The 121,896-nt window shown below is 34.5% G+C and overlaps 3 protein-coding genes across 6 annotated transcripts; 1 reads left to right on the top strand and 2 right to left on the bottom strand.

The window, feature by feature from the left end:
* Positions 1-240: 240 nt before the first annotated feature.
* Positions 241-2,975, bottom strand: LOC133193479 (uncharacterized). The gene is made up of 3 exons (XM_061329445.1): positions 2,633-2,975; positions 2,133-2,511; positions 241-2,032 (listed from the first exon to the last, which is right to left on the bottom strand). Exons 1-3 carry the CDS (start codon positions 2,801-2,803, stop codon positions 471-473), a joined length of 2,112 nt encoding a protein of 703 aa, XP_061185429.1. The 5' UTR covers positions 2,804-2,975; the 3' UTR covers positions 241-470.
* Positions 2,976-9,438: 6,463 nt separating this feature from the next.
* On the bottom strand, positions 9,439-27,435 carry LOC133193487 (uncharacterized). The gene is made up of 7 exons (XM_061329455.1): positions 27,319-27,435; positions 17,947-18,126; positions 15,788-15,865; positions 14,991-15,308; positions 12,670-12,753; positions 11,267-11,461; positions 9,439-9,870 (listed from the first exon to the last, which is right to left on the bottom strand). The coding sequence occupies exons 1-7, from the start codon at positions 27,353-27,355 to the stop codon at positions 9,674-9,676; spliced, it is 1,089 nt and encodes a 362-aa protein (XP_061185439.1). The 5' UTR covers positions 27,356-27,435; the 3' UTR covers positions 9,439-9,673.
* A 20,181-nt stretch (positions 27,436-47,616) lies between these two features.
* LOC133193481 (cytochrome P450 3A28-like) lies at positions 47,617-86,912 on the top strand. 4 transcript variants are annotated; one of them, XM_061329449.1, is made up of 14 exons: positions 47,617-47,639; positions 81,690-81,982; positions 82,076-82,172; positions 82,398-82,450; positions 83,229-83,325; positions 83,424-83,543; positions 83,681-83,772; positions 84,484-84,635; positions 84,970-85,082; positions 85,169-85,435; positions 85,534-85,622; positions 85,708-85,845; positions 86,059-86,221; positions 86,316-86,912. In XM_061329449.1, exons 2-14 carry the CDS (start codon positions 81,900-81,902, stop codon positions 86,400-86,402), a joined length of 1,551 nt encoding a protein of 516 aa, XP_061185433.1. In that variant the 5' UTR covers positions 47,617-47,639; positions 81,690-81,899; the 3' UTR covers positions 86,403-86,912. The 4 variants fall into 4 exon arrangements, with proteins under 4 accessions (XP_061185433.1, XP_061185432.1, XP_061185434.1 ...); XM_061329448.1 differs by lacking the exon at positions 47,617-47,639 and adding an exon at positions 77,425-77,501; XM_061329450.1 differs by lacking the exon at positions 47,617-47,639 and adding an exon at positions 80,006-80,252 and having other exon boundaries at positions 85,172-85,435.
* The last annotated feature ends 34,984 nt before the right edge of the window (positions 86,913-121,896 follow it).

The following is a 121,896-nucleotide window of genomic DNA, read 5'->3' as shown; positions in this document are numbered from 1 at the left end:
CTTATAACAGGGAAACACAAGTATAGCATATATGAAAATGTTTACAATACATCTTTTTATACAGAGGACTGTTGCTTCAAAGGAGGTACGGTATTCAGATTATAAAATTCAAGGAACTGAATCGAATTCAAACCTTGCTTTTAAATTCCGAGATGATCAAAACACACACCTGTTAATAAATAATTCGAACACTCTTATTTTTTTATGATTTTTTATTATAAAAATAAAAACATTGTAAAAGTTAAACGGTAGCGAATAAATAATAATAAATAAGTGCATCACAGTTGATTCAAATCACGGGAAGTGACTAAAAGCAGACTCAACAGGAATGACAAGTAAACAATGTATAAAAAAGCACCACACTCTCGATTCATAAATAAAGTTACAAAAAGCCATGTAAAAATAAATATAAACTGAAAACAATTATAATACAATGTATGTCACTCGGAAATCATCAGTTTTACATTCCATTAGTGGAAGACAGCTCCGAAGGGAATTCTGAATTCTGGGTTGAATTCCAGGAAGTTCCTCAGCTTGGAGGTTAATGGCCGCCGTTCTGCTGGAGTAAGCTGGTTGTCTTCAGAATAATCCACGTACGGATTACTGACAGAGGGGCCACCGGACTCAACATGCCGCCTCACGGTGTTAATGTTTGGTGGAATGGCGTTAATGTCGCGGGCTTTTTGTGACGAGGATGCGATAAGCGGCCTTTGGTCTGCCTCCGGGTATACTGCGTTTCTGTTTTCTACCGCTGGTGTATTGTCCATTTTGGGGTAGACCATATTTATGTCTGTTGACGATGTTGGTTGTAATGTTGGTAACGCTGAAGATAAACTGTTGTCTGAGAGAGCATTTTGGGGGAATTCAGTTTTTGTTACAGATACGTCTGAGTTTTGAAGACTCTCTAACATTACTGTAGGTTTTGTTTTATGAACATCTTTAATCTGCTGGAGTCTTTCGACTTTTTTTTTGATTTCTGACACTGGGTACTGTTTTTGGACCATCAGTTTGACAATCTTTTTGTACCAGTCGGCAATGCTGGTCTCTCCCTCCAAAGACTCCGGGCTTATAACATTGAATTCATTTTTATATATTGTAAAGTTGTTCTCCTTCGTATTTTTCTCCTTTGTAATTGGTAGAGATTCTGTAACTTGTGCGTCGTCTTTTTCTGAGCCTAATGTTACTGTACGTGTCTTCTCTCTTCTGAACTGGCCCCCCAGAAAACGGCTTGGGGGAGGAAGGACAGGGAAATTAAATTTTGGGCTTCCTTTAGCGGGAGGGATGCTGAGTATGTGTGCGGAACTTCTGCTCCTCTGCACTGGTTTCCGATTCGTTTTTGATTTAATTTCATTCAGTGATAGACCGGACTGCCAAGGAAACGACCTCACTTTTGTTATCGTCTTTTTGTCTGATGGCTTGACTAAGTTGTTCCAAGGAGCATCTCTCTGCTGTACAATTTCTTCGTCTAATTTACCAAGATTTAGATTTTTGAACACAGGAAGATGACGCAGTGTATTGAGCAGAGATTTCATTTGTATAGCTAAGGCAGCTAATCTCTTGAGCTTTCGAAGCTGCATAAGGCGGGTTTTCATTAAATTCGTTGATGTTGTAGGTTCGATAACAGGTCTCTCCGTTGTGGTGCTTTCTAGAAAAGTGATTCTAGGTTTTGGTTTAATGGGTCTTCCTCGGTGTCTGGAATTGTCAATGTTGATTTTGGGTTTCAACAAGTGATCGAGAGTCAGTCTGCGGACTTCCGGTTTTTGAGTTGTGCGGACTGTGAGAGCAGGAGTCGGGGGTACAGGAGGAATTTGGACTTTATTTTGAAATTTTGGTATGAAGCTTCTAAGGGTTTTAACTCTCGGCTGCATGTTATTTTCTGTAACAAGGGGGTCCACAAGTTCTTGATTATTTTGACTATATTGCTCTTTACCGTCGCCAGCACCAATGCTGATGTCGGAGCAGGTACGGAATTCTTCTTGTACTCCGCAACCGAGACAACCTGTGCCATCAAGATCTCTACCCCAGCTGTTTCCTAAAATAGAAATAGAGATATAGAAAAAAGCCAACTAAAAGATAAAGAATCATTACATGACGGTAAAGAAAAAATGATTACGACTGGCTTCGTAACTGACCTGTTCTGTACCTCCACTGTACAACACACTGGGAACATTTGATTCCGTTTGGTAGGTTTACGTGTACCACGTGATCTCCGGGACCGGGAGGGTAGAATCGCGTGGGGAACTGATCATCGCCTTCCACAATGGTCATAAGATTCTCATTTAGACATTCTTGCGTCACTCTCTTAGTAACGTCATTGTTCACACATATTCTAAACTCAAAGTATCCTTTATGAAATGCCGTTATAACTACTTTTGTTTCCAGAATGTCAGCTCCATCAGGCAGCTTTTTCGAAATTATTCCAAGAGCATATTTTCCACCAGCCTCGTTTTCGCGTTCACCATCGTATGGATCCCCACACGGCCCACATAATCCACCCAGTTCTTGAATTTTCTGTTTAAGAAAAAGGAACATATAAAATACATATGCCATTCCTCTATTTCGAAAAGACTATATTTCTAGAAAACAAATGACTTTCATAATTCAGATCAAAACTGATCCTATATGTACTTACTTGTCTCCCGCCGCAGTAGAGTCTGTTGTCGTTATAGTTAGGGGGTGCTTTATCATTCACCCTCCACAGTGAGGATCGTGATGGAGGGTCTATCATATAACCATGTTGAAGGGAGTCGGGGATAGAGCATAGCGCGGTCAGTAACATCAACATTAAAGCGTTGTAATGCATAGTAACAAACAAGTCCTGTATCAGTGTTAATCCTCTTATCTTCTAGATTTTATATTTCAGACTGATATCAAAATGATTATCTGTCTCTTATATAGTTGACTGATTTCAATGAACTCTAGTATTTGAGCGTGAACTACATGTAACGTAACTTCCTTGGTCAAATAAATCAGAGCTCTTTTGTCACGCTTGAGCAGAGCCTTGATGGATGACGCTGTCTCACAGGTCTCTTGTTAGTTTGTGGTTACACCAGTTATCGCAGAGAAATAACGTCAAACAGTTATCTTACTGTCGATCTGTTCCATCGTTAGAACTAATATACTGTCAATAATAGATTAATATCCAATAAAATGATGTTCTCTTTTCTTGCCCAGAATGCGAAACTGATTAAAATTCAAAAGAAGATATAATACACGTCAAAATTTATCCGCTAGGAAGTAAATGTTTCATCTGTGTTTCCGTAGACGTCAGATAAAAAAAAAAAGAATATTTGTCTGTGCAAAAGTTCACAAATCCCCCCAAATAATAAAAATGAATATATAAAAACGATAGGTATTTTTTTCTTTACAGATGACCTGAAACGAATTCCTTTTCTGCAATAAGATAATGCATGATTTGGATTTTTGGATAGTACGCAATTATTAAGAGAATATAATTGATTTCCATATTAGGGCTTCATGGGGTTTAACACGTAACAATTATGATTACAAATATACCATACACACACACTCACACACACACACACACACACACACACACACACACACACACACATATATATATATATATATATATATATATATATATATATATATATATATATATAAAATTCAATTTTGGTTGTAACGCGTCATTTGATTGGATAAAAAAAATAGAATATATCGTATAACCTGAGTTGCCTACGTCACAACGACTTACGTCAAAAACGTATCAATCCGCTTATTTAAAATACGTATAATTTAAAGGCATTTTTGCAGGAGAAATTGTCTTATTTTTCACACTTAATGATGGAAAATTAAATTATAAGGAATGAATTTAAATGCCACCCAAGTTATACTGGTATAACCTGGGTTGGAACAGTTTACGCTCTTTTATAAACCGCTTCGCCCCAACCCAGGTTGTCTTATATATATATATATATATATATATATATATATATATATATATATATATATATATATATATATATATATATAAAACAATGTACAGAATCAACTCAGTTTGTAAAATAGTTACATAGAATTAATATATTATTGTACATTTGTAATCTTACTTACGATTTGTTCAAGTTAACAACTAGGCATTAAATGTAATTTTATGAATAGAAAATCAGTTAATTATATGTACCTGTTGTATAGCAAGATGTGAAAGAGACAATGCAACAATATATTGAACCCATTATGTTCATGTTTGTTTGATAGTTTACATACAAAATAGCAAGGAAACATGTCAAAAGTAACTATGTACAAAGAATGTTATTGATAGCTCAGTTTTTTTTTTATTCAATCAGCTTACTTTTTGAGTACGTTTTATGAGAGAGAGAGAGAGATTCTAATTATTGAAACTGTACAGTCATGTATACAGCACCCCCCCCCCCAATTTTTGCATGATATTCTAAATATTCTATCGTAAATTTTCTATTGTTAAGTGATATGACACATTTTTGCAATCGTTTAACATTAGTTTGACCGGGTTGTTAATATGTAAATAAGGTTTTGATGAATTCTTTTCAGATGTAAGTCTTATTCTATCGTGAGATAATGTGGTTATACTTAGAACGTTTAATATTGTTTATATCAATCCTGATTTTACGAGTCCCATTTTATGAAAAAAGATACAAAATTTTAATGAATGAAATGAGTTTCCCATTCAAACTTCCTCGTCAGGTTTTATGTTCATGTAAATTATCCATCGAGTGTGTTCGTCTTGCGTATAGACATCAACTTGAAACAATTGTTTACGAACACACATTCAGTGCTTAATTTACAATGGACCTATTTAACATATATACGTAAACTGAAGTTTACATGCACTTGTTATTTGGTTACACACATAAAGTAATTGTGTTGTAAGACAGCTTATGAAAATAATTACATGTAACAAAAACAAAAGAAAACAAAACAAAATAAATCAAACAAAACAAAAAAAAAACAACAAAACAAAACATATACATTGTAAATAAATAAGTAAAAACTCATCAAAAAACAAGGTGGTTTACCCCCTTATAAACCCAAACCAAAAATCAAATTAAAGGTTGGGGTGGGAAATATTCTATGCCACAACGGAAAAAATTGCCTTTGAAATTCTAAATAATCCCAGGGCACACTGTATTTGACACTCGTAAAGCAATACTTCATATTCCTACATCACCCTTATTAATATTTTCAGCAATGCAAAAACAACATTATGATTTGGAGACTATTTTTAGACACGGGCTTATTTCAACAGCGACCCGTTGTCCCGATGGATCGGACAAAATTTTTAGTATGCATCGGACTGCATGTATACGGACTGCATGTAGATCTACATGAAATATAAACTGGTATTACATGTTGTATGCAACGGTCTAAGTGGATTAAAGCATTTTATTTCAGTCCATTTGCAATCATAGTTTTAAAGATTAGATAAATACTTTAATAAATATTTTTTAAAAGCTTTTAGACTCAACATTAAGATTTTTTTAAAATCATTAATATAAAAAAATAAATAATAAAATTCCCTTTTTTTGTTTCCATGGAGACATTAACTTCAAAACTTATAGTTTCAGTGTTCCTCAATATTACAATGGAAACCCTTTGCTTAATTGCTGATTGTCCAGCTGTCAAGAAGATTCTTAAAAATATAACTAGTATGTGTCATATTTTACAACTAAGCCCCAAACGTAAAAACTAAGTTTTTAACTTTGGAAGAAATCCAATTGCCTCATCATAATCCTGCAATCAAATGCTAAATTGAAAGTTTTTCAGCTAAGAATTTTTTAACGTACTATCAGCTTGCCTCACCCCTTAATCCCAGGTGAGTTGTATCGGGGAAAGCCCCTCCCCCACTTTTTCAAACATAACCTTTTACTGTTGAAAAGCAGTAAGCCCTTAACATACAATTGCGAAATTTTATGTCTCAAGAAGTTTTACTGTTGGATGATAAGGCATTACACATTGTAAAAGTGATAGTTTATTCTATGTACTTTAATTATTCCAATATATAAATTATTAATTAATTATTTATGAATATGTCACAACTGATTTCAAACTCAAACACAAGTATTAAGGACAGATGATACAAATAAACTTAAAAAAAAAAAAAAAACAAGATGTGTTTGTGAAACACTGATGCCCCGTATGGCAACTTACAGCAAAGGTTAAACTTTCTCAAATGCAAGTCAAATATGTTGATACCCAAAGTAAGGTCTTGTACCGAGGAATACACCTGTGAAATATGAAAGGCCTAGCAGCAACCATTGAATAGATATGGAAAAGGTTAAAGTTTTTTTTTCTCAAAAGTATGTCAAACATCAAGGTCAAGGTCAAAATTAATGGTGCCAAAGGAAAGGCCTTCTCCCAAGAAATACACAGGTGAAATACGAAAGCCGAAGCACCAATCGTTCAAAAGTTATGGCCAAGAATAAAGTTTTCCAAAAGTAGGTCAAACTCCAAGGTCAAGGTCAAAGGGTTAAAGCTGTTGGTATCCAAAGAAAGGTCTTGTCACAAGGATTATATATGTGAAGTATGAATGCACTTGCACCAACCGTTCAAAAGTTATGGCCAAGTTTAATGTTTTCCAAAAGTAGGTCAAACTCCAATGTCAAGGTCAAAGTTGTTGGTATCCAAAGGAAGGTCTTGTCACAAGGATTACACATGTGAAATATGAAAGCCCGAGCACCAACTGTTCAAAAGTTATCGCAAAGGTTAAAGTTTTCCAAAAGTAGGTCAAACTCCAATGTCAAGGTCAAAGTTGTTGGTATCCAAAGGAAGGTCTTGTCACAAGGATTACACATGTGAAATATGAAAGCCCGAGCACCAACTGTTCAAAAGTTATCGCAAAGGTTAAAGTTTTCCAAAAGTAGGTCAAACTCTAAGGTTAAAGGGTCGAAGTTGTTGGTATCCAAAAAAAAGGTCTTGTCACATGGATTATACATGTGAAGTATGAAAGCCCTAGCACCAACCGTTCAAAAGTTATGGCCAAGGTTAAAGTTTGGTAAAATTTTGCAAAACTGAGTCAAACTCCAAGGTCAAAAGATCATATATGGTGGTACCCAAGGAAAGGTCTTGTCATAATGAACACTCATGTAAAATATTAAAGCCTTACCCTTGACAGCCCAATAGTTATGGGTTAGGTTAAAGCTGACAACAGACAGACAGACAGGACTAAAACAATATACCCCCGGGATCTTTCGATCCAGGGGCATAAAAATCATGAAAATAACACCTAATACTACGTTTATATAAGTAATATGAATAAGTTTTACCTGAAAAATATTAATTTTTCAGTTTCACATTATCTCAAAGTGTAAAAAAACATTGTATAGAATTATAAGGCTGATGACAATACATAGTATTTAAAACATCATAGAAAGTTTACAATTTCTCAACATCCAGATATTTTAAAAATTTCATGCATCTGATGAGCAGTTGCTGAGAAAACTGTGACGAAAATTTGTTATGTATGGTTCGGACAGACGCACAAATAAACAGGAAGTTTACATCGGATTCCTACAAAAATGTATATGGCATGCCTAAACAATTTCAAGCATCTGCGATGAGTACGTAGTTGCTAAGAAAATTCAATCAGATTTAAATCAGATCCTTTGATCCGCTCACACAGATCACTACACAAACCTTGTGTAGCGATTATGTGAGCGGATCAAAGGATCTGATTTTAATCAGATTGTGAGAAAACTGCTAGGAAAAATTTGTTACGGACAGAGACACGCACACACAAGGGTAAAAAATCAGATCCTTTGATCCGCTCACACAGATCGCTACACAAGGCGATCGCTACACAAGCCTTGTGTAGCGATTATGTGAGCGGATCAAAGGATCTGATTTTAATCAGATTGTGAGAAAACTGCGAGGAAAAATTTGTTACGGACAGAGACACGCACACACAAGGGTAAAACAGTATTCCCCCCTCTCCTTCGGAGCGGGAGTATAATAACTTTAAAGAAATAACTAAATGAAATAACAATCAGTTAAGTAAGTAAGTGTTTATTATAGTGACATTGTGCATACATGACATTTAAGACACAATACATGTATATATGAAAATTAACAATCGGAACCTTGCCCGTTGGACCTATATGTCACTTTATATAATTTTTAGAATTCTGCATGCGCTTGGATACTTATATTAGTAAATCACGTTTAAAACAGTTAAAACTCTAGATCCACCCTTTGTACTACTTGTACATCTGAAATAAGCTACATGAATAGTATTCAACTTCCTTTAATCCTATTGGCTAAACTTTTACATCCAGATTCCTGACATCAGACATGACAGGTTCCATATATTATCAATAACTTGAACTTTGAGAAGTCTACCAGATCTCACTATGCCCAACACAGGGCCTAAATCCAGAAACCAAGTCGGGTAGTTAAACACTGTATATGAAGAGTTCTATTTCTAAGGTACCTGGTAGTTTCATGCAGCTAGAGTGATCTGCCCTAAAGATATGGCGCTCAATATTTATATAATCCCCCCCCCCTTTTTCAATTTTTTTTAACTGTTTAGAGCCACACCCTAATTTATTATAGGTCCAATTGCTTATTATACTCATGGAAACAGTTTTTCTGTTGACATCCCTGAGCAATTAAAAGATTTTTTTAAAGATTGCATGGTTTTAAATGATTAGGCCCAGAAAAATTAATTGTTTCTCAAGCCAAAAATTTCAATATTCAATGCAGCAGGCAGACTTTTCTTTAAAGCAGGTGTTATCTACTTTTCTTTTTATGTCAATCATTCAACAAAATGATGATATCAACTGATTCTTACTTTTTTTATTCTCTTACAATAATTACAATATATATATATATATATATTCAACTTTAAATAATGTTATTCCAAACATTCAAAAGTTAATTTAAAAAATATGTATTAACAAGAAATAAATTGTTTATCTGATAAAAACGTTCATCTTAAAGCATGGATGAAAAGGGAAATAACTCAATTTTCTTTTTCAACATGGAAAAATAGAAAATCGAGTTATATTCTTTTTCAATATGTCAGTAAAATTGATCAATGCAACAGTTTTTGACCTGATGCAGCGGTGCTTGAGAAACTATTGATTAAATTTTTTTTGGCCTTACCCTCATCACTCATGCCTTAGGGTTATTAATACCATGAAATTCATACTTTGTGTTCCCCTCTATACATTATATACAGTCTCGAACTCGATGGGACCGAGAAAAAACTTCGAGATATATGAAGATTCAAGAAATTGAGGGTAAAATACATAAAGAATAAGTGGTTGGGACTTACAAATCACTTTGACATATCCATGGTATTTGAGGTATCAGTGTTCGTGATACTGAAGTTCAACTGTAATTAAAATTGGTTGTGCCAAATCAGGAATGGGAAATGCTCATCAGTTTACAACTGATGGACAAATATGGAAGAAAGCGATACATGAAGCAAAAGGTGAACAATATACATGATAATTTATTAAAATATATACATGTTAAGTACACTATGAACATTTTATCATTACGGGGACAGAAAATGAGTCATTGTAGCTCAATAGATATACTGCTTACTGCTCACTTCTGGCCATAAATAAGAATATAGCTTTACTATCTGAACAAAAAGTAATTATACCAGATACAGCAATCTGGAACAAGAGACAGGACTGTCTTTAGGACTTGTACACTCTGTGTAACTTTAGGACTTGTACACTCTGTGTAACTTTTTGACTTTCTGGTTACAGATTGGACATTTTCTCAGCTGTGAGGCACACTGTTGACAGGCACAAAGATGGCCACACGGCTCAAACAGAGTATTCATTTCACAATCCATACAGATCTTACATTGATTCTCCTCCTGAAGTCTCAGATTTTCACGATACAGATTTTTTGCATCTGAAACACAGTCACATGTTAGTCAATAGCAAAGGAACTTGAATTGTGAAATTTTGCTATCTTTAAAAACCAAAAAACAAAACAAAACAAAACATGGGCCACAATGCCCCCTTGAGTAACTATGGCCCTTTTTGTTCTTCATCAGCAGATTCTTTTCCTATATATTCCTGGGAAAACTTAGATTGTCCATTCTAGACCCACCCTACCCCCAGGGGTCATGGTTTGAACAAACTTGAATCTACACTACCTAAGGATGCTTCCATATATAAATGTGACTAAGCAAGACTTTCCTGTTCTTAAAAAAGATTTTTTGATATATTCCTCTTGTCAATGTGGCCCCAATTTACCCTGAGGGTTTCATCTTTTTTGGCCAAGTGGTTCTTGAGAAGAAAATTTTTAAATGACCTGACCCAATTTTTACTATTTCTTAATTATTACCCCTTGGAAGTGGGTGTGGCCCTTCAATTGAACAAACCTGAATCCTCTTTACCTAGATATACTCTGTGCCAAGTTTGGTTGATATTGGCCCAGAGGTTCTTGAGGAGAAGATAAAATAGGAAAAAGTTTACGATGACAACTACAACAACTACAGACAGCAGACTAGTTTTGATCAGAAAAGATCAATGGGCTCAGGAGAGCTGAAAATTAATTCATGTATATACATGTACAAGGGAAAAGCTGTCAATGTGACAGCAAACCAGGTTTCTTTTAAGTGAACAGTACTATGCATATCCTCTGATATATGTACAACTGATCTGCAAAATTAAAAAAAAGTTCCTATCTTAAAAACTGTAAAGGGGGGGGGGGGGGGGTATCCAGACAAATTACTAATCCAATAAGCAATATGTTGCATAACATTTTTTTAAGTTCAACAACTGGTATTTTTCTCATAAATCATCAAAAATCAAGATCCTAGCAATAGGCAAATCTCTGATATACTGTAGATATACTTTTTTCTGCATGGGATTAATAAAAACCTTGTACACAGTCAAAAAAATTTTATGTGGAAATTTGTCCCAACATACTCAAAGTGTATCTAAGACAAACAATTACAGCCGAAGAATTCCACATAATTTTCTACTCGTTGATTGAACAGAAATTGTGATTCTATGGAATTATGATCCTGTGGAAAAAAATACTTTTTACATTATGTACAGCTAATCTGCAAAAATAAAAAAAAATTCCTATCTTGAAAACTGTAGGAAGGAGTAGGAAAACCAAGTTAATAAATGGGTTGGCTTTATATACAGAAGATTTTTAAGCTAACCTCCCTCTTGAATCAAACAGCAGAAGCTGGGTATAACATTCTTGATATCTGCTTCTAAAGTTTGATTGGGTTCTGGTAGGATAGAATTATACACATTTGGAAATATTTGTAACTGAAAATATTGGTTACCTTCATTAAAACTAAGAGACTGAAAATCAGAATTCAACTCCTCTTCTAGAATATTGACCGCTGATCTTGATGAATTCTGGTTAGGTCGTAAGGAAAATTCCTGTTGGTCTTCAGAATGTCTGGGATCTCCAGGGTCAGTTGTCTGTGCTGAATTATTATTTGCTGTCCTATGATCAGATGTCTGTCTATCCATATCTACAGTATGATAAGTTATAACATAAGGTAAGTTCATTGATAATCATTTAATTCTGGTTGTACCATTTGACTGTTGTAAAAAATTAGCTGATATTGTATAATCCGTGTTGCCAACATTACAATATGACCTACTACAACAATGTATCAATCTGCTCAAGGTTGCATTCAAATTCTGCACAATTGAAGTTTTACAATACATGTTAGAAAACTAAATGATAAAGAATAAATTCAATAGCTACCCAAGATATACTTGTATAATCTGCATTGAAACTGTTAACACTTTTTTATAAACACTTTGCAGTTTACAAAGCGTAAACTGCCCCAACCCTGGTTATAAAGTATAACTTATCTAGCAATTAAATCGCAGTTTATAAAGCATAAACTTCCCCAACCCTGGTTACAAAATATAACTTGGGTAGCTATTAAATTGCAGTTTATAAAGCGTAAACTGCCCCAACCCTGGTTATAAAGTATAACTTGGGTAGCTATTAAATTGCAGTTTATACAGCATAAACTGCCCCATCCCTGGTTATAAAGTATAACTTGGGTTGCTATTAAATCGCAGTTTATAAAACGTAAGCTGCCCCAACCCTGGTTATAAAGTATAACTTGGGTAGCTATTAAATCACAGTTTATAAAGCGTAAACTGCCCCAACCCTGGTTATAAAGTATAACTTGGGTAGCTATTGAATTGCAGTTTATAAAGCATAAACTGCCCCATCCCTGGTTATAAAGTATAACTTGGGTAGCTATTAAATTGCAGTTTATAAAGCGTAAACTGCCCCAACCCTGGTTATAAAGTATAACTTGGGTAGCTATTAAATTGCAGTTTATAAAGCATAACTGCCCAACCCTGGTTATAAAGTATAACTTGGGTAGCTATTAAATTGCAGTTTATAAAGCATAAACTGCCTCAACCCTGGTTATATTTAGTATAAGTTGGGTAGCTATTAAATTGCAGTTTATAAAGCATAAACTGCCCCAACCCTGGTTATAAAGTATAAGTTGGGTAGCTATTAAATTGCAGTTTATAAAGCATAAACTGCCCCAACCCTGGTTATAAGGTATAAGTTGGGTAGCTATTAAATTGCAGTTTATAAAGCATAAACTGCCCCAACCCTGGTTATAAAGTATAACTTGGGTAGCTATTAAATCTATATAACAAAGTTCTCTACCTGTACCATGTCAGCTGGACTGTAAACACCTACCTAATTCTGATGTCTTCCTGGCACATCTGACAGTGTTCCTTATGTCTTTTGTCTCTCCATTGCCTTCTTTTGACTCCCCATTACCTTAAAATAAAATAAACAAAGATTGCACTATAATGATATTTCATTGGTTAACAAATCTATTTCAGATTAGTAGTGAAGTCAAAGACAAGAATACAGTGAAATAAATTTAGTATGTTCAAAATTATAGACTCATCTTAATTCCCGTTGAATCAACCCTAAAATTCTAATTTTGATTTATTTAACATTACAACATTATTTTTATGAAACAAGAGGCCCATGGGCCACAACACTCACATGAGTAACTATGGCCCTGCTGTTCTTCAACAGCATATTTTCCCCCCTATCTATTCCTATGTAAAGTTTTGATTGCCCATTGTGGCCCCACTCCCTCCTCTAGAACAAACTAGAATCTACACTACCCAGGGATGCTTCCATATAAATATGGCTAATGGCCAATGGCTATGCTGTTCTTGAGAAAAAGATTTTTAAAGATTTTTCCTTTATATTCTTATGGAAAAATTTGATCACCAAATTTTTGGCCCCATCCAACCCCCAAGGGTCATGATTTGAACAGACTTGAATCTATACTACATGCTTCCAAATAAATATGACTAATCATGGCATTGCTGTTCTTGTCAAGAAGATTTTTCCTAAATATTCTTATGCACAACTTTGATAGCTCATTGTGGCCCCACCTTTCCTGCAGGAGTCATGATTTGAAGGAACTTGAATCTACACAACCTGAAGATGCTTTCACATTAACATGACTAATCATGGCTTTGCTGTTCTTCAGAAGAAATACTTTCCTATATATTCCTATGTTAAACTTTGATCACCAAATTTGGTCCCACCCTACCTCAAAGATTCATGATTGAACAAACTTGAATCTACACTACTTAATGAAGCTTTCATATAAGTTTCATTTTTTCTTATTCAGTGGTTCCCGAGGAGAAGATTTTTATAGATGCCATTACATTTTCACTAAGTCTTAATTATTAATTAAGAGTGTTTCTTGGAATAAAGGATTCCAAGAATGTTTTATTGCAAGTTTGGTTGAAATTTGCCCAGTGGTTCTTAAGAAGAAGTTGAAAATGTGAAAAGTTTACCGACAGATGGACAGAAAGAAAGATGGACGCTGGACAAAATGTGATCAGAATAGCTTAGAGTTTTTAGCTTAGGTGAGCTAATAACAAGAAAATGTTTTAAGTCTGAGCTCTGCAGTTTTGATTGTAACACCTTTTAGTGTGTACAGTATCTACATACAGGTGTCTTCTCTAAGATTGGTGTGTACAGTATCTACATACAGGTGTCTTCTCTAAGATTAGTGTGTACAGTATCTACATACAGGTGTCTTTTCTCTAAGATTGGTGTGTACAGTATCTACATACAGGTGTCTTTTCTCTAAGATTGGTGTGTACAGTATCTACATACAGGTGTCTTCTCTAAAATTGGTGTGTACAGTATCTACATACAGGTGTCTTCTCTAAGATTGGTGTGTACAGTATCTACATACATGTGTCTTTTCTCTAAGATTGGTGTGTACAGTATCTACATACAGGTGTCTTCTCTAAGACTGATGTGTACAGTATCTACATACAGGTGTCTTTTCTCTAAGATTGGTGTGTACAGTATCTACATACAGGTGTCTTCTCTAAGACTGGTGTGTACTGTATCTACATACAGGTGTCTTCTCTAAGATTGGTGTGTACAGTATCTACATACAGGTGTCTTTTCTCTAAGATTGGTGTGTACAGTATCTACATACAGGTGTCTTTTCTCTAAGATTGGTGTGTACAGTATCTACATACAGGTGTCATTTCTCTAAGATTGGTGTGTACAGTATCTACATACAGGTGTCTTCTCTAAGATTGGTGTGTACAGTATCTACATACAGGTGTCTTCTCTAAGATTGCCCTCTCACCCTCTTACTGTTATGTGCAAATGAAATCATTAGAACTTGAGTTACTGCATAATATACTGTACTTGTACATAAATTACTGTATTAAAATTTAACGGAATCACTAGATATTGGATTGTTGGCATATTCATGAGTATTAGCATTACACACTAAAGCACCATATATTGTATTTATAAATGATTTCTTAGCGGTATTCATGAATTAGCGCATCGTTGTCTGTGCTAAAGTTGCTAAAATTTGAAGCCTGCTATTTCAAATACATATACAGTAATAGTTTGGACATTGTCATGTACATGTAACACATATTGCAAGTTGACACATTTGATAAAGTTACCATAACAAAACTTTCCTATATTCTGTGTGTGTATAATTATGTTACCTCTTGATGATTTCTTTCTACCACTAAAAAGGCCAAACAATCCCCCTGCTGTTGTGCCGATCACAGCATTTGTAGTAGCAGATATTCCAGCAGCACCAGCAGATTGTAGAGCAGCAATCCAGCCTCCTGCACTGGCAGCTGCCACACCACCACCGTTAGCAATCGCTGCCATGGACATCAGACGTGCAGCCAAAGAACCTGCCACAATACCTCCACTAGAGAAGCCTGCTGCAGAGAGAGCAAGTGGAGCAGCCGCCACGGCTAAGCCACCCACCACCACACTTCCTCCTATCACCTTAGTGTAATGCCAAAGGTTCTCTGAAACATTCAATTATTTACAGTGAACAGTGAGGAATATTTACTACAGTATGAACTGCAGGTCATGTCTTATGTGTGAAAATTTTATTTCTTCTCCGAGAAAAGGCTCTCTAGAATAAAGACATGAAATACTCATTACTGATCATATGGAAGATTGGAGAAAACTGTATTTCATGGGATAAATAAATGTTATTGTCTTGCAAAAATAAAGTTACAGAAAGTATATGAGATGTTAATTAATTTGAGAGAATTCAACCATTTACAGTGTATATAATGAATATAAAGGCTGTAAATCAAAGATTTGTTCCCTGTTGCATCTAAACTTTTTGACTTAAGAAATTTTTTCTTTTTCATTAGTTTAAAAATGGCATAATTTTTTTTACAACAAAAATACATCATTTTTTTCACAGATTTTTTTCTTCAAGTCAGCTGCAATGGGGAACAAAATCAAACAAACGTTTGACATCTAGTACACATACTGTTTCTATTTTTTGTTTGTTCATCTTTCTCCAGCTTCATTACTTCATTGTAGAAGTTCATCAGTTCCTCTTGATTCTCTTCAAAAGTAAAGACAAATTAAATAATTAGTAGAAATATTTCTTGTTTCAACATTACCTGCATATCAAAGTTCTAGTAAACATCTTAAGTTACCGGTAGTCTGAAAGATCATAACCACTTACAATTTTCATAACCAGTAAATCAATATTTTTTGCAAAAAATGTTACATGTAGTACTTTTTTCCTTTTCAAATTAAATCTTTAAGGAAGCATGTTTAAAAACAAGAGGTTCAGGGGCCACATCGCTCAACTGAGCACTGTGGCTAGGAAAAAATGCAAAAATCAGTTAAGTATTGAAAAGCTTAAATGCATAAATGGTCCCGACCTACCCCTAAAAGGGAGGGGGGGGGGATGATTTGAACAAAATGAATCTATACTAACTAGGGATGCTTACATATTTTTTTGACTGTGACCTTTTTTTTCCTACAAGTTTGAACTTTCATTGTGGCCCCAACCTACCCCCAGGGTTCATGATTTGAACAAACTTGAATCTACACTATCTGAGGATGCTTCCATATAAATATGACCAATCATGGTTTTGCTGTTCTTGAGAAGAAAGTTTTTAAAAATTTTTCCTATATATTTCTATGTAAAACTTTGATCGTCCATTGTGGCCCCATCCTACCCCTGGGGGTCATGATTTGAACAATCTTGAATCTACACCACTTGAGGATGCTTTCACATAAATATGACCAATCATGGCTTTGCTGTTCTTGAGAAGAAGAATTTCTAATATTTTTCCATATACTCCTATGTTAAACTTTGATGGTTCATTGTGGCCCCACCCTATGCCCGAGGGTCATGATTGGAACAAACTTGATTCTACACCACCTGAAGATTACATTGGCACTGTGTATTAAAGATTGTGTGAAAGTCTCAATAAATTTTATTCAGTTGTGGATAAGAGATGTGTACCCCCTATGTTATAGAAAGAATGGCAGTGTCCAGGTTTTGCTACTGGAAAACTCAAATATCTGTCCAATTGAAACAAAAAAATAGGAGGCTCACAATGGCACAATGTTAAAGTCTCAATAAATTTTATTCAGTGGTATAGGAGTTACAAATAAGAGATGGGTATCCCATAATATTATAGAAAGAATGGCAGGTGTCTAAATTTTGCTTTCGCTAAAAAAGGCATACAATCAGAATTGAATTATATGTTGAATCTTATATATTATTCCACTGAATAAACTAATGGCACTGTGAGCACTGAGCTCACAAATGATACCAAGTCCACTTTTTGCTTTGGGAAACCCCAAATATCTGTCCAATCAAAAGAAAAAAAAGAGAACTTCAAGGTGCACAATGGCACTATGTTATAAAGATTCTTTGAATGCTTCATTAATTTTTTTCATTGATATAGGAGGATTTGAGGATAAGAGATGGGTACTCCCTAGTGTAACGGACAGATGGAAGGACATATGGATAACAGCTGATCACTCTTAATTTTTTTTTTTTTTTTTTTTTTTTTTTTTTTTTTTTACATTTTTAATAAAGCTATAAAGCAGGTAACACATGTTCCTTTGAACACTCTAGTTCTATTATGGTCCTGAAATTATATGGGTAAACTGAACAGATAATCCCGAAACATTTCCCAATTTTATTCAAATACAGCTGAACTTCAGTATCTCAAACACTGATATCTCAAATACCATAGATATGCCAAAGTGATTTGAAGTTCTAACCCCTTTTTCTTTAAGTATTTTACCCTGGATATCTTGAATCCTTGGATATCTTCGAAGTTTATTCTCGGTCTCATTGAGTTCCAGATAATGAGGTTTGATCATACTGACAGGCACCAATTAATTAAACACTTTCAGTGAAAGTAATAAGTAAAACTTGTAATGAATACAGGGATATTTTTAACCCTGTTTTATTTTGCCCCTTTCGCCCTACTCACAGGTGTGCACATTTTAAACAGGGCAAATTCAAAGAATGCAGTATAATTTCTTAAATACAACTGGGCGAATTTAAAACGGGACAAAATTGTTTGCAAGTGTGAAAGTACGAAAATTACACAGGACAAAAATAACCCTAGTATATACAGTATTTAAATAACTTTTCCTGAATTCATGACTTACCTGATCTTTTAACTATAACTGCCCTGTGCATTCCATCTCCAACATAGTAACGAGCTAAACACAGCTGTCTCTCCCGCAGGTCAGCCTCCACACCATTTTGACCTGACAAGTCCTCAATCTCCTCCAAAGGTAGCGGGTGACTGAGAACATCCTCCTCTAAATAAACCACTAACACCCAGCCTACAACCAAAAATTTATGCTGGTTCTTACCTTTTCTATAGTAGTAATGGTCACATTATAATGATTCATAATAATTGACATTAGGCCATTATAAAAAAAATTCCTAGATTCTCATCCAAATTTTTTGAATAAAGTGCCCCACCACAGCATGATACACCCATCAAATATTGTTCAATTATCATATTATAAATAAATGTTTGATGTACATACATCTCCTGTGAACTATGTTTCATTTGTATAGGAAATCATAGTAGAACGAAGTATTTGAAGCAGATTATTGCTGGAACTCTTCGGCATTGGAGGTTTGAACGAATATGTCAGTGCGATGAAAAAATCAACTTGATTTTGGTTGGATTTAAACCTTTAAAAGGTAAGATTCAAAAGTTTTATAGTGATAGGGAGTTAAAAAGGATTTCCAACGAAAAAAGTTAAAGCGGGCAGGGAATTCATTTCAGCCCGTATTGATCAAAACAAGCGATCGAAGTCTGGGCAAGATTTCCTCAAGTCACTTTGTGTGGCACTGGTCCGAGATTCGGAAGAGATGTCTGTCTAAAATTTTTAGTCTCGACGAATCTCGCTGAGATTATAATAGTATTAAAGTTATGAGCCAGACACGAAAAAACTAACAGACGGACGGACGGACATGAACGCCATATTACATCCCGTCTTAAGACAGGTGCATAAAGGTCAAGGTGGGCAGACAGATTTTCAAATTTTTTATTTCTTTACATTGTACTGATTTTTTGTTGACCTGATCAATCGATGCAGATTTATCTATTATGCCTGAATAAAAGTCATGGACGAGGTCCATTAAAATATACATATCCTTCACTACACATCCTCCAGGGAACGACATTAACGGTTTTCCAATTGCTGGGGACAAGTAAATTCTCAGTTTGGGCAAGTCAAACTCTCAATGTACTTGTCCGATCGGGCAAGTACATTTTTCTAATAGAAATGTACATATTTATTTAGTTTACATTAAGTTATCAATAAAACAATGAATTGATTACTTCATTTCCGCCTTGTACCTGACTGACATTGTTTTTGCATTCAGAATTCCTTAGTAGCGTTTCTTATTATACCTTTCATCTAAAAATCGGGTTTGTTATTTTGTTTTCTTTTGTGGTAAATACGCACTATGTCTAACAACTCTGTTAACTTCTTTTTAGAAAATTAGATTATTTATTCAGAATATAAGTACAGTGTAACACGATGTATCATGATCAAGATAAACATAGGTAATCAAAGATTACTAAGCTCACCTCGACGAATGTTATCTACAAGTAAGGCAAATCTCACATCACATTTAATGTACATCCCAAGATTAATATCCATCAATATTAGATTCAGAATCCAAATTAAGTCTGGAAGTGTTCATCTCTAGATACATCATTATCTATGCTAATTTGGTTAAAATGTGGCTAAAATTTACTCATTTGGAAAATCCAGGTCAGATCCAGAATCCGAAGCAGGTTAGTTAGCGTACATCCCTAGATGCATCATCCATGCAAATTTGGTCCAGGTAGGGCTTACAGTTCCTTGGGAATGGACCTGCTCCAAAAACCTGGTCACTCATCTGGAAAATCTAGGTCAGACCCAGCTTCAGAAACAAGTATAGTAGTGTCCATCCCCAGATGCATCATCCATGCAAGTAAGTTCAAGGTACGGCTTATAATTACTTGGGAATGGACCTGCTCCAAAAACATTAACCTGGTCACTCCTCTGGAAAATCTAGGTCAGATCCAGCATCTGAAGCAAGTGTGGTTGTGTCCATCCCTAGATGTATCATCCATGCAAATTTGGTCAAGGTAAGACTTATAGTTAGGTATAGGGTTGGATACCATTAAGGATGAAACGGTACGATACCATACCGGTATTTTTGAAACGATACGGTATTTTTAACGATACGGTACTATGCATTGATGAATAAGAATGAGGGTTCATTTTATAACAAATGTGCTTTTACCATTCACTAACCTTTCAATGATATAATCTAAAATGAGCTTATAAACTTTGTTCCATGCTTTTAGGATATAAAAATTGATATTCCTAATATTCAAATTATAAACATTTCATTTCAACTTTTCAATAAATAAATGATCAACAAAACAAATCAATTGAATCCCAAACAAATTAATTTGCACATATCGGCTGACTGCTTCACCAGGTTGTCAGGACCCCTGTTGTTTGGTCGCACTAAATGACGAAACATTAGATAATGGATAGATCACATTTTTTGTGACATTTTGCCTTTTTAATTTACATTTATTATCAGTTTTTATCTGTAAAATTAAAATGAGATTCATGTGAATGTATTTTGATTTTTAAAAAAAAAATATACGTATTGATTTAGCTCGAATATCGGCAGTCGAAATTAAGTATCTTTCTAAGAATCCATTTCGTTACATGTAATTAGCCTACCCTTTCAAAGAGTGGAGAATTCAATTTTAGCAAGTTTGGAATGTTTATTTTTTAAATCAAATTGAATGAACTAAAATGTTTTAAAGATTAAGAAGTATAGTTATTAGTACCAGTATTAAATGAAACGGTATTTTACCGGTATTTGTGAAGTAACTATTCGGTACGGTATTGGTACCGAGTACCGGTATCCAACCCTAGTTACAGGGCTCGACATTAACTTTTTTTCCTACTTGTCCATTCGGACAAGTGACCAAGACATTTACTTGTCCGAACTTCAACTTCACTTGTCCGAAAAATTTTCAATAAAGATCTAATACTGTTAACTGAAAAACTAAAAATAAAGTACATTACATGTGCATGATGTTATTTTCAAATACAACGAACACATAAAACAATATTTTATCTAGACTTTCTGTCCTGACAACATAAATGCTGTCAACATAAAACAGAATCCGAACTCAGTTCCATGCCTTTGCAGTAGTATGCAATTAGTGAACTTCAATCCCGATCGAGTGTACTCAATTAGGGCGCGTTGATTTACCCAAAAGGACCTAAAAGAACCCAAAATAACCCAAAAGGAACCCAAAAGGACTCAAAAGGAACCCAAAAGGACTCAAAATGAATATATTGTGATATACTGAAAATTAATAATTTGAATGAAATAATGAATATTACATTATAAATTTACATAAAAGTTGGCAAAAACATAAATTGATACTGTTGCAACTTTTCTTTGAGAAATAACATAATGCCTTATATAACACATCAAACACTAAATCTGGTTAGATATGCTTTGTTTTATTTGAGCTGAAAATAACAAAATATTATTATATTTCCCCTTCTATTGTACCATATCTTACTATATGATATATAATGAAGCAATAAGTTTTATTTTATGACTTGTTCTAGGCATATGGTATCGGGGGTGGGGGTGGGGGAAGGGGGACCCCCCACCCTAAACACACACTCCCCCCCCCCCCAAACTACTGTTTTATTTTCAATAAAGTATGAAAGTGTTCATTGAATATCCAGATATCCCCGTTACTTCATGTCCTTTTGGGTTGCTTATAATTTACTTCTGGATCCTTTTGGGTAAATCGACGCACCGCTCAATTACATAGCGATCTATGTCGGGATCAAAGTTCGGTTTTTATGTACTGTTTCCGTCTTAAAGTACCGGTAAACTTTTAACAGTCGTTCTTTTAAATATTTAGAGTCTTCTTTACATAAAAATGCACTTGTCCTATCGGACAAGTGCCCAGCAATATTCACTTGTCCGTATTTTTTTTCACTGGTGCCGGACAAGCGGACAAGCGTTAATGTCGAGCCCTGAGTTAGGTACCTGCTCAAAAACATTAACCTGGTCACTCATCTGGAAAATCTAGGTCAGATCCAGCATCCGAAGCAAGTGTGGTAGCGTCCATCCCTAGATGCATCATCCATGCAAGTTTGGTCAAGGTAAGGCTTAAATAATCACTTGGGAATAGACCTTTACCCTAGTCACTCATCTGGAAAATGTAGGTCAGATCCAGCATCTGAAGCAAGTATGGTAGTGTCCTTCCTTTGATGCATCTTCCATGCAGGTTTGGTCCAGTTAGGGCTTATAATTGGGTACCTGCTCAAAAACTTTAACCTGGTCACTCATCTGGAAAATCTAGGTCAGATCCAGCATCCGAAGCAAGTGTGGTAGTGTCCATCCCTAGATGCATCATCCATGCAAGTTTGGTCCAGGTAGGGCTTATAGTTACTTGGGAATGGACCTGCTCCAAAAACTTCAACCAGGTCACTCATCTGGAAAATCTAGGTCAGATCCAGCATCCTAAGCAAGTGTGGTAGTGTCCATTCTTAGATGCATCATCCATGCAAGTTTGGTCCAGGTAGGGCTTATAGTTACTTGGGAATGGACCTGCTCCAAAAACTTCAACCTGGTCACTCATCTGGAAAATCTAGGTCAGATCCAGCATCCGAAGCCAGTGTGGTAGTGTCCATTCCTAGATGCATCATCCATGCAAGTTTGGTCCAGGTAGGGCTTACAGTTCCTTGGGAATGGACTTGCTCCAAAAACTTTAACCTGGTCACTCATCTGGAAAATCTAGGTCAGACCCAGCATCCGAAGCAAGTGTGGTAGTGTCCATCCCCAGATGCATCATCCATGCAAGTTTGGTCCAGGTAGGGCTTACATTTACTTGGGAATGGGACTTGCTCCTAAAACTTTAACCGGGACATGGCGCTAATGCTGACGCCAACGCCGGGGGTATAGCATAAGCTCATCTCGACTTCGTCGAGGTGAGCTAAAAATATATGTTAAATAGCAACTATATTTTAGTGCTGTTTCACTGTTATCTCTGAAAAATTACAATTAAGAAAAGGATCCTACCTAAATAATTTTTAGAAATATGAATTTTTATTAAAAAAAGAAACGTAGGGTTATCACTACATGGCAGTGTGTGTAAACAGATCAAATTTACAATGACAGTGGTAAACTTTTATGTACAAATGCCACACCAAATTTTTTTCTTCAAGTCGCAGAATTTGCCATTAAGTTCTTTCCTTATTTTGGGCAACCAAGTTTGGCATTCGGACAAATATAAGTTTTAGATCACTTGCCTGAAGGGCAAGTCAATCTGAAAGTTAATGTCTATCCCTGATCCTCGCCAATCTTTCACAAGCAATTTGATCGGTGTCTAATACATATTACAGGAATTACCATCTTGTCAGCTGTCAAAATAAGGCTGACATTCACAGGATGTAAAACGAAAGTTGAATGGTAAGTTGAATACCGATCCTGATTAGTGATGAATAATCGGACAAAAATCATAATCGATAATCGGTTGTAATCAGAAACATATAATCAATTGATTTTCGGCTAGAATCAGTTTTTTTCCCTTTCAATTAAAATAGGAGATTCCTTAAATGTTAAAGCATAATCATAAAAACATTAAATTTTGTATCCTTCTATACAGAGTTTAATAAGATAAATAAAAGAAAGTCAGTAATTTATATAAATAAACAAAATTTTTTTTTTCATTAAATTTGTTTAATGACAAAGAATTCTAATTCTTTGTTTTCTCTCAGTAAAATTGAAAATAAGAGTTAAAATTGGCTATATCCTGTTATCTGCAACACGTTGCATTTTAGTTTTTGCCTAAGAAAATAAGGCCAAACAAAAAAAAATATGTTTGTTTACTGTTACATGCTGAAATAAAATAGGGTCGGTAGGTAGGAATTTTTATTTATTTTATTGAATTTTTTTAATACATAAATTCCCAGGAATTGGTTGAAGTACTTTTAAGATGCATGTAAAAGTTAAACTGACTGGCAAGTAATTTCGGGTTTTTACGATGAAAAAAAATCTGGGTCGGCGATTAAATATAGGGTCGGTCGGGTAACCGTAAACACACACATTTTTTTATTACGCCTAATTGAAATTACAAACCCCATCAGTAATAAATTAAATTCAATTAGGTATACTTGAAAAAAGAACTCAAATTAGTGAAATATTTTTAAAGGGTCTAAAAATATATATTGATTACACTATATCAAGCAAATTTACAATAGAAATTGTCTGATTTCTAGAAAGCATTGCACGCAACGCTCCATAGTAAAAAGACCATTTTTCCCATAGGGCGTTGCAAATAACAGGAGTATATATAAGGCGACAGATTTTATTTTCTGATAAGAATCTATATTAGTGTACATAAAGGGGAAGTTTCCCTGGTAAGAGGGTTATCTTGAGTGACCATCATAAAAATGGGGCTTGGTTTTTTTGGGGGGGATCAAGTTAAAATAAAGGCATTTAATGGAATAAAGCGTTTCTTTATTATGCATGCATTGCATGCATCGCACCATAGTAAAACGACTGATTTTCTCATAGGGCATTGCAAATAACTGGAGTATATATAAGGTGACAAATTTTATTATAAAGAATCTATATTAGTGTACATAAAGGGGAAGTTTCCCCAGGAAGAGGGTTTTCTTGAGGGGTTGACCATCAGAAAAAATGGGGCTTGGTTTTTTGGGGGGATCAAACTAAAATGAATACATTTGATGGAATAAAGCGCTTCTTTATTGTGCATGCTTTGCACGCAATGCTCCATAGTAAAATGATCAATTTCTCCATAGAGCATTGTAAATAACAGGAGTATATATAGGGCGACGGATTTTATTTTCTGGAAAGAATCTATATTAATATACATAAAGGGGCAGTTTCCCCGTGATGAGGGTTTCTTGAGGGGTTGACCATCAGAAAAATACGGGCTTGGTTTTTTGGGGGGATCAAGTTAAAATAAGTACATTTGATGGAATAAAAGCGCTTCTTTATTATGCATGCATTGCATGCAATGCTCCATAGTAAAATAATTGATTTCTCCATACAGCGTTGCAAATAACAGGAGTATATACACGGAGACAAATTTTATTTTCCGATAATAAATTATGTAAGTGTACATAATGGGGAAGTTTACCCGGGAAGAGGGTATAGCAAATAACAGGAGTGTAAGGCGACAAATTTTATTGTTAATTATTTAACATGTTCTAAGCGGAAGTTTTTTCCCCTGGAAGATGCATATGGTTTTGAAAAAACAAATATTAAACAAACTTGTAAAATTCAATACATATAGTTCATTATCACAATATATATAAACCCTCCCCTCAAAAATACAGGTATTTTTATTTTCTTACAAGTCATTTGGTTATTCCGCTAAAAGAAAGGAGAATATGAGAATATTATTTGAAATTAAATATGACACCTATCGCAATAAATGACAGTCATATTTTGTTTAACAGATTTGATAAATGAGAAAATTTTCCAGGAACGTTAACAAAACAATCAACTTGAAGGGAAATTATCAAAATAAATAACAGAGTCATATTATGTTCAAAAATAAAAGTGATGAAAAAAAATATACCATGAATATTAACAAAACGGTCTGGGCTAATCGCTATGAATTTATCAACAATTAATATCATGTGCTTCATGAGACTTCTTTTGTGGTTCTTTTTTTCTTTGCTAACTGCACTTTTCTGTTGCTTTCGTTTGTGTGTGATTTTTCTAAGGATAGTTTTAAATCCAAGCGGCTTATTCCGTAAAAGTGTAAAGAACGATAATTTGCGTTGTTCTAAATATGATAATGTCGGACTACCATTCATCTTCTCAAAGAGTTAAATTATTTTATTGTAATATATATACAATGGGATTGGGCACAATCTTCTTACAAAAAACATTTTTCTGAAAAACTGCATATAAATAGCTTTATCAAGCTATCCTTAATAGCTTAATAAAGCTATATAGCTAAATCAAGCTATATTATTAGGGTTGCAACGATACGCCTACCCCACGATACGATACGTATCACGGTATTCAGTTCACGATACGATGCGTATCACGATGCATGACATATTAGGTTAAGAAGTCTGATGTTTTTCATCATATATTTTTTTTAAAACTTAACAGTTTTATCAATGTTCAAACTTTTTTAAAAAATAGAAATATCAAAACGGTACTAGTTGACTGGATTCAGACTTCCAATAATTTATAAAAAGAAGACTTTTCTTAATATTTTTTTTTCTTTTTGACTGGAATGAAAAAGGAAAAGAGGCATTCTTTTATTCCTTTTATTTACATATAAAACCAGTTGTAATAATTCGTGTTCACACGTTCTCTAGTCAGCGAATTTTCATCGAAATAAATACACACATGATGAGATATCGTGTATTGCCGTATAAGGCTATTGGATCTAAAGAGTTTTATCACTTGCCTTAACATCTATAACTTTTAATAACACTAGGAAAGTGAAAACATCCTTCACCCCGTTAAATATGAGGTATATAATATGCTGGAGACAAGTTTAACTGCCGTATCTGCAATTTCGTCGACCTCATGTTTTGTGCAGAAGCCATTTTAAAATTGTAAACAAGGAACCAAAACGGTCGATTCGGATAATTATGGACCGATTGAACAAGAACTGTGATATCAGTTTAACGTATTGTGAATTGAACCGTGGAAAAATTAACCGCGATATACGGTTTATCGTTGCACTCTTATATATTATGTATAGCTAAATCAAGAGATGTGCCGATCTGATCATTTACATGACGTAGTTTATTTGTGTTTATAGCGAGCGCAGCAAGCTCAATAGACTAACGTGTAAGAACAGAGGAAATTCGGAATAAAATCTGTACATACGTCAGGCAAATTTTTTGGTGCAACATTCCCAGAATTCCTTCGCTACCAGGGTTCCATGCGAAATTCTTACAAAACATACAAAAGACCAATGATAATTATTCATTACCGAGAGATACGTTTTCTATTCTTTCTTTGCAGAGAGCTTAAAAGAAACAAAAAATAATCACATCTACTCTACAATGTATTTCATTTATTATAGCACAAGATCTTTAGTCTCGTTCAACCAGACGCTCGGCTGTCTCCGTAAATTCCGACGTCATGTGACGTCACAGTCTAGACTGTGTCTCGTGCGGTTTGACGTTTGAAGAGGCAGATCAACGTTACAAGTGTAAGCTGCTATAGATTTTTGATGGTACAACTGCGCTCGCCCCAACGGTCACGCCGTAAAACATATTAAGTTGAGTTCTAAAAAATCCACTGAAAAATGATTGAACGAATAAAAAAAATAATGAGTTAAATTATCAGAAGTTTTGGTCGGTGACATCCTGCTCAGTCCTCATCTCACAAGCAAACATTTTGGTACTCTTCAGATCTTATCAGATCACGATATAAACAATGACTAACATCACGAATGATTCGCTTACTTTTAACTGTCGTCAAACAGGCTGTCTGAGATGACATGGCTGCTAAACAAACAAACTATTTTTTTAAGTCATGCCATTTCATTGTCTTAACTTTTCAGTGTCTTGCCTCCATAATGTCCAAGACTCAATAGTCAGCAAGTTGACAAAAATTAAGTCATATCCGGTTTGGACGTATTAAGTTGTTCTAGGTTGATGTCGATTTCATTGTAACAGAGAGATGATTTTTCTGCACAGTTTGTTTGGAAACAGACGTACCGAAACTGATGATTCAGGGCAATCTTTAAGCAGAGATCTTGCAATCAAAAAGAAACAAAAAGCAAATTCAGAGACACCCCCCCCCCCCGCTTTCGGGGTTGACCTTGGGGGTGCAATGATTTATGACGTGTTGTAACTAACCGTCTTGTTTGTCTCTCAGTCATGCAAAGAAAAATGTTTTATATTTTGGAAGCAATATACTTATGGAGTTTAATTTTGAATGTCTTGTCACAAGCAATGCATATGTGCAAGAATTATCAAAAGCCTAGACCATCTTCTTTTTTTCCCCCTCTCCCAACGGACTGACTAAAACGACCCGACTCAGAACTTTTTTTGACCTCCAGAAAACAATATTTTTCATTCATTTCAAAGTCATGATTAATACTATTTTAACATCACATCTGACCTAATTAAAGATATGTACATTATATTTATTACAGTTATAGTAACACGTGTGTCGATCGAACACGTGTTTGTTTATTTATATTTATACCGGAAACCAATTTTCATTGGTTAGCTATTTTAGAAAAAGAACCTGTTAAACAGATTTATCTATATGACACACCTTCTCACCAGTTTAACAAGTAAACCCCATTCAAAGGCTCTCTTTTTGTGCAGTTTAGACGTGCCTAACCTAATGGCGGAAAATAGCGAAGAAGAATTACTTCAAGAGCCCAGTTTTACTCCAGCAGAAACTGCAAAAAAGACAAGTACTAGTAACTACACATTTTCTTTGACAGACGCTGTGCAGTTAATTTCGTCTACTATCAGTACTCAGTTTCAACAGCTCGCCGAGAAACTTCAAAAAGAAAATAACAATTCTGCGCAGTTATTAAAAAAAAATTGAAAGAGCACATTGCTGGAAAGCTAAAGTTTGTAGGTAACAAAGTACAATACACATTTAATAAAGAATGCTTAGAAGAACTTGAAAAACTTAAAGATTTATCCTCGGCTGACCAAGGAATAGTCAAACGTTTGAAAGAAAAATCAGTACAAGACAGAAGTACATAAGAATCACAGATTGGTCGCCAGCAGGATGGAAAACTGTCCAGGAATACCAACTCAACAACGTTGCCGAAAATTTCGAATGGACCAGAAGTGCAGAAAACAGGGCGCTTAGGCAGAGCAAACAAGGAAAGAAATCAAGATTTTAGCCTTATTCTTAACCAGCTCCAGCGGCCGCGGCTGGTTCTTCTGCTCAGCTTGCTTCTTTTGGTTTTCAACAACAGAATAATCCAATGCACACAACAAACCCTTTTCTCCAACCCTTTCGTTCGACTAGGAGACGCACTCCGCAGCCCAGTGACGTCTGCTATAGATGTTTTCAGACTGGACACTGGAAATATCCAGATGCCCATCTCACTTCAGTGCAGCAGTGCCTTCCACCTCGAAGTGAAGTGAATGATAAGTATTTAGTCAGTTTTGATATGTTTGACCAATACAATGATAATGAAATTTTATTGCAAGAGCACATTCCTTTCTTTGATGATGTTAATTCTGGCGAGTCAGAAATTTATAAAGGAATAAAGAAAAGTTTGTCAAATCATTTAGATTTCTGGAAAAGAATAGGCACTTATGATCACATTCTAAGAATAATTGAGCATGGTTATCACATTACTTTTGAACAGAATCCACCCAGGATGTATTTGAAGAACAATAAGTCCGCTGAGGCTAATTCTTTGTTTCAGACACCATTGACGAATTGCTGAAATCAGGTTGTGTCTTACAGGTGCCGTTCAAGCCTTTTGTAGTCAGCCCCTTGAGTGTAGCGGAGAACCGAGAAAAGAAGCGTCTTATTCTAGATTTAAGTATTTTGAACAAATATGTAAAGAAAGAAAAGATTACAAAGCAGCTGTGCAATATTTTGAGAAAAATTATTTTTGCATGAAGTTTGATCTATAGTCGGGTTACCATCACATCGATATTATTAAAGAATGCCAAACATATTTAGGTTTCCAGTGGAAGAATAAGTGCTATATTGTTTTACTGTCGTACGTTTTGGCCTTTCAAGCGCACCCTTTGTCTTTACAAAGTGCCTTAGAATGGTTCGATACTGCAGAGCGTGTAATATTAGAATTGTATTATACTTAGATGATGGTTTAGCTATGACTGAGACTTATGAAAAATGTGAGAGTATTTCAGATTTCATACAAAAGTCCTTGGAAGATGCAGGCCTGCTTATTAATTTTAGCAAATCTGTTTTCAGACCAGTGCAAGAAATCGAATGGCTGTGGAATTCAGTAAAATTCAATATTGCTATACCCGTAAAACTGAAGTTTTTTTTTTTCAGGAGAGTGTATTGCAGTGATATGTCCTAGTTCACCTGATATGTATTGATAAGGTCCTGGTACAATGGTACTGTAGATGAAAAAGAATTTTGTGTAGAAAAAGTATAGCGTTTGCGATATGACATAGAAATTGTGTTTTCCTGGTATAAAAGTATTTCAGATGATTTTATTTTGACATTCAGATGCTTGATAATTAAAGCAAAGTTTATTCGAGAAGATTTTTTAAAGAATTTTGAATATTATTGATATGGTCCTGGTGCAACGGGTATGTACTGCAGATGAAATAAGATTTATATCCTAGATAGGATTAAGTTATTCAGGTGTCTCAAAATTAATGTATGTATTTTCGTGTTATACGATTTGCAGGTATATTTTCGGGAGGTGGAAGACTCTTTTTTTCCAGCATTCATGATCCGCAGCTACAACAACTGGCAGAACTTCTACCTTCCTACTGTCTAAAAAGCAGGGCCGAAAGCACAACGAAAAAACACAGGTATGCATTTGACAGATTCACACACAAAATGGTGCAAGAACTTTAACCCACTTGTCCCTAATTTACCATCAACAGATGCTAGTGTGGCTCTTTATTTGATATACATTGCTTGAAATTATAAATCTGCTTCTAAAATAGAAGAAGCCACGCTTGCTACTCGTACCACTCGGGCACATAACCTGGCAGGATTTTCAAATCCATGTGATTCTACTTTGGTGAAAAACGCAAAGGAGGGTTGCTTACGAGACACCGGTCATTCCGTGACAAAGAAGGATCCTATAACACCCAAAATTCTCTCATCTGTTGTTTCAATATTTGGAAGTAGACATCACTTTTTGATTTACATGTTACATTTTTTTTTGGTTGGGTTACGCAGGAATTTTACGATTTTCAGAGATTGTTAACATCCAGAGATCTCATGTAACATTTAAAGAATCACACCTAAAGTTGTTTATTGAAAAAAGCAAAACAGATGTTCATGATAAAGGGAATTATGTTTACATTTCTAGTACGAATTCTCCTAACTGTCCAGTCAATTTACTGCAGAGGTATTTGAGAATGTCGGGTATAGAGGAAAATTCGACTGATTATATTTTTAGGCAACTGTCATTCTGTAAGAAGTCTGGTATTTATAAATTAAGAAAACATAATGTACCATTGTCTTATACTAGAGTAAGAGAAATTGTTTTGTTTGCTTTAAAAACTTTAGGCTTAGATTATACAAAATTTGGTGTTCATAGTTTGCGTTCGGGTGGAGCCACTGCAGCTGCAGCTTCAAAAGTCAATGACAGGCTATTTAAAAAACATGGCCGGTGGAAAACTGATAAAGTTAAAGAGGGCTACGTCCACGAAAATTTAGAAAGCAAACTTTCAGTTATTAAAAATCTGGGTATCTAGCTCTTTCTTTATTTTTCGATACTGCACTCTTGATAGCGCTTCTGTGCCTACACACTGTGTTTATTTATGGTATGAATTATTTATGTTCGGTTGAGTGAACGAATTAGAACATAAATGTATTTATTACAGTTATAGTAATACGTGTGTCGATCGAACACGTGTTTGTTTATTTATATTTATACCGGAAACCAATTTCCATTGGTTAGCTATTTTAGAAAAAAAATCTGTTAAACAGATTTATCTATATGACACGCCTTCTCACCAGTTTAACAATTTAACAAGTAAACCCCATTTAAAGGCTCTCTTCGTGCAGTTTAGACGTGGCACCCACCCACCCACACTCACAGTACTCTATATGTATGCTTATTTTCGGATGGAAGCCCATGCATCGATCAGTGGTCAATTAATCTCAAGTATGATCTTCTTGAAGAACAATGGGAGGCAGACTCGATAAAACACTTCAATTTCCCATTTAGGTAGTTACAGAATTAATGTATGCACAAAAGTTACATCAAAATGAGTTCTTAGTTCACGTATTTCATGCAGACCCCGCTTCCTATTTGTTTTTAAGGAGAACTTCAATCACGAGTCCAGCCTTACACTATGTGGACATGACTTAAAATTGCTTCTGAACAAAATAAATAAAAAACAAAACAAACAAAAGAAAAAAAAACCAATCTGCACTACATGTTAAAACAAAATGCAAAAACATTATATATTATAAAATCATTAATTTAATTCTGTTTTTAATATGAAACGGTATTGATCTACTAAAGGTAATTTTTTCAAAGAAATTCTGGTAATCAACGAAGACGCTTTAATGGAGACTCCTTTTCTAAGGATGCCGTTTATTACGCACCTTGTATGTTGTTTCGAAAGAGGTCATTCTCAGTAGAGCCAACTGGTGACTGGAAAAATCTCTATGTCTAATTGCAAGACACCTAAAAGACGGTTCTCCGCACTATGGTAATTTAGAGGCTGCGAGGAGATTCACGGCTATTATTTCAAGTAAAGAAAAAAAAACATTTGTGAACAAATTAGCAAGGCTCATGATGAACAGATTCAAATCAGTAGAAAAATTCTGCGTAATCTTTTTGAGACTATAGCATTGTGTGCTAAACAGAATATACCACTGAGGGGCCATGTTGAATCAGAGAGTAATTACTTTGCCATGTTGGAATACAGAGCTCAGAGTGATCCAGACCTTGCTGCTCATTTAATCAATGGTCCCTCCAAAGGAAAGTATCTCTCTCCTATCATACAGAATGAAATGATAAACACATTGGGGGAACAGATTACACATTCCATAGTCTCTCAGTGTAACAAAGCAGGTGCATTTGCTTTGCTAGCAGACGAGTGATTAGACAAAAGTACTACAGAACAGATATCGCTTTGCGTTCGTTTTTTGACAATTTGTACATGATTAAGGAAGAATTCCTGACCTTTGTTAGTACAAAACCTACAAGAGGAGAATTATTGGCAGAAACTTTCATTCATAAGTTGAGTGAAGTTGGAATTGATTTAAACAATATAGTTGGTCAAGGTTATGATGGAGCGTCCATCATGAAGGACATCGTCAGGGAGTCAAAAAAAAAAGAATCCGGGATTTGTATTCTAACGCAACTTATGTTAATTTTCATGCGCACTGTTTGAACCTATCGATTGTTCATGCATCTTCTGAACAAAAAATCAGAACATGATATCAGACGACAGTACAGAATATTGCCTTTTCATTTCATTTTCTTACTCGGCGTAGAAAATATGCAAATTTCAGGAAAACCTAGATATTACCCAACATGAACTTGGTGAAAGGAAAAATACACAGAGATCTCTGCGAAACAAGGTGGTTATCAAGTGCAGATGCTCTTTTACTCTTCATTAGTGCCTTTGATGTCATCGTTGATGCTCTGGAAGATCTTGAAGAAGATCGGGATGATAAAGCCAGGGGAAGACTGTGAAGCAGTCTTCATTTTGACTTTGTTATCAGTCTTGTCATTGAAGAACATGTTCTTCAGAACACGCTGGCTCTTTCCGCTTTACTTCAAGCAAAGACGATGTACCTCGTAGAAGCAGTGCGTGAAACAGCAATTGTTAAAACACTCCTCTCAAATGAACGTAATGATGATGCAGTTTGGGATGCATTATATGAAAGATCTTGTGAAATCGCTAATAAACACGACATTCCGATTGAGAAACCAAGAAAAGTTGGAAGACAAAGAAACAGACTGAATGTTCCAGCCTGTTCTGAATCAGAGTTCTTCAAGAGGTCCGTTTACTTCACATCTGTAGATCACCTGATGGTAGAGCTTGAAGATCGCCTTGTAGTCCCTAAAGGACGTTTTGCTGGTCAGCTACTGATTCCCTCTCGTTTGCAAGAATTAACCATCGAAAGGCAAAGAGACATTTTAGATGAATACGAAATGTTAATGCCAGAACCACAGCAATTTTTCACAGAAGTTCGTAAACAAAATTGGGAATGGAATCAGATTCTACCAAACCAAACTTGTCATTAACCGCGAGTTGTACCCGAACATATATCAGGTATGTTTCGTTCTTATAACTATGCCAGTTACGACTGCAGAGAGATCTTTTTCGGCAATGAAAAGGGTCAAGAATTATCTTCATGCCACAATGGGCTAAGAACGACTCAGTAATCTTGCTGTAACAGCAAACACGAAGTCTGCGCGAACATGAATAACAGTGTTATTCATGTTCACAAAGACTTCATGTTTGATTTTGATAATGCTATAATAGAGTTTATCTCTAAATAAACAAAGGCGCCTATTGGACTTTTGCGAGAAGCACTGACTTTTACACTTGACGGCTTACTTTGACATATAAACATGTGTCATGTACGGAGGTACGGAATTGATATTAGATTAGAAAACCTTACTAGTGGTCATAGGTATGGTGTTAGGGGCACTTACATGATTTACTTGTATGCAATCAACACAAGAGATGATTGGAGGTAGAATGAATTAACTTAAATTACCTTATTCGTGAGGGATAGTATTTCCTTTCAATTTCATTTTATGAAGGAATCAAATAAGGAAGAAAAAACATTCCGGAATGAAAACTTGGCAGTAGTTGGTCAAATGGGAAAGGAGGGGGTTAGTACAGGGTGTTTCTCCTTCACCTCCCTAGAAAACGTAATATGTGCTTTGAAATACCCAATTATTATCGTTTAATTAACTGTTAAGCTAAATATTTATATCACAAAAGAGCTGCCGTAGATTGTCCCAGTGTAAAAGTAAGTCGTCGATTGTAAACGTCAGCGCTTCTCGCAAAAGTCCATTGCTAGAATAAGAATTGATTACTGGACAAATTATTATTTTGTTTATAATGAAAGTATTAAATAAAGTATTATTTTAATTCGGAATAATTTTCAGGAGGGAAGCATTAACAACGTATTATTTGAATTCGGAATAATTTTCAGGTGGGAAGCATTAACGACGTATTATTTGAATTCGGAATAATTTTCAGGAGGGAAGCATTAACAACGTATTATTTGAATTCGGAATAATTTTCAGGAGGGAAGCATTAACAACGTATTATTTTAATTCGGAATGATTTTTCAGGAAAGAAGTTTCAATATTTACTAGGTACTAAAAAGGTTCAACTGTACGCTGATAAAAATTGTCAATTTTGCAAAGTGGTACGACGATTTTCATTTCTGAATCATGGTAACCTAAAACATGTTAACATTAAATTTTCCATAATCACCGTCTGAGCAAATAACAATATGGTTGTCTTCAAATTCGCAAAAGTAAAAAATAAATAAATAATTAAATAAATAAATTTTCCTATAGGACGATTTTTTTTCTCTTTTTTTGTGGTGCAAAAGCTATATACAACCAAAGTTAATTTAATTGTCTTAAAAAAGAAAAATAGGCCAAACTTCAAGAGCAAGGTCATCAGGTAAAAAAATGATAGTACTCCTTAAAAGGTGATTTCCTAGTACCTTGGTTCCCTGTCCCTGTTATACTTCGTGTACTCCGCGGCAGTAGGGGATCTCCTGCCTTGGCAAGGATGAGCCAGGGAACCAGGCTAATATCTTATGTGCTGTACCTGTGAAATATGAAAGTTCTATCTTCTCTCATTCAAAAACTATAACATTAGAAATGATAAAATTTTTGAAAAGTAGGATTAATTTCAAAGTCAAGGTCATGAAATAAAAAAAGGGGGAAAAAAAGAAAACCCCTAACGTATTCCAGATTGGTCTTGTCAAAGGTAGTGCACATTTGAAACATGAAAGCCCTATCTTCTCTCATTCCAAAATAATAACGTTAAAAGTTATAATGTCGGAATTTTTGAAAAGTTTGAAAGATATTGACACAGGCAATGCACATACATGTGAATTACGAAAGCTATATCCTAACTCGTTCAAAAGTTATGACCAAGGTTAAAGACCTTGTGACAGAATTTTAGAAAAGTAGGTCAAGATGCAAGGTAAAGTTTTTTGGGTAAAAAAATTATTGTATATTCGAGAGGATTTTGTCATAAGTAATGCTCATGTGAAATATGAAATTGAACTCAGAATAAAAGGCACCGCAGAGTCTGACACAATTGTTTATGACCGTTAATTGGGTAGACATTGATGGCAAACTAAACTTTATGATAAACGTGATGACTTCAACCTTTCTATTGTCAACCTCCCTTATTTATAGAGTAATTTAGTTAAATTTGCCATTATAACCTGCATGTAGGATTTATGTCTCCCATTTGATTCAGTACGCAAGAGCATGTTCTACGTACAAACAATTTCTAAAGCGAGGTACGCTACTGACAAATAAGCTGATAATGCAACGATATCAACATCCCGCAAATTATATGGTCGATACATTGACCTTGTTTGCAAATACAATCTGTCGTTTGGTCTAATGTTTACTGACGTCTTTCATGCGAATTGCAAGGCCATTATTTTCACACTGAATGCTCCAGTAGAGACAGGGCTTTCATATTTTTTCCACATAAAAATAATATTTTTTTAAAATTCTTTTACCAAAATATTGATCAGGCAACACCCTATGACAATATTGCAGTAATATGAGCAATAGACTTGCAATACATTATTCAGCAGCATTATCATTTTTTTCGTATGCAAATTAGACTTGAAATATTGCCAGAAATTAAGGTGTTGCAGCAGTACTCCTGCAGAGTTCATTGGAGTTATTTGCAGCTGCAGAGTATTTCCTGAGGCTAGTTGTAGCAGTTTTGCTGCAAAAGCGTTTTTTGGGGTAGTTGCTTCAGTTCTACTGCAGAGCAATTCTTGCGGCTAGCAGCAGTACTGCTGCAAAGTATTTCTTAGAGCTAGTTGCAGCAGTTGTGCTGCAAAGCGTTTTCAAGGATTCTACACTGATGTATCCATAACATGGACTACATCCATCGCTGTATCTTTTATGTATCAAATGTAGACCCAGAACAAGCAGTCAACTTACGAGTCTACGGCATTGTATATTCTACCTGTTCTGAATCTTTACGTCTATACTTCATAAGAAACCGCCACAATGTGCCTGTTCTCTATCTAAAACTGATATACTAAAAAAAATCTTCGACAAGCACTCTCTATCTGTCCTGTCAGCTACAGACACTTTATTCACCTTAGCACCTCAGTCCTGCGTGTATAGCTTTTACTCATAACAAAATGTTTACATTGGTTTCACTAATTTACTTTTAAGTTATTTTGAGAGAGTTTGCGAGAAGCTTACAGACAAGCTCAAACATCTATAAAGTCATCTCAGCGACGACAGAAACCCAACTATGATGTCAGAGCTTGAGCAGCTGCATTGAATGCAGGGACCTTGTCAAGGTAGTCACTTAATTATACTGATGAATAGTGATGTAGATTACTAAACCTTAACTTATTACTACCCATCTATTTATTACTACATATATGATCCAAGTTTACGTTTTCTTTACCTCCAAGAAGGAAGGCAGATAAAGAGACGCTACTGTAGATACTAATAAAAATGATTATCTTTGTATTTCAGATTCTGAAAGTGAATTTTCATCTAGAGGTAACCCTGTAATGTTAGAGACCTCACAACCAGAGACCCCCAGTCAAGAGGATGACGACCATTCATCGATTTGAGAAGCTTTAGAGCTTTGTTCAGAAGAGGACGCTCTTCAGCAGGATGAGCCTGAAAATTTTACTTCAGATGGAAGTTCATGTGGTAGGAGATGAAAAGGAAGATTTTCATGACATATAAGATGATCAGCCTGATGGAGAAGAAATAAACTGGTTACTAAGAGCCACTTTTTTAAAAAAAGAGATGGCGAAAGATGGAATCTTACAGAGTACGGACTCTATTGTGGGCCAGATGACTCTTTTAATGTTGTCATCATCTTATTAATGTTTTAAATATTTGAATATGTCTATTATTTTATACCTTAAACTTCACCTTGAATGATGTAGACGCGCCACTACACCATCCGGAGGGGGGGGGGGTATAAAAGTGTGAATTATGCTTGTTAAGAACCATTCTCTGTAATGACTTGAATTTTATATCTATTCGTTATCTTCATATTTCATATAGGAGCTGTAGCATAGTCCCAGAATTTCTCCAAACTCTTTATGATGAAAGTTTTTGATACCGTAATTTCAAACCAGGCAAAAAATGGTTGCTATGTGTCATGGTTACGATGGCAACATGCAATAAAGTTTGAAAAATAGCATTTATCAACATGTTCAGAGTCCCAATAAAGTTTGAAAAATAGCATTTTTCAACATGTTCAGAGTCCCAAAGATCACTTTTGCAGCACTGCAAACAAGTGGCAAAAACTGTTGCCAAAAATTGAAGGCCTGATGTCTTAAGTCCATGATAAACAGATTTGGGGAATCAACTATTATATGCGTTACTATGGAAACAAAGTATTCAAAAGTACTCATTTTATTCACTCATTTTTATAAAATCATACACTTAAAATAAAAACAATTATAGGTTGAAATGCAACAAAATAATAGATAAAGATCTTCTTAACACGTGTGATATTTCTTATTGGTTGGCAATGGTTGCCATGGTTTTAATACCGCAAAGGGATTCAAAATTTACTTTCAGTATGTTTTAATCTGATCCTATCTTTCAAAAAAAAAGCACATTTCTGTATAACTGGTGATCAATATTTAAAGCATTGGTGTTGTCCCAATTTTCACTTTTCAAAAATTCAAATTGTAAATTTTTATGATTGATAATTATAAAACAACTAATCGACTTTCAATTTTTTCTACCAAACAATGTCTAACTGGATGCAAAAAGCTAACACATATGGTTATATATTGCTGTAAAGTGAACAAAATCGAACATATTCCCATCTTGGTAACCATATGTGATATTCAACTTTTATATATATATATATATATATATATATATATATATATATATATATATATATATATATATATATATATATATGTGATATTCAAGTTTAGTTCTATCAGAAGTATTATTAAAGGCGAGTCACATAATATATTTTTTGATTAAAAGGTAAATAAATATCTGAAGCAACAAATAACACCACTTAAAACCACCGATACGTTGTTACCATTGTTACACTGCAAAGTAGCAAATAGTCCAATTTTTTCTTATGTTAACTGTGTTACAAGGTCCTAATGATGTACATTTGTCAGTGTTGAATTTCCATGTTTTTCCTAAGGATATTAGCATTAACCAAAACTTATCAACAAATCTTGGTTACACTGTGTTACCATGGCAACCATGAAATCTATTTTTTGAAAAATATTGCAAATACCTAATTGCTTAAAATTATGGAAGGGAATTACCGCCAAAAGTTTTTTTATCTTGCTTTTATTCTTATTCTGCCTACTCCTTTATTCTTTGTTATTATTGTAAATATATGTCACTTTATTGTTTTCATATTCGTCTTTATTACATTTCACTTTGAACTTTTTTCATTCTTCATTTTGTCCTTACTTCTATGTTTCTTTATTCTTGTAAATTCGTTCTTCTTTCTTTAAATTGATACAGTTTCTTTAATAAATAATTATGATAAACTCTATTACAAATGTAAATTCAGTCACGCAAACCATGAAGAGCATTTAAAGAAGACGAATTCATACAAGTAGCGTGAATTTAATGCGGCATTATAACGCTAGGTGGCAGGGTGTTCGCTGCGAGTGTTGGTAAAATAAGGTACGCAAACCCGGGCCGAGGTTTTTCGAGATTTTTCTGCCTTAATACTTTATCAATCGAACCCAAATTTTCAAGTTATGTTAGTTATAGGTTTATTTGTGTACGCGGTAAAATTGCCCCGAAATGCTCAATATTTTAGATTTTCTCGAAGAGAATTATTTGATTTCCAAGTTTTTGAAAGGCAGTATCAAGCTGACATTTAGTGGGGGTTTTTTTTGACAAAAAGCTAATAAATTTATAAATCATTCTGATGCTAAATATTATATTTTAACTATTTATAAGCATTTCTTCTTTCAAATGTGCTTTTGTTGCTTTAAATAACACATTTTAAGAAAATCTGGGTCATTAAAACCGGACCAATGATGAAAACTCCAAAATAATTGTGTATTTTCTGTCACCTGAAAAAAATAAGTAACTCTATTCAAGTTATTTGTTGGATGATTGAATTTCAGTTTTATTGATATAAAAAAATATTAAATATTTTGATAATTACTAGTATACCCTTATAAATTGAGTTGTTTTTCAGGACCCCTATATATTCTTCCACTGAACTGACATTTCTTTATTTCAGGATAATAACTGTTCATGCGCAGTCGCTTGATTCTGGGGACCGCTGGGCTAGTCTGGTTTCGGCCAACCCATAATGCTCTGCAAAGTAGTGCGGAACGTCATGGGTAGGCGTGGCCGGAACCAGGCTAGACCGGGGCATACTAGAAATTTCCCCCGGTTTTTATGAAAATATGTATTAATTTTTTGTATAGAAATGGCACTTTTCAATAAAGAAATAAATATCTCTAGTAAGCACACAGTATTTGACATCAGAATAACTCAAAAAATTATTTTGTCAATGTCTCGTTTGGCAAAAAATACGTAAAATGTCAGCTTGATATTGTCTACCCATCTTAGCAAATTGGAAATCAAAAATCGCCAAAAATAATCTAAAATATTGAGATTTTCAAAATATAAATACATGAATATAAATATTGGCAATTTTTACAGCGAATACAGATAAAACTTAGAGACGTGGCATTGTTTTTGAAAGGGGCAGCCAGAGAAAAAAAATAACTTACCTAAAAATCTTGACAAGCAAAAAAAAAAAAACAAACAAACAAACAAAAACAAACAAACAAAAAACAAACAAACAAACCAACCAAAAAAAAACCAAACAAACAAAATAAAAAAAGAGAAAAATTCTTCAAACTCGAAAATTCTATTTGGGGGGGAGGGGGGTCCAACTTCTTTCAGTACCAAATTTTACTCATACGTCACTACGTACATGGCCCTTTTTTGACTAAACTACAACAAAAGTGGGAGGGGGTCAACCAGACTTTCATTGAACATTTTCAGTAGTCAAAAGTTATGGCTAGACCCCCCCGCTACCGGTGTCATATAGTGAGACTTACCCCATAGTGAGTCTTCCCCCCGGAAGTCTGGCTATATAGTGAGACTTCCCTTCCGGGGGGGGGGGGGGCAATGACTATATAGTGAGCCTTCCGCCCTACACGACCATAGTGGGACTTCCCCTTCCGTGTTTGGTCAGTTTCGATTTTATTTACATCGACGATGTATATATTGCATATTTAGGTAATGATCTTATATATAAAATAAAAGATGAATAATTTCAAATGAATCAATATAAAAGTGCGCATTAAAAATTTATCGTGCACAGCAGATTATAGTACTGTTCCGAGACGATTCTTATCAAAAGAAAAAAGACATAATTAGTTTAACAGTAAAGAGGTCATTACCCGTAGAAACGTGCAGTTTACCTATGTTTACCTGCATTGTTAAGAAGTTTTAATTATAAAAATTACTATTAAAATGTTTTAATTATTTATTCATATATTTATTTATTCATCCATATAGGACGGATAACTTTTATCCAAACACTGAAAACGTTATTATAAAAACATTGTTTTACATTAAAAAAAAATATTCGGAAACTAAATTAAAGGGGATAGTTTCGCTATGAAGGGGGAAGACTGACTATATAGTGAGACTTTCCCCTGGAGAAGTCTCACTATATAGCTAGTTTTCCGGGGAAAGTCTTACCATCTAGGCAGCCTTCAGGGGGAATGACACCGGGTACATGTCTGAACCTATAACATACATATTTGAAAATTTGGGTTCGATTGATAAAGTATTAAGGCAGAAATTTGAAAAATCTCGAATAACCTCGGGCCGGGTTTGCGTACCTAATTTTACCAACACTCGCAGCGAACACCCTGCCACCTAGCGTTATAATGCCGCATTAAATTCACACTACTTGTATTCGTCTTCGTTGTATGCGCTTCATGGTTTGCGTGACTGAATTTACATTTGTAATGGAGATGATCATAATTATTTATTAAAGAAACTATCAATTTAAAGAAAGAAGAACGAATTTACAAGAATAAAGCAACATAGAAGTGAGGACAAAATGAAGAATGAAAAAAGTTCAAAGTGAAATGTAATAAAGACGAATATGAAAACAATAAAGTGACATATAGTTACAATAATAACAAAGAATAAAGAAGTAGACAGAATAAGAATAAAAGCAAGATAAATAGACTTTTGGCGGTAATTCCCTTCCATATAAAATCAAATATTTTTATTGTTTTTCTTGAGTTGTTGATCGAGTTTGATCATGTTACACCTATCATAATTGAATATTGAGCATTTTTCAACATTTAAAATTTATACTACTAAATGACTTACTTAGAAATATATTCTACATAGTTCCTTTATAGCGTAAGTAGCAACAAGGTGTCATGTTTTTGTGAGAATGGTTTGTTCGTTTTTCTCAGTCTTTATAAAGGCTCAATAAAGATTTAAAGTAGCTGCAAACCTATTAATTTTTTTAATTAAAAATTTCCGGCTGTTTCCATGGCAACCAAGACACATAGCAACCAAGTTTTATTTGATATTTGTTTCTGGTGTCAAGTTGCAATAATTGGCAAAGTTTCATTAAAATCGGTGACCATGTGTTTAAGTGATATAGAGAATAGCTCTTAAATAAATCTTTTAAAACAAATGTAAATACATATAGGTTTAGTCGCCCGCGTGGCGCAGTGGTTAGAGCGTCTGCTCTAGAGTCGCGAAGTAAGGAGTTGATCATTACGTCGCGGGTTCGAATCCCACTGTGGGACGTGGAGACCGGTCCTTCGGATGAGACCGTATAAACCGAGGTCCCGTGTCGCAGTAGGTGCTGGCACGATAAAGATCCCTCACTGGTCAATGGCCGTAAATGCCGAGCATAGGAAAAATTTGCAGTTCTCCACCGGCAAGTGGTGGCGTCTCCATATGAGTGAAAAATTCTCGAGAGGGACGTTAAACGACATATATACATATATATAGGTTTAAAATTAACCTACCGGTATTAAAGGGTGTAGCTTATAAAAGTATATTACATCTCTATACTTTATAATAATGGAATGACCACGAGAGAAACATATTTTTATGATTGAAATTATTGAATACAAAGATCAGAAAATTAAATATTGGAAATGTATATTGTTATACTCAAGATACATATATCTGTACTGATCAAACTACCTCCACCGATCTATAATGATCAAACAAGATCACACCGATAAAGCTACTTCCATCAATAGACCTGTGTCCTGTACACAACCTCCGCCGTAAAAATCCTTACAAAAATACATTTGCCTGGCCAAGCAACTGCGCTACCAAGTCCCTATCTTTACTCAACGCAAAATTAAAAAAAAATATTAAAATCTACGCTTTTTGATATCAGACTGCTTCTTCAATAAAAATGAAACTCGGAAATTTTTCAAATCATGTGAATGGTCATCTACAAAATTACTTTGTAAAATATCACTTTGATTCTCCACATAAGTACTCTGAGGTTGATAGTAAAAGGATGGTGGAGTTCCTCATTGACAACATCTTTGTAGTCTTTGGAGACTAGGTTTTCGAACAATTTGTTGGAATTTCGTTGGGCACTAATAGTGCTCTTTTATATTATTAACCGACCTGTTTTTATACCGGTATTGCTATGAAGCAGAATTTATTCAAAAGCTTCTACATGAGAAGAGAATTAAGCAATAACATTTTAAGAACCATCCTGAATTTGTGTAACCCACTGCAAAATGCTTTGTCACTTGCATCTATGCCCAGTATGAACCCAGTATTTAGCCAAAAATTATTGCTATCTGTTTTCGTCGTCAGTTGTGCGATAACATTTGAACTTTTTCAGGTTCTTCCCTGGAACCACTGAACCAATTTTGGCATATAGCATTTATGGGCGAAGGGTATTAAAAACTGTGAAATTCATGGCCCCTTGTGACGGTACATATCCCTGTCCCCCTTGGGCATGAGAGGTGGGGCTAAAACCATCAAAATTAATGCAATCTTTAAAAATCTTCTTTACTCCTGGACATTAAGCTGTCACACTGTTGGCATGATTGTAATAAGCATTATGCCTTCTATCAAAATTGTGAAATTCATGGCCCCAGGGGCTCTGGTGCTAGGGCGGGGCTCCGTTGAATACATAGTATAAATGCATTATTCATAGAAAACCTTCTCCTCTGTTCCTGGGTTTTAAACAAACTAAATGCATAGTTATGATAAGGAAGGGCGCCTCTTTAAAAATTGTGAATTTCATGGCCCCTGGGTGAGGGGTGTGGTGTTAGGGCGGGGTTCTAATGATTATATAGTGAAAATGCATTTATTCTTTGAAAATCTTCTCCTCTGCTCCTGGATATTAAGCAGAGGAACTAAGTAATAGTTATGATAAGCAAAAGTGCCTCTTCCAAAATTGTGAATTACATGGCCCCTGGGTCAGGGGTTGTGGTGTTAGGGTGGGGCTCTAATGATTATACAGAGAAAATGCATTAATTCATTGAAAATTATCTCCTCTGCTCCTGGGTATTAAACCGGTGAACTTATTGTATGGTTATGATGAGCGAGAGTGCTTCTTCCAAATTTTTTTAAGATGTGGCCCCAGGGTCAGGGGTTCCGGGGGGGGGGGGGGGCTCATTTATTATACTGAAAATGAATCAATATTTTGAAAATCTCTTCCTCTGCTCCTTGGTATTAAGCAAACAAACTAAATGTATAGTTATGATGAGCAAGGGTGCCTCTTCCAAAATTGTGAATTTCATGGGCCCTGGGTCAGGGGTTCTGGTGTTTGGGTGGGGCTCTATTGATTATATAGCAAAAATGCATTAATGCTTTGAAAATCTCCTTTGCCCCTGAGTACTAAGCAAACAAACTAAATGCAATAATATAATTGTAAATGTATAAATATAAGTAAATATGCCTTTTCTCTGCTCTAGGAGGCAAACAAAGTACAAAATTGTAATAAGTGGAGCAAATGAGAGTTACTTCCCTTTGCTAAATTATGTTTAAATCAAGAAATCCTGGTATATAATTCAATTCACAGGTTGTTTGATTGAAGGAGAATACAAAAAAAGAATGTTATATGTATAGAAACAAAATAAAAATGAATGTTTGGTTTAAATGAGCAAAGCATGTTCAAAGTCGGTTTCTTGCCTGGAAAGCGGTATAAAAAAATTGACATAAAGATTATTTATGTAGCAAAATGGCAAGTTATACCCAGTATGTGAAAATTGTAGTGTACTGTTAGCTTTTGTTAGATAAAGTCATCGAGATGAGAGTTTAGTTGGCAAGATACTGCATGAAGTTGTTTTTCAAAGTGAACAAGTGATCAGAGAGCCAGGGTGACTAGGAGACATGTTGTAGTTAGGGTCAAGTGGCAAATAACACGTTGTATAGCCAGTGGCGAGTGCTGGTAACAAGTATTATCAAGTTTTTTGTATAGCCAGGAGGCAAGTGTTGGTACCAGGTGTTACCAAGTGCCAAGCAGCTAAGTTGTTTGTGTAGTTAAGAGGTATCATCTAGAGTGAACATACAAGCATTAGAGAATTTCTCTTTGTGTACTTAATTGTTGCACAAGGCAAGTGACAAAAACATATCTGTATATATTGAATACCTTAAATATTAGGCAAGTTTCCATTGTATTTGATTACTAGTATTTTGCATCAATTATCATCCCTCTAAGACTTGGGAAAACCAAGTATGATCCCGAGGTGATAACTCGGGTCTTGTAGGTTAAAATAAGCAAGATTTTTAAATTTTTTTTTTAAATTCTTGGAAACATAGCTCTTCAGATTTCAGTTAATTTTGTTTTATACTTCTATGGATCCTATACAGTGTTGTATTATACTCAGGTGACCGTTATGGCCCATGAACCTCTTGCTGTTTTAAACTGTCAAACGCGAGATTTGGCATTCATTGGTCCAGATGAAGGGGGCTGACTTCTCACAAAGTTTATGAAGTGGTCTGGCAATCTGAGCAAATTCCTGTACAAAGCATCTATAATAGGAAAGTCTGATAAAGCTTCTCGATTGTGTTTCAATTGTTGGTACAGACGATGGCACTTATTTTTTGAGTATCTATGGCTATAACATTTTCTGATATAGTGTGACCTAAGAACTGAAAGAATGTGCATTTTGACGATTTTAGCTCAAAATTACGGTACCATCTTTGTGTCATCACCGACAACATAGACTGGCCTGGTAACTGCTTCCTACTCAAGCTTCGACAGCCATCTATTTTGATTTCTACTACTTCCGAATTCCGAAGATTTAATTTACCACTAAATGACTAGAAATTCTCTTTGATTTCAGCAGATAAGCTAATGTGGGAGGTTCTAGTTTGGTCACAGAGACTTGCAGCAAGGCAAATATGTGTTGTTCTATCGACCCATCTACCTAATTCGGCACACTCCTGGAAGTGGGAGACATATTCGTCCCAGTCGTCTTTACCAATTTTGGAATTTTGTTGGCACAATGTTTTGATGCACAGGAAAATTATGAGTCAAGTCTACCCGCCCTATTATTATTACACTATACATCCTTACATTACATTACCAGATAGATCACTCCATAGAACAGCAGATTAAGAGAACGTGCCCATTGATCCACAGCTCTTCTTTCAAAGTTTAACGTTGCTGCAGATATTTAAAATGAAGATAAACCAGAAATACTGGCGTCTGAACTTTCCAGTCAATTTAGTTTAATGTTTTATTCTTTTGGGTTAAAAGTCGTCATAAGCTGGTCCAGTTTGGAGACTGCAAACCTCTGGTGACAATTACAAATGAATGTACGTTGTTTATGATGAAACAATTATCAACAAAACCATCGCAAACTGGCATGACCTATAGAAATATATTCACAAAATATTGAATATTGAACTACAACAGATTGAATTCTGCAGTAGTCGTTTTCGACAGTTTTAGCAAAATTATATATGACAAACGGTTTGAAACGAAAGGTCCAATTGTTACTGGCAAGATCACTTACTTCAACCAGCCTCGGAGGCTTCTTCATACCACCATCTAAGGACAAACTATCGAGTACAGGATCGGAGGAGTACATTTATTAAGTCCTATTGAATAGGGCTGATTTATCAACATTGAAAAACTTATTCCCGGGAAGACAAAAGACAACCCCCCCACCCCCCACCCCCCAAAAAAAACGCTTTTCAGATATTCACATTAACTGTTAAGTTAACCGTGAAAGTGATGCTCTTGCAAAAAGCATGGCCAAAAGTGCAGTATTTCATGTAGGAATGTGGAAGACACAGTTATTTAAATTCGTACCCCCAGGACTCTAATGTAAACACTGTTGATGATTAATGCTACATGCTGGAGGTCACATTAAAGTTTTGATATCTTTGGGACTCATATTTTTAAAAAAAAGCAGAAATTTAGGTAATTTTTTCTTTAAAAAACTGAAAATGCCAAAATTTTACATACAATTTCTTAAATTTGGCTCGATTAACTGTCTTTTTTTGCCTATATCTATTGAGAGTTATTACATTATCAGAAAAATACCAAATGCATTTTATTACAAGTTGTACTGGGTGCGGTGAATTTAATTGACTAAGGAACTTAAATGATAATTTATCCTGATATTGTGATTTTCCGTACATACTCTGCAGATCTGCGTTTTATACAAGTAATGGGTGTAAATAGATTACACAATGTCCGTGCCGGCTTGTATAGCTGACACAGAGACACATTTCCATGACAAATGTTCTCTAATGTCTTCAGTAAAGTTTCTGAAATTCTTGGCACCTGCACTGTGACATAGGGTCTGAGCTTTCCTTGGCAAAGAATCCATAACGCAAAACGTGCTAAATATCTAATTGTTCATAAACAGAGACGACATGCCCATTAGCCCAGCATAAACTCAGTGTGCTAGATAAATGGTAAGTCTAATACTTATTTACACTATATTGCATTCTTTCTAAATGTCTAAAGATGATGCAGTGTTTGGATTTAATTAATCATTTAAGTGAAATTTAATGTTGAAGTGCTCTTTCAACTTTGTTCTGACAAATGTATGTTAATCCTTACTAAAGATATGGCGGTCTAATGGCTTATTCTTGCTAGTCGAATTTTGACCAAAAGACAGCGTTAATAGTTTATTCTTAGAATACGTCGTTAAGATTCTCCGAAAAATAAGCAAATTATGTTACCTATTTAAACAAGTACTGCACCATATACAATACATAATTAAAATCAATTTAAAGTGAAAACAAAACAGAGAAGATAATCAAACACACGGTACAGCAATTCATTTTTTTATAACTCATTAAACAATTTAGCTTTATCGTATGCTTATTCTAATTTGCTGTTCACCAAAATTGTCTGAAATAATGTTTAGGCTATAGAGAGAGAGAGAGAGAGAGAGAGTAATAGTCAGTTTTGAAGAGTATTCAATTCGCCAGCTAGTATATATTCATACTTACATCAACTAATCACATGGGCTTTGCATTTGGAACATTTGACTGAAGCTATTTTTATTTTTATGAAAAGCTAAATTTTATTGTTCATGGATTAAATATTTTGACCACAACGTTAGATACGAAAGTTTTCATTTACTTTTTTTGTTTAATCCCTGTGTAAAATAAATAAATAAATAAATTATATAGATTAAAATGAGGGGAAAAAAAGTAAAGATATATTTTTTATAGCATTAAGAAAAATTAAGGATATAACTTAAAACCATGAAAATTGCTTGTAAAAATATGATATTATCACGATTTTTTGGGGGGAAAAAATTATCTATTGCAAGATGAAATTATTGGCGATACCCATCCCTAACCAATTGGTAGTAAGACATCAATTGTTTTGTGGAAAACATATACAAATTTCTTCTCATCATCTGAAAAGGCAGTATTCCTCTAAGTGAGGCCCCAGTCTTTACACTGTGAATATCCAGGGGCAGTGAGGCTCCAGTTTTCAAACCCATATTATGCTGATTCAAAATTGTTCACTTGTACACCGTCCCTACCACAGAAGGTAGAGGGCCACATAGGATGATCAAATTTCTATTGAAGCAGGGCTGCAATTTGAAAAATTCATATGGAGTTATGCAGTGCAGAATCAAGTCAAAGGGTCCAATTCTTTTGAGAGGACTCTAAAATTGTTTTCACCAAAACATGAGTTCAAATTGTCAAGTTATGTTAAAAATATCCTCAAATATAATGTGAATTCATTTTCCCCTGCATCACTGCCCTTTAGACCACACGGAGATGCATTAGGAATCTTAATTTAACAAAGATGTACATGTACACTAGAGGTGAGCATTGAACTCGCAAATTGATATGAGTATAATGGCAAAGTTCATGTTTTGATATGGAAAACCCAAATATGTCTCCGATGAAAACGTACGTTAGGAGGTATACAATGGCACTGTTTAAGGTATTAAATGTTTAATGAAGGGATATTGAACAATTTTGTACAGTTTATTGCTTGATAACGATGAAAGTGAAATGAACCAAATTCACATGACTGATAACATATAGGAAACCGGCCATTTTGCACCTTAAGGCCAAATAAAAAAATGCGTGTTTCTTGTAACATGCAAAAAAAGGGGGGGGGGTAGGTAGTAGGCGATTACTTTTTTAAACTTTACTTTTTAGATGATGGCTATTTATAGCCACAGTCTATTGCTGCCGCTTTTGGGCTATAAATAACAACAGTGTAAAATCACGGGGACCCTAGCGGCGATTTTTGCAGAGTCAAAATATTGAAAAAAAGAGTTGATTCGATGTTTGAAAATAAAATGCATATGGTTAACAAATACTCTCAAGTAATTTCAAAGACATTTTGTTGATAGGCACAAAGCTTCACTCCTGATATTTGCCGTTATCAATATTTCTGGCTTCATGAATATTCATTAAATTGCACCGTCCTACAACTAATACTAATTCGTACACAAACCGACTCGTATATTCGTATGCAAACTACAAAAGTCAATTTGTACATATTTTTTCGTTTTTATGAACATGACACAAATGGGAAAAGTCAATTCGTACACACGGCTTTTTTTAACGTTGTGTTAATGTAAAATTTCAATAATATTTATTAAAAGTCAGAATATTTGAGGGAAAAAATATTTGAGGATAATGGTTTCACATTTTAACTCCGAAATCAAATAATTAAAATTGATAAACACACGCACGGCGGTTTCTTAGTTACATATATGCGACAAACACTAATTACGAGACGTTCCCAATTTGATACTCCCTTATTACGAGATACTCCATGCTAGGAAAGCGTCGATCTCCAAATTTCTCCAATTCCAAAATATGGTTCGAGGACTGCACATTCCTTGTTCTGGAATTGCATGTTTTATAAATGTTTCATTTGAGACGTTTTGTGGAATTTTTATACAATAAAACTTTAAAAGTTAATTGTAATTTTACGATGTCTTTTGATTGTTTGATTTTCTATTAGCTGTTGACGATATTATATTAGAAAGATATATATTTTAGGAAAGAAAAAAAAAAGATCACGACACCTTAATCAGTTAATATTTACATTTCCAATGTCTTTGTCCGAGATAAAATTACAAATTGTAAAAATACTTTATTTCTACATAAATCTACTGGTTCATCGATAGGCGCGGTTAAAAAAAATCACGTGCGGGGCGGGACAAATAGAGACAGAAGCGGGGCTATTAGCACGGGAATTTGCAGAATCAGGAGCATGTAGATATAAGGAATAACTGTCAGATTTTTTGGATTCATGACGATGATCAATCGATTGGCTTGCGTGATAATTTTATGCATAAACGCCTTCGGCGTTTATGCAAATTATCACGCAAGCCACTCGATTGATCACATCATGAATCCAAAAAATAAGACAGTTATTCCTTAAATAAAAGAGTTGTTGGAGGCAGATACGATGCCATAAAATTTGCAAAGTTTATTACGATTCTATCTTTAAAAAAGTGAGCCATTGCCTAATTATCTCGAACACAAAAACTACTGAACAAATGCTAATTTATCAAAGCTAAAATTAAAAAAGACTGTGACGGACAAAAGTTACCCATATATTTCATTCGTATTTGAAAATTCTATAGTGCCTCGATTAAAATTTACCCTTTAAAAAGTGTAAGAAAAAAGGTACTCAAATACATATGCATGAAACATTAGGATTTTCTTGCGAATTCAGTGGGCTTAATTTGAGGTCAATCTTCTCCTGCATGTGTTCACAAATTAAATTTCGTATTGCGCAATGACTAGCAGGCTCATTGCATATTACGTATGAGAAATAGCATCGTCGCAAACTACGGCCAAAATGTATGATCTCCCATTCTAGAGAGACCTATATGCGGACTCCGAACCGTGATTTGAGACGACAGATAAATAGAAGCTGACAAATATTTTGTTATTCTGTTCTTTTTTTCCTTTTCAAACAAAAAAGTAAGACTTCTGTACAATGTCACACAATCTGCAGTACATGGCCAGAAGTGATTCATCATTTCCCTCTTTACCATATACTTTATGAAAAGTAAGTTTTTGCTAAAAAATATTGTGGGTTCAATTCTACTCAAAATTTCAAAAACTTTTCTATAAATTACGAAAAATTGTTCATATTTCCTTGGGGGGGGGGGGGGGATTTGATTATTGATCACTGAGTAAAGATTTGAAATTATAAAGTCAAAATTTCTAACTTCAAAAACCACGATTTCATTACAAATTTTTGTAAAACATGCATCTTAGAATAAAATTGTTCAGTCACTACATGAATATATTAGGAACCTTGATTCCCTTATGATTTAACATTTAGGGTTAAACTGGTTTTGACACGTTTTAAGCAATAATTTATGGGGAAAAAATAATAAAACATGAGGATCCCAAAATCCATTATTTGAATATATAATTTCAATCTGTCCATCATCCTTAAATATGTTTTCATTTTAAATTTGCAATTATGACTGTATACGACAATAGTACATATAGAAAAAAAACTGAAATGATTGAACTTTCGTTTCTGGCATTTCAGCTTAGTTTATTTTTCTTCTAACCTTATTTTATAATAAACCTAATGTAGAAAATTTCATGCAATAAATTGTTTAACAACTTTGATTAATATATGTCCTCATCATACTACGGAAATATAAATTTACTTATTAAAAGACCTGTATCGTGAAAAATTGCAATAAACTTTCATAATTTCCATCACATCATTTTACAGATTCTTACAACATTTTATCTCATTCAATGCCAGTATCCGTGTGGCGTAGTGATTAGAGCGTTTGCTCTAGAGTCACGGACATGAAGGAGTCGATCCTTACGTAGCGGGTTCGAATCCCACTGCGGGACGTGGAAACAGTTAAACCAAGATCCCGTGTCGCAGTAAGTGCTGGTCAGAAAAAGATCCCTCACTACCCAATGGCCCGGAGTGCTGAATATAGATCTAAATTTGCAGCCCACCAACGGCAATGGTGATGTCTTAATATGAGTGAAAAATTCTCGAGAGGGACGTTAAACAAAAATAGTTAATCATTCAACACGCTGGGTTTTTTTATATATACAAACACGTATATGAATAAACACACAACACAACAAGTGTACTCTTAAAACACTTGGATAGACACGTTTTACAATATTCGAGACATGTATTTTATTGACTGCACTAGTGTCAAAATTCGGATTTGGAATAAAAAGTAGTAGGGTCGATGGGTAAAAATTAGGGTCGGTCGGGTTACCGGAAGCACACATATTTTTAGCCTAATAGTTTTTGAAGAGTTATCTGTCCTTTATGAAAAGAAGAAAATTTTAATTTTGTCTCAATATCTCTGGTGAATGATTCATTTTATTTCATATTCTTTTTAAGAGAGAATTTATGCATATTTTCACCAAGAGATTTGTATGAAGTTCAAATTACTTTTTACAATATCTTAATAACACATGCGTTGCCCATAGACTTCAATGTAAAATTCGAGGTGCAATTAATTGGACAATAATCAAAATTTTGTAAATTCCTTTGGTGGAGTATTTTTATTTGATAACATCTTCAAAATGCGACCATTACTAAAAATATCGGACCATTCATTTATTAGGTGTAAAATATTGGCCTTATACATTGAACACCTTAATACAGATTCTATGAATAAGTCTCATAAAATTTTATTCAGTGGAATAGGAGGAGTTGCGGATAAGGGATGGCTACCCCCAAATGTAACGTACGGACGGACACCCTCATCACTATATACCCCCCTACCCAACCACACACACACTTTTCAAGTGGGGGTATTATAAGAAAAATACGATACGGTTAAGAAAAGTTTGCGGTGATACAAAGGTTGCACAGGCCCAAGGGTCTCTTGTTTTATTACCTGCTAAACGCTGATAACTTACCAAAAGGAAAACACATGATATTTTTACTTAACAGTAAAGGTTATAGGTTTTGTTTTGGAGGTATGCTAAACAGATCCCTAGCAGAGTAGTAATATAAATTATCTTGGCTTATTAAAGGAGTATTTTATTTTGACACTGGAATATACAAAGACTTCCTCTATTCTTTAGTGTGCTGTAATACTCACAAGTAAATCTCCACAACATGTAATTTGAGTTAGATAGCATGCTTTATTATACTATGGGATAAAGTTTTATTGCAGAAATAAGTAAATGATTTCGATACATGTACATATTTTTTCTCAATGTTTTGAATTTATTTTCAGCTGTAATGGCTTATAAAAAAGAATATTATGTAAAATTCTTTCAAAATCCTATTTCTTATAAAATATGATCTGGCTCAGTGTCATATAAATGTCATAAAACGGGATTGTACATCCAAGTGAAGCTCTGTGAACCTGTAGTTGTATCATTAGAGAGTGATGTTGTCTTTATAATGATAACACAGTTCATTAATTTAATTCTCTCTTATGACACAAGAACAAGCTTCAAAAACAAAAACAAAAAATAAATAGATAAATCGTGTCATTTATACTAACTTTTTTAACATAAGATTTCGAATTTATTTTAGCTCTACTAGCCAGAGACCAGAAGAGTATATGCGATAGTAAGGCGTCCGTCCGTCTGTCTGTCTGTAAACAATTTATCAAATTGCTACTCCCCTCCAACAGTTTTAGTTCGATTTTAATATAACTTGGTACACAAGTAGACTACATTTAGATAAATAAATCTGTTTTTTGTTTTTGATTCCAATGAACGGTGTTGCCATGGTTACTAAAAATAAAAATTTCTGTGAAATGCCTTCAAAACGCTACTCCTCCTACGGTTTTAGTCTGATTTCAGTATGACTTAGTACACAAGGACTACACAAAGATACATAACTCTGTTTTTCGGTTGTACGGCGTTATCATGGTTACTAAAAATAGCAATTTCTGTGAAATTCTTTCAAAACGCTACTCCTCATACAGTTCTGATCTGATTCAATATAACTTGGCGCACAAGTAGAGTACACAAGATACATAATTCTGCTTGTCAGTTTTTGATTTCGATAAACGGTATTGCCATAGTTACTAAAATTTTTTAAAAATCTGTGAAATTCTTTCAAAACGCTACCTCTTACAGTTTTAGTCTGATTTCAATATTACTTGGTACACAAGTGAATTACACTAAGATACTTTATTCTATGTATCGGTTTCTGATTTCGATGAGCGATGATGCCATAGTTACTGAAAGTAGAAATGAAATTCTTGATTTTGTTGGAGTTTCCATGGTTACTTAAAATAGAAATTTCTGTGGAATTCTTTCAAAATTTTGGCATACTACAGTTTTTGTCCAATTGCAATTAAACTTGACCCAGAAAGAGACTAATCCAAGGATCATTGTTTTATTTATTGCTGTTGCCATAGTTTCAAGTCCAAGTGCTACATGTATCTTTCTCGACTTTTGTTAAGTAAAAACCAGAAGCTGCAGTTTCGTCAGAGACTTCTGGTTTATTTTACATCATTGAACTTGCCTCTGATTACTAGATTCTTTTCCTAATCAATTACAATGTGTTCTATATCTTACTTCATACGCATTACACAAGACTACGTGGATCTCTAAAACTTACCAACACACATTCCGCCTTTGGTTGTTTAAACAAGACATCAGTGTCAGATTGAAATATAATTACGTTTGTGGTCTCTTAACTTGAATAAGAAGTTTTTCTTTTCTTAATATTAATTAATTATCATTCACCGTACATGATGTGGCTTTTAAATTGACGAAAATAACCACTAAGTATAAAAAATAAGTAAACTTTACAGCTTATATTTGTTAGTTTTATAACATATAATTTAGAAGATTCCATGCACAAAATTTGAAAGAGGGTGTTGCAGTTCTATTGTCATTTTCCCTAAATTTGTAGCAGACAATACGAATAATTTTAAGCAACAGAAAACGACGTTCAGTTTTTTTGTTCATAAAAAACGGTATATACAGCACAATGTAGAGCGATATTTGGAAACTTCATATCGACTTCTTATTTGTTATTAAATGTTAAAAAGTCACACGGCAAAATATTTCCAATTGTTTTTATTTTTAATAGAGAACCCCGATTGTTCTGAAAAATTGCTTGATACAAGATGAATCTGATATATGCAAAAAGAGGCAGGATTTTTTTTTTTTCAAAGTTGCCATTTCCGATTTCTGTTTCAAAGAGGCAATTTGTTTTAAAACATAAAAAATCTAATAAAAAATTATCATCCATCCGAAATGCAAAAATGTACACAAAATAACACAACGTATTATAGTGTCGGAATTGGTCTAAGCAGGTGGACTCCTGAGAGAGAGAGAGAGAGAGAGAGAGAGAGAGAGAGAGAGAGAGAGAATGTCAATTAGAAGAGTAACACTTCGTTCACATTGCTTTCCTCGATACTGTGATCTTTAACTAATAATACATAATGGTATTACATGTATTTAGATGAGTGGTGATGTAATAGAAAATAAAGTACTTTTTAAAATAATTTAATTTTTTACCAAATTAGTATTTCGGTTCATTTTAATTGTTAAATAAGTAGTGGCCCTGACTTGAATCTGACTTGAAACAACTAAATTGAAATGACTCGTGAATTGAATGTGTCTTGGATGCAGCATCAACAATGTTATTATGGGTCAATTTTTTTATTTTAAAACATTGACGCAAGTTGTCTACAGCTCATCCTTCAATTGGCTGTGCAAGTTGCATTGGCCATTGTTGCTTTTATTAGTCCCCTACCGGTGAAACCGGAGGGGACTATAGGTTTCCTCTGAGTCTGTCCGTCCGTCTGTCTGTCTGTCTGTCTGTCCGTCTGTCTGTCTGTCTGTCCCTTTGTCTGTCTGTCAGTCTGTCCCACTTGGTTTTCCGCACTTTTTTCCTAAATGCTTGCAGATATTGAGCTGATTTTTGGTATGTGAGTGTATCTTGATGAGTTACAGACCAAGTTTGCATTTCGTTCCGCTTCATTGATTTTTGACGGAATTACGGCCTTTTCAATTTTTACGGGTTTTCCGCAATTTTCTTCTTAACGCTTGTAGATATTGAGCTGATTTTTGGTATGTGGCTTTACCTTGATTAGTTACAGATCAAGTTTGCATTTCGTCCCGCTTCATTAATTTTTGACGGAATTATGGCATTTTCAATTCTTAACGGGAACGGAACCAGATTACACTTGCCGGTAGGGGACTAGTATTGCTAATGCAATACTCTCAGAATGCTTGTTGTTCTAGGCGTCCTCATCCATCATGACGACAATGACACATACAAGTAAAAATGTATTTTTAAAAAAAACATCAAAAGGTCGCCAATCGGTTGCTATGTTAAGAAAAACTGTGCATGAAAAAACGTAAATTGTGATGTGTTTTTGTTTTTAACGAGCTGGACATACCCCCGTATAAATGTATTCATCTACGTCTGGGTATTTTAATGTCCCTCTCGATGTAGGGAATAATCGCGGGTTTCTGCAACACCCTCTTTGGTTAAAAACATACATCTGAAAACTGGAATGAATACATTTTATTTGATATTTGTTTTTACTCATTTTACCTAAAGCTAACATTTTAGACCATTTTAAATCAAAATTGGCACAAACCATCTCTAGGTTATAGGTATCAAATACCTCCTAATGAATCGGGTCATTGAAAAACTAACAAATGATTTAATATATCTTTTTGTGTAAATTTAAGTTCAAATAATTGTTCCAAGAGTTAGAATATGAATGAAATGGGGGGGATCAAAGTCTTGTGTAGGTAGTAGGGATGGCAACGAATAGTCGAACATTCGAATATTCATTCGATGAGTTGATATTCGAATATGAATTTAAGATTCGAATATTCGGCGTTTTTCAGATTTCATAAAAAGTACTGTGATTATTAAATTTTGATTAGAACAGTGCTGGAATTATCCCTCTTTGATTTACTAGCGATCAATTTCGATCGCCTGGTTTCTTTCACTACTTTCTTATCTTATAGAATTACTAAATTACATGGATTTTGTTTTGAGTAAGATGTTAAAGAATTGTACAATAATGCTTTATGTGTAATACAAAATGTACTTTCATAGTTTTCATTACTTACATGTAATACGATCGGGTCTAGAGTCGAGGACAACAAAATGAAAACCTTCTTAAAATGTCTAAAAGACCTGAAGAGTATACTAATCAAAACAAATTTAATTGATCATTCAAATGAATGTCCACTGTAATTAAATTTGTAAAGAGCTCAATTTCAGATTAAATGATTATATCTTGGGTTGTATATAATCCTGAATTTTATATTCATTATCGGGAAATTAATTAATTACCTAGGAAAATTGTCTATGAAAATATTTGTTTATATTTTAAATACATTGTATCAAAGATTATAATCGTATCTCTTATTAGGCAGATAATTGTAATTTATTACACGTATTGAAATCTGAACAGTATACCGTTACTACTATATCTTGCCTTTGGCAAGACGACTGATTCCTCAGTTGGAGCTACTATAAATACATATGTTTCATTTGTTAAAATTATAAAACTATATATCAAATGGAATTTCTTATTGTACAACTACAAAAGTCTTCATACAATTTACTTCCAATGTAAGTATACCTACGCCAAAGCTTTCGTGAGAGTAGGATGATGCATATTTAAAATAAAACAGATTTTATTTATTTTATCGAATATTCGAATATATTCGAATACTTTCATTGAATATTCGAATATGAATTATTGACATTCCTAGTAGGTAGGCGTAGGAAACCTAGTTAAAGATACATGTAGTATCACTAGTTTATTGCTTCTGGTTATATCTTCATAACCACATTGCATCCAAAGTAACTTCTAAGCTATTTCTTGTTTTCTTCCTTGGTTGTCATTGAGATGCAGAGGTTGGGGTGGGAAAAGCGATGGAACTCAAGTGTTAATTCATAGTTTTCTAAAGTATGCATATCAATATGATATTTCTGTAAAATTTATTGTCTTGGGTATCTTTAATTTCCTTCTTTCTGGACTAGTTTTATGAACTCTTCACTTTGTATAAAAGAAACGTTATTACAATGACTGTATGTCCCATTCGAGATTTTTTCACTCATATAGGGACGTCACCATTTACCGGTGAAAGGCTTCAAATTCAGACCTATAATCGGCACGCAGGGCCATTTAACAGTGAGGGTTCTTTTTTCGTGCCAACGCCATGCATACCACAGGACCTCGGTTTTTAATGTCTCATTCGAAAGATTCCTGACTTTCACTTCTTCGAAGGAACAGTCACTACCTATGTTTATGTTTTAAAAGCAAAAACCCTAATTACTAGGCTACCGTGAACGGTTTTGTAATTACATTGAATAAATAAAACGTTGACATATGTTTAATTCTTTGTCTACAATAATTTTCCTTTCTGTTTGACCAATATTGTATGGAATGTTGTTATCCAGAATTTGCTAACAACAGGGACCGTTTTGTTTAAATGGATATAAATTTAAGTAAGAAAAAACATCTTCCTAAGTACAAAAAAATCTCCGCATGTGGTATATTTTCAAATTTGTGCAATTCATAACCACTGGTATTAATGCCTGGTAACCAAGAGGCTCAAAAGGGAATACATGGGTTTTTTTTATAAAACTTCTGAAAAACATCAAAGCTTCAATCTGTCATACAGATATAAAACAACATCACACTATTATTTACTTTGAAACAATGACCTTTTGTTAGATTCTTAACTAGACAAGATGTGTTTGGGAAACACTGAAGCCCCCGTATGGCAACTTGTAGCAAAGGTTAAACTTTCTCAAATGCAAATCATATAAATTGATACCCAAAGTAAGGTCTTGTCTCGAGGAATATACCTGTGAAATATGAAAGCCCTAGCAGGAACCATTTAATAGATAGTTTTTCAAAAGTAAGTCAAACATTAAGGTCAAGATCAAATGGTCAAAATTAATGGTGACCAAGGAAAGGCCTTCTCACAAGAAATACACATGTGAAATACGAAAAGCCGTAGCACCAATCCTTCAAAAGTTATGGCCAAGGTTAAAGTTTTTCAAAAGTAGGTTAAACCCCAAGATCAAGATTAATGGATTACAATTGTTGGTATCCAAAGGAAGGTCTTGTCAAGAAATAGATATTTCAAATATGAAAGCCCTAGCACCAACTGCTGAAAAGTTATGTCCAAGGTTAAGGTTTTCCAAAAGTAGGTCAAACTCCAAGATCAAGGTCAAAGGGTCAAAGTTGTTGAAATCCAAAGGAAAGTCTTGTCACAAGGATTAAATATGTGAAGAATGAAAGCCATAGCACCAACCGTTCAAAAGTTATGGCCAAGGTTTTCCAAAAGTAGGTCACACTCCAAGGTCAAGGTCAAAGGGTCAAAATTGTTGGTATCCAAAGGAAGGTCTTGTCACAAGGATTACACAAGTGAAGTGTGAAGCATGAAAGCCATAGCTCTAACCAATCAAAAGTTATGGGCAATGTTAAAGTTTTTGCGGACAAACAGACAGATAGACGGACGGACAGGGCAAAAACTATATACCCCCGAATGCCCCCCCCCCCCTCAAGGGCATAAAAAACAAGATTTGTTTGTGGAACACTGATGCCCCCGTATGGAAGCTCCTGGCAAATGTTTAAAGTTTCTCAAATGCAAGTCAAATTCTAAGGTCAAAGTAAAGAGATAAAAATGCTTGTATCCAAGGAAAGGTCTTGTCTCAAGGAATATATATCTGTGAAATATGAAAGCCCTAGTACCAACCATTGAAAATTTATGGCGAAAGTTCAAGTTTTTCAAATGTAGGTCAAAGGTCAAGATCAAAATCAATGGTGTCCAGGGGACGCCTTGTCAGAAGAAATATACATGCGAAAAATGAAAGCCCTAGCACTAACCATTCAAAAATTATGGCCAAGGTTAAAGTTTTTCGAAAGTAGGTCAAACTCCAAGAACAAAAGATCAAAATACAAAAGGGAAGGTTTTGTCACAAGAAATGAACATGTAATATGAAAGCCCTAGCACAAACCGTTCAAAAGTTATGGCAAAGGTTAAAGTTTATTTAAAATTATGTGAAACTCTGTCTTATGTGAAAGGTCAAAGTCGCAAGGTCAAAAATATTTGTACCAAAGGAAAAAATGTGAAGTATGATAGCCCTATCACCAATCGATGATAAAACATTATGGCCAAAATTAAAGTTTGAGAAAATTTTGCAAAAATTGGTCAAACTCCAAGGCCAATAGGTCAAATATCTTGGTACCCACAGAATGGTCTTGTCAAAAGGAATATACATGTGAAATATGAAAGCCGTAGATGTAACCAATCAAAAGTTATCGGCAAGGTTAAAGTTTTTGAGGACAAAATCTGTATGCCCCTGAATCTTCGATTTCTTATAAAAGTTTCTTTACCTATAGCTGGTCTTCTGAATGATTTACCTGAACTATTACAATCTGTTATCTTCTACTTCCGTCCGTTATGCATAGTCTTTTCATATGTTTGACTTCTTTTCCTGTGGTGTTGAGGTCATTTAAACGCCGCAAGAAACGACTTAAACTAGTGTTTGTTCAATCCTGCAACATTTAGAGAAATGAGGGCATATAGGGGTCCAACTTATACATTGTAACAGAAAAACCTTCTTCTCAAGAACGAATCAGAAAAAAAGAAAAAGTAAATGTACTTTTTGCTATCTAGCAGAATTAAAGATTGCGAAACTGTTGTTTATGGGAAAGAGTTGAGTGCACGGATTTACATAAATATATGGATTTCATGTAAACAAACGGCCTATGGGCCACAGAGTCGGCTTTGCCCTGTTGTTTTACGGAAAAACGATATTTAAAAGATATTTTATTTTAATTGTAATGATTTTTTTAACCCCACATTGGCCACATCTTAGATTCAAAGAGTCATACATGTAACTCTATCGAACTAGAATTCAAACAACTATGACTAGCAACACCTTGCTGTTCTGGAGTTCTTTTTTTATATAAATTTTTATTCTTAATATATACGTGCACAATGTAAAATTTGATACCCGATTTAAGCGCCTACCTAACCCAAGGGTTTAAAATTATTGGGGGGGGGGGGGAGCTTGGTTCCACAGTCCACATAACTTAGGAATGTTTGAATGTTAATATGAATTCGTGTGACAGTGCTACCTTTTGAGGGTTTTTTTTTTTTAAAAGTTTCCTAATATATGCTCATAAGACTTTAAATGCGTATTTTAGTCGCACCCAAACCCTAGGGACCACGATTTGAAGGAATATGAATCTGCTCAAGATATGAATGATTTCATTTTAATTTTACTAATCGTGATCTGTATACCTATATATTCCCATGTACCATCCCTACCTTACGGGGGTTATGATCTAAATAAATGTGAATCTGCACTACTTAATGATTGCATAATAAAATGACCAATCATAGCCCTATTGTTCTTGAGAAAAATATTTTTTTGTATATTCCCAATGCATGTAAAATTCTGATCCCCTTTTATGGCTCAAACCTACTTCCATGACCTTCATTTGAAAAACTTTAAGGTAATACATCTGAGGATGCTAGCATATTTATATGGCTTATCAGGGCCATGCTGTTCTTAAAAAGATTTTCAACGATTTTTCCTATAGACTAGTACTGCAATGTAAAAAAAAAAAAATTGATCCCCTGCTTTGACTTAATAGTACCCTAAGGGCCATAATTTTTAGAGTTCTTACTGAAGAAAGTTGCATAATACAATTACTTCCCGTAGCCCTTCTTAAAGATATTTTTTAAAAGAACAAGTTTTCCTGTAAGTATTCCCACGAAAAAAATTGATCCCTTATGGTGCCCCCTCCTATCACAATGATTTGAAAATATATTACATGAAGATCCTTGCATATTGATACAATTATATATGACCATGCTGCTCTTGAGAAGGAGATTTTTAAAGATTTTCCTGTATATTCCATTATAAAGTTCTGAAATTTTCCCTATATTCATGGTATTCCCATATAGAATTTTGATTCCCTGCACTGGCCCGACCCTACGTCCGGGCCATGAATTGATCAAACGACTATGCGCTACCTACGAACGCTTAAATAAGAAAGTGACTAATCAAAGCCCTGTTGGTCTTGAGTAATCTTTTAAATGATTTTCCCCTACATATACCCACGTGAAATTTTGATCTCGTATTATGACTCGGCCGTACTTAATAAGCCATAATTTTAAAAACAAAATTTGAATATGAATTACTTGAGGATGCTTGCATATTTATATGAATACCGTTAAACATGCTGTTCTTGAGAAAGTTTTCGATTGGTTGGAGCTATGGCTTTCATATTTCACATGTGTTTTCCTTTCTTTAGGTACCATCATATTTTTAGCTCACCTGAGCTGAAAGCTCAAGTGAGCTTTTCTGATCACATTTTGTCCGTCGTCCGTCTGTCTGTCCGTCTGTAAACTTTTCACATTTTTGACTTCTTCTCCAGAACCACTGGGCCAATTTCAACCAAACTTGCCATGAAGCATCCTTGGGAAAAGGGAATTCAAGTTTATTCAAATGGAGGGCCACGCCCTCTTTCAAGGGGAGATAATTAGGAATTAGTGAAAAAATAATGGCATCATTTAAAAATCTTCTTCTCAAGAACCACTGGGCCAGGAGAGATGAAACGTATGTGGAAACATTCTCAGGTAGTGTAGATTCAAGTTTGTTCAAATCATGACCCCCAGGGGTAGGGTGGGGCCACAATGGGGGATCAAAGTTTTACATAGAAATATATAGGAAAATATCTTTTAAAATCTTCTTCTTAAGAACAGCAAAGCCATGATTGGTCATATTTATATGGAAGCATCCTCAGGTAGTGTAGATTCAAGTTTGTTCAAATCATGACCCCCGGGAGTAGTATGGGGCCACAATGGGGGATCAAAGTTTTACATAGAAATTTATATAGGAAAATATCTTTAAAAGCCTTCTTAAGAACAGCAAAGCCATGATTGGTCATATTTATATGGAAGCATCCTCAGGTAGTGTAGATTCAAGTTTGTTCAAATCATTACCCCCAGGGGTAGGGTGGGGCCACAATGGGGGATCAAAGTTTTACATAGAAATATATAGGAAAATATCTTTAAAAATCTTCTTCTTAAGAACAGCAAAGCCATGATTGGTCATATTTATATGGAAGCATCCTCAGGTAGTGTAGATTCAAGTTTGTTCAAATCATGACCCCCAGGGGTAGGGTGGGGCCACAATGGGGGATCAAAGTTTTACATAGAAATATATAGGAAAATATCTTTAAAAATCTTCTTCTTAAGAACAGCAAAGCCATGATTGGTCATATTTATATGGAAGCATCCTCAGGTAGTGTAGATTCAAGTTTGTTCAAGTCATGACATCCCCCCCCCCGGGATAGGATAGGGTCAGAATGGGGGATCAAAGTTTACAGAGGATTATGTAGCAAGAAAATCTTTTTCTCAAGAACAGAAAAGCCGTGATTAGTCAAATTAATATGGAGGCATCCTTGGGAGTGTAGAATGAAATTTGTTCAAATGAGGGCCCCTGGAGGTAGGGTGGGGCCACAATGGGGGATCAAAGTTTTACAAATGAATATATGGGGAAAAAATCTGCAGCTCAAGAACAGCAAAGCCATTTGTTATAGTGATATGAAAGCATCATTAGGTAGTTTAAGATTCACCCCCCCCCCCCGGAAAAATTTCCATTCCTGAACTGATTTTTGCTTTTCTTCCTAACCAATGTGCTCAGGTGAGCGATGTGGCCCATGGGCCTCTTGTAACACTTGGCCTTGACCTTGGAGTTTGACCCAGTTTTACAAAATTTTACCCAACTTTAACCTTGGCCATAACTTTTGAACGGTTGGTGTGAGGGCTTTCATACTTCACACGTGTACCCCTTGTAACAAGACCTTTCTTTGGATACCAACAACTTTGACCCTTTGACCTTGGCCTAAGAGTTTGACCTACTTTTGGAAAATTGAATCCTTGGCCCTAACTTTTGAACTGTTGGTGCTAGGGCTTTCATACTTCACATATGTAATCCTTGTGACAAGACCTTCCTTTGGATGCCAACAACATTGACCCTTTGACCTTGGAGTTGGTCATACATTTTGAAAACTTTAACCTTGGCCATAGCTTTTGAACTGTTGGTACTAGGGCTTTCATTCGTCACATGTGCACAGGTAATCCTTGAGACAAGACCTTCCTCTAGATACCAACAATTGTAGCCCATTGACCTTGATCTTGGAGTTTGATCTACTTTTGAAAAACTTGATCCTTGGTCATAACTTTTGAACAGTTTATGCTAGGGCTTTCATACTTCACTTATGTAATCCTTGTGACAAGACCTTTCTTTGGATACCAACAATTTTTACCCTTTGACCTTGACCTTAGAGTTTGACCTACTTTGGAAATATGACCAATCATGGCCATATCTTTTGAATGGTTGCTGCTAGGGCTTTCATATTTCACAGGTATATTCTTCGGGACAAAACCTTACTTTGGGTTCCAACATATTTGATTTGCATTTGAGAAAGTTTAACCTACGCTATAAGTTGCCATAAGGGGCATCAGTGTTTCACAAACACATCTCCTTTTTTTACCTTGTCTTTATTATTTTTTCTTGGAAGAGGCCATGGCGCTTCGTTTGAACAACTTGAATTTCATTATTTAGAACAGGTTTACATCAGCGTACAACGTCAAACAACTATTGCAACTACTATTGCAAAATTTTGTAAAGAATTTGTTGAATTTATATACAATTTTTTTTTCATATTGTATAGAATCAACTTCATTCCAACAATGGGTACATGTAATGGAGAAATTCTACAGACAGATCCCAAGTTTTACAAATACATGTACATGTGAATGAATATGAAAAAATCTTATTCACAAAGTTTCAAGACCTTAAATTGTCAATTGTGAATGAATCAAAAAAAAATTTATTCACAAAGTTTCAGTACCTTAAATTGTCAATTTTGAATAAATATTAAAAATCTTATTCACAAAGTTTCAAGACCCTAAATTGTCAATTGTGAGTGAATAAGAAAAATCTTATTCACAAAGTTTCAGAAAGTTTCAGGTCGCCCTTGTGGCGCAGTGGTTAGAGCGTCTGCTCTAGAGTCGCGGAGTAAGGAGTTGATCCTTACGTCGCGGGTTCGAATCCCACTGTGGGACGTGGAGACCGGTCCTTCGGATGAGACCGTATAAACCGAGGTCCCATGTCGCAGTAGGTGCTGGCACGAAAAAGATCCCTCACTGCTCAATGGCCGTAAGTGCCGAGTATAGGACAAAATTTGCAGCTCTCCACCGGCAAGTGGTGGCGTCTCCATATGAGTGAAAAATTCTCGAGAGGGACGTTAAACAACATACAAACAAACAAACAAACAAACAATCAGAAAGTTTCAGGACCTTAAATTGTCAATTGTGATATAAAAACAAATAATTTATTGCCATTCAAAGGCCTCGAGAGGCATACAACAATGAAACATGTAAAATAAATACGTATAGATTTGTATATAAATTATGAATGAATAGGAAAAAATCTTATTAACAAAGTTTCAGGACCTTTAATTGTCAATTATGCATCCAAGTATGCTCATGCACATGTAGTACAGTGCGAAGTTTATTCCGAAGTCTATTCTAACTGGCGTAGTGATGGAAACACGAAAGAGATTCAGATACGTACATACATGTATAATTGAATATATAAGAAAATCTCTCACAGAAACGGGGCTTCATGTTGTAAATTAAAAAATTATTGGTAATGAATATAATTATATATATATTAATAATGAAAACTTGGTTCTTATTGCACAAAGGAAAGACCTGGCAATTTAGGTCTAATCTTCGAATAATTAGCAACATTGTAAATTCTTCAAAAACTTGCTATTTTTAGTGCAAAAAGGTGATAATGACGAGAAAAGTCCAATTCCTACATCTTACTTCCGCACACATCCAACTAAGATGAAAAATAAATTCTTTTTGTTAATTTTTGTTCGTTGATTTGACAAATATTTTAGTCTCCTTCCTGAATGTAACATAGTTGGACGAGAGTCAAATAAATCATGACGGTCCTCTTTGTGAACACTTCATTTATTATGCAAATAAGAGAGAGCCTCGTTACCGGACCAGTGAACTATTTTTGGTGTCTTTGTTAGACATTTACGACATCAACGAAAATGCATTGTTTTTGGTGTGTTTATTTATGTATAAAATTTAAATAAGACAATAAACCCAGCCATATGTTAAAAGTGCGAATCTGTCAGAAAAAAGGTCGCAAACATTTTTAAAGCGGTTAAACGTGATAATTACTTGCCTTTCAAAAGCATATGAATAAACAAAGCCCTTAGGCGAAGTGTAGAATAATTTACAGAACATATATATACCAGCATCTGTCATAATGATAGATATAAGATGCTTTGCATTATTCCGCTGCAGCAGTGTCTGTAATGATGACGGATGGTTTAAAACACATTTGATGGTCTCCATTAGGAGTCTAACAATTACAGGATGCACCTTTAGCTCGGGAATTTACATAATATTTAACGTTAGGGATTTGGAAAACATTAAATATGTATCCTTATCAACTTAAATAAGTAATTTAAGTTCCTTTTGAGGGTGATAAACTGAACAATAGTTCAGTGAGACGTAGATACATTATATCAAATGACGTGTACATGTAAACTCATTTACATGTAACTGTAAAATAATATCTATTTTTGCACAGTGATTGCAAGAAATAAATATAAAACTATTTTCTTCTAAATTAAAGCTATTTTGAACCTACATTATGTAAACTTCTTTCAGTCTCCCTTAGCGTCACAGATCAATATATTAATCAGTTTCCGCCAGTAAAATGCATGAGTGGATTCAAGCTGATTCCGATTAAAAACCTTGTAGAGGCCCCATCCTTACTTTGCTGTAACCCTGATTTGTACAAAATATCTTGAAGCTGTCACAATTTTTGCCTTTTCTACATGTAGCTTAGTTTGTTTGTTTGTTTTTTTTTTTTGGAGGGAAAATGGAAATGCCAATTAGATATAATCATTTGAAAAAGAAACTCCCATTGATTATACAGTTAAACATACCCACTCTAGGCATGAGCTCTGCGCTACCACATTTCACAGATTTGTAGGGATAACAGTTTGCTACCACCATGCATAACGTTTGACTGCAAAATGTCTAAGATTTTCAAAAGTGCAATGTATCACATTTTCTACACATGAGACCGTTATCTTATACATGTATATATTGTTTTCTGATTATATTAATATTTAACCGATGGGACATGATATTCAAAACATTGGTAGAGGACTAGCTGCTAAATATCAGCATACACATGCACGGTTTGTTTGCTAATTGTGTAAGAGTAAAGAAGATTTTCAAAATGTATAATGTTGTTTCAATATATGTAATAGCAACTCAGCACAATCCGGAGCATGAACGCTTGACCCATGAAGGAGATGTGCGAACAAGGCATGCAGAATGCTTATAGCTTAAGATGTATAAAAATCATATTCAATATGTGAATTTAGTACAAATATAATTTCTGCTAGAACTTTCAGTAAGGCGTGATATTCTCGGCTATACATAATTAGCGTCTCTCAAATAGTGACCTAGACTCTCATTGGTTGTCAGATTAGCTCATCAATACTGAAATTTACACAGCTTTTCATTCACGGGTGAAATACACATGGAATAAAAATAGTCCAGACTTCAACGAGTGACGCAAGGAACCAATTACAATGTACATCGTTTCTTACAGTAAAGAGGTGTGGCTTATGTCATCTCATTGTTAACAACAATCGAAAATTGCTAATGTTATTAATTTCTTAACCAATGAGAATCTAGGTCACCATTTTTGTATCGCCGAGATTGTCACGCCTTACTGAAAGTTCAAGCAGAAATGATATTTGTACTAGTATTTAGAGTAAAGTTCTCATTATTGAAATTTATGAAATTATGATAAACAAAACTTTTCTGAGGAAAATTTTCTCGGCAAAAAATTCTCTGTTATTAAAAATTAATGTGGTACTCGCGGGGTTCGAACCCTAGCAATAAAAATCCTGAATATCATTTTCCTTTAAGACGAACACGCTAACAACTACTCTACACAACTCTTGATGAATAGCTGCATTTAAATCATGTTTGTGATATGACCCTTGACTAAATGGACTTAACGTAGGTCGCGGGTTTGCTGACGTCGTTAAAACTGGGTACGCAATTTATATGATTTGGGCGACTTTCTTGTGCACATTTGATTATGACGTCACAATGAAAGAGAAATCTGCGATGATTTTCTTCAGTATATCATTATTTAGCTATAACTTTTCTTGGAATTGGTAGTTTAGTGTTATATTATTTAAGCAACAACTTATCACAAATAATGAAGGCTTTTTACGATTTGTATAGTCGATACAATACTTAAATAAAACTTTTGTTGGTATTGGTAATTTAGTGAAGAAGGCTTATTCGAATGATCGACACTGGAAATATAAAAAAAAAAAGTTTAATTATTTGTTATCAATCGCATCTTCTCGGGCCTTTCCTGCAAACTAGGAAAAACAAGTGGTTGTTTTTTCGGCTTGTCGGAAAGGCCCGAGAAATTGCGATTGATTTGTTCTCACTTGGTATCGCGAAACGATATGGACACAAGGTTCAACTGACCTTTTTTCCTTTGATCGTATTTGAATTATCAGTTTTGTTTTATTAAGAAAGAAGCCATTATTAAAAAAATCGCAAATACACCTGTTACATCAAAAGATTAAATTTTACTTTTAAACAGGATATTTTTTAAAATATATAGATGTACAAGTTTATCATAAATTAAACACTGCTAAGGTACGATGAAACATTAAGACAATTTTTTAGCAGCACTGACTTCCTGTTAGGGGACAACTATTTGACTCTGAGGGAGAGGAGGAGGGGGTGGCAAATTTTACCGAGTCAGATTGTTTATTTTCATGTCGATGAAGGACAGATTATTTATTTCCAAAGAAACAAGGACAGATTATTTATTTCTTCTTCACTGAAAAAAAGTCTGACGAGCATAAAAAAAAAAAAGAAAAGAAAAGAGCACATCAAAGTTGAAAACTCCCGGGGGGGGGTGGGGGGGGGTGGTGCTAGAACTAGTCTTGGACAAATTATTGATTTTCTTGCCCAGTCGAAGACAGATTATTTATTTTCAACATTTTCGAGGACAGATTATTTATTACCAAAATCTGTAAACCCCCCTCCCCCCCCCCCCCCAATGAAATGATCTTCCCCTAAGCAACAGCTTGCAATGCTGTTACCTACATAGTTTATTCGCTACTTTGCTTTCCATGTCCAACAAATAGAATTAATGTTCTAAAAAAACATGGCTGTTGATTACGTCAGATAAACTTAATTTTTAAATCCTCGTCCCATTTTCCCCTCTGAAAATGTGGTATGTAAAAATAAATATTTTGTTTAAATATATACTGAAAATATATTGTACTTAGCCGGGACGATATTTGGCAGAAATTCGTAGATTTGAGAGAGCGCCTTGCTGAATGGTCTAAATAAAAACATTTTATATACTTGAATTAAAGGATACCGTTTTCCGCCAGCACGCTTGAAAAGAAAAATATACAGCCAAATGTAAGAATACATCTAATCAACGAAAAAAAGCAAAACAAAACAAAGAGAAAAGAAACGGTAAGAAAACAACACATAAAGAAAGTAAATTGGAAGAAATAAAGGATTGATTGTTGTTTTACGTCCCTTGCGAGAATTTTCACTAATATAAGACGTACAAAAAACCTAATCTGATGAGAAACATATCTAATAATCATTTCATTGATATTAAATTATTATGATACGATTCACGGGCCACTTGAAAGCAGATAGACGTGAATTTATTTTTTATAAAAATTATTTTAGCTCATATTTCTGCACTGAATACCGGATAGATATTCACGACGTCAAGCATGACGTCGCGATATTTTATGGCGTCGTTCTAAAAAATGTTACATTTTGCGATATAAAAGCAAATGTCCACATTTAAATTACGCGAAAACTAACCCGAAGACATATTAATTTTTTCACATTGATTTATTTCAAATCAATTCTTTGTTAAAATACCAAAGGGAAAACAATTTCGTCTGCACCATTTAAAAGTTATTGATATTTTTTGAAACAAAATCTTGCCTCAAAACGAGCCGAAAACGACGTTTTTCTTATATAATTCAATAGAATAACGTCGAAAATGTAACGACAACAATGGCATGTTTGGGATTTAATTACACAAAAACGATGCAGACGAATTTTATAAAAATTTCAGAGAATATAAAACCAAGGTAGAGGATTCATATAACTAATTTTCATGGTATGTTTTCGGACACTTTTAAATGGCCTGCAAACTCGCGACCTACGTTAAGTATTTCTCGGAAAGATACGAATGTTGTGTCATAAAAGTGTATTTTTAAGGTATAGTGGGTCTTTGCTCCATATTTTTGTTAACCAAAAATCGTTCATTTTTACGCAAAGTTTATACGCAAGAGATAAACTTTCAAAAAAAAAAAATGGAGCGAAAAATTATATCGAAAAATTGTGTTATAGTATGAGAGAATGATCCTTTTTGCCCTCTTTAGTGCGTGTATGCTATTTCATAGGCAAATAATTTCAATCTGTGTGAGATTTTTGCAAATTGTGGAGATTTTTCATAAAGTATACTTTAATGTTAGATGAAATATCGAAGAAAATTTTGTTTTAACTGAGATTAATTTTCACCTTCATGTTTGTCGCACTAAAGGCATTTCGCTCGCCTTGTTCGCCCATCTTCATTTACAGTTATAGTAGAGGATATAATTATGGAAACATTTTGCCCGCTTAATGTCCAGGTGAAAAGATCTTCAAATTTTACAATTTTGGTAAAGTTTTATGTAATCATTGTAATCAAGCAAAGTTTGCCCACGAGCCATTCATTATTTTCAAAGGTGGACTGTTTTTTTCAATATATCGACTAACTTTTGGGCAATACATAAAAATTTACAGAGTATTCATGCAAACAGTTTTACAGCTAGATGTCAAGAGCGGAGAAGAATTTTGAAAATTGCCTAAATGTTAAGGATTTTGGTCTACTCCTCATGCAGAATCACAATTTTTGTTCTTAATGTCAGTAAATGCTATATAACAATATTGTGGAAATTTGGTTTATTTATTGCAGGAAAGAAGCCAATCAGAGCACGACGGGCAAAAACAAATTAAAAACTAGATGTGTCGTAACGCCACGAATGCCCCCGCAGGCAGCCAAAATTTCAAACTGCAACTTGTAAATTGCACATTTGTAGCCGCGATAATGATAAGAAATTTTGAATTTTTAAATCTTTTTCCAAGTTCAAGGGGGATAACTGTCAATCATCGGACCAGGACCAAATTCGAAGTTGACCTGTATTTTCTGGTAAAATACCTGCATATGCAATTCCAACCTTATACATACATCCCTACAAAAATAAGAGAGCGGAAACAGAAAATTTCTTATTTCTACGTTCAAGAGGGATAACTCTGTCAAAAATCATCGGACCACGAACAAATTCGAACTTGACCTGCGTATTTCCTATGACGTATCCATATGTCAAATTTGAGTTGAATGTATGCAAATGTTGCCGAGATAACGAAAGGAAAGTCAATGATGACGGAATGACGGAACAGGGTAACTCTATACGCCCCGCCCATTTTATGGCCGAGGCATAATCAGGTATCAAGTTAAAGTGCACATTGCAAACAGGGGAATATAACAGAATAGAAACTAGCGCATGGCCTGGTTCCATCGAAGATAATACATCACAAGAGCTAAACCCCGTCAAACATGTACTGACATAAAGAACAACTGTTTGTTTAGATAACATAATCATTATTAAATGTGCATTTCTCGAGATGCACTTTTAAATGCATTTATCATCCCTATTTTATAGGTCTACTTCGTGTTGAAACAGTCAAAGAAGTTGGTAGGATGTGATTTAAAAAGACAAGAGGTCCATAGGCCACATCGCGAACCTGAGCACGTTAGCTAGGAAAAAGCGGAAATCAATTCAGTATTGAAGAGTTTACATTTACACTACCTCAGGACGCTTCCATATCAATATTACTAATCATGGCTTTGCTGTTCTTGAGCAGAAGAATTTTAAAGATTTTTTCCCCTATGTAAAACTCTGATCGCTCAATGTGGCCCCACCTCTACCCAGCCTAAATTTGAACAAATTGAATCTACATTACCTGAGGATGCTTCTATAATAATATGACTAATCAAGGCTTTGCTGTTCTTGAGCAGAAGATTTTTTAAAGATGATTCCTATATATTCCTATGTAAAACTTTGACCCTCTGTTGTGCCCCAACCCCTTGGGGAATACTTTGAACAAACTTGATTCTACAATACCTAAGATTGCTTCTGTATAAATATGATTAATAATGGCTTAGTTGTTCTTGAGAAGAAGATTTTTAAAGATATTTCCAATGAAACGTGTATGATCAGATTCTTACAAGGGATATATAGGTTTTCGTTTTTCTCTGTCTGAGTTAATGATTAGAATGATTACTAAGACTGCTCTGTCTAAGGGAAAATCACACAGTACTAATTTTTATGCCCCCGTATCGAAGATTCGGGGGTATATAGTTTTTGCCCTGTCCGTCCGTCTGTCTGTCTGTTTGTCTGTCCGCAAAAACTTTGACCTTGCCCATAACTTTTGATTGGTTGGAGCTATGGTTTTCATATTTCACATGTGTATTTCTTGTGCCAGGGCCTTTCTTTGGATACCAACAACTTTGACCTTTTAACCTTGACCTTGGAGTTTGCTCCAGTTTTGGAAAACTTTAACCTTGACCACAACTTTTGAACGGTTGGTGTTAGGGCTTTCATTTTTTCACATATGTAATCCTTGTGACAAGGCCTTCCTTTGGATACCAACAACTTTGACCCTTTGACCTTGACCTTTGAGTTTAATCTACTTTTGGAGGTGCTAGAGCTTTCATATTTCACATATGTAATTCTTGTGACAAGGCCTTCCTTTGGATAACAACAGCTTTGACCCTTTGACCTTGACTTAATAGTTTGACCTATTTTTTGGAAAACTTTAACCTTGGCCATAACTTTTGAAAGGTTGGTGCTAGAGCTTTCATACTTCACATATGTAATCCTTGTGACAAGATCTCCCTTTGGATACCAACAATTGTAATCCGTAATCCATTGACCTTGACCTTGGAGTTTGACCTACTTTTAAAAAACTTTAACCTTGGTCATAACTTTTGAACGATTGGTGCTTCGGCTTTCATATTTCACCTGTGTATTTCTTGGGAGAAGGCCTTTCCTTTGGCACCATTAATTTTGAACATTTGACCTTGACCTTAATGTTTGACATACTTTTGGAAAAACTTTTAACCTTTTCCATATCTATTCAATGATTGCCGCGAGGACTTTCATATTTCACAGGTATATTCCTCGAGACAAGACCTTACTTTGGGTACCAACATATTTGATTTGCATTTGAGAAAGTTTAACCTTTGCTATAAGTTGCCATACAGGGGCTTCAGTGTTTCACAAACACATCTTGTTTCTTTTATCTAGAGACGGGGACCGGGTAATATATACTAATAGACTTGCACCGATAGACAAGAACCGGGTGTCTCAATCTTCATTAGATTTATTACACTTAGAACTTAACATCAATTTCCTAGGATACTTGCCTCTGGTGCTAATAACTTTTATACTTTTATTTTGCTCTTATCCTTGTCTTCTTTATTGCTGATTTAATTACCATTTTCTTCTCCTAGCTTCTGAATACCTTACTTTCCGTAAGCTTTGCCTTATACACCCTTTGGCTAGTCAATTCCAAGGGTTGTTAGGTCATTCCACTATTTAAAGTCTTCAATGCATTTTACGCAAATGTCCCTTAACATTTACACCTATATATTCCTATGTAAAACTTTGACCCACTTTGTGGCCCCGTCCTACCCCCGGGGGTCATGATTTGAACAAACTTGAATCTACACTATCTGAGGATACTTCTGTATTATTATGACTAATAATGACTTACATGTAGCTCTTCTTGAGAAGAAGGTTTTTAAAAGATATTTCCTCTATATTCCTAAGGTAAACTTTGATCCCCTGTTGTGGCCCTACTCCTAGATAGTTTGGAACAAATTTGAATCTACACTACTTGAGGATAATTCTTTAATAATATGACTAGTCATGATTTTGCTGTTCTCGAGAAGAAGATTTTTAAAGACATTTCCTACATCTTCCTATGTAAAACTTCGACCCCCTCTTGTGGCCCCGTCCTACCCCCGGGGTTATGATATGAACAAACTTGAATCTAGAGTATGTAATGAAGCTTTCACATAAGTTTCATCTTTTCTTACCCAGTGGTTCTTGAGAAGTCGAAAATATGAAAAGTTTACAGACAACAGACCGACGCCGGACACTCTTTGATCAGAAAAGCTCACTTGAGCCTTCAGCTCAGGTGAGCTACAAAATGGATATTTTAACAACCAAATAGGAAGCTTTTGATCGAACTACTGACAGGAAAGAATTTGTAAAATAAAACTTTGATTGGTGTATGTGATTTTGTAATGATTTTTTTGTCATGCAGTTAGTAAGCTACAAAGGAGGAGTAACTCTGCATTCCTTACTCAAATACATGTCAACTCCGTCATACTTGTATCAAGTAAGGAGAGGGGGGGGGGGCACTTCACTGATTTAAAGGGGACCGTCACTCTACTCAAATGTCTCAACAAGCAGATCGCTTTTTATGCTACGTGCGGAAAAGTTTTATTGATGTTACATTTTTGACACATTGTAATAAAAGTGCGTCCACTTTTCAGCACAAAATGCCAAAAATATGAAAAGGAAGGGCCGCGTGGAAAAAGAACTCGGAATAGGTAAGGGATCATATAAATCATACATTAAAGTTATCGTATGGTCGACTACGTCTTTTGTCGCTAGTAATAAACATGCAAAAATGATGTATCTCCTTTAAAAAATATTTCGCACCGTCACTTTTTATATAGAATTTGTGAGGTGTCAAGGTCATGGAGAAAAATTGTTTGTCTTACATGTTAAAGTAGGCAATGAGCGTAAAACAAATTTAAGGTGCTCTATTTCCTATTTTTATCCCCATCTGCCATTCAGGGAAACATTCTTTCAAGGAATCATAATGGCCTCTCTCAATAAAATTATCTCGTGTAGTCAAATAATTTCTCTTTAATATAAATAAGATTTGTCTTTTGTTTTGTTTGAAAATCCCTCCACCCACAAATCACCTTGAAATATATTTGGAACTTATATTCACTTGTGTTTATGTTAGTAAAATTCTGAACATCTTTTCCATGAGACATATATAGATAAACCAACGATAAAACCAGCTATATATAGTCTCGTGTACTCTAAATATATATGTATATCATAGATTAATATTACCTAGATATAAAATGATCTAAAAAATCACGCAAGCGTTCAGTACATAGGTCTGTATCAGTGTCATTGTGACACATATCAGGGATATTACATACACAAGCTGTTGTTTAATATAGAATATATTTCACGTTACTGTTTGGTATAGAATATATTTCACGTTACTTACAAAGTTTACTCCTTATCTATTTTAATAAAAACAACCGAACTTACGAAGCACCACTTCAAAACGCCACCGGTTTCTGATTTTGTTCGATAGCGGTTGTAATCATTTGAGGATGGGTGCACTTAATGTTGAGATGAGAATAGGGGCGCACGCACTTGCTTGTTTGACAGTAACAAAAATCTGACCAGCCATTTTCTCCAAACGAAAGCGTTTTTTTTTTCCAAAGTGAAGATCAAGATCAACAAGTAGTGATTCTATATTTCTAACCCCCACCCCCCACCCCCAAAATGCTACAAAACTGCCATATATTCTTTAAAAGGATCTATGTATACACCCTATGTAAAACAAATTTGTGTTCCCTTTAAACGCACAGTGTTAAACTATTTACAATTTCTAATTTTCTATAAATGTCTGTACTACTCTCCGAAAAATGCTTTTCTACTCCAAAGTGGTTTTGACAGGTGACAACTTATTTATATCTACTGAAAATTAACCCGCATCCCCATTCCATGACACTATCTCTCACTGAACAAATCTTCGAAAGTCAATTCATGTCCTTTTTTGTAATCTTAACAGAATAATATTATATTCATACACATACGTTTTTCAAACTGAAATAGTATGTCACACATCCTGTAAATGATGACCAATTGTAGCCTTATTACTGTAAAGCAGAATAACACAAGCGGATCGACAGCAGCCAATCAAAATAATGAAAAAGTTATTGATGACTCAAATATTCTGATTAGAAACTGAGTTTACTTCAAATCCTTCTTCCTCTCTCCCTCCCTAACAACAACAACAACAACAACAACAAAAATAAAATGAAAGAGAAAAGAAGTGTTTTAAGCAACTTTTTCAAAAGAACTTCGCCTATCTTCTTTAGTGGAGTTCGTTTTATGTCTTAAAATATGAAATTTCGGCCATTATTAACGTCTGTCCTGATTTAATAGATTAAGAAAATGATTGCAGACCATTATCGTAGAAGGCGAGGATTCTTGGCTTACTGATGTTATAGAGGAGAAAGGAGATGAAAGTGATGAAATCAGAACGCTTGCGGAACGCTACCTACGTCACGGAGACCATTTACGCAAATATTGAAAGTAGGACAAATTACATTTATCTTAGGCCCGCAGAAACCTTTTATATTTCCCCTGTATGATGATCTGCAGTTTTAGTTCAGAGCTTTTAATCTTTTTTTTTTCTCAATGAGAACATTTTCTTCTATTCACATTTTTTAAAAATTTGTAATCAAATAAGGAGCGAATCAGCGCAAATTTTTATAGTGCTGAGTTAATGTACTTGTCTCACGCAGATTCAATGAACGTCAATCGAGTTTATACTCAATTGATGTTGGATAAAATGTGTTCCTGACTGCCTGGGCACGTCGCCGACAACTGAACAGATGTGAATTCCTATAATCTTAATGAAAAAGTCATGAATTCTCATGCTACATATAAAAATGCTTGGGTTTTTTTTGCTTTGTATGTTTTTTTTTTTTTTTTTAATTTTGTTTTTATCAGTTTTTCTTGAATTTTAAAGTACTATAAAATAAAACAAAGCGGTAGCTTCTCTTTGGTGAAGTGTTTCAGGTCTATGTAGTAGATATAAAAAATAAGAGCATGAATGAAACGTTGTAATAGAAAGTGTTTATCCCTGCGTCATAGAGAGCGCCCCGCCCACCATGCTATAACTAGACTTCAGATTTCCCAGTCCCTCCATTTTAGCTTCCTTTTACCCGTTTATGGAACCAATGGCAATGTCAAGCTCACTGTAACAGGATAACACTCGGTTCATCGGAAGGTGAGTTCGCTTTAATACATTTTCTTTCAGCAAATCAACCTGACTTAAACTTAAATACGTATGATAAATATGAGCCGAAACGATTTATTATTTAAAAAGATAAATATCTTAAAAAATTAAACACACAATATAATACGAAAAAAGCTTAAATGGGGGGGGGGGGGAGTCAACAGAAGTAAGTGAAGATGAAATCTTATTGAAATTTGGGCATTAGATGTGCTGTTTTGATATTTTCAAGTGAATTAATAATTAATTGTTGAAATTTAATCTTTGCTCAATTATTTTGGTTTAAAAAGAAATGTTTTCCCCTCCCTATGAATAGATTCTACAGACAAAAGTAATTTCATTTTTATTCTGCGCTTGAAAAATACAGAAAAAAATCACGTTGAATGAATAACATTTAAAGTCAAGCGCAGATAATGATGTAAAATATAAACAGGTCAATTTATTCTCTATATATGTGAGGAACCAGGAATTTTGATAAAAGTGCATATAACCAAAATCCAGGAGAAAGTTGGTGTGTACACCTATATATACTGTTGAGTAATCACATTCACTCTGAATAATTGAATTTATTTCACTCGGATTTAAATAAGTGATTGAAAAAGAAATACAAACTGAATTTACTTGAGTGTCGTGAGGGGTTTGGGGGATAGAAACTCTTTTAACACTTCCATTTTAAAGTGCATGGAAATATATATATATTTTAAGTGATGAAAATGTATATTCAATTCAATGCTGTGGTCTCACACTGAGACCTGGCGATAGTCCGCGTGTCGTGACAACGAAGTTGTAGATTATGTATTCCGAATTACACACAACAATATTGCTGACTTTTGTTGATAATTAAGTTTAAGCAGGTAACCTTAAACGCCTGCTAAGTTATACATGGAACGTATGTCGACAATTACAAAATGTTTATAAACATGTCCTGCTTTTATCTTGTCAAACTGTCTTTCATCGATTTAAAAAATTGTTGAGAAGCTTTAAATTCTTCGTGTTCACAATTTGACAGATTACAAAGTGACTGTTGACATTCAAGGCTTTTATTTCTAGATAAATAGGTGTCAGATTACAGAATTTTAAAATTCTAACCGTTTTCAATAGAAAGTTTTCAACATGATAGTTTAAGAACACATGTAGTTCTTCTTCCTCAGTTAATGTTAGGGAGCTCTGTCGTACTTTTCTGTTGCCTTATTTGACCTTATAGGAACGTTAATTTCCAGAAGACCTCCCCATCTCTTAATAAATTAATGATAAGTAGATACTATATATATATATATAATGATCTCTGTAATGTGGACCATATATTTCTTCACCGGGAGCGATGATTCGGCAGTTAGATATTCAATGATACAGTCTCGACTTTTAATCTGTCAAACGCCATCAGATAAATCTTATAATTAAAGATATACACTGAAATGATCACTGGTCTAATTGGTGATGGGCATTCCTGTAAAACTTATCACCCTGGAGGTCCCCCGGAACTTAATACACAAACCTTCAACTTAATTAATCTACAAGTTAAAGTGCACAATATTCAAGATTTCTAAAGTACACATTATTATCAATGGTAACGTTTTATCAACTTTTCAAGTGCGTTTTTTGCACTATTACTGTCAAATCGTACAGTGCTTGAACACTTTTTTGTACATGAACGGTTCTTTGTAGCTGTAGAACAAGCAATAACTAACTCGCTCAGGTTATGGGACCTATATTTCTCTAACCCTCCACAGTTTTTATGAGGTTAGAGAAATATATAGGTTCTATAACCTCTACAAGTTAGTTTCTTCTTGTTTTTCAACGATTTTATTTATTTATTTTTTGGTAAATTTTTTTTGTAAACATTAATTTTCAATCTAAAGTTGAAAATGATTTATTTGTCATGTAGTCTTATCATTTTCAACTTGAAAATAAATAAAATTGATAATAAAATTTCAAATTGAAAATTAATAAAAGAAAGTACACAGTACGATGAAACATAGCGCTAAGTAAGGTAATTTTCCTTTTTTTCCCTATATGATGTGAAACCTGTTATATATCAGTACAGAAACACGAGGCCAGAAGATCAGATTGGGACGTTGCACACGGCCTAATACAAGTGCATAGAACCCCACCCCTCGTCTTATCACCGTGTGAAGGTCCGGCCCTTCCTCAACGTTGTACTTCAGAAATAAATGAAATAGCAGGTCATAACTTTACAGACCTCTAAATGGCATAAAGCCCAAGATAGAGACTGTCCTCGCAGATTATCAATTTCAACTGTACAATGTACTTACTTTGTAAAAAGGAGAAAAAAAACTAGCGAAAAATGTTATCTTTTTTCACATGTATCATGCTTTAAGAACACGTGGAATCGGTTGTTGCAATCTTCGGTGAACCACAATTCCTATCTTTCTGTGTTTATCTCAAATTCATTACCCCAAATAAAATAAAACCCAATTGTTCATTGTCTCAAGTGCACATAAATAAAACAGCTTTAAAGTCTAGTTGTCGTAAATATCACAACCATCCTTTACCTGTTTAAAAAATAAATACGTGGATTCAGGAGGCATTAATGCTCGCTGAGTGTGTGAATGAGAAGTGAACCACGTGTTTTAAATAATTAACATAAAACGCATGAATCGACTTGGTAGTAGCTTAGTTGATTATATATATGTATATATATAGTGTGTGTACTACAGTGTCTTTTATCGGTAAATGCCGTGCACAGGTCGACACAGCATTCTGTGGGATTTACATGCAGCTCAGGTAAGTAACGTTAAGAATTGAAGCTACTTTTGGTCAGCTATCTCTGCTAACCATTGTATAGTGTTTAACCACTGGACTGGGCTCCGATTTATCTTGGTGAAAAATTCTCTGTGCAGATATATCCCTTTCTCACATCAGTATTCTGAAAAGAAGTGAAAGTTATTTTGTTCATTATGTTACTCAAGTATGTTATCCCCTACAAAGATATCACCTATAGTTGTATATATATATATATATATATATATATATATATATATATATATATATATATATAATTTTGAAATAAAATAAATATTAGATTTTCAAATTTGTAAAATATTTAATGAATTTTTTTCTATGACCAAGCATGTCTGTATATCTAATAAAAAATGTGAAATAGCTAAACGTGATGAAAGAGCACAACCATTACAACTTCTTGGGTGAAAATAGCAAATGTAATCCTTTAAATTTACAAAAACATCAAAATAGCAGAATATAATCTTTATAATTCCCAATAATGCTGCGTTAATGCCCCAGTACGTTGAATACACGGATTACCATCCCCAAATTTCCCAAAGATTATTTCACCGATGTTTCAAAATAGCAAAAATATCTAAAAATCACTTTCAGTGCAAAACATATTTAAAAAAAAAATGAAACTCCGCATTATAGAAAATGTTTATTCTCAATAGTTCTTTACGTATTTGTTTATTATTTCAATATCAATAGTTATTAAAGTGTTTTATTTATTATTCCAATCTTTTTTTATTTGTTTTTATCTGTGGTATTAATGATTAAATACAATACGAACTTGAAGGATAAAACCATTGTACAAAGTATTTTTAAGAGATTGTAATGAACAAGAAACATGACCATGTGTATTTAATAACTAAAAACAAACTTTAGTACCTATACCACAATTAAGGACTCCTTATATATCAGAGTGACCACTTTCAACCCAAATGTCAGAGTTGTTGATAAACAAGGGTTTAGTTGTGTATCTGTATATGGACCTGCTTTGATGAATTTACCACGGTTGTCTGTTTCATAGAAAGATCTGTTTGCTGCGGTTTTGTTCTTGTACTTTTATTTAAAAGTACAAGCGGTCAGAATGTCGGTCAATGACTCCATGACGTCACAAGAGGAGTGACTTATATGGACCGATAGTGACCATACTTCGCGGTCATAAGTTCAGTGCCCCTTTGAAATGTTATAATTTCCAACGTAAAGTCAGAAAAGGAATTAAAAGTGTATAAATAGGTACTAATTGTCTATTTTGGCTCATTGATGTCCAAAAAAAGACTGACCTCTTGCCTATCAATCTGAATTGTGGCCGTACTTGAAAACAGCAATCTGTAGCGTTGGGTGAACTAGGTAGAGGGCTGCTAACAGTTAACCATGATTGAAGATATCCAACACACCGTGTGACAGTTTAACATATTTTTTTTCATATTTCAGGTGTATCTTCTGAACAAAATTAGCTGAATGCACGCAAGGAAAACACGTTAATTATTCCTTCTTTATTTACATCTAAGTGAAGGCTTATTTAATACTCTCCACAAGTATCGGATTCCGAAATGCTATCCAATACCATAACACAGAAACTCTGCCTTTTATGACGGTTGTGAAACAAACATTTAGCCACAGAAAGCCACAAACAAACGGACTATGGCTGGACTATTTCATGTCTTTTTGACCTTTGACCCAGTGTTACCAACACTGTTCGTCATCGCTGTTGTGTTACTATACAGGTACTTATAAAACACCTATTAATCCTTTGTTTTGTTCTCGATATAATCATGATTGTCAGTATCAAATCAGTCTGATTTTTTTTTTCATTTTAGTTATCTTAACAACATATACTCTGTGTTCAACAAACTAAACATACCGGGGCCCAAGCCCAAATGGATTTTTGGGAATCTTGGTGACTTTAAAGACAAGGTATTTAGTTATATATATTGGTCTGTGTTGCAGTGATGTAATATTATGGATGAGATGTCATTATAATAAAGTGTTGTATTTTTCATTTCATCATTACTCTAAATCTGAAGAAGACAATTGGTTAAATTTGTATAAGAGTATCAAATCGATCACCATATGTACTTTTTTTGGAATGATAGTAATTCCAGACTTGCTTAAAATAGTATCATTAAATCGTAATTGCAGTTTCCTCTAGAAGTGTTCAAAGAATTGAGATTGAAGTTCGGAGATGTATTTGGGTGAGTCTATTTATGGTCATTCTTTGATCTTGTACCCCTAGAGACCCAAGTAATTCGATCCTCCTAGTACACGTCCATCAGAGACCGCTCTCTGAAACATTCTGGAAACTTAAATGTCTACCAAATTGTTTTGCAAGTCATTGATGATGCAAAAGACGTTCGCTATCATGGCGACGATAGCTGTAATGTGTGGATAGGTTGTCGGTATCACTTTACACGGCTGAGTAATTTATACATAGTGCTGGGGATATGATGTACTTTAAATATGCCTGCTAATTTATTGACATAGAAACATAAATACATATATTTGACACAGTTTATTTTTTTCCGATGAAGAAGAGAGACCAAAAAAAAAACTCAGTATGGGGTAAAAAATTTCGAGGGTAAACAAGGACTAAGATTTACAAGGGATCTGTTCTACTGCAACTTCTCTGGACGATCCGGACCGTGGTCCACGCGATCTAGTGATCAATATGTCGAGAGTACTTGAACAGTCTTATGTCAATACAGCCAAAGTTCTCGGCGTAGCTCAGTGCTTTTAGGACAGTAGAGACCCGCACTCTTATTAGAGGGGGCGTAGAATGTCTTCTTTATCTGCTATTGATACACTGCAGTATGATCACGTGTTGGGCAGAAATAAATATTAAGTTCTCATTCACAAACGTTTGGACCCATTGCCCAAATAAAAGAGCTTAGCATATATCGCAAGGAGATTTTGATATTAATGTTTGGAATTTATCTATAATAAAGCAAACCTATTTTTTATTGTCATATTCAGGTTTTTCGAGGGATTTAGACCAAGTATCGTAATCAGCGATCCAGAAATTGCAAAGCAAGTCCTTGTAAAGCATTTCGACAAATTCCATGTGCGACCGGTAAATTCTGATTCAATGAAATCTTGTTTCTAAAAATATATAATTTATTAATTTCCGAGGCAAGCCATCATGTTGAAGAAATTATTTTTCCTCTTCAGATCTACAATCCATTTGTGTATTACCCTGATAATCTCAGTTTACTCAATACATACGGCGACACGTGGCGGAGGCAGCGCTCTGTAGTGGCATCAGCCTTCAAGTCTGTAAATACAGCCCATGTAAGTGATTATACCGCCCCATCCTGAAAATTAGACAATGAAACAAAATACTAAGAAAGAAAGAATGTTTTTTTAATTGATGCAGTGTTTTGAGAGGCTGCAGCACTATTTAATCCGTACACTACATTCATTTTTAGGTCGTCAAATGTCTGAATCGAGTTGCCGATAAGTTGGTGAGCAAGCTGGAGGAAAGTGCGGCACACTGTCAAAACGGGTTTGATATCTCAAGGTATGCATCGTTTATTTATCATCTGCTTTTTATATACGAAAAGTACATGTCCTCCACCTATTTATAATTCAGTTATCTATAATAGCTATAAATGTATCGTTAAACTCTCGACAGTTTCAATCGCATATCACCGTAAGAGTGCTAGTCCACTATTCAGAGCAGGGTGTTGCCAATTTATAATTGGGCTTTGTGTTTCGATGCAGATGTTTATCTGTTTGAGTCATTAAAGCACTTTCACTGTGTAAACATGCACTAGAAGGCCCATGTCAGTGTTCTGGCCCCCCTCCATCACGGGCTGGTACGGGCGCACTCTAACACGAGATTCGCCGTGCCCCCAGTTGTAGGCGTGTTGGTCTTACTACAGGGCACCTGTTGACTTTAGTCTCTTCTGTCGGGATTTTGACACACGACAAGGGGGACAAGGACATAAAGACTGTCCTCATCAAATATAATGCGACATAAACATAGGGAACTTCCTAGTCAGCAAATAATGTCTCTTTGACAGTTTGAACATTAAATGATTCAATCATTAAATGCTAGCTTGACATTTGAGGTTAAGGATATTTTACATTTCTTGTCAAAGTGTAAAGGTCTGTGCCCTTTACATTTAAATTATTTTCATGTTAAAACATACGATATTTGAAAGATTTCCACATGCAATACAAACACTTCTTTTATATCTATATGGTTATTATTTTTTCCTCTCTTCAGCTTGATAGACAGATTCTCAGTAGATGCCTTCGCCTATGCAGCTTTCAACTATAACGTCAACAGCTTGGATGACGAGAATGCGACCCTTTATCGTTATATGAAGGCGTTTAATCATTCCTCTGCCGCTGACAATCCAGCAGCAGGTCTAGCCAGTAAGTAGAGGGGCATCCTAGCTTGTCGTGTAAATCATAGCAATGAAACTTGTCTAATCCGGATGCTATGTATTCCCAAATCTTGCCTAATCCCTTTCAGTCAATTCAATTGTTTTAAATGTCTAATCCGGAATGTTATCTTATGCGGACAATTTTGATGGAACCTTTGATGTCCGGTTTAGATAAGTTTTACAAGTAGTTTTAGATGTATAAAGTATTTTCATTTTGCCTTCCCTTTGGCCAGTAAGTTTACATTTATATTCAAACTCGTCACTTAAAAACTGTAGTTTAATAACCGCCAAGTATCTTCAAGGTTTTTTGTGGCCTATTGTAGGAGTTTATGAAAGCCTAACGCCATTCCTCAAAATATTTGACAAAGAACACGCAATGTTGCATGAACTCCACGTTAAAGAAATCAGAAAGTGCATTCAGCAAGAGCGAATAAGGGTAAGACATTTTAAGTGCAAGTTAACGTTTTATTTAGAAAGACCTATAACGCGACCACTCTTAGTGACGCTTCTCTTGCTTATTAGCAGCTGTCTGAACAAGATATGGATACAGCAGAGAAGAACCTCCTTCATCATATAATGCAGGGATCCGTTCAAGTTCTGGCGGAGGACGGTAAATGGTACAGACGAGGACTGACGGACGAAGATATTGTAGCTCACATTAATTCTCTGATCGGAGGGGGACTGGGGACCCTGAACGCCTCAATAGAATTCGTCATTCACATGCTGTCTGTCCATCCATCACTTCAACAGAAGCTTTATGAAAACATAATAGAAGTTTGTGGAAACGAGGTACAGGATCTTCCTCTATAATAAGAATAAAGCATTATTTAAAAGCTATACTTCTAAGACACCTAAAAAGCATACAAATACAAATATATTTTTTAAAGGAAAATCCAACTGATCAACAACTCAAAAACCTAGAGGAAATGGACAAATTTATTTTTGAAACACTTCGACTGCTGCCGTGTGCTCCGGGGTATGTATTTGCTAGTCATACAGGAAAAATTAAACAATGCGTATAACAGTACAAACGTTTAAACGAAGATCATTTGTTATTACAGTGTAGCCAGAACATGCACAGAGGACTGTGAAATCAATGGAATTCCGTTTAAAAAAGGATGGTTTGTAAGGATTATGTTATGCACACTGTACACCGATGATTCCGTGTTCCCTAATGCAGAAGTGTTTGATCCCGAGAGGTAACTAAATTTAAACAATAATTTCTCCTGGAAAAAGGGCTCTGTATAAAAAGTAGGAAATCGCAAAGATATTATAGCAAGAGCTAATTTCTTAACTTAATAAAACTTTATGCCTAGAAAAATCATATTTCATATTTTAAGTGGATTTGTTGGGTAATTTGTAGACCACCTATTCCCCTTAAATAAAGTAAATAAAATAAATTTTATCTTCAGGTTTTCCACAACGGAAAAAGAGAAGAGACACCCGTACGCATTCCTGCCGTCTGGACAGGGACCGCGGATGTGTCCTGGGTATAACATTGCTTTGTACCAAACAAAAGCATCATTAGTCAAGATCCTTAGAAAGTTTGTCATTGAAAGTTGTCCGAAAACAGTGGTACGTATACCTAACTCCCTATTCCACTTTTCATTTTAAAGTTTTATATCACTTATAAGATCAGAAAATTAGGATGTTCTTAAAATAATTCCAGGACCCACTTCCCACTGCCTTAAGACCAATGCTTTGTCCTAGAAACGGTGTGTTCATAAAACTACGAAATCGTAGTAAAACTCAGTGAAGAATTGTGATGGTTAAGCGGACAAAAAGACATACTCATTGCATGCCAAATACGCATGCTCGTATTTGGGCAGACCATAAGTCCTTCGAAGGAGCTTAACGTACAAGAAGGAGACCGGTCATACTCAGCTTTCCTGATCAATATTCACAGAGAATTATACTCCTCAAGTTTAATTCATTCAGAACTCCGTTGTTTTGAAATGTTACACATTAGTCCGTAGTGTGTGATAAATGCTCATGACTCTGTCTGTGTGAAGTAAACGCCATTTTCTCCACGGAGGTAATGTAGAATTTTTACTTTGTTGCCATATTGGGTCACTACTGTGATACAGAACTACGAAGTCGTATACGACAGATGTTGAAGAGGACCAGACGAACTGAATAGAAATCCACTGACATTTGTATGGTTTCATATGATTAATGTTTTATTCAGACTTCATGATCATTATATGTCCATGTTAACATGATTTCAGTGATGTATATGCATCAAAATGATATTTATTTGTTCAAAAATTTGTTATGCATGCATATTTTTAAGTGCAATTTAAAATCGAAATTAAATGTTTTGTTTAATGTTATTGATTTTTCTTATTATCTAAATGCTGGAATGAACAAATTGCTTAACTATTCTATTAAGGATTGGATATTTTACCAAAAGCATGAATACAGAACACAAAGATGGTCAACATCTACTTCCTTCTTACAGTTTTGTGCATAAGATATCAAAAATATATTCCGATCGATAAGCAGAAGCAAGTGTCTGCAAATCATGGTTGCATTTCATAGATGATACATGCGTATAGAATTCTCTGCTAATATTCTATTTCTTTCAGTATTACCATGAACATATACAATAGTAACAATTAAAGAAGTTGCCACGCAAAGTTTTAGAACAAACCGGAAATTTTCAATTTACTGAGTACTTAAATCCGATTCCTTAAGAAAATATCTAATACATTTTAACCATCAGGATTTGAACAAATTGGAGATATTCTCATAGGAATAGGGGAAAATGTCACTTTTCTCTTTGGTTTCGTTTACAGAATCCGATTTCCTTCTAAATTAACAATACTATTTGTATTGAAACTAAAAATAAGTACAAGTTGGAGAATGTAAAAACTGTCACAGATTCTGTTCTATAAATGATTGATCAACAATCAGCGCGACAGGTGTACATCATGATTTAACTTACTAAGAAGATTGTATGATTTTTTTTTTTATTTTGTGCCTTTTACATATTGTTCTAACATTTTCGTCTACTTAATCAAAAAACTCATTAGGTAGTTACCTTGTAACAATTATAAATAATTACTTCTTTTTTTTTTAATGTCAATCTCTTAATTATTCAAATAGAAAATGCTTGATATTTAACAATAATTACAGAGCAATACGTATACGTGTCCTTACTTCCGGTACAGCATGATTAAATTTTGTTGTGGAGTTTGTGCTTTGCTGAGATTTTAATGACACACTTCGAATTGCAGGTTGAAATGATCTAAGTGGGCCGTTCTCATCATAATAGAGATTCCAATAGCTTAACTACTGTACCTTTCTAACTCTAATTTACTATTAATTAAAATAAGCTTTTTATAGTGTTAGTTTATTGAAGGATACTTCATCAAAGCAAATGTTTAAGGATACCACTTCTATATTTTATTTTATTGGATTAAGCAAACAGTGAAAAACTTTTAAACACGAGACCCATGAACCATAACGTTCACCTGAGAAGCTTTAGATCTGCTGTTTTCTTATGCCTTCGTAATCGAAGATTCGGGGGCATATAGTTTTTGGCTTGTCCGTCTGTCTGTTTGTTTACTCAAATTTTACCTATTTTTTAATGATTGGAGCTAGGTTTTTACACTGTGAAATCACTAATTTTCGTGCTGGTTTAACTTTTTTGTTTTTGAGGTATAAAGCGACCCACGAGTTTATGTCCACCCCGAAATATAATTTTTCACATATATTACGACTCAGCAATTCTTCATCCACGAAATCAAATCCCCATGAACCAATACTTTTTCCTCAAGTCACGAAATTTTAACCCCACGAAAATATGTGATTTTACAATATTTTTGAGTAACAACTTTCTGACCGCTTGACCTAAGAGTTAACCTTCTTTTGTAACATTCTTACCAAACTTTAACCTTGCCCTTAAATTTTGGATGTTGGTGCTAGGGCTTTCATATGTCACACGCGTATTTCAGATGAAGATACCTTTCTTTTGGTACCAACATTTTTTACCTCATGATCTTGACCTTGATCTACTTTTAAAAACTTTACTTTGACCTATGTTAGAAAAACTGTAACCTTGGCCATGAGCTTCCTATGTATATCCATGCAATATTTTGACCCGATAATGGTATTATTTCCCCCTGACTAGCCCCATGGCTTCATGACCTAACCAAACTTGAATCTTACGACCTAAGGATTCTTTCATATTTATAGGACTACAATGTAATATGGCCTTGCTATTCTGAAAAAAGATTTTCCCCCTGCTACATGCCAATAGCATGTTTTATGAAAAAACTGATCTCTGGCCATCCGGGTTCTGTAATTAAAAAACAATTTATCAATACTATTTCGGAATGAATGCATATAAATATAATTAAGTGTAGTTCTGTTACTCTTATTTTTTTTAATAATGTAATATTCCCATGTAAAATTTGAATCTCGATATAAGCCCTACCCTAGCCCCAGGGGCTATTTAAATCTTCACAAAAGAGCCATAGGTGCCTCTCCGACGACACGGCCGACTCAAGAATTTATAAGGAAATCACCTGTTTCTATTTATAGATATACCATCAAACTATGTAATATGATTTGAGGACGAGTGTTATATTTTCATAGTTGCAAGTACGTCAAATGACAGTCATTTAATTTGTTCAATTCTCTAATTCCGAGACAAAAGATTTAGAAAATCAAGAAGAGTAAAACAAGTAGCTATGAATTTGCAAACTTTAGTAAAATAGTTTAGGACTGTCTTTTCCCGATATACTTTCAAAATGTGTATATTATAACTTTCTGAAATTATGTATTTTATAAAACGTAATAAACAAAAACGTAGAAAAAATACACAAAGAAAAAAAATTAAAAAAGCATAAATGAAAAAGATGTAGGGCTCGAACTCGCAGTCACCATATTTACATTCCAGCAATCATCCCACTGCGCCAACGAAGTCAATGACGTCGAATGGATAAATTTAAGACAGATTGCTGAATCTTACGATTATATGAGAAAAAAAATTGAATATATATTTTCATCATTTTCAATATGAAGACCACCTTTAACCAGAATGATCTAAATGTAATGAAGTGCAGTCATATCCAAATAAAATTATTCAAAAGTTGTTTTTCTGGTTAAGGGTGGTCTTTGGCAACAGTTTGTCATCTTTAGGTGAATACCTCAATATTTACTATATACTCCATACAAACTGAATAATTTTCATATTTATCATATGAGGGAACTATTAATATTGAAATATCATTATTGTGTGGTTTGGTTTTACGCATGTATAAACTACGATTGTATGACAAAATTTTGGTTAAACAATGAATTTAAGAAATCACTAGTAGAGTAGGCGAAAATGCCTATCAAATGCGCTATGGCTCTTTTAATATGAATATTCTAATCATGACCAAGAGGTTCTTTTGAGGAAGATTTTAAAATATTTTTACACGTATTTTCATCTAAAATGTTTTCCCCAGTGTGGCCCCACCAAAACTCCCGGGCGATAATTCAAACAAACTTAAATCTGCACTTCATGAGCGTGGTTACATATTTATTAATATGACTAATTATAGCCTTGTTGTTCTTGATAAAAAGGATTTTAAAGATATTTTCCCCATATATTCCCAAGTAAAACTTGTTCCCCTATCCTGTCCCATCCTTCCCTCAAGGACCAAGATTTGAACAAAGTTGAATCTTTATTACCTGAAGTTTTTGCTTATTAATTTGACTGATCGTGTCCTAACTGTTCTTGAGAAGAGGATTTTATCTATGATTTTTCCCTATATATTTATTTCCCTATATAAACTATGTTCTATTGTGGCTCTACTCTGCTCCCTGGGGTTATTATCACCTATACATTGTTAGGAAGCTTGCATTAATTTTTTTAAAAATGCAGTAAATTTGTACTTATTCTTAACTATCTCCCTCTTGAAAAAGGATGTATCTCTTCATTTGAACGATTTGATTTCCCTTCACCTAAGGTTGCTTTTGGCATGTATGACTGAAATTCGCTCAATGGTTCTAGAGAAAAAAGTAGAAAGTATTGACGGACACAAGATAAAATGTGGGCAGAAAAGCTCACTTGCGCTTTTAGCTCAGGTGAGCTAAGAATCTGTGGTTTTAAGTCACAGGATTTGAAATAATTTCGGTGTTATGTCTAGATATATAAAATATTTTATGTATTCTGCACACAGCACTTCCTGACAGGTGTGTTTTTTTCGTATTAAGCTTGTTCCAGTCATTATAGCGACTATACAGAAGTTTGTAACATAAAAAAACGTCTAATTGACATAAACTGATCTGAAGCAAGGTTATGTCAGAGAAAAAACACAGGACTAACTACCAAGATCATACCATCATTGACCCATAATTGTTCATTAAAATGTAAATGGTTCACTATTAAAGTATTGCCGAAGTAGATGAATGACCTTTTGACCTCGACATTGAATAAAATTAAGATGAACGGCTATAAATGGGAAACTGAGGTGCGCAAGCCGTTTGTAATTCGACGCGAAACACATAAGTTTTGCTACGGTTTAATAATTTCTAGAGTCCTTTATGTAAGGAGAAATTATTCCAGTGCTTGCTTTGACTTCTTAACCTTTGATTGCAGCACGTGCAGCATAGCACTTTTGATGTTTTTTCCCCTGCTGTATTGTAAGATAGTCATCAGGTTACTACGACACAGTTTCTGCAATATGCTCTATGGTTATACCGTAGCATTGATTAACACGAATATCTAAGCTTCCAGCACCTGAAAGAAAAAAAAATTCCACATACTGAAGTACGATTTTCTGCAATCTTTAAATGGACGAAAAATGATACCTCTGAAATTTTCACAACTTTTCAAGAACTAGAAAGTAATAAATACAACATGAAAGGGTGTAAAAGACAAGAAAAACTTGCGAACATGACATCAATGACGCAATATTATTGAAACTGAAGATTAAAAAAAATAATAAAAGTATTTTAAAGAAATAAAATATGATAAAATTTCAGGTACGTAATACTACGAATAATAACTTAACGTGAGAATCCGTGGCATATATCTGCCTCGTATATCCGCTTATCTTTGAAGGTATGTAGACCTAAATAACAATAAGCCTCATATCAGTAATCAGATCCGGGGATTTCGCCGAAAACGATACCTATAATTGTACTTTTAACATTGGAATAAAATAAAACGGTGTCAAAAAAGCAAACATTGAGGAGGTACCGAATGAGAATACAAAATCAGAAAAACAGAAGAGTGCACACTGATTCATTAAACATGGCAATTAAACGCTTAAAGTACACACTGTGGTATTTGAGGGGAATGTGAATATTTGAATCGTAAATCACATATGACGGTGTCCTTTCTATGAAAACTTCACCCCAAAAAGATCGTAGCTGACATTTGCCAGCTTAAATAAATCAAACTTAAAGCAACATTTAAAATTATACAATACTAGTAGTAAATCGGGAGTAAGCACAACAAAAGTGTGTGTCCTACACAACTTTCATGTAAAATTTCTGGACATAACGGAGTATTTTGTAATTGTTATGAATTGTGATACTGCCCTAAAAATCTCTGTATTACTGCCCCTCACTCAAAAATGGTATATTATCTGATAGTCATGCTCGGAACGCCTACGTTACTTAACTTGCACATTTCTAAAACTACTGGATCATATTTTTAAAATATGTTGCACAAAAAATGAAGTATTTGATCTCCTCTTGACTTGCACAATGAACGGTCACGTAGTTCAGTCGGTAGAGCGCTCACTCGGAAGGTCGTAGGTTTAAGCCCCGGCCACGACAGAATAAGTAGACCAAAAATAGCAACTGTTCGAGCGCTTTGAATTGAGACCTGTTGGTCTTTCAGATGATTAAAAACCCAGGTCCCGTGTCAGGGCAGACTATGTTCCTGGGTGTCGAGTTTAGGCCTTCTAAAGTCCTTCACCGGCATACTGTCACGTCTCACATCGGTGAGATACTGCAGTACTCCTGCAAGGTACGTAAAACAAGAACTCAATGTACACAATACTTATACAAAGTTAATGTGATTTATATATATATGTGTTAGAAGGTGTGTATGTTTGTGGGGGGGGGGGGTATATTAATCCATGAAAATTTAGTAGACAAACTATATGAATGTGATTGCGTGATGTGAATGTAAATGATTATGTTAACTAGAAATGTTTGAATGAACTTAAACACAAGTATCACCTCTGAATAAATTCAAAAGTCAAGGTCATGTTGAGGTTTTTAATGTTACATTCATTTTCATACCAACATGTCAAACTTGATAGCCTAGATTGAACCTTTTTTCATCGGTTAAGGGTAGATGTATATTATATACATTGTAAACACATGGTCTACTTCTTATCAAAACAACTAATCGTTTAACTGAATTAAAAGAAAAGTTTGGGGCAAACATATATGCACATTCTCTTACGATGGTTTTTCTCTACACGCAACATTTTCTTCCAAAATAAGTCTACATAAATCTAGCAAGTTGACCTCCAAGGTCAAGATTCAAGGTCATATTTTGATATATGTATTTTATATAACATATATATTGTCTAATGATGTTACAAGCCACAACTGGAAAATAAAAACAATAAAGAAAAGTATGGCCTAGACACAATGGAAAGAACATAAAAGATTATATTTTTGCCGTCTTGGGGGGTCATTTCCTATGGGCAGGTCTAAACAAAGACACTGGCTTGATTTAAAAATGAATAAAAACTGTATAACAAACTTTGAATATCTAGCAAAAGATCTGTACATGCTTATCAATTTCTAGTTTTTTTTTTCTTCAAAACTGTAAGATGAAAAGCTTGTCCATGAATTATAAAGCTGAAAAAATCAGAGGAATAGATAGTAAAATTGTTGGGGTGAAATTGCTCTTGTTTATTGATAAAACTCAAATATTCTTGAAATGTTAAAATGATTAATGGATAGTGACCACAAACTAAGGACAACGTATGCATTGACACATATACAAAAGAATATCTATTTAAATATGATATAAATAAATAACTTTTAATTACCATTTCCAACAAAACCTTGTTGAAGGCTGCGTCATGTGATGATAAAAAAAGAGAAAGTTAAAAAATGAATGACAATTGTTATATATCCAGAGCATTTGTTTACTTAGAGTTACTTTCACACTGTATTTTTTTTTTATAGATAGTACACAATTTAACAAGCTAATTGGACATAAGCGTCGGAAGCAAATTAAAAGGGGGGGGGGGGACTAAACCAACAAAAAAACGTTTGGGAGGCTAAGTCCCAATTTTCAATGCCTATATCATGTCTATCTTTGCAGAAAAAGGGGCTAAGCCCCCCCCCCCCCCCCCGGTTTAGACGCCTATGTTGAGAGAATTTGTGTACCCCGGAAAATAAGAAGAGGGTGAGAGAACTGAAAAAAATATGGAGATGTAGAAAGACGTCAGCCTTGACCCTTTGGCTTTCCGCCTTTAAGTCAATAGTTCCTTTTGATGGTCTAAAGTTAGATCAACTATGTATGCACTATGTTGATTTCTGACCTTGATCTTTGACTTTAAGACCTCAGAATGAATATAATATTACGTCATATTGACTAAAGGTATAAATTTTCATTGCAAAGCCTTAGGTATCTAGCCATAGATAATACAAGGGAACTATGTTAGGCAAGATACGGATTTTTTACCTTCACCTTTTCATCTAAAAAGTAAAAGGGCTCTTCTTTAAGAAAGTGGAAGTTATGATACGAAATTTCATAGAAAAAGCTCAAAGCAAAACTTGTTATAATCTGAACACCAATTTTGTCACTGTATGATTTCTGACCTTGATCTATGACTAAAAATCAATAGTGGTCTTCTTTAGGTACCTAGGTGTTGTGATAGATAACTTCATTGAAAAAGCACAGAGTTATCATATGGAAACCATTATTTTGCAGTATATGAATTTCTGACCCTGACCTCTTGACCATAATTCAATAGGGATCTTTTAAAGGCCATAGGGAATTGTGATGTAGAATTTCATTGCGAAATCTCAAAGGCTTTTTAAGATTTCGTTCGAAAACGAAAGTACATGTATATCAAAACAAGTGACTATTTTAAGGCCACAGGGAGTTGTGATTTTGAATTTCATTAAAAGAAGCTCAACGAAAACTAGAGTTATCATCTGTAAAGTGTTATTTGCAAAGCATTAAGTTCTTAATTGACTTTTGACCTTTCGACCTCATTATCAACACGGGTCTTATTTAGACCATAAGGAGTTGTGATATAAAATTTCATTGCAAAAGCTCAAAGGTTTGTTTTAAAGATACTGTCCAGGAACTAAAGGGTTACTCACATGTGAAATATATGAATTTATGACCTTTGACCTCAGAACCAATTAGTGGCAGACAGACAGCTAGATATACGGACAGACTGACCCATATTATATCAACCAACTTTTAGTAAAAGCGAGGGACAAAAAGAAATATTTATTATTTTGATACAGTAAGTGCAAGCTTTTAAAAGAGTGTGGGGGAGGGGGGTTGAGGAGAACATATTTTTGTTAAGCATGGTACGAGTCGATGACCGATAGTTGCCGTCAATTTTCACTAATTTTCTGTGTTTAACATGTACAACATTTGCACTGAAAGAGTCGCTGACACATAAAAGTGTACAGTGTCATTGCAAAATTCTAAGTAAACTCTACACCAACGTGTCAGGAAAAGTTTCATGTACACTCTACATCTACAGGTGGTATCAAGTATCAAAACAGAACCAGCGTTTCTTTGTGTTGCCCCGCAAGTGCCTCTTCGAGTGCACATATATTTGGGGACATGCTGACAAGGTTATTTAATTAAATACTGACAAAGCATCATAATTCATGCGGGAAGTGTAAAGTGATGGGGTATCCGTCCGTCCGTTACGCTTCGGGGTATACATCTTTTATCCGCAACTCCTCTTATACCACCGAATAAAATTTAATGATACTTTCACAGAATCTTTTTATTTTAAACTTAATTGATGTTTGCATATATAGAGAATGATCATGTCACCGATACCGTATCTTTTTTTGGTATATGAAATATCTACCGGGAAATGAACGTACTTCTAAAAATATGATTTTTTTTAATTAATTGGTACGAGAATTTAATGCAGAACCTAGTCAAAAGTACGGATATAGGACAAGCAATTGTATCTAATATACGTAAACACATCTAGCTGGAAGTATTTGAAGCCAAAGTTTTGTAAGAATTTTCATAATAATATTTTATTGTTAATTGATATTAGGAAACGGGCTTTAAAGAGGGGGAAAGTATAAGATTTATTTCGAGAGTGGGAAAAAAACTCGTCTAGGTTTTTATAAAGTTTATAACGCATTTAATAAGTTACAAAATGAGGCGCCATTTTAACTCGGCGGCAATAATTACAGGGCATTTCCACTCAATATGAAAGGAATAAAAGAAATGGTATCGATGTGAGTGAATTTAGAATTTAAACAAAAAATGTCCTTTTCCTTGTCTGGGAAACTTGAATGCTGTCATACTTTTCCTACTGGGCTGATCCATTCTGCAGGTTATTTCCTGAGTAGTATTTGATAGTTATTATGCAAAAAATATCAGGATCTGTTTAGATATATTTAATATTAAACTGATTACCCTATTTTACCATTTATGAAATACCAATTTTTTTACTATATATAAGCATTGTACTACATTTATTTTGTGCCGTTTTTTTTTTAAAGATTTTCTATTTTGTAGTAGAATACTCATTTTCTAGTAGGTATAACTTTGCTTAAAATACTATTAGAAGTTTCATCTTCTGAAAAGCATCAAGATTTAAATACAGATTACATTTATAATAATTTGTGAGTATTCGTTCAATAACTAGGATACTTAATTAGCAAATCTAGGTGCACTCGCAGTACAGTGCTTTGATAAGAAGGCTAACATTACTTGTTGAATACAGAAATGGACAAACGATTTTACCACTCTAATTCATAAACATATATCCGTAAAAGATATAAAATCAAAAATTTACAATGACAGTGATGTAATCATGGAGCCAAAGTGTATGTTAATGCAGTTATTGAGGGGGTCTGGGATCAGTGAGTCCAGACAAGGCTTTAGCGACAGTCTTGGGAGCCAGAATCTTTTGGATTCTGTCAATTATTAGAAAATCGACTCTTCCACAATATACCATTAATTTTTGCCATTTTTCTATATCGTTGTTGAAGTGACCCTACATAAACAATATCTTTTTTATGCCCCCGTATCGAAGATTCGGGGGTATATAGTTTTTACCCTGTCCGTCCTTCTGTCTGTCTGTCTGTTTGTCTGTTTATCTGTTTGTTTGTCCGCAAAAACTTTAACATTGCCCATAACTTTTGATTGGTTGAAGCTATGGCTTTCAAATTGCACATGTGTATTCCTTGTGACAAGACCCTTCTTTGGATACCATCAAATTGACCTTTTGACCTTGGAGTTTGACCCAGTTTTGTAAAATTTTCCTGCATGTTAACCTTGGCCATAACTTTTGAACAGTTGGTGCTAGGGCTTTCATACTTCATATCTTTAATCCTTGTGACAAGACCTTTGTTTGGATAACAACAACTTTGACCCTTTGACCCTTGACCTAGGAGTTTGACCTACTTTTGAAAAACTTTAACATTGCCCATAACTTTTGAACAGTTGGTGCTAGGACCTACTTCACATATGTAATCCTTGTGACGAGACCTTTCTTTGGATACCAACAAATTTGACCCCTTGACCTTGAACTTGGAGTTTGATATACTTTTGAAAACCTTTAACTTTGGCCATAACTTTTGAACGGTTGGTGCTAGGGCTTTCATACTTCACAAATGAAATTCTTGTGACAAGACAAGACCTTCCTTTGGATACCAACAACTTTGACCCATTAACCTTGACCTTGGAGTTTGACCTAATTTTGAAAAACTTTAACCTTGGCAATAACATTTCAACGGTTGGAGCCAGGACTTTCATACTTCGCATATGTTATCCTTGTGACAAGACCTTCCCTTGGATACCATCGACTTTGACCCTTTGACCTTGGAGTTTGACCTACTTTTGGAAAATTTATTATTGGACATAACTTTTGAACAGTTGGTGCTAGGGCTTTTATGTTTAACATGTCTATTCCTTGTGACAAGACCTTCCTTTGGACACCAACAATTGTAATCTATTGACCTTGACCTTGGAGTTTGACCTACTTTTGAAAAACTTTAACCGTGGCCAAAACTTTTGAACGATTTGTGCTACGGCTTTCATATTTCACATATGTATTTCTTGTCAGAAGGCAATTCCGTTGGCATCATTAATTTTGACAATTTGACCTTGACCTTGATGTTTGACTTTCTTTTGAAAAACTTTAAGCTTTTCCATATCTATTCAATGGTTGCTGCTAGGGCTTTCATATTTCACAAGTATATTCCCCGAGACAAGACCTTATTTTGGGTACCAACATATTTGATTTGCATTTGAGAAAGTTTAACCTTTGCTATAAGTTGCCATACGGGGCATCAGTGTTGCACAAACACATCTTGTTCTAAATTGTTTTTCTTACGCTTTGATTTTATTTATAGAAGAGTTTGCTTTATGTGTTATTTTAACCTCGCCGATAGGAAGGACGTCTTGTGTTTCTATCCCACATATTCTCGGGATTAAACGTTTCTTATGAATTAATTAATTATGTTGAAAAGGTCGGATATATCTCAGATTATTCATGTATATACATACATCTCTCTCTTTATCGCCTCCTCTTCCCCAAAATTAAAAGTGGGCGGGTTGCAACCTCAGTAACTCTAGATTCGCTATTGTAAATGATGAGAAACAACAGTTCCCTTTTCTTCGGAGTTAAAATATTTATACCTTAGCCCTTTAAAGAAATAAAAGTACAACCGACCTAAAGTTCCTACAGTAAATCACGTGACCATACAGCGGGATATTGTTCCACACCTGTTTTGGCAAACCGATTCTAGTTAATGTTTTTGTTCATTGATAATACTCTCGTAAATTAGCACTATTATTATCAGTTTTAAAAGTGCTTGTACTAGGCAATGAAATACAGAGGTATAAAATTGAAGGTGCGAATATTAAAGACCGGCAGGGAAACCCGATACAAATCATTGTCATGCATACAATTCTCAAACAACAATAAATGTGTAAGAAACTCTTATCCTAGATTTAAACAACTTAAAAAACGTATTGGTATATAAATTGTTCTGCAATAACTTCAATAGAACAGCTTACAAATAGTTTTATTCAAATGCCACGCTGCTGTATCTGTTTGTTTTTTGTTCAAACTGGACACATGTAGATGGAATTCGAGAATGAGACGCCACCATTAGCCGGTGGAGGACTGAAAATTCAGTCCTGTACTCGGCACTTATGGCCTAAGAGCAGTGAGGAATCTTTTTCGTGCCAGCACCTACTGCGACACGTAAGCTCGGTTTATACGGTCTCATCCGAAGGACCGGTCTCGGACTCCACGCTGCCATATCTGTGAATAAATTCAACGCAGGGCCGTTAACAAGTTGCTGAGATGGGGTGCAGGAGGGGGTCTGTGAGAAGTGCCCCCTCCCATATAGGTTAAAAACTTTTTTATGTATAGTCTTTATTTTAATAGAATCTAGCAGCATTACTTAACAAATTTATTTTTAAAAAAAAGTTTTGATGTTCTCAAAAAGGGGTGCGATCGCACCCACCCCTTCCATTCAGTCGGCTTTGCTATCGACGACATGCAGAACCTGATTATTAATATATTGTCGCACCTAATTTTATAGATTTTTCCAGTTATACATAAATTACACTCTTCTCTCTCTCTCTCTCTCTCTATATATATATATACTGTATATTACCGAGGATAAGTATGATCCACGATGTGAGTTGACGTATTTAATCAGTCAGTCGCCGAAATAAGAAGGGGCCAGCCAATTAAGTACGTACATGGATCCCGATGACATTTCCCATTCATATAGACCCTGGTAAATTCGACCTACTGGTATTTTAATGGATTGAGTAATCACTCATTGATAGATAGCATGTGTTTGTCGATCTCTTTAAAATCAGCGAAGTTTTGTCAAATTCGGCAAATTTTATAAAGGTATCAAAAAAAACAAGTCCCATATTTTAAATAATCCATTATGTAACATTATATTTCAATAGGAATGTATAATTATTTAGTGCGGATTTCCAACTGAGCCTGCGAAAGTTGCAAACCTTATTCCTATAAGTAACTTTAAACATAGTGGAGCGGTTTTTGTCTGTATTTGGGGTGGGGGTGGGGTGGGGATAAAGTTGACCTAATGTTCCCATGATGTGGATATAATGTGTGGACTGCTTATATTTAAAAAAAATCCAAGGAACTTTTAGAAAATTTGAAATCACAAAATTTTAACAAAATTAATAACATCAAAATACGACTTTTCAACACTTTATACAACCATTCCCCACCATAAATTAAAGTTCAGGCTTTTTGACATCAAATACAGTTGTATTTTCAATAAAAATGAAACTCGTAAATATACTGACCTTGTCACTGGTCATTCGTAAAATTATTTTGTTAAAAGCATTCTGATTGTACACACAAGTACTCTGAAGTTGATATTAAAAAGATGCTTAATTTCCTAATTGACAATATCTAATAGATGTAGTTTTTGGAGATCAGGTCTTCCAACAATCTATTGGAATTTCCATGGGTACCAATTGCGCCCTCTTATTAGCAGACCTATTTCTGTATTCATATGAAGTAGAATTTATTGAAAAAAAAATTACATGAGACGAAGAAAACACTTGCTGTGGCCCTCAACTTGACATTTAGGTATATCGACGACGTGTTATCAATTAACAATAACTTCCATTCATATGTCGACTCGATATATCCCATTGAGCTTAAAGTAAAAGCTACCACAGAGTCTGACACATCTATTTCATATTTGGATATTATACTAGAAAAAGACTTTAATGGTTACCTAACAAAAGCTTTAAGATAAACGTGAGACATTTCTTCAATCGTCAACTCCCCTTACTTATGTAGCAATATACCCTTATCACCTGCATTTGAAGTTTTTGTCTCCCAGTTCATTCGATACGCAAGACCATGCTCTACGTATGAACAATTTCTAAAACGAGGCAAGCTATTGACAAACAAGATGATGAAACAGTGATATCAACAGTCTCGTTTAAAGTCATCATTTGGCAAGTTTTATGGTCGATAAAATGACCTTGTCAGAAAATACAACCGATCATTAAGTCAAATGCTGATTGATGTTTTTCATACTTATTGTTAGGCCATTATTTAAACACTGAATTGTCTACGGTTTTTTCCGGATGCTCACTTCTCGATGGCACCTGATCTCATCTTTGAAATTTTTGAAGGTCTGTTCTACTGTGAAGCTTTGTTCTACTCCCGATTTGTATTGTTTAAATGGACTTTGAGCTTGAATACTGTTCGTTATCTCCGTATTTCATTATCAGTCAAGTTGCGAGATGACCACACAATATGTTAACCACCAGAGTTGAACAGTGTTGGGAATGCAAATTTCAAGATATCATTTAACATTTCAATCTCACACTTGCTTATCCGAACAAAAATTCTAGCAATTTATATAAACGAAGACCAAAGATGAAAACAAATATTTTTTAAATGTAACGAACAAAAAGCCTGTGGGCTACAGCGCTCACCTGAGTCACCTTGGCATCAGAAATTTTTAAAAAAAGAATTGCCGATGAAAATTTTCACTCCATACGGTGGCTCCACATATAGCTGAAGGGTCAAACTTGAATCCACATAACATGGGGATGCTTTGATATCCATATGATCAAGAAGTCCTTGCTGCTCCAGAGGGATTTTTTTTTAAACTTTTTTTACATGAAAAAAAAATCTTATGACTTTTCCTTTATAATCATATGTAAAGCTTTCATTCACTATTGTGCCCCTTCCTACCCTCATTAATAATGGTCTTGCTGCTTTTCATAAGATTTTTTACATAAGTAAATTTTGGAGATGTAGTTTACGGTCGTAAATCTGTAATCCGTATTTTGATACTAAAATCCGGACAGGTTTGGAATTTACATAATATGAAGGTCTGACGACACTAATATCTGACTTTGTATCTCTTAAAAACATTGCATATTAAATATTTCTTGTGATTTCTTAACTGTTTTCACAATGTCTTTAGAAAATATAAGTAGTAAAAATTGAAATATCCATATTCAATAGGATAATAAAGAAATACCACCCTCTGTTTCTTGCACAAATGCCTGGTAATGTATATCAAGTTTTGTATAGAATCTTGTTTAATTAGCAATACTTTAATTAAAAGTTCTTGGGAAAAATCATATATTAGTGAGGAAGGTGTTTTCTGATCTTAAACAGCTCTCGAAACAATTTGTAGCAATATATAAGTTTGTGACCTATATGTATTTTTTGATTTCAACATATTTAGCAATATAAAACTTAAATGGAATGGGCAAGCAGGCCTTGCCTATATAAGCCCTCTCCATAGGCGCAAGACCTTTTTAAAGGTGCGTAGACACAGATTTGAACTTAATATTTTCTCATATTTTCTATATAATATCACGACTTATATATTGCAATAGCATTTCATATGAAAATATAATTAAAAACTTGTTTTATCTGGAAATTGTTGGAACTACGAATTCCGGGACGCATTTGATTAACACATCTTTGCACTTACACAAATTTTAACTTTATCCTTAATATTTAAATAAAGAAGCGATTTTGTTATGTATAAATGAAAAATATTACATCTATAATCCAGAAAAGTCAGAGTAGAAATGTTCGAAAGCAAAATCAACTCACCAGTATTGTTAGTCCGTGCTCTGTGATGTGTACAGAGTTTAACAAATTGAACACACCCGTGAAACGTAAACTGTTTTTGTAAACAGGGCACGAGCTCTGTTATTGTTAATGTTTACGATTCACCGGGTGTGTTCAATTGTTAATCTCTGCACACACCACTGAGCACGGACTTACAATACTGTGAGTGGGTTTTGCTTTCGAACATTTCTACTCTGAATTTTCTGAGTAATAGTTTTAATATTTTTCATTAATACACAACAAAATTGCCACTTTTCTTAAGTATTAAGAATAAAATTAAAATATGTGAAGGCGTAAGGACGTGTCAATCCAACGCGTCCAGAAATTTGAAGTTTTAATAACTTCGAGATGAAATAAGATTTTTATTATATTTTAGTATGAAATGCTATAGCAACATATGTGTCATCAAATTATACAGAAAATTTGAGAAAATATTAACTTCAAATCTGTGTCCAGCACCTTTAAATGTAATATAATACTACTTATGTTTTACAAAAGTTTATGTCCTAATCTCACCATAAATATCACAACACATCATAATCAACTTACTACTGAAATTATCCTTTTAGCAGCAGGCTGCTTCAAAAAGCATTTGCTTACTAAATAATTAAACATTACTGAAAAAAAATCAGGTACGTAACATTGATGAGTTGTATTTAAATAACACAAAAATGAACGAGAATTAAGCAGGGACAAGATGTGTTTGTGAAACACTGATGCCCCCGTATGGTAGTTTATGGCGAAGGTTAAAGTTTCTCAAATGCAAGTCAAACTCCAGGTCAAGAGATCAAAAATGTTGGTACCCAAAGAAAGGTCTTGTCTTGAGGAATATACCTGTGAAATATGAAAGCCCTAGCAGCAACTGTTGAAAAGTTGTGGCGAGGGATAAAGTTTTTGAAAGTAATTAAAACGGCAAGGTCAAGGTCAAATGGTGCCCAAGGGAAGGTCTTGTCACAAAAAGTGATACATATGATCGTGAAATGTGAAAGCCCTAGAACCAAACGTTCAAATGTTATTGCCAAGGTTAAACTTTTTTAAAAGTAGATCAAAGTTCTAGGTCAAGGTCAACGCCAAAATTGTTGGTATCTAAAGGAAGGTCTTGTCACAAGGAATATACATGTTAAGTATGAAAGCCTGAACACCAACTGTTCAAAATTTATGGCCAAAAGTGGGTCAAACTCCAAGGTCAAAGGGTAAAATTTGTTGGTATATAAAGGAAGGTCTTGTCACAAGTTTTTCAAATGTAGGTCAAACTCCAAGTTTAAGGTCAAAGGGTCAAAGTTGTTGGTATCTAAAGGAAGGTCTTGTCACAAGGAATGCATATGTGAAGTATGAAAGCCATAACACCAACTCTTTAAAAGTTATGGCCAAAGTTAAAGGTTTTCAAAATTAAAGTAGGTCAAACTCCAAGGTCAAGATCAAAGTTATTGGTATACAAACGAAGGTCTTGTCACAAGAAATATACATGTAAAGTATGAAAGCCCTAGCTCAAACTGTTCAATAGTTACGGCCAAGGTTAAGTTTTTTCAACAGTGATCAATCGTCAAGGTCAAAGGGTCAAAGTTGTTGGTATCCAAAGGAAGGTCTTGTCACAAGTTTGAAAGCCCAAGCACCAACTGTTCAAAAGTTATGACCAAGATTAAAGTCTCATAAAATTTTGCAAAAGTGGGTCAAACTCCAAGGTCAAGGTCAATAGCTCAAATATGATGGTACCCAAAGAAAGGCCTTGTCACAAGGAATATACATGTGAAATATGAAAGCCACAGCTCCAACCAATCAAAAGTTATGGGCAAGGTCAAAGTTTTTGCGGACAAACAGATAGACAGACAGACGCAGGGTTGTCCCTAAGACCCGGGGGCCGGGGAATTTTCCCGCCTATAATGATGTAATCCCCCGGTTATTCTGGTATTCCCCCTCAAACCCCCCCCCCCCTCCGTTAGGGAGGAACCCAAAAAACCCTTCTACTTTTTAAATGCCCCCTGCTATTTCAATTCCTAGGGACAACCCTGCAGATGGACAGGGCAAAAAATATATGCCCCCGAATCTTCGATTACGGGGGCAAAAAAAGGGTTTGAATGATTACCGGTTTTATGGATAAGGAAAAGAAACTGTGGAAAAAAGTAGTAAGCGAGATATGCATGAATAAATAATTAAATATAATGTATATGTATTTCATTTATGTTTTAATTAAAGACAGTATTGAAATTAATCTTGAAACCATTTTCTTAACTTTATGGACATTTTAGAGATATTGGTGTTACAGACAGACAGACATAATGACGCACAAAGATACCTATATAAGATATTCTATATTTTGCAAAAGTAGTTGAGGAAGAAAATCTGATGCAAATAGGCAGATTTTTCTTTGAGGATGGTAGAGCAACGAAGATATTGCAAGAACAAAGTCAGTAGAGCACTCACTCCGTGATCGGAAGGTCGTGTGATTGAATCACGGCCGCGACTAACCTAAGTCGATAAAGATAGGTTGCAACTGTTCCTTCGCTCGGCACTTTGGGGTAAAAGTTGCAGGTCTTTTCGGATGAAACCTTAAAAACAGAGGCCCTGTGTCACGGTAGGCGTTGGCACGATAAAGAACCCTCACTGTTCAATGGCCCTGAGTGCCGAGTAAAGGTCTAAATTTGAAGCCTTTCACCGGTATATGGTGACGTCTCTATGTGAGTTAAAAATTCTCGAACGGGACGTAAAACAACACACAATCGATCAATCAAAGTCATGTTCTGGTAAACTTAATCGCATGGATAATGACTTTGATTTTATTTAAAAGATGTGACATTTCTGCCCCTATAATTATATTTCTAAAGATTATGTCGACATGCAAAATAGTTATGTCGATATACAACAAAAATATCTTTTCTAGCCCAGTGTGTCTTGAGAAGATTTTTTTTATGACCCCACCCTATTTTTGCCTTTTCTTGATTATCTCCCCTTTGAAGCAGGCTTGGCTCTTCATTTGAACATTTAGGATTCTCTTTACTTAAGGGTGTTCAGTGCCAACCAACTTTGGTTTAAATTGGCCAAGTCATTCCTGAGAAGAAGTCAAAAATGTGAAAAATTTATAGACGGACGGACGCCGAACAGCGGGCTTTCAGCTTAAATACTGGCAAAATTTCATAAAGTTTTCAGAATGTCCCTGTGTCAATATTTTGGCTCAACCCTCAACAATATGTACGTTTTATTTCTACTTAACAGGAACATTTTATTGTTTCTGTAGATAGAATTTAAAATACTTTCCAATACACATTTTGCAATTCTCATTTATTTGGAAAATGCCCACGCACATCTGATGTTTGTATGTGTGGATATCAATGTACAGACAGAGTAGGCATGTGATAATTGAATGTTATGTCATGTTGTACTTTTAGTAAATATATTAATTTCAAATGCTCTTCTACACAGTTCGAAAATGGTCTTTTACAAACTTTAAAAGTTGATCTTACTAACCATGCTAAGAGCTAAGTAAGGTTTGGTGTGGTTGCGTTGTAATCAGGAACCAAGGGGTTTGCCCCATTAAATTTTGGACGTGTGTACAATAGAGATAATTTATGCTTTTGCCTCTCATTATTTTTTTTATTGCTTGCCATAGATTTTCTTTGTACGTTTGCCCCCCCCCCCCCGTGAAATTGATTCCTTTGGGCCTAATAATACGAACCTTCTTGGTACATTTATGATGTCATCAATTTTATATATATATATATATATATATAGATATAGATATAGATATAGATATATATATGAGTACTGCAATTTGTGAAATTTTCAACACGATTTTCGAAATTTGGGGTTCGTTTGTACTTATTCATCACCCTTTTCAAGTTGATGTTTTTATATAGGCTATAAACTCTATTGGTTGCCAGTTGTTGCTAGGAAGATACATGCAAGTACAATGATTGCCTGGAACTCCTACTGGATTTGATGATGTAAATTATATTTTTTTTCTTAACTACACGTGGGTATGTGTGGATGTGTAGTAATTAAGCAATGGTTATTTTTTATACAGCTGCTAATAAGGGTATGAAATGTTGCCACCCACCTTCTTCAGTCTTCTTCGTATATATTTAGTAGGAAGCGATAATGAAATTCTTCAAGATTATGTTTTTATCATGTCTGAGACAATACTATCCATGTAGCTCTTCTGCTATATACTTAGTGTACATAGGTAAAGGTTTTTCTCGTTATAAAGTCACCTGAGCTGAAAGCTCAAGTGAGATTTTCTGATCACCCATTGTCCATAGTCCGTCTAGCTGTCCGTCCGTCTGTAAACTTTTTACATTTTCTACTTCTTCTCAAGATCCACTCCGCCAATTTTAACCAAATTTGACCCAAAGCGTCTTTTGGTAAAGGATATTCTTATTTGGTAAATGAAGGAACAATCCCCTTTCTAAGGGGAGATAATCAAAGCTTGTCCCATCTAAGGGGAGATAATCTAGAAAAGGCAAAAATAGGGTGGGGTCATTAAAAAGCGTCCTCTCAAGAACCACTGTATCTTAGGTAGAAGTTGAGGTATTAAGGATTCTAAATTGTGAAAATCATGGCCCCTTGGGGCAGGGTGGGCCACAAAAGGGAATCGAAGTTTTACATTGACATAAAAAGGAGAAATCTGCTTCCCAAGAACCACTGGATCGGAGAGATGAAACTTATATGAAAGCCTCCTGATGTAGTGTAGATTCTAAGTTGTTCAAATCATGTCCCCGGTGGTAGGGTGGGGCCACAATAGGATATCAAAGTTTTACATTGAAATATACAGGAAAAATTCTTTTTAAAAAATCTATTCCTAAGAGCCACAGGGCCAGAGAAGCGAAAACGTATGTAAAAAAAAATTCCTGAGGTAGTATAGATTGTAAATTGTTCAATTCATGGTTCCCGGGGGAATGGTGTGGTAACAATAGGGAATCAAAATTTTACATTGAAATTTATAGGAAAAATACATGTATTTAAAAAACTTCTTTTCAAGAACCACTGTCTCACAAAAAGTGGAATTTATGATAAAGCTTCCTGAGGTAGTGTAGATTGTAAACTGTTAAAATCATGCCCCCAGGCCAAGGGTTAGGGTGGGTCCACAAAAGGGAATCCGAATTTTACATTGAAATATATAAGGAAAAAACTTTAAGAATCTTCTTCTCAAGAACTACTGGACCATAAAGAGGAAAGTTATGTGGACGTTGTTAGTGTTAGTAGTTCAAATTGTGTCTGTGGGGAAAGGGTGGGGCCAGAATAGGGAATAAAATCTTCTTTAGGAATATACTTGAAAAATACATTTTAAAATCTCAAGGACAGCAAAGCCGTGATTAGTTATACATCCTTAGGTTGTGTAAATTCAAGTGTGTTTACATCATGGTCCACGGGAGTAAGGGAATCCAATTTTTACATTTGATTATATATGGGAAAAAAGCTTTTAAAAACTCATTTTAAGAACAAAAACTATTATGAATCATATTAATGTGGAAGCATCCTCAGGTGGTATAATTCAAGATTGTTAAAATTTTGGACCCCAGGGATAAGGTGAGGCCCAATAGATGATCATGATTTTAAACACGAATTTATAACAAAAAGATTTTAAAAACCTTTTTCCCATGAACAGCTAAGAAATGATAGATAAATTGGGGCATCCTCTGGCAGTGCAACTTCAATTTTGTTCAAATCATGAACCGATGTAGGGGGGGGGGGGGCACAAAAGGCTATCAAAATTTGACATAAGAAATGTTTCGGGGGGGGGGGGGGTCTAATGAAGACGAGCAGGGCCAAAGTGACTCAGTTGATTATTATGGCCCTTGGACCTCTTGTTTAATAAACTTTATTTCTACACTAATACCAGGACTGAGATAGTTCAAACAAGCTTATCGGTGAGAAAGTGCTGTAGCCATTATGATACATATACACAGAAATAAGTTTAAAAATATTGATATTGGTTTAATTTGTCGAATTATTAACAGGTAGCAGGTAGACAGTCGGGCCCCTCGACAGATTTCTGGAAAGGGGGTGTGAGGGAGGGTATCCCTTTCTCTAAGTCAGGAAATTTTTCTTAAATGGATTCCATTCCGGTAGGTTCTGATGCATTCTTGAAATCACCTTTTCACATATTAAAATAACAAAATCTATAATAAACTTTTAATTTAATTTTCTACAACAAATTCAAGCAGTCAAACTGATATGAAAAATACAATATTTCTAGTGACTTGTTCAGATAGACCCCTCCCCCCCCCCCTCCAAAAAAAAAAAAGAAAATTAAAAACAATTCGAGGGAAGACAGTGTAAACGCTAGTGGGATTTTAAAATTCCTGCAACTCTTCAAAGTTGATAAATACACATTAGAATAGCATTTCCATTACAAAATAAAGAAAACAATCAAGAATTAATCGAATACAGATATTGTTTGTTTGTTTGATTAACGTCCCTTCGAGAATTCTAACACATATTGAGACGCCATTATCACTTGCTGGTGGAGTGCTGCAAATTTGGATGTGTACTCGGCACCTATAGCTACGGCCTTTGAGCAGTAAGAGATCTTTTTCGTGCCAGCAATTACTGCGACTTGGGACCTCGTTTTTCGGTCTTATCCGAAGGACCAGTCTCTACGTCCCACAGTGGGATTCAAACTTACGACGTAATGATCAACTCCTTACTCCGCGACTTCTAGAGCAAGCACTCAATCCACTGCACTGCTCAAATACAGATATCAAGAAAAATCTCGATTGTAAATGTTCTGTCCTACAAGAATTAGTAATTGATTTCTAAATAATAATATTGTTATTGTAAATACATGTAATGTATTTTACAAAGAAATCCACATATATAAATCTAAAATTTAACAATAGAGTGTTTATAATAAATTTTTTTAAATTCGGATGTTTAGATGCAACCTTTCAAAAGTCTTGAAAGGTCTTCATGCAGGAGTTTGAATTTGAGCTTTCCGGAGTGGGAGCTTATGATCGAATCATGATTGAATTTTGAAGTAAGTTAAGTGACATACATCGTACTGATTTAAACTTAAATATATATTTTGTTTAAAATGTGCAGACAAGTAGCACCATTTATCAAGGGGAAGGGGATATCAAAGTGACGGGAGACGAAAAAATAATTGTCAATGTACCTAAAAGAACTTTGACATGCCAAAAAAGAGAAAAAATTGACCAAAGTCGAAAAAAGGGGTGGGTGGTGGGATGGTTCTCATACTATTTTCGACAAGAAAAATTTTGCATACATTAACTTGACCATACTGCAATAAAAAGTGTTCGGTGGGGGTGGGGCAACCAACCTTTAATGAAGATTTCAATATTTAAATTCTACAAAAGATTTTTTTCGGTAAAATGTTGAAAGAAGGGGCAAGTTCCTAACACTCACCATGTCAGAGGTCCTGAGTCCACCCGTAACCAACGGCCATGGTGAACTCCGGACCCCTGATATTGTGAGACCCCCCCCCCCCCGATACATTCAAGGATGTTAATGTTTCAAGGACAGTCTGGCAATGTTTCTTATGGTTGCAAATTCACGACATTACATGTATACTCATGCACTACACAGTAGAGCATATTTGGTACACGATTTTATTGATACATACTGTGCTTATAAGTATGATACTCCTTAACTTAAGGTGTAATATCCCTCTGATAAAAGAGATAACTTTCAAAGAAATTATTTTAAGAAATCCAACGAATTGTCTTACCAGAGTTTAATAATGAGAACAATTATATATTCAACTCATTCAACTCTGAATTAAGTTTCAAATATTGATTTCTATTTTCTATTGCTTATATTTTTTTATTAATTACTTATAATAGTTTACCTAGAACATTTATACATAGTTCCTTTAAACTGTTAAAACTGAGATATTTCTATCTCTTGATATATAATTCTTTTAATTGTTAGAGAAATTTCAGATACAGACTAACCAGACTTTTTACAATCAATTAATATTTTTTTCACTAAAAATATTTTGAAGAACGATAACTCCTGTAGATGGAAAAATAACTCTTGTAGATGGATGCATTTTTTATTTTACAATCAGAGAAAACAATGTGATATTCTGATTTAAAAAGCAACGCTTCGTTATGTTTTCTAATGTGAATTAGATAGGTATGATAGTAAATATTATTTTCATATACACCTCATATTTTTAATTTTAGGGTGAGATAAAAAAAATTATTGATCTTTCTATTCACCATATCACATTTTCTTCATATCATGATTAGACATAATATTCATTTTTGAAAAAGTAAGCAACGCTTCATACTTCAAACTATTTCCATTTGAATCAAATTCTATTGTTGTTGATAAAAATCAATGTTGGGAATTTTAAAAAGAATGGTGAAATTTAGAGCAGAGGGATATTTCACCTTAATCTCATCTAAAGTAAAGCATTCTACAAATTTGGCTGATAAACTAAAAAAATTCTGGATATTAAATTGTTAAGAATTATATAATTAAATTCTCTTGGTAGATTCTTAAAAAAAAAGGGATCTCCACAAGTTAAATGGCATGCATTTATACTTTATCACGATGAATCATATGAAATATGTACATGCATATTACACAGATGTGTATGTATATATCAGACCTGCTTACCCTTTTTTATTTCAAGGTTGTATTTTCAATACTCATTTTGGTGGAATTTTAGAGTTAAAGGCTTAATCCTTCGTGTTTCCCTATTTTGACGTTTTACTATTATACTATATATTCTCTAAATAAACCTGAAATTGTACATCATTGAAAAAAGTAAACCTGAGCGCTTATATTTTTCAAATCATCTATTGACACAAAGTCCATGTGTTATGTAAAATTAGAACATTGTTACCCTAAATGCAGTCATATTAAACTTGCATCATTGTAAATGTATGTCAACCTTGCACGCTTAATTTGCATTTTGGATAATTTCAATGAAAATCACATAATTACTAAATTAGGAGTTTCATTTCAATTTTAATACAAATTGTACATTATTGCACCTTTTTTACATTTACTTGTCACTATATTGGTTCTAAGGAATGGAAAATAAACCGAATTGAAAGTAGAACTGGCTGTATATACATGTATTTCTTGGTAAAATACATTACATGTATTTATAATAACAATATTATTATTTAGAAATCAATTGCTAATTCTTGTAGGACACAACTTTTACAATCGAGAGTTTTCATCATTCTTAATATCTGTATTCGAGCAGTGAGTAGGGAGTCGGAGTAAGACGTTTGGTAGCCGGACCACTGGCTTGGATGCTGACTGACGTTTTTCATACTAATTGTTAGGCCATTATTTACACACTGAATTGTCGACGGATTTTTCTGTTATTTCCCGATCATGACAAGGAGCACACGGCGGGTGTGACCGGTCGGCAGGGGATGCTCACTCCTCCATGACGCCTGATCCCACCTCTGATGTTTGGAGGTCCGTGTTTGCTCTTCTCCTATTTTGTATTGTATAATGGACGTTTGAGCTTGAATACTGTTCGTTATCTCCACATATTTCATTGGAAAAAGCTTAACAATTATCGCTGTCTTCAGTGCGATATTTACTTTTTGTAAATACATTTTACAAATAACCGAAGAAGACGTGACCATTTCTCCTCCGAAGCGGTCAAAATATACTCCCCATACGTTGAAAACGTCTCCCTCATTCATTTTAGCGAGTTCCCCGTTATCTGTTGTATACGGGGGCAGAAAAAAAATGAAAGAAACCAAAGCAGTACAATTAAAAAGTAAAACCCTAATTTTAGTGTACGTAATTTGATTCTGCTGAGCAATTAACACCACTGGTAAGCACAAAACACGCAGTGCAATCTCTAACCCTTCAAAATAAAAAAAAAAGAGAAATAAGTCCGGGAACTTTTTATCTTTGAAATAAATGACAAGAATCGGAGAAGGAAGAATGACATTCTACTGAATTTAAATCCTTGATAAAATACAGGAAGACAAAGGCTCCGAAAATGTTTTCTGTGCCTTATATATCTGGATCATAATTCAGTTTTAACATTTAATTTTGAGAGAGACTACGCCCAATATTAATCTAATTCACAACTCCTATTGTGGAAATTCATCCGACACTTATGACAATATAGCATGGTCTTATCTCTGACAACTTTTAAAAAGTAATTGATTTATTTTGTAGATTTTCTGACTCCTTACACTCAATTTAAAAACAAATCTTGAAATAAATAGATCAGTCAGAATTTAAACTTCTCTGTTGGGTAGACTGAAATAAAGCATTCGCTGATGTGTAAATCCTCGTTTTGGTCAGAAACTACCGTATTAATAAAACAATGGTAGTTATCTGTTCATTTGTAATGGGATACTGGGTGTGTTGTATTTTTCTATGTTGGACAATAAAATTGTTTTCTATCCAAGTATTTTTCTCTAGCAAGCTCCAATCATTGCACTCTAACATAAAATGTTTTTTGGACTTGAAAAATATTATGTCATATGAAGGTGTACATATTGAGTTTACCTAGTTCATTTTCAAGATAAGATACCTACCATATTTCCACAGGAATAATGTTCAAAGACAATGAAGTCATCGTGAACAGATTTTACTGCTATTTACTTTCAATGGGAATATACGAAGGGTTATCAAATGTTCGTGGACTGATGCGATGAAATTAATACTATGAAGTCTGTGTTTTCAAAATTTATCAGGAACATTCAACAACAAATGTTTAAAAAGTGTTGAACATTTTAGTTTGATACGTTGATAATTTGCCAAATTATCATAAAATAAAAAAGACATCATGTGATTACCCGGCGCTGTCGCCGTTTAGTTTTATGCCGTCCGACAACGTCATTCGTTCTTAATGTTCACTCCCTCTACCTCATACATATACCTTAGAGTTAAGTAAAGACTTAATCCCGTCTTGTTTATATGACTTTACAATGTCATGAACAGCTGCTTTCAATGGATATAATATTGTAAATGGATTTATACATAGTGATAGATCCTAACTTGATTATAAAGCATAATTTGCTTGTCGGAGTTCAATATCTATCACACATGATCAACGTCACTTTTCGACGTGACTAACTTTTGACACCCTGACTACAAATCGACATTAACTGTGCATCTCTCATCTCTGAATTTTTTTGGCATTTAAAAACAAGTACTCTGGATGGATTTTATTTCTCTGTAGCTGTTTTAACATTTCCAAGGTCTATGTCAGTTTTTCCAGGGTTGAAACTTTATAGAATGTTGGAAAAAAGAAACTCCTCCCCCTTTTTGACGTCATAACAAGCCATTAATTGTTTGGACACTCCATATAAAATTACGATAAAATTTCATAGAACTTACAGAATGAGGTAAAAATTGCAAATTGTGTCATACCACATGAGTGACTTAACGGATTTTTGGATGACAAATGCTCAGATCAAAGGAGTATATTCTCAGTTACACTCAGGTAGAAAAAAAACATCATCTTCGAGGTTGCCCCGCCTGGACATACCATTGCTTACAAAAACATCAACAACTTATGATTTATAATTCATTACATAGCTAGAAAAGATGATGCTAATTAAATGTTAAAAAATTCATTGATAAAGCGGTTTTAATTTTATGGCTCTAGTCCACGAACTTTTTGACAACCCCTCGTACACGCAAATAATTTAATTACTCGACATTCAGATATATCGACGACATAGTCAATTAACAATGGTTATTTCCATTCTTATGTCGATACGATATATCCTGGTGAGCTTGAAATAAAAGATACCGCAGAGTCTGACACATCTGTTTCATGTTTGGATATTTTACTAGAAAAAAGACGTTAACTAATGGTAATCTTACAACCAAGCTTTATGATAAATGCGATGACTTTAAATTTTCAATCGTCAACTTCCCTTACTTATGCAGCAATATACCTTCATCACCTGCATACGTGTTTTATATCTCTCAGTTGATTCGATACGCAAGAGCATGCTCTACGTATGAACAATTTCTAAAACGAGGTAAGTTATTGACAAGTTGAGGAAACAATAAAATCAGCAGTCTCGTTTCGTAAGTTCTATGGTCGATACAATGACCTTGTCAGCAAATACAATTTATCATTGTCAAATGCTGACTGACTTTTTTCAAATTAATTGTTAGGCTATTATTTACACACTGAATTGTCGACGGATTTTTCTGTTATTTCCCGATCATGACAAGGTGCACACGGCGGGTGTGATCGGTCGGCAGGGGATGCTCACTCCTTCATGACGCCTGATCCCATCTCTGATGTTTAAGAGGTCCGTGTTTGCTCTGCTCCTATTTTGTAATGTTTAATGGACTTTTGACTTCGAATACTGTTCGTTATCTCCACATATTTCATTTCAACCTTTTCCCATAGAAATACTAGCATATTTATATTAATTTACCGGGTAACTATTATGCAGAAGTATTGAAGTATGGTCGATTTAACACTTGTTATTAAATTTATGATTTTTCCGAAAACACATCCAAATAAATGCACGTAAAGTGGTCCATTGAAGAATGTTAGCATTCAGGGGAAGAAAAAGCGAAATGCGGACAAATTTACACTCGATCTGTAAATATATCCCATAAACTCTTTTCCCGGAAAACTTAATTTTGATATATATTTCCAAATTAATTTACGTAAAGATGTGGTGCTTTTGATATCCAAGGGACAAAAACGGCGCTTTGATGGTCACTTACAATCTCCATCCGTTAAAAAAAACGGATCCTTCACAATACTCTCAGAATCGCTTATTGTCATGAAGTTGCTCAACTCTTTTTAACGCATCCGTAGAGTGTCACAAAGATAAATAATATATGACTGGGGTTCAGTAAGGGTTTTTAATTCAAAAAATATTTATCCTTTAGAAAGGAATCTCCTAAACCTGTTTGAAAGTGTTTCTTTCATCATTCGACAACTGTTCAACCTCACTTAAGTAGCGAGTAGTGTTTACGGGATTTAGCAGTGGATCCATGGATTGAATGATGAAAACTTTCCTAGTGAACCGTTGTAGCATATTGTTCATGAAATCTTCAACTTACTCTGTATGTCAATGACACACATTGACATTTATTATACCCCACGCAACAAGTTGCGGGGGGGGGGGGGTTTATAATGTTTTTGATCCGTCCGTCCGTCAGTCAGTCAGTCTGTCAGTCCGTCAGTCCTGTTTTTTTTTCAGCGCAACTCCTTTTAAACCGCTGTACAGAATTTCGTCAAACTTTGCAGATATTTAGGACACCGTGTGTAGATGTGCATATTACCAGAAAATTCCGATTTCATTATTTTTGCCGTTAGAGTTTTGGTTATTATTGAGGAAACTTTCCAACTAGGGAATAAGGAAATCCACTGGAATCAGCTTCTGTAATGAAATTTTATGTAAAAAATTTTATGACCTTATTAATTTTGAGATCAAAATATTAAGGATCGATTCAAGGATTTATTTAGTACAATTGAACTAGAGATACAAGATTTAGCTTCTGGTGACAAATATGTTATGTTAGCAGGTGACTTCATTGCTCGAATTGAAACAGATATCGAAATTGTTAGCGCTGATAATAAAAAAAAACATTTTGTGAAATCTTTGAAACCATGGAAAATGAAATTTAGGTTTCATTTAGGTAAGAAAGAAACAATGATGACAAAGTTCAGAATTCATATGGTAAACTTTTATTAGAAATGTGTAAATTAAATAAGTTGTTAATTGTAAACGGGCCTCTTCTGATGAATTATCGTCAATACGACGATAATTCATCAGGAGAGGTAACGTGTAAAGGTTCGAGCACTGTAGACTACTTTCTTTGTGACTATTCTCATAAGTATGTCTTGAATATGCAAGTACTTGAACAAAACAAACTTTTTTTTTCATGGCCATGAGCCAATTGACCGTTCACGGTAGCTCATTCGGTAGAGCGCTCGCTTCGTGATTGGAAGGTCGTGAGTTCGAATCTCGGCCGCGACTGACCTAAGTCGATAAAAAATGGGTAGCAACTGTTCCTTCGCCATGCGCTCGGTACTTTGAAGTGAAAGTTGCGGGTCCTTCGGATGAGACCTTAAAAACCGAAGCCCCGTGTCACGGCAGGTATTGGCACGATAAAGATCCCTCACTGCTCAATGGCCCTGAGTGCCGAGTAAAGGCCAAAATTTGAAGCCCTTCACATGTATATGGTAACGTTTCTATATGAGTGAAAAAATTCTCGAATGGGACGTAAAACAACATACAATCAATCATAAGCCAATTGTGTTGTATTTAAAGTTACAAAATAATATCAGTATGAATTGTTCAAATACAACGGCTGAATGTGTAGAAAAAAATCAAACCATGGGATCCTTCTAAGGAACATGTATATGTACATATCTACAGTCTATGGATACTGATCAATTAAATCAAATTTTGACATCGTTAAACGTAAGCAAATTAGAAAACGCCAGGTGGTGTTATTGATGAAATTGTGGGAAAATTAAATAAAATATACATAGATGCAGCAAAAAATTTCTTCAGGTGTTAGCACTGGTAATAGAAAGAAACAAATAAATGAAAATATTAAGAATTCTAAACCTTGGTTTACAAACGTTTGTGAAGGAGCCCGAAAAAAATATCGTAATGGTAAAGTTTATTACTTTAGAAAACGTACAGAAAATGCACAGAAAAAAAATATAAAGAAAATGAAAAAGAAAAAAATGAAAAAAAAAATACTAAAAAGTTATAAAGAACAGATAAAATATAGAAATAATTTTAGTAAACATTTAAAGGAAATTAAGAATAAAACTCCTAAAGAGTACTGGAAAATAATTCATAAACATAAAAAAGAAATAAATATAAAGAACAGACAGAAATAGATATTGATACACTATACAAATATTTTAAAGATTTGAATAAGGTTCCAGAAATAGATGAAGAAATTAATCCTATAGTCGATAATGATATTGCTAGCCTACAGTGCAGTAATCTTAACCAAGACCTTAACAAATATATAAAGCAAGATGAAATTAAAAAAGCTATTAAAAATCTTAAAAAGCAATAAATCCAGTGGAGAAGATGGTATAGGAAATGAGTATATTAAAGCAACGCAGCACATTATGTTGCCGATTTATGAAAAAATATTTAATTTGATTTTTTCATCCGGTAATATTCCCTCTATTTGGCTAGAAGGAAATATTATACCAATATATAAAAACAAGGGTGAAAAAAGTAAGCCACAAAATTACAGACAAATTATAATTTTAAGTTGCTTGGAAAACTTTTCACTTCGATTCTTAATGAACGATTAAATATATTTTCTGATGAGTTCAAAGTATTATATGAAAATCAAACAGGATTTAGAAAAGGATATTCAACAACTGATAATTTATTCTCAATACATATTTTATTCGAGCTCCTGAAAATAAAGAAAAAACCAGAAGTCTCTGTCGAGACTGTAGCTCTATTGGTTTGTACTTATAACAAAGGAAGAGAAAAGTAGCACTTGGACTTGAAACTTTGCAACAGAAATAAATAAATAATAATCCTTGTTTTACTCTCTTTTTGTTGCAAGATGAATTGCAATCAGACTAAAACTGTAGAAAGAGTAGCCTTTTAAAAGAATTTTAGAGAAATTTTGATTCTAGTTACAATGGCAACATCAATCATCAAAATCAAAAATAAATAAATAAATAAATAAATAAATAAATAAATAAATAAATAAATAAATAAATAAATAAAGACTAGTATGTATCTCAGTGTAGTCTACTTGCATGCCATGTTATATTAAAATCAGACCAAACTGTAGGCAAAGTAATATTTTGTTTGTTTGTTGTTTAAAGGTGCTTAGACACAGATTTGAAGTTAATATTTACTCAAAATTTCTCTAAATTTCATGACCTATATGTTGCTATAGCATTTCATACGAAAATTTGATAAAAATCTTATTTTATCTGGAAGTTATTGAAACTTCTAATTTCTGGACGCGTTTGATAGACACATCCTTGCACTTTCACAAATTTTAACTTTATCCTTATTACTTTAGAAAAGTAGCAATTTTGTTGTCTATTAATGAAAAATATTAAAACTATAATGCAGAAATTTCAGAGTAGAAATGTAGAAAGCAAAATCCTCTCACCAGTATTGTCAGTCCGTGCTCAGTGGTGTGTGCAGAATTTAACAATTGAACACACCCGGTGAAACGTAAACATTAACAAGCTCGTGCCCTGTTTACAAAAACAGTTTATGTTTCACGGGTGTATTCAATTTGTTAAACTCTGTACACAAATACACAACACTGAGCACGGGCTGACAATACTCAAGAGAGTGGGTTTTGCTTTCCCACATTTTTACTCTGAATTTTCTGGAGTATAGATGTAATATTATTCATTAATACACAAAAAAATTGCTACTTTTCTTAAGTATTAAGGATAAAGTTAAAAATTGTGAAAGTGCAAGGATGTGTTAATCAAACGCCTCCCGAAATTCGTAGTTTCAATAATTTCCAGATTAAATAAGTTTTTAATTTTATTTTCTTGTGAAATGCTATAGCATTATATAAGTTGTGATATTATGCAGAAAATTTGAGAAAATATAAACTGTAGATCTGTGTCTATGCACCTTTAACGTCCCTCTCAAGAATTTTTCACTCACATGGAAACGCCACCACTTGTCGGTGGAGAGCTGCAAATTTTGACCTATGCTAGGCACTCAGGGCCATTGAGCAATGAGATCTTTTTCGTGCCAGCACCTACTGCGACATGGGACCTTGGTTTATACGGTCTCATCCGAAGGACCGGTCTCCAAGTCCCACAGTGGGATTTGAATCTGCGACGTAAGGATCAACTCCTTACTCTGCGACTCTAGAGCAAACGTTCTACCACTGCGCCACACGGGTGACAAGTGATGTTTTGAAAGTATGTCAAAGAAATTTCAGCTTTTTTTGTAACCATGGCAACACTTCACCAAAATCAAAAAATGGATATACAGAATTATGTATCTTAGTGTAATCTACTTGTGTGCCAAGTTATGTTGAAATCAGACCAAAACTGTAGGAGGAGTAGAGTTTTGAAAGTATTTCACAGAAATTCTATTTTTAGTAACCAGGGCAACACCGTTCACCGAAATCAAAAACCGATAAATAGAATTATGTATCTTAGTGTAGTCTACTTGTGTGCCAAGTAATATTGAAATCAAACCAAAACTGTAGAAGTAGCATTTTTAAAGTATTACCCAGAAATTTCTATTTTTATAGTAGCCATGGCAACACTATGAATCGAAATCAAAAACCGATACACAGAATTATGTATCTTAGTGTAGTGTACTTGTGTGCCAAGTTATATTGAAATCAGACCAAAACTGTAGGAGGAGTAGCATTTGAAAGTATTTCACAGAAAATTCTATTTTTAGTAACCATGGCAACATCGTTCACCGAAATCAAAAACCGATACACAGAATTATGTATCTTAGTGTAGTGTACTTGTGTGCCAAGTTATATTGAAATCAGACCAAAACTGTAGGAGGAGTAGCATTTGAAAGTATTTCACAGAAATTTCTATTTTTAGTTACCATAGCAACACCGTTCATCGAAATCAAAAACTGTTTCACAGAATTATGAATCTTAGTGTAGTGTACTTTTGTGCCAAGTTATATTGAAATCAGACCAAAAATGTAGGAGGACGACGGACAACTTACTATCGCATAAGCTCTTCTGGTCTATAGCGGCAAAATGTTTGATATTATTTCAAATATGTACAGCCAGATAAAATCCAGAATTGTTTATAACCAAGAACAATAAGATTTTTTCCAATGTGCAAATGGTGTTAGACAGGGTGAAAATATGTCATAATTTCTTTTTTCTATGTATCTAAACGATTTACATGATTTCCTGAATACATCCAATATTGAAGGTTTATCAAATATATCGGAGATGTTTGAAAACAAATTAAATATGTTTTTTTAAATTATTTGCAATTCTATATGCAGATGACACTGTACTGGTGGGAGAATCTTCTGAAGAACTACAAAAACAACTAGATGCTTTCTGTAAATACTGCAGAAAATGGAATTTAAAAATAAATATTGATAAATCGAAAATATTTATATTTAGTAAAGGTAGACGTGCAGAAAATTTACAGATGCAGTATGATGATAAGTTCATAGAAGTAGTAACAGAATTCTACTACTTAGAAGTTATATTCTGTAAATCCGGCTCTTTTAAAACAGCCAAAAAAAAGCTGAAAAAAAGCAACAAAAGCATTATATGAAGAATTAAAGAAAGGAAGATTACATAATCTATCAATAGAGTGTCAACTCGATTTGTTTGATAAAATCGTTCAACCTATGCATATGTTGTTACATGAATGTGAAGTGTGGGGATTTTCAAATAATGCAATTATTGAAAGGGTTCACCTAAAATTCTGTAAACTTTTAATCCATTTAAAAGATTCAACCCTAGATTTTCGCCGCCGATTTTTTTGTTTTGTTTTTTTTTTTTTGTTTTTTGTTTTTGTGTTTTTGTCACTCACTTCGGGTATTATTTCTTGTATTTTATGATTTCCCCTGCTTTAAGAATGGTATCGGATACAGTTCTTAAAGCGGATAAAAGCTTCTAGCGGACAGTATATAGGGGAACTTATACTGCCTCGCTAGTGAGTTAGTTTTTCTAGTGATGCGGTAGAGTTTCCCTCTCTTTCAGACAAGTTAAGCAACGGTGAGCCTGTTTAACCCTCGGATGGGTGACCGCTTCACGTTACAAAATTGGTGGCAGCGTGGTGAATCTGGTGTTTGGCTGCTTCCTTAGAGCTAGGATTTAGTGCTCATTTACAGACTTAGTGTCTGTGGACGGCAGCTGCTGCCTTAACTGAAGAGGTTCAGGGCCTGCTCTAGGAAGCTGTAGGGCTTTTGTGTCCATGTACGGATTTAGTGTCCGTGGACGGCATTGGTTGTCGTTACTTAAGAGGCCCATATACTCAGAGAGAACTCTAAGCTTCTCTAAGAAGCCTCTTCTTATAAGAATAATAATTTCTTATATCCTCTTATAAGAATAATAATTAAAGAATTTAAGAATTATTATTATTATTAATGATAGAATTATTAATATTATTTTTAGAATTATTATTATTCTTATAAGAAAATAATAAAAGAATAATATAATTTCTTCTTATAAGAATATTAATATTTATAAGAATAATACTTCTCTAAGAAGCCCTGTCTAAAAACTTGCTTTCGATATTAATATTTTTTCACTTTGGGCAGTCATGTTAGTTTAAGAGTTGTTATAAAATGTGCTTTAAAATAAAATTAATTCATTACAATACGTATCGGTAACGATCCTCTAATAAAACTAATGGCCAAATTTCTGTAACTCACTTCCATTCTCAATGACCGTGTAGTGTAGGAAAGCGCCGCAAGAATTCCATCGGCATCGAAAGCAAGTTTTTAGACTTGCCTAGATGGCCGAGCGGTCTATATACTAGTAGTACGCTGTTCCTGTACTGTTAGGAGATGGATTCCGTAGGACGAGAGTTCAACC

This window comes from Saccostrea echinata, unplaced genomic scaffold (assembly GCF_033153115.1).
Source record: "Saccostrea echinata isolate AGI-Se365-2 ecotype Australia unplaced genomic scaffold, CSIRO_AGI_Sech_v1 ptg000027l, whole genome shotgun sequence".
In the NCBI taxonomy this organism is placed as follows: domain Eukaryota; kingdom Metazoa; phylum Mollusca; class Bivalvia; order Ostreida; family Ostreidae; genus Saccostrea; species Saccostrea echinata.
Note: the sequence above shows the minus strand (reverse complement) of the source record. Positions and strands in the feature narration are given on the sequence as shown.

Coding starts and splice junctions, on each gene's coding strand:
- LOC133193479 (XM_061329445.1), bottom strand. CDS start 2,803: ATGCATTACAACGCTTTAATGTTGATGTTACTGACCGCGCTATGCTCT. Junction 2,512..2,632: donor TCTACTGCGGCGGGAGACAA/GTAAGTACATAT, acceptor TTTCTTAAACAG/AAAATTCAAGAACTGGGTGG. Junction 2,033..2,132: donor ACAGTGGAGGTACAGAACAG/GTCAGTTACGAA, acceptor TTTCTATTTTAG/GAAACAGCTGGGGTAGAGAT.
- LOC133193487 (XM_061329455.1), bottom strand. CDS start 27,355: ATGTCATCTCAGACAGCCTGTTTGACGACAGTTAAAA. Junction 15,866..17,946: donor AGTTATAGTTAAAAGATCAG/GTAAGTCATGAA, acceptor TTACTTTTGAAG/AGAATCAAGAGGAACTGATG. Junction 11,462..12,669: donor CAGGAAGACATCAGAATTAG/GTAGGTGTTTAC, acceptor ATCATACTGTAG/ATATGGATAGACAGACATCT.
- LOC133193481 (XM_061329449.1), top strand. CDS start 81,900: ATGGCTGGACTATTTCATGTCTTTTTGACCTTTGACCCAGTGTTACCA. Junction 85,436..85,533: donor TAGAAGTTTGTGGAAACGAG/GTACAGGATCTT, acceptor TATTTTTTAAAG/GAAAATCCAACTGATCAACA. Junction 86,222..86,315: donor AAAGTTGTCCGAAAACAGTG/GTACGTATACCT, acceptor AAATAATTCCAG/GACCCACTTCCCACTGCCTT.